The 138746-nt window shown below is 37.5% G+C and overlaps 2 protein-coding genes and 1 long non-coding RNA gene across 4 annotated transcripts; 1 reads left to right on the top strand and 2 right to left on the bottom strand.

The window, feature by feature from the left end:
• Positions 1-55779: 55779 nt before the first annotated feature.
• On the bottom strand, positions 55780-57741 carry LOC134806693 (uncharacterized). The gene is made up of 2 exons (XM_063780019.1): positions 57564-57741; positions 55780-57222 (listed from the first exon to the last, which is right to left on the bottom strand). Exons 1-2 carry the CDS (start codon positions 57739-57741, stop codon positions 56987-56989), a joined length of 414 nt encoding a protein of 137 aa, XP_063636089.1. The 3' UTR covers positions 55780-56986.
• Positions 57742-95482: 37741 nt separating this feature from the next.
• Positions 95483-138192, bottom strand: LOC134806891 (ras-related and estrogen-regulated growth inhibitor-like). 2 transcript variants are annotated; one of them, XM_063780313.1, is made up of 5 exons: positions 137810-138192; positions 136355-136525; positions 115082-115227; positions 102542-102700; positions 95483-95677 (listed from the first exon to the last, which is right to left on the bottom strand). In XM_063780313.1, exons 2-5 carry the CDS (start codon positions 136458-136460, stop codon positions 95510-95512), a joined length of 579 nt encoding a protein of 192 aa, XP_063636383.1. In that variant the 5' UTR covers positions 136461-136525; positions 137810-138192; the 3' UTR covers positions 95483-95509. The 2 variants fall into 2 exon arrangements, with proteins under 2 accessions (XP_063636383.1, XP_063636384.1); XM_063780314.1 differs by having other exon boundaries at positions 115091-115227; positions 137810-138187.
• On the top strand, positions 103799-105894 carry LOC134789407 (uncharacterized). The gene is made up of 3 exons (XR_010144052.1): positions 103799-104337; positions 105188-105404; positions 105780-105894. It is a non-coding gene; the product is annotated as an uncharacterized LOC134789407 (long non-coding RNA).
• Positions 138193-138746: the final 554 nt, after the last annotated feature.

Here is a 138746-nt window from a genome sequence, read left to right as displayed (position 1 = left end):
ATTTTCTTTAGATTATTTCTTACTTCCATAAATAATTATTTTATTACCATAAATATCTGTTCTCAAAATCTAGGTAATAATAAATAAAGACAGAGTCCAAAATTTAGCTGATACTCATTAAAGAATTTGAGGTTACCGCGGTTCACTTCAGAGGGGTCCTAACTACTAGCTAGACGATCACATGGCCATATTTAGGGGTATATCTAAAGGGGGTGTTCATATTACGAGTAGGTAAGTAAGTAAGAAGGGGGGAGGTACAAGCTCACCGGGATTCTTGCTGCTCGGCGGTTTCCCTTTAACACCCCCATTGGGTCGAATCCGACCCTTAATTGTTCTGCAGTTTGACGTTCTGTATCTCATGGTTCATTAAGTCAAGGGGCTCGTGGAGAGCTAAATAGATATTTTCTGTCCCGGAGACCTATTCGATATTTAAAGACCTAACTTAATCTGACATTGATATTATACGAACTTGACACGCCCCTGTACAGTCACCAGCATAAATATATTACTATGGGCAGCCGTGCAAAAATATCTGATCCTCCATTTGGGGCATAAGTATATGACGACACTACCTCGGTAAAAATATGTGATGATTTGTGGCCGGCAAAAACATTGTTACTCTGTATCCGCATAAATATCTGATCGGGTCGCTTAAAAATATTTGATTACTCATAAAAATTAAAATTATGTGATTACTTTCACCTGGCATAAATATCTGATACACTATGAAAGCAATATCTACATCTGATGGCAGATGGACCGCCTATATATCTGACACGTTGGAAAAGCAAAAATATGTTATTGTTGTTATCAACCTGCAAAAATGAACCATACCCGTTTGGTATAGAGCTGTAAATTGTATGAAGTTATTTGACAATTCACGAAAACAGTGCAGACTTGTCATTGCATATGTCTGTCTCACATTTTATTCTATCATCAATTTGACGGAATAAAATGGTTTGTAGCATTGAAATAAAAGCTTTGTTGCATACAAGATTATGATCGTGTCATTCACAGACGCGCAAATTTGTCAAATGTAACCTTTAATGCCGTGACCTCGGAGTAATTAACAATGGAGCCGCCATGTCTAAAATTTTCGGTACAAAATAGTCTGCCGTTTTTTGCGGGGGAGGGGCAAATCAAATGTATAGGTACGTCATGTCAGATAAACGTCAGTCCATACATATGGTTGACATGTGGTTGACCATTGGCCGCCTTTTTTCGACAGAGGGGAACGCCTGTTAATGGCGGCTCCAAGGCCGTGACAATGATCTATATGGTATGTAAGCCAACTTTAAATATTTTCCCTCTACGTTTCGAGCTAGGGAAAATAACCATTTGTTAATCGCTTTATTGCCGCACAACTGCATTCAATAAAACACGGCAGATATTTATCAATTTTATTTTCACTTTCTTACCAATAAATAGTAGATTGTTAACCAAGGGTTGAAAGGCACCCATTTCTGTCGAGGTAGTTTGGCGCTCGAACGCAGTGAGAGCGCCAATAGTCCGAGACGGAAATGGTGCCTTTCACCCGAGTTAAACACTCTACTTTTCATATCGAATGCGAGGAAACCAAACAAGACAAGGCAATTTCGCAAATTCAGTAATTGAAGTACCTAATAGAGCATGATTTTTTTCCTTAGGACTTACTTGCAATCGGAGACTTTACATGTGTGAAGATTAATGACCCCTAGCGAAAATAATTTAGATTGCAATATTTACGAAAACACACATTTTTAACAAACTGCAGTAATTTTAAAATTATTTGTTCATTATAATATGAAAATCAGCGGGATTGCCTCTTACTTTTTAATTTTATACTTTTTCGTTCTAAAAGCCGCAACAGACTACCGGACCGCACCGCGACCTTGGTGCGCCGCACCACGTAATTACATAATAAAAGTATTTTAAATATTAAATCACAATTTAATTAATAATATAATACATTTTTATCGTGTATTTTATTTTATTTTCATGAATATAGTGCTAAATAACTTTAAAAACCAATTTAATATCGTACAAACGTTTAACTGTGGCTGTATAAGATTCTGCCTTTGCTCATTTACGCAAGTGTAAGGTTTAAAAAAATATTATTGGTGTATTCCTTTTGGTTCCCGCCTTATGAAATCGAGTAAATAGAATTCAACGAAATAAATCAAGAATAATTTGTTTTTAACAATTTACTTACATAATTTTTTATAAAAAAAAGGATCAACGTGGGATTAGTAAAATTAATCAATTACCAATTGTTCCAGGCGAGGAAATAAAGACACTATTTTTCCATTTTGTTTCCACCCAGTTGTTCGTGGGACGGGGACGCAGAGGAGTACACCACTTTTCTGCGCTAGAGCATAAACGTATCACTTTCTGCGCACCTTTTAGAACAACAACGACCCACTTTCAGAGCATGAGATATGAAAAAACTTAAAATAAATTGTCTTGAAATTAAACTCCTATCCTCTGCTTTAATAGAATACGTGAAATGAACTCTAATATCTAGTATGCCCACCCTCGGCATTGATAACATCAGTCAGCCTGTCTCGCATGGACATAACCATGTTGTAGCAATGATTCAAGCCCCGCAGAGGGCTCGTGTGGGGTTCGTTCTGGCTTGTGTGGGGTCCCAGTGCTGTGTCATTATGGCCCACAAGTTTTCAATGACATTTAGATCTGGACTTTTAGGTGGGAAGTCTAACAACGCAATTTTCTCTTGTTCGTTAATCCAATGGCGAACAATATGGCTGTTGTGAAAAGAACAGTTGTCCTGGATCACGTATACAGGATTGACGTTTGGATAAGTAATATGCAACGAGGGCAATAGCACATCGTTGAGGATTTCAATATAATCTCGGCTGTTTAATCGACCAGTTACTTGGCACAGTTCTCCCGGCCCTGCAGACGACATCCATCCCCAAACTCCGCATGAAATACGACCCGATCTTCTATTTTCCATTACGTTTAATTCGTCATAACGGGTATTATTCAATCTCCACAATGACACTCGACCATCCATGCTTGACTGAAACACTTTTTCATCTACAAACGCGACGTTTCTAAAATCAAAGTTTAAATATTGATTCGCAAAATCGAGTCGGAGGTCTTCTTTGCAGCACGGGTTTTCGTGCAGGGACTCGATTTCTTAAGCCAGCCGCTTTCAATCTTCGACGAACACTATCGCGGGATATACCATAGTCATTTGCGACTTCGAGCGTTGAAGTTATAGGATTTTCTTGATATAAGCGAACAATATTTTGATCTTGAATGGCTGTTGTTTTACGGGGACGACCTAAACTTTTATGATGGTCGACATTGCCTTCTGATTCCCATCGCGTAATCCATAACTTAACGGTATTTCTCTAAAAACAAACAAATATTAAGAATATATTATTAAGTAATAACACTATTCATAAAGTCGGAATTAAGTAATTAAATATAAAATAACTTACAGAAACTCCTAACACATCCATTATTTCATGAATGGGTTTATTTTCCTCGTGCATGGAAACAATTCTATGTTTCAAATGGTCGTCGACTCGATAAGTCGCCATGATATGTGACGTTCCACGGGAAAAGGTACCTTATGAGGGTTTCTAGTTTCGGAGATATGAAATGTTTTGTAAAGAGGTGAAAAAATGCTCAATTTTTTTTTATTGTGTGATCTGAAACCTTAATGCGTAACATTTGTTTACCTGTTTTTATTTTTGTTATAAGTTAGTTATAAGCCTAGTAATGTCGTCTCAGAGTTTAGTAGAAAAGGTACCTTATGGAAAAAAGATTGAAAATTCCCAAAAAAACTAGTCAATACGGGAAAAGAAGGTTGGTAGAGAACTGTATTAGCATTCTGCAAAACTAATTTGATAATTTCAGTTCTGGTTGGGGCGCCTCGCAAATATTATAACCGTACATAGACCGACATCACAAATCCAAGTAGCCTGCTATTATACCAAAGTTACTCTCGTCAAGTCTTTCTTAACTAGAATAATCTTCATTTGGTTTGGTCGCATGCAATAAATCAGCCATTGGTTTGCTGAAAAATGCCAATACCCGACGCATTACCTTATGGAATATCTGAGGTCATTGAACCTCAATGCCGCTTATCTTCAATAGCAACCGAAATATATTATTGATAAGAAATAGACGATTTATACCATCTTAACCCCAAAATATTATTAGTTTATCCTAACTGTTCCATCATCATCATGCCTCATCATGTAACTTAATCACAAGGTACCTTTTCATTACATACAAATTATTGGTCTTTTTTAAGATTATTATGACGAAGAACTAATTAAATTTGGGGCAGTTTAATGTAAATTAATATTTTCTATTCATAAAAGATAAACTGTAATATGATTGATATTTTGTAGTGATGTATTATTAGATTTATTTCCATAAGGTACCTTTTCGTAAATGTATGGAGCAAATACTGTTATTGTTATGTAAGTTTAAAGTGGCATAAGGGGTTAAATATAGTATTTAGTTGGGGTTTTAGGATTTATTTCATTTGAATGACAGAATTTCTTTCATATGTGCTCAGAAAAATTGATTGTGTGTCACATTAAAAGTAAAAATATTCAATTTTGTGATTTTATATGAAAAAGTCAGAAAATACATTTTCACCTCTAAATCGGTATTGTTTTTTGCTTAAACTGTCTGTCAGTGTCGTTTTCTAATAGATAAAATTTAAATCTTGAGAGCTCATTGCAATCAATCGTGAAAATGAAATAAAACTTTATTTTCAAGAGATTGGTTAGTATACACATAAATCAGTCGATATCAAAAGTTTCTATTTGCATTACAGAACAAGTCGCAATATTTTTTTAATCTCAGATATATAAGGTATTATTATTTGTAGTCAACTATGTAACTTACTTCAGGAACATAGTTTTTTAGGCGGCTAAACTTAAAACTTCTCTATCGTAAAGTTGCTCATTTCACAACATTATTTTCAAAAAATCATATCTCTGTAACTACGCAACCTAGAAGGTTGATCTTTTGTGTTATCGATAGCTTATTTATTGTAGATTACTGGGGTATGCATAACTCCATACCCGCCATAAGGTACCTTTGACCGTGGGACGTCACATATTTATTTCTGTGCCTAACTGTTGTGATTATCCCCAAGGAGTAAATTAATAGGCAACTATCCCTACGAAATAATAATAAAGTCGATTTTATGTAACGTGACATATTCAAGTTGACTTATTTATTATTCTTTTTAATGCCATGTAAGAAGGAGGCTTATTATATACCTACTATACTCTTTGGGTTTATTACACATCTCCTATCAAGTCTTCTGATACATGATTTTTAAATAAGTCACAATTTAACAGTGCAAATAAAAAAATGTGAGACAGACATATGCAATGACATTTTCGTGGATTGTCAAATAACTTCATACAATTTACGGCTCTATACCAAACGGGTATGGTTCATTTTTGCAGGTTGATAACAACAATAACATATTTTTGCTTTTCCAACGTGTCAGATATATAGGCGGTCCATCTGCCATCAGATGTAGATATTGCTTTCATAGTGTATCAGATATTTATGCCAGGTGAGAGTAATCACATAATTTTAATTTTTATGAGTAATCAAATATTTTTAAGCGACCCGATCAGATATTTATGCGGATACAGAGTAACAATGTTTTTGCCGGCCACAAATCATCACATATTTTTACCGAGGTAGTGTCGTCATATACTTATGCCTCAAATGGAGGATCAGATATTTTTGCACGGCTACCCATAGTAATATATTTATGCTGGTGACTGTACCCGAACAAGCGCAGTGAGTTACTTTTATTTAAATACCTACTTATTTAAACAAAAAAATCATTCGTCCATCAGTACCAGCATAGTACCCACTACGTACCTATTCATAAATACAGCAGTTTCGCGAAGCTTAACAGTTATTATGTAAGTCCCGATAATTAGATGGAGTTGATAAGTTTTAATTTTAACTGGAATGGTAAATTAAACCGTAATTAAAACGGTCGTTACTCAGACAACGAAGCAAGCACGTAGGTACCCAATGAATTTAAATGTCATAGCACAATTAATACCTAAGTGTGATAACACCGAGTCTTGTTACATTAATAGAGCAATATTAATAATTTATTCGCCCTCAAGCAGCACTCAAGGAGTTGTAATAGGTTATTAACGCCTAGCATTTACAATGCATTGGCCAGGGACGGAATATCCCGCTAAGCCTGGTCAGTGACTGGCGACTGCGTTCTCGCCAGACGTCGACCTGCCCACTGCGATCACTGACTCCTGTCCCGCTATAAATACCAGATTCTTTGCAATTATCCTCAGGGCTCAATATAGACACTATTTACAAACAAGGTGACAATATTATTGACAGTGCGGATGCTAATGAGGATTGATTACCGTGGAAGTGTGTCGTCCGCGCTCTGCCAGGCTCTTGTAGTGTTGCGTACGAGTATGTATCCAAATGTTGATAAATAATTTATAACAATGTAATGTTAATCACTTACATTATGCCTACAGATAATGTTAGTAGTTAAGTGCAAGGAATATTATGCGTGCGTCTAAGTAAATATTTTTTACTATGAATAAATACCTACAAGGCGTTAAAAACAATTAAAGTTTTTTTCGGGAACGAACTTTTATGTTACAAATTGAAGGTTAATATCTAAATCTAGTAAAGATTAGGCGAGGTCTAAATAGACGAAATTTTCAAAAGGAGGCTAAGGAAGGGTGATCTTCAGGTCCTACAGTCGTGCGGGTTTGCGATTGGTGCAAAGGTTATTGGCCATCCCCATGGAACGTGATGGTAACGCGTGGTAACGCGGCAAGTGTGATGGCTGATGGGTAGGTTAGGTTAGGTTTAGGTTACCTTTGCGCCCTGTGTGAAACTCGCAGGGGTTTGTTTGAATAAACTTACTGTCTTGTTTATATTTATTATAGTACCTAGTTCGAGTCTCCTTTTAGTCAAATTATAATTATGTTATCGAGCTTTGCTAAGATTTGTTTTTATTACAGTCCCTAAGGGGTGAAAATTGGGTTGAAAGTTCTTAACGACTTCTACGCGGACAAAGTCTCCTTCTTCTTCTTAAGACTAAATATTATCTTCTAAGTATAGCCGGGAACATACTTGTATTTAGACCCTTACGACAGTCACGACTACAAATTTGCAAGTTGCGCAAACATTCCAAAAAATTGGAAAAGATACCGTCATTTTCAGAAAAAAAATATAGGAAACAAAGGGAATGGAAATGGGAAATATCGATACCTACTTATACAATATGACAACTCTCGGAATTTTTCCAAGTACTTACTTTCGCAATTTTGGAAAGTTTCCGACTGTAGGTACCTACATCAGTACATGACCTACGACGTGACACAAAATCGGCTGGTATTCGAAATAATCTGTTTACATGCACTCGTTATCTGCTGTCTGTTGCAACAATTAATTGGCAACGATAAGCTTGATGGCTGTCAAGAGCGCTGGCGCCCCCAGACGTGTTAGGGATCGCCTATTGTTACCTATACTTAGGTACATCTTTACTCGAGTTATTTTTGTCTAATAATAAACAATGCTATTATCTTCATGCCCTCTATTTGTAGGACTGCGCGGTGATTTTCTAATCGAGGCTGATTTTTGGGCTAAAACGACTATGTAGTTTATATGTTACATATTTATTGACTTAACTAAGACTGCGACTGAATAGAACCTGACTATATATTAACTACTTGCCAACAGCCTTGGTTAAAGAACGGTAGAACATATTTAGTTTTGCCTAATAATAGTAATTAATAAATAATAGATTCACTGCAATTATCCTCGTGCTTTCTAGACGTTTCGCGTAAGTATAAATTATAAATCTTGATCTCATTGTCAAAATATTGTGTTAATGATTAATTTTAATGTACTTACTAACATCTAGCTGTAATGTATTATGGTACTAACAATATTGTATGGAATTTTTATATTCTGAAATAAAGATTTTTTTTTTTTTATAAATAAATAGTTTTAGTGGTGATTGGCATGTTTGAGACTGTATTTAGATTTAATCTATATGTCGTAGGCCGATCGTAAGATCAGGCAGATCGTAATGTTCCTGTGTAATGTTTTGACGATAGTCACATTAAACCAATACATAGGTAGGATAGGTTCGTTAGGTTGCTTCAGATGCCCGAAGGGCAAACTGCCCAGAAATAGGAGCCCCGCGTAGCGGGGCTCCGTCGACTCAGGGAACGAGTCAAAGATTTTCACGTTTCACGATAGGAAACCACGGAATATCACGATATGCCTGATCTTACGATCGGCCGCCGACATATAGACGCTTCGTGCTCACGCCATACAATTTAAGTATAATAAGTGCTAATTAAACTTTGCGTAATCTTAGTATGTACCTAATAAAATTTAAGCTCAATAACTATTAAGTTTCAAGCGAGTTTAAAACGTACTAATAATTTGTTTTACCACTAACAACCTATTGTTTATTAGGTAACTGATTTATGGAGCGTGCACTCGAATCTTACTTATATTTCTATACTCTCTACACATAAAATGTAATATAATATTTGAGTTTGACTTTAAAATAGCCAAATGCACTGGTAGAGAAAGTGACGACGATTTTGAATTATTTCAAGTACCTAAGGTAAACGTCCCAATGTTCGATATGCTAGTGCGCAATAGTTACCTCACCTCTATCCTCTATTGCTACTGAATCAATTTTAAAGATGAGAATAAGGACAGTGACAAACACTTGCCATATACGAGTGACGGTCGGCAAACTAGAGAATAAGAGCCAACAGAAATCACCAGTTCTAGGATTCTCAAAGAGTCGCAAATATTGTTTTCAGTGGTCTAAGAACTCTTTAGTGCCTTTTTTTGGTATTAGCTCGATGAGCAGCAATCGTACCGCCAAAGAGCGGTTATTCTTGGCAGTGGTCGGCAACCTATAGGTACCAACATTTTTATAGGCAGTGGTTATCCTACCTACCTGAATTATTATAATGATATGGCTATATTCATATTATTATACTTTTTGCGACAAATCATTCCACGTTGGCGTTTAAATTCCTGTATATAAATTAATATGCTTCGCGGTCAGTTGTAACGACCATGAACTACGATCCTAATTGCGGTTTCTGATTGACAGTTTGTGTTATTGTTATTACGGGACCGATTATTTGTTTGGAGAGGTTTGGAGTGTTATTGCTTTGTTTGTAACAATTACACTTTTGATAAATAATTAGAATCTAATTAGATTCACGTACCTAATCTCATAATGATCGTATGACATAACCTCATTAACCTCTACTATCATCCGATGTTAATTTTAGATGCCATTTTGTTGAAATGTTTTATCACCACTTTCGCCTGTGCTTCTGTTTCTCAGTAACCTGGACCAGATGTATCTTAGCCCTCTTTTATTAACTATGTACAGTCTGAAAAAATATTAGCTTTGCACCCCTGCATACAAATGTGTATGTATGTATGTTTGTCTTTTACAAGCTCAATTTATCTAATACTAGATATAAGTAACCATATACCTAAACGTCAAACTTCGTCAACTTGAAACCGGAATGAACTTTCGAAACATCACTTATCAAACTACATATTGCCCTAATTTTGTTGCTCTAATTTAGAGCGACAACAATCTATTTAGAGCTAAAGCAAAATGCACATGATTGATGACTACAATCTGGACCGTGACAAGGCCAGATATCGACAGTGTTTTGTTATTAACATCCAATTAATAACGCTTTATTAGATGCAACTATGATAAAAATAGCTGGGGGTGGCCCTGTGACCCGGCCTGTCTGCTCGGCTACAGAAATTATAACTTATAAGTCAAATAAAATAATTAATCCTCATACTCACCATAGGACAATTTGCAACCACTTTATAGAAAAAAGTAGTAAATATTTCTATTGGTTGCATCTATACCTATATGTACATATAATGAACCCCTTCCCACACAGCGAGTACCAAAATGACATGGACACATTATGAATGGAAACTGCCCATACAACCATTTCCAGTCGCCGTTACGACGCGGTGTTGACACATCTTGTGTCGACACCGTCTGTTTCGGTCACAATTCCAGTCGCAGAGTCGTCGCCGTGTCGACACAGTTACCAGAAATGGGGAAGGGTCGACACATGACACAAAGTGACATAAAGTGTGGTCGCCGTGTGCACACATTGTTTCGGGTTTGCGACTACTTTATGCCAAAATCATTCGTTCATTCGTTCATTTTGTTCCTGTCAAATGGAAACTGTCAGATGGAAAAATACTTAAATAAAAATAAGTGACATTAATACGCCATCTCTAAAACGGATTACAAGACGTAATTATATATTGTTTGCATTTATATTACAATATGACTTAAATTATTATGGGGAATTAAACTGCTCGAGTGATTTGATAAACTAAGTGTAATATAATCAACGCGCCACCACATTGTTTTAGTTTAGCCGGAAATGAAATTGTTTACTTCTCAGTGCCTGTGTTCATAACTATATTATTTGAAGCATTTTTAGTACTTCGATGCGTATACTATACTTAAATAACAGAAATAACGCTTTACATACTACGAAACTTGTTAATTATGATGTATAAATATGGTTTAAGGCTGAGAAATATTGCAGTCACAAAGTAGTTGCAATGTTTCGACTTTGTGTCGACTCTGTGTTGACACATGACACGCGCTGTCAAAAGTAATAACAAAGTTACTGGTATGTTACTGGATTTGCAAAATGGCTCCTTGTGTTGATTTGTTTTCAGATATTCTCAAAGTGTAAAAATGCCGTGGTCAGAGATGGGCATTAATCGATTAACTGTTTATTCGACTAATTTATGGAATAAAAAAAATTAATTCTCAAATTTTAATCGCGATTAGTTTAGTCGACCTAACATAGATTGAAATTGAATTAATCTGAATATTAATCGAATAAATTATCGATTAAATCTCGATTGAAAGTTGACAGGGGGCCATTTTTGTACGTAAAAATAATAGAAATGTCTTGCATGCAGATGGTAGCAAAACACTTTGTCATAAAAGTCGAGATGGGTGTCGATATATAGGTTTTAGGGAGTGCCGATTTCGAAAATAATGACCATTTTGGAATCCGAAATAGCGGCCATGCACTGTGTCATAAAAGTCGTCATGGATGTCGTTTTATAGGTTTTAGGGGGCCCCGATTTAGAAAATGATGACCATTTTGAAATCCAAAATGGCGGCCATGCACTATGTCATAAAAGTCGTCATGAGTGTCGTTTTATAGGTTTTAGGGGGCGCAGATTTCGAAAATGATGACCATTTTGGATTCCAAGATGGCGGCCATGCACTATGTCATAAAAGTCGTCATGTATGTCGTTTTATAGGTTTTAGGGGGCCCCGCTTTCGAAAATGATGACCATTTTGGAATCCAAAATGGCGGCCATGCACTATGTCATAAAAGTCGTCATGGGTGTCGTTTTATAGGTTTTGGGGGGCGCAGATTTCGAAAATGATAACATTTTCAATTTAAAAATGGCGGCAATGCACTATGTCATAAAAGTCGTCATGGATATCGTTTTATAGGTTTTAGGGGGCGCAGATTTCGAAAATGATGACTATTTTGGATTCCAAGATGGCGGCCATGCACTATGTCATAAAAGTCGTCATGGATGTCGTTTTATAGGTTTTAGGGGGCGCAGATTTCGAAAATGATAACATTTTCAATTTCAAAATGGCGGCAATGCACTATGTCATAAAAGTCGTCATGGATATCGTTTTATAGGTTTTAGGGGGCGCAGATTTCGAAAATGATAACTATTTTGGATTCTACTTTTATGACAAAATACGTAGCCGCCATCTTGGATTATAAAATGATCATCGTTTTCGAATTCTGCACTCCCTAAAACCTATAAATCGACATCCGTGACGACGCAAGTTATCTTTATTTTCAGATCTAATAAATTGCTACAGAATACAAAGGACAAAAAAGAAGCGAGGAGGTAATGAAACAAGCAAAAATACAGATGATTCCTCGACGCAATTGGGTGATTCTTAAATTGTGTCCAGATTTTTTTTGTCATAAAAGTTTTAGATTTTTTTTTGTGTTTTGTATCTGTATTTTTTATGTAATTCGACATTAAGAGACCATATACATCTCTTAGTAATTGTAATAAGTTAGATTGAATTGTTAGTTTTATTTTATAAAATTGTTGATGTTATTATTTTTGCTTGTATGTAAATTCAATGATGACGTGTAAAAGTGCCCTTGTGGCTTATTTGCTGAATAAATGTTGATGTTTGATGTTTGATGTTTTATTTTTCACATATTACTCTCACAAGTTCCGTGACATTTCGACCTTGTAATTTTTTAAGTAAATGTTTTTGTTTATCTATGAGGATCTCACTAGAATAGTATAATCAAGGTACCGTAGAGTTTCGTATCTTTGCCTGCGCTACCTATTTTCGCCTAGTTTGACATAAGTTGCCATTAACAAAATGTTTCTAATCTAAGCCTTACATAAAACTGCTAAATACAAAGTATTTTTTACGGGTGTCAACATTCTTCGAACAATCTGCGGCTAACTTCACACAGTTGACCTTTATTGAGGTTTTTTCGTGACACCGACGACACGTTTTTTTGAACCAGTGTTTTAACTTCAGTTTTAAACGGTGATTTGGACCCGGTAATGATAAACTTTTTACATGATTATATCCTATAACTATTTCTTTTTCATATGAAACTATTATTTAATGGCTAGCTTACGTTTAGAAGTCACAATTGGATAAAACATTGGTGAGGGTACTTTGCGTCCATCTTGTTGCCAAATTTCGCCTACCCCTAGGGTTGATAAATTTATTGTACCACATTCATTGGTGGATGACATTACTTGTTTCCAAATTTAAATATTATCTTATGTTTGGTTATTTTAGTTTACGCTATATGCAAATGTTTATTTCTACTCTTACTGATGTTGAGTAGGTACCAAATAGGTATTTTTATGTCTCACTTTGTGTAAATAAGGTTGATTTGCTGTCAATTACGATAATAACAACAATTTTGCAGCAATTATACAATTTTGTTAATAATAATATTTTTTTTTACTTTTAAACCATTACTCCCCTTTATTTGGCATGTTGGTTAATTTTTGACAGCCCTAGCTTCAGTATAGAAAATGTATGAAAACAACTTCAGACTGTTACCAAACTTCGCCTACTACCCCGTTTTTTAAAAATATGCCTAGTCTGGTGTAGTTAAGGTTCATAGTATATTAGCACATTCCAAGGAGATACGACTTAACATGTGTAAGTCACAGAAAAGTAAGTATTAGCGGCAAGGCATGCCATAGGCGAAGATTGGGAAAAATACCCAAACATCGCCTATTGCCTTTGGGGCCATTTATTACCAACTTAACCAATGAAATTCTAAGTTTTAGTGGTGTATACTGATAGTCGGGAGTACTAAAAAACATTTTTTCGTCTAAACGGATTAAAATGCTTTCAAATTTGAGAGATTTTTTGGGTAAAGTGTCAAAATCCAGGTGAAGATACGAAACTCTACGGTATGTTTATATTTGATGAATGAAATAGTAACGCAAAAAAAAAATATATTTGTGTCTTATATTCCTGCCGAAGACTTTTATTTTACCTTTTCCTTCTACACAAGTTTGGCCAAGTAATAAGAATTTAGGGCTCTCAATTTTATTTTGACTTCTACAACAGTAAAGCTACGAGGCCATGTTTGGTATCGTTTTCGTATAAATTCGCAGTACCAAATTTAGTTAAGGTATCACATTGACACCATTCCGAAGTAAAAACATATAAACTTATTAAAATACTTTCTTTTAAACTCCTCTTCACGCTTAAACTGCTGAACAGTTTTAATTTAAATTTGGTACACATATATTTTGAGTCCCGAGACAGGATATAATAAAATATCTCAAAAATCATCCTTTAAAGGTGTGAAATGAGGTGTAGGGGGGAATTCAGAATTGACTTCTTGAAGTTAATACTGTTTAAGTTTAGGTTTGAAGTCATGTTTTTTCATCATTTTTAACTAAATCAAAGATGTAGACCATCCCAAATTTCATATAAATCGGTTCAGCGGTTATTGATTTCCCGTACAAATTTCCACGCCACTTTTCACACCTTCAAAAGATGATTTTGGTTATAAGATCTATCCTATGTCCTGTTCCGGGACGCAAACTATTTCTATACCAAATTTCAACGAAATCGGTTCAGCGGTTAAGCGTCAAGAAGAGTTTCAAAAAAACCGGCCAAGTGCGAGTCGGACTCGCGTATTAAGGGTTCCGTACATTAAGTCCGACTCGCGCTTGACTGCACATTTCTAATAGGTTTTCCTGTCATCTATAGGTAAAGAACTATTTTGTGTATTCAGACGGACATACATACAGACGCACGAGTGATCCTATAAGGGTTCCGTTTTTTCCTTTTGAGGTACGAAACCCTAAAAAGATTTATTTTTATTTTGTGGAATGGTGTCAATGTGATATCTTAAATGGATTCAGCACCCCAGATTTATACGAAAACGATACCAAACACGGCCTAGCACCTTCACTGATATAGATATATCAAGATAAAATTGAGAGCCCTAAATAAACTTTCAAGAGCGGATATCTCAAAAACTATTCAACATATCGAAAAAAATGACTGAATAAACTTGTAACAAATTAAATTAACTTTCATTTTGTATAAGTGGCGAAAAACGGGAAAATGGGACCTTCAAACCCCCTCTCCCCCCCCCCGCTCAAGGGCTACGACCGGGGACTTTTGATATGTTCACCTCCTAACTTGTCAAACCGAGTTACGGAGTCAAAAATTGTGTTCCGAGCATTTCCCTCTACAACTTTTGGAGCATTCGTTGCCTGACCTAAGTAGCTTATTGAATTTCTTTAAAAACTTTTCTGTAAAAGGTTGACGGGTGTTGGGTGTTTATATGGTTTCGGTCGATTATTATCATTTGCATTGCCCATGATGACTTACTAGAATTACGAGCACACGAGACACTAATAGTAGTTTGACAAACCTTGGTTTTCAAAAGGTATTTTATATTGACATTTGCTGTCACAAATTTGCTGTCAGATTTAGTCGCAAACCGCACGCAAAGTGCACACAAATGTGTCGACACCTTGTTACGGAAAAGTGTAGACACGGCGACGACACTTTGTTTCGAAACAATTCTAGACACATTGTGTGGACTCTGTTACGACACATCTGACATTTAGTTACCACTTTGTGATTCTGCGACTGGAATGGTTATATGGGTGGCCATGCGCTTTTACAGCTAGGTGCACATTTCTTAGAAAAATGCAATGATTACTTAGCTCCAAGAGAGTCGTGCTAAGTCGGACATTCACACAACACAATCGTTGAGAATTCCTATAACTGCATACTGCATCAAGCCCCGTCTCCATATCGCGCGACGGCCGCGCGAGCATTATTCGACCGCGGCAAACCTGTATTTTGGCTCGCGAGCCAATTTTGGCACTATCTTGAACTATAGTGCGGCCGCCGCGCGCGGCAGGCGATCCGACGATCGACCACATTATTTCACAAAAATTAATTATTCGGAACGAAGTATTAGCCAAATAAAAAAATGATCATTTGCGATAATCACTACATTTACTGTTCCATAGAAACTGTTTAGTGCCGTATAATTTAATTAAAGTACGACACTTTTCAAGATTTCATTATCCATGTATGCGGCTGAGCGATCCAACTGAAATACAGTGAAACCTGGATAAGTGGTATCTCAAGGGACGAGCAAATTTGTCTCACTTAAAGAGGTATTCCACTTACACAGGGTCTCAGTTAATTTTTGTCTCATTTATAGAGTGTTCCATTAATAGAGATGAGAAAAGAGGTCATTTCAGTGTTTGGGCGGAGGTTACCAAATTCGGAATAGGTTCAATCATGACTTTTCCCGTTTCTTATTTACTCAGATTCTCTAATCGTCCAACTCACATGAGGTCCTATTGGTAATAAGTTTAATGCTAAGTATGTCTAATTCGCTAAAGATTAAATTCTGAGAAAATCAGATTCTAAGTAAGTTCTATTATAACGAAAGCAAATTATAACTGAATCAAATTCAATAATGAACCCTTTTCTTATGAGGTCAGATTCTGCATACATTTAATTCATTGATAGCCTATTTCTAATTTAGATAGATTTTGATTACGTCGGACTCTCGCAAGTGACATTTCTAGTGTAAGTCAATTTCGTGGTACGTCATGCGGATACACAGTCAACCACAATTATTTGTAGCATAAATTTCAACGAGAAATGCAATAACAGTATTAGGTACAGTATGGCGCCAAATTTCATGAACACTTTAGGAATGAATTCCTTCTGTTACTTACTAACCGACTTTAAAAAAAGGAGGAGGTATGAATTCGACCGCATTTTTATTTTTTCTATGTATGTTATTAGTTATTATGAGTCACAAATATTTTTACGTTAGTTTTCCATACGTGCTTAACTTTACACCTAAAACGCTCTCTTTCTAATTATACAAAGAAAACAGCCAGAATTATTCTAGGTAAGTACTTTACGCGAATAAACGTGACAGATGTCATGACATGTCATCGAAAAATACGTGCGTTTCCGACGTGACGTTTCTGTCAACTTGTAAACACAACAAATACACAGATTTCTTGCGATTCTTAGAGCATTTAGTAATTGGAAACACCTTGGCTGTCATTTTCTATACAAAACAGTCTGCCGATTTTTGCGCCGGAGGGGCACGCCAAATGTATGGCTATTTGTACATGATTAGTACGTAACGTACAAATAGCCATGTCAGATAAACGTGAGTCCATAAACAAAATGTCATCTTTTTTTATCGACTAGCTTGAGGATAATACCTATTGATGATTTTGACCAAAAAGTACATGGTTCTATCTGAGAATCAAAATCAATCATCAATTTCGAAAGCGCACCCCGTAAAACTTAAAAAACAATATCCACGACGAATGACGATGATTTTATGACATAGTTTATGGCAAAACAGTCCTCATTTTCGAAATCTGCACTCCCTAAAACCTATAAAACGACATCCATGACGACTATTATGACACAATGCGTAGCCGCCATCTTGAATTCCAAAATGGTCACCATTTTTGAAATCTGCATTCCCTAAAACGATACAATGACATCCATGACGACTTTTATGACAAAATGCGTAACCGCCATCTTGGATTCCAAAATGGTCGCCATTTTTGAAATCTACTCCTAAATCCCATACAATGACATCCGTGACGATCTTACTTTCTAGCAAACTGTACTGGACCTTCACAGAAGCCATCTAATGTAGAAAATAACTAATGAAGACACATACTTATTAAGAATCCCCTCTAATTAGGTTCAGGCATAATAAAGAAACATACTTGGTTAGAATTCGGTTTCTAAAGAAACGTTTATCATTTGAATTTGTCCTTGTTCCAATCTGACCTACTACGAAAAAACTCCCTAATCTACTGAGAATCTGACCACCCCAGAAAAAGACAAAATAAAAATTTGGTGAATATAGAGTGAGACATGTTTAGAAACTGACTCATTCCGAATCCAACCTAATAAAAACATGATCTACCCAGAAGCTGACCAAATAAGAAACGGGAAAAGTCAGGATTGAACCCATTCCGAATTTGGTAACCTCCGCCCAAACCGTGCTAAATAAGGTATTTTGTCAACATTATGTATGAGTTGTAATCATCAACAATAAATAAAGGTAAAATAATCCTTGTCTTTAAATAGTTTTTTAAGTCTGTTCAAATTTTAATTTGAATTAACTTTGAATGATTCTACTTCTACAATGGATGGATTTTGATAAATTAATTTTAAAACGGACTTCATTGCGTCTTAGAACTATAATAAATCAAAATTAATTTTTGGTTTTTCGTTTCGATAGTTTTAACTACTTACTCAAGCTAACTAAATAAAACTTGAAGTCGTTTAGACACAATTAACCGAATGCGGCACGGGCGTAGCCAGGGGGGGGGTTTTGGGGGTTCAAACCCCCCCGAAAAGTTCAGAATATTAACATTCATAGAATTAAAATAAGAACAGGCGTGCGGCATATTTCATTGATTACTAACTATTACCTATAGCATTGAATTGCTTTTCGGGTGGCGACTGCAGCAGCATTATTCTGTTGCAATGTTACTGCTGCAGCACTGTCAATTTTCGTGATAAAATGATGTGTCTGATTTCCATACTAAAAGTAAAAATGTAAAACTGTCTACCAAATTGCGTTTTTTATATCGATAAATTTTCGCGGTAGCTTCGCTCGCGTTTTCAATTACTTTCTAAGATATGACAAAGGTGACATTCGGGTGGCGACTGCAGCAGCATTACTCTGTTGCTACGTTACTGCTGCAGCACTGTCAATTTTCGTGATAAAATATGTGACTGATTTCCATACTAAAAGTAAAAATGTACAGCTGTCTATCAAATTGCGTTTTTTATATCGAAAAATTTTCGCGCTCGCTTCGCTCGCGTTTTCAATTACTTTCTAAGATATGACAAGGGTGACTTTCGGGTGGCGACTGCAGCAGCATTACTCTGTTGCTACGTTACTGCTGCAGCACTGTCAATTTTCGTGATAAAATTATGTGACTGATTTCCATACTAAAAGTAAAAATGTACAACTGTCTATCAAATAGCGTTTTTTATATCGAAAAATTTTCGCGCTCGCTTCGCTCGCGTTTTCAATTACTTTCTAAGATGTGACAAAGGTGACTTTCGGGTGGCGACTGCAGCAGCATTACTCTGTTGCTAGTAGCGAGGTATTGAAAACAGGCGTTGCTACGTTACTGCTGCAGCACTGTTAATTTTCGTGATAAAATGATGTGACTGATTTCCATACTAAAAAGTAAAAATGTACAACTGTCTATCAAATTGCGTTTATATATCGAAAAATTGTCGCGCTCGCTCCGCTCGCGTTTTCAATTACATTCTAAGATATGGCGACTACAGCAGCATTAGGTACTCTGTTGCAAAGTTACTGCTACGGCACTGTCAATTTTCGTGATAAAATGATATGACTGATTTCCATTCTCAGCTGTAATGCGGCAATGAACGTCACTCAATTTACCAAAAAAATTCAATGTAATCTTGATGACCCTAGGGAGAGGGGGCACCATGGTCTAGAAATGCTTAGGGCATCAAAATATCTTAATCCGGCACTGGTCGTTTGCGGAGTCAAACGATTTAGCATTTTATACACATTTCCATGCCTTCCCGAAAAAAATCGAATCATTCGCGAAAGTCTCTCAACGCATTGAGGTTACAAACGGCACGCGCTCTTCCTCAGGAGTCTGAAGAAGACCACGGTGAGTGGCGCTCTAGCCAGGCAGGCCGCTTCGCTTTCGCTCGCGTGCGTATACCTTACTGTATCGTCCGATATACAACTACTCTGTCGTTAAAATCACGTGTAAAATTATAATAAGGGCGAAAAAAACTATTGATTTTGGAGTGTAGTTTTATTTAGTGGTACCTAAAATATTTTATCTGGACTACTGTCCTCTAGCATATCCATCTGTCAACTTTACTTCAAGTTCCGCCTCCAGGGGAGAGGGAGAGAAATTAGCCGCTTACTGACACAGACAGAATTCCACGCGGGCGGAGCCGCGGGCACAGCTAGTCTCTAATATTTTTCTTGTGTAAGGGTTATTTTATGTACTTTTAGTCGTTTTATTTTCTTGATACTAAAACCTGATACTAAAACCCCCCCCGATACTAAAACCTGGCTACGCCCGTGGAATGCGGAATTAGACTAAAGTCCAAGATCATCAATAAAGTCCAAGTTAGAGAGGTCATAGATTGACGTTATCTCAGATACAGAGGTCAATTCCTATAACATTCTAAAAAACCAATGAAGCAAATGTAATATTTCAAATATAGTCTCAGTAAAAGAGATAAAATACACTCTTGGCTCAGTAATAGGGGTAAATTTGACTATAAAATCGAAACAACTAATCTCAGTTATAGAGGTCTGTTTTATCTCACTAACAGAGGTAATTCAGTGTCAAAGTGCCGGGACCGCACCATGAGTCCCAGCTATAGAGGTTTCCCACTTATTCAGGTCCCATTTAACCAAATTTCACTGTATATACACATCCGTCCCAACTGCGCGCGAACATTCCTTTGCTGCGCGTCGAAAAACCGACAATGAATGGTTCATCGCGCGGCGCGTTCGAGTTCGAGCGCGCCAATGATCGAGTTGGCTCAGTTGGCTCGCGAGCCAGCCCGGTGAGCCCGGTATCCATTGCGCGCGGCTGCCGCGCGAGCCAATGTTCGATAGCTTGCCGCGCGATATGGAGACGGGGCTTTACATTGATTATTTTACGATGTCTGGTTAAGTCTGACTATTTATAGCTCACCTTACGGCCGCGTAGTAAACTGTCTCGAGAATGCCGTACCCATCTCGTAACTACAAGAAAACCTCTTACTTTCCCAACATTGTAACATCAAAGCGCCAGAGTCGATACAAAGAACTCATAATCTAGATTGATGGACAACTGCTGAAATAAGTACCTACATTTATAGGCGTTGTTTATTATACTTTATTTCCCTTGTTAAGGGGCTACCCGAGGTTTTCATACATTTTTGACAAGTTTTGAATCGTATCTCCTTTTTTTGCACTACAGATAGAATTATAAGACAAACGGTTATCGGTTTTTCAATCTTTTATCTACGGTTTTGTCTACCTGATTTTGAAAGAAATGAATAAGTATTACCTAAATACTTATTTTTTTATGGAATTTTTTAAACATTTTCTAAAAAACCCTTTTTTTAGTATCTAGTTTGCAGTGAAGGATCTTACATGTACGAAATGTACATTTTTGAGTTCGTCTTTGACGTCTCGAAAAACGTGTCGGGTTTTAATTTTAAACTAATTAGTTAACACAAAAGTTATGGGCGTTATGGCGCGAAAACCAGTTTTTTTAGCCTAAAATTGTTCAACTTTGATGCCAAATATCTCGAAGACATTGAACTTTGAAGTAAATATGGGATATATTTAATTACACAAACGGGTCTACCGCGATATAATTTCATTGTTTTTACCTTTAATTCCGACGTTTCAGCTGAGTTTCACCAGCTGTGGTCACGGAAAGACTGACGTCCCAACAAATGTCAACAGAGATATTAATAAAACACCACTAAACTACCCGAAATTAGTTTATAAAAATGTTTGGGGTAGACAAAGAACTTGCAGCTACCCGTTAAAGTTTAATGTTTATTGTCCACGGCACGACACGCAACACTCACAGTATCCGTACATTGGTCCGAAGATATATCCGCTGGTTTCAACATTTGAATCACTGGTCCCCATAGACGAGGTCCCCTGGTAGACGATAATTTGTACCCGTCCTCTCGGTTGAAATTTTTAGGGTGTTTTTTAATTTCAATCGCCTCTCTCACGATCCGCGGATCAGTGTTGGGCATTCAAGAATAAAATCATTATTTGAATATGAATTCGTAGGAATAAAATCATCTCGATTTTATTCCCGTCAAAAATATTCAAATAATTTTGGTCGGGAATAATTCGTATGAGAAAAAAATGAATGAGAATAACATATTCTTAATCAAATAAATATAATCCTGATTTTTATTCCAAATAATATTTCACGAATAAAAATGTAGTCTGGGTACCGTATGAAATAAATTTTATTTCATTGTAGAAGACAGTAAAAGGACAAATAAATAACTTATGAACTAAATACATCCATGAATAAAACTAAATTAAAACTAACAACCTTAAATATATCTAAAATAAAACAAGGAATATAAAAACTACTGAAAGAGGCCTCCACGCGCTACCCCCGGCGCAAAGGTGCCCATCACACTCGCTGCGTTACCGCGTTGAATTGCGATGGACAGCCTTTGCACCAGGAAAAACCCGGAGCGCGGGTCAAGGCCCCTTTCTTGCAGGCGGCGACCTACTTCCCTAAGGAAGGTTTTTGCCTCAGCGCACCAACAACCGGACGTCTCTACGGCTACTGGGACGAACAGGTAATTGGTGAGTGCTGAGTACTTTTGGTGTTTTTGTAGGGCCGCCACCTCAGCGGCTGCGCCCGCCGTCCGGATGGTGCGACAAAGGTGTGAGGGGGCAAAAGTGCTTACACACGTAGCGTCCCATAGTAAGCACTTGCCTTTTTCCCATGGCACCAGTGTCAGACCGTCAGGCCTTTTACCATCCGACCGGCTGAGGCCTGGCGGTTCTAGCGTGGAGGGGATGTTTGCCGACACGAATGCCCTGCGGATGATGTCGTTCAGGGCATGGTGTCGTGGGAACCTACCAGCGCAGCGGCAACAGCTCAGTGCGTGATGACCATTACTCTCCACCATAGAGCCGCAGATGCACAAATGACGTTGACATACATCGCAGCCCAGACGAAGAGCAACGGCCACCCGCAGTGAGTCGTTGTCGAGCAGGGTGCCAAGATTTGGAGATGGAAGGGCGTGTAACCAAGCACCACTTTCAGGCCTCGAAGCTGCGTTTAGTCTGGCCCTATCTGCACCAACAGCGTTTGTCATCAGGGAATCGAAGATCCGCTTGACGCCCACGACGTCCCAACAACGTTGGAGGAACGGTTTTTCGGGTACAGACGCACCCGAGTTGAGAGCCATCCAGGCCGACTGAGCGTCAGAGGCATAGGGTATGGTAGTCCTGTCTCCATCCAAAGATAAAATTTTAGAGACAAGTTCTACAACCCCTGTCGCCGACGCCAAGAAGGCCGGAAGACTCACGTCACGAGCGCGGCGTAGTCCTAGGCCACTATTCCGAATGGGCAACGATGCCAAATCCCATTGGTCTGTGTTAAGGTAAGGGATACGTTAAGCAGACACTCGGCCGATTCTTTTAGTGTACGGTCGAAGGAGTCGATATGTTCGGGGTATAGCCAGGTTGGTACTGTGCGGAGAAAACATGTTAGTCTGGGAACGGCGAAGCAGGACCGTAACAGAGTAAGGGACACATGAGCTGATAGGTTTTTAAACCTTTCTTTGGCGAAATGAAGGAGTTGTTCTCTTATTTGGAAGGCTTCGGGAACGGCTTCAGGAAAAATGGGGGATCCTAGGAGCTGGAAGTTTTGGGTGGACAGCTCTTTTAGTCCGGGAAGTATGGCACTGAAGGAAGGAAAACTCTCCCGAGAGTCTGCGCTGCAGGGGTAAAACTCACATTTACTCGAGTTTACCTCAAGACCCAGTTCCTTTAGAAGTGGAAGAAGCGTCAGTAGGTCTTCACGTACTTCTTCCGGCTTGCCTTCGAGTATGCCGTCATCTAGGTACCAAACGTTTAGTGGGGATCGAGGTGTTGAGATTGCTTTCTGGATACCTAGGCTGAAGATAAGGGGGCCAAGCGGATCTCCCTGCTGAGCACCCACCTGAGAGATTATGGGCGACTCACTGAAAAAGAGTTTGGAATTAAATGAATACGTTTGGTACAGAAAGGGGTATAGTGCTGGAACTTTCTCTTTAACTTCCAATAACATAGAATCGCGCTCTAATGAGTTAAAGGCGTTTTTAATATCAAGCTTGACGATCACGCATTCTGTATTGCTCGGATTGAGCGTGAAAGTTCTGGTGGCGTGGATGGCTGCCTCGCAACCCAGTTTAGTGGCGAACCCTAGTTGGCGTGGTTGAAGGTAGGAGGCCATTTCATCACGCACAGCACGGCACCCGAGCTTGGCGGTCAAACGGCGAAATACGCTTCCAATAGCGATAGTACCGTATAGGTACTAATTACGTATAGTTTAGGGCTTCCAATACCGGGATCCCGGGATCTCGAAATACCGGGATCCCGTCTGTTTAAACGCATTTTTCAATACCGCTATTTTTAATGCAATACCGGAATCCCGGTATTTTCAAAAACAAGGAAAATGTGCCGATTATAACGTTTAAGATCCATTAAAATGATCAAATTCGGCTGTATCAAGAAGATTACTTGTCCATTTAATTAAAGAAGATCATTTAATTGAAACAAGATCTGTGCATATGCATTAGATAAATATTTGGTGATGAGTTTTGATGTTCAGGATATGATATTAATATAATTAATTCTTAAAATTATATCAAAAAGTAGAAAGAAATTAATTGTAGGATGGCAAACGAATTTTTGGTGGCAAATTTGAATATATATTGGCTGGTTTATAAGGTTGAACTAAAATTGTGACTGGTGAAGTCAACAAGGCGGATAAAATGATTTATTTGTTTATTGAAAACACGTTTACATGGCATTACAGTGTATAAATAGTAAGTCATGAAAGTTAGTTACATTTAGATTACAGTACTTGATACATTTATAAGGTTGACTAAATTATTACAGTTGAACAACGACTATCATCCATCCTCTCACAATACCTCAGACATTCACTGCACACAGCCGTACATGGCCACGCAAACATATCGCAGTCAGTAGCTGATGTCAGGAGCGCATTTAACAGTGTGAGAGCACGAAGAAGTGGCGAGTTCTTACGCGACACAGTGCGAGCCGCCGGCACTGCCAATAAGTCGCGTCGGCGGGGCCTGAGAGCTATCCTGGGAACGTCAGGGACAAACAGTCGTACCAGACGGCAGACCACCTCTGGGCAGTCTGACTCGCCGCGCAGGACTCGCAAAGCCGTAGTCAATAAAGAAAAGTTTCGCCTGACCTCTAACGAGTTATAACCGAGGGTCCCTAACAAGTATTTGGTTGGGTACAGAAACGGGTAATACCCGTACAATTTCTTGTACAAGAATCTTAAAAAAGTTTTTTGAACCTTTTCGAGTAACAAGACATATGTTGACTCGTGTGGGTGCCACACGACCGACGATCCCTCCAACTTACTTCTAACCAAGACGTTATAAACCATGGTCTAATAAAACATGGTCTTCCATTCCCAGAGTGACACGGGCCTACGTCACAATAACATTGCCACTTTATTTCAACATAACATGTTACATGGGTACATTATACCTATGGTTAATAAGTTAAAATATTTCTTTATAATTTTATAATTTTCATTTATATGTATTTTAGCTTAAATTTTACAATAACACGTCATTTTTAATTACTCGTTAGCAATATCTTCCGATTCACGAAAGAAATTTCAGACTTTCGGGTAATTCTGTTTATACTACTGGCAACACAGGATAGCGCTGTGCACATTTGACAATTCGGATCTAAATAACTTCATGCCCTGACCGTCATCCTTGTCGAACGCGTGTTAATTGTTATTTCCTTCTCGCTCAGTGTCATCAGTCGCAGTGTTTTCCAAACTTTTCACGTCGTAAGCTTGGTAATTAATGTGTAACTGTGAATTAGTTTTTTAAACGTTTGTCTTGTATAGATAAATAAAGTTTAATTTAATACATTAGATTTATTTTATTTTACTATGTTTCTACATGAATAACTTAAAATTAATGCCGTTAAAATCATTTTCACCGTTGGTTAAAATTCTCCCACATTTCAAAGTTTGAGAACCTGTAAACAGCATGATGACGTAGGCGCGTGTCAGTTAGGTCATACGCGAATCTCGGAATGGAGTACCAGGCGGAGTATATTATTATACCATGTTATAAACCAGTTTCAGTGCTAATGGCTCTTTAAAGTCGCGCATGATTGCCAACCTGGAGGGTGAAATGATAATTATTGCAGATGTCGATTATTGTTTAATATCCTAAGCTAAGGACATACATATCAGGTGTTACAGTGAGCCTTTTTTTAATAAACCTCAAAATTTTTAAGCGATTTATAGTCAATACCGGGATCCCGGGATCCCGGTATTGATGAAGACAGTTTCGGTATTAATACCGGTATTGAAAGAAGTCCGGTATTTTGAAGCCCTAGTATAGTTAGGTAGATGTAATAGTAGTTAGTCTCTTGTATAATTTATACCTATTTTATGGAATACAATCTTACAAATTGTCTGTCGCATATCGCATAGTTTCAGTAACCGTATCATTTTTAATTTACTAACCAAATCATTAGGTTCAATTTAGCTGGTCTAGGGGCCTAGCCAAGATGCCAATCGGTTGCGCTCCGACAACGAAGCGCTTTCTGTCTCTATCTCTCTTACATATTAGTGCGATAGAGAGACAGAGATAGAGTTTCGTTGTCGTAGCGCAAGCCATTGGCATGTTGGCTACGCACACAAGGTGCCTAGCCAAGATGCCAATTTTTGTTTTTATTTTAATAACCAAATCATTTGGCTCGCATTTTATTTTTTATTTTTATTTATTTATTAACCAAATCATTAGGTAAATTTAGCTGTTCTGGGGGCCTAGCCAACATGCCAATCGCTTGCGCTCCAACAACGAAGTGCTTTCTGTCTCTATTACTCTTACATATTAGTGCGATAGAGAAACAGAGATAGCGTTTCACTGTCGTAGTGCAAACGTTTGGCATGTCGGCTACGCTCCCAAGGTACCTAGCTAAGATGCCAATTTTTGTTTTTATATAAATAACCAAATCATTAGGTAAATTTAGCTGTTCTGGGGGCATAGCCAACATGCCAATCGCTTGCGCTCCAACAACGAAGCGCTTTCTGTCTCTATCACTCTTACATATTAGTGTCATAGAGAGACAGAGATAGCGTTTCGTTGTCGTAGCGCAAACGATTGGCATTTTGGCTAGGCCCCCAGAACAGCTAAATTTACCTAATAATTTGGTTATTAAATTAAAAACAAAAATTGGCATCTTGGCTAGGCACATTGGAAGCGTAGCCAACATGCCAAATGTTTGCGCCACGACAACGAAACGCTATTTCTGTCTCTCTATCGCACTAATATGTAAGAGTGATAGAGACAGAAAGCGCTTCGTTGTCGGAGCGCAAGCGATTGGCATATTGGCTAGGCCTCCAGAACAGCTAAATTGTACCCAAAGACATGGTTATTAAATAAAAAAAAAACTAAAATTGTCATCTTGGCTAGGCACCTTGGGTGTGTAGCCAACATGCCAATCGTTTGCGCTACGACAACGAAACGCTATTTCTGTCTCTCTATCGCACTAATATGTAAGAGTGATAGAGACAGAAAGCGCTTCGTTGTCGGAGAGCAAGCGATTGGCATATTGGCTTGGCCCCCCAGAACAGCTAAATTGTACCCAAAGATTTGGTTATTAAATAAAAAATAAAAATTGTCATCTTGGCTATGCACCTTGGGTGTGTAGCCAACATGCCAATCGTTTGCGCTACGACAACGAAACGCTATCTGTCTCTCTATCGCACTAATATGTAATATTGATAGAGACAGAAAGTGCTTCGTTGTCGGAGCACAAGCGATTGGCATCTTGGCTAGCCCCCCAGAACAGCTAAATTGACCTAATGATTTGGTTATTAAATTAAAAACAAAAATTGACATCTTGGCTAGGCACCTTGGGTGCGTAGCCAACATGCCAATCGTTTGCGCTACGATAACGAAACGCTATCTCTGTCTCTCTATCGCGCTAATATGTAAGAGTGATAGAGACAGAAAGCACTAAAAACAGCTAAATTGTACCTAATGATTTGGTTATTAAATTAAAAACAAAAATTGGCATCTTAGCTAGGCACCCAATCGTTTGCGCTACGAATGCTATGACAACGAAACGCCATCTGTCTCTCTATCGCACTAATAAGAGTGATAGAGAGAGACTATACGCAACTCTACGGAGCGTTAACGTTTGGCATGTTGGCTAAGCACCCTGATCGGATGATAGAACTGGATAGTGTATAGCGGAACTCTTCAATGGGTACTGTATCTAAACTAAAGTAACAAATATCAAATCAATCCGACTTTTAAATAGAAGGGTGAAAATCAACTTACAAAATATAACCGATTGTACTACAAAAATTAACTTAATTCTAAATAACATTTTAATTGAATAAAACCTTATTTAGAATAGTCCCACTTCTAGAATAATTAATTATTCTGTTTTATATTCCGCATTTAAAATAAAAGTCACATGATTTATTCACCTTAATTTTATTCTAAAATAACTAGTGCAAGAATTATTCTAATTCTAATCGATTTGAATAAGAATAAGATTTCCGTTTTTATTCCTATTCTTATTCAAGTTAATTTTTGCCCAACTCTGCCGCGGATAATAGTGTCGCTCGTTGGAGAGGACTTTGGGTTTATGTAGCTCAATCCAGTGATTCGTTCCTGTTGTCAGCAAGTGCTCAGCTATTGCGGATTTGTTTACATGGCGATTTTTAACAGCTGCTATGTGTTCCTTCACCCTCTCTTGAACGCTGCGCTTAGTTTGGCCAATGTACGCACTTCCACAACTGCATTCTATCTTGTAGACACCCGGACTCTGGTACGGAATGACATCCTTTGGGCTGCGTAAAAGACTTGCTACTCTAAATATGGGATACTATATTGATTAAAGCCGTTGCTGTTAATATAATAAGCTACAACAAAACATTAGAAAACTAAGGAATTCAGATCGAAGGTCATTGGCGTGGGGTAGCCCCTTAATATGTAATCTTGTAGATACAGAAAGCAACCTAAAATGTTGTTTAAAATAATAAAACCGCTGTAACACTTTTTTACGGGATTCAACTTCGTACGCGAAGGGCGATTGTGCACTACAATCAATTTTACTGTCCGGAAGTCTGAGTTTTCATGATTGGCTTGTGCACTTGTCTGTCTTTTTACTCGTAGGTGCGGCGCAGTGGCATGACCCCCCCCCCCCCCGGCCAAGTCATGTATAATACTAATTCCAGACGCAGTGCACAAGCATAAACACGTTTTTCATAGCTGTCATAGCGGACCGGAAAAAAACTGTCCGGAATGGGGAAAAGTAAAATGTCGAACGGTAAAATTACGTCTAGTGCACAGTGATGTATTTCTATCTGACGAAACAGAATAATATGACATTAGTATAACCTTAATGTGATATTATGGTCGTTTCGACACCAGCATCGCTCGTGTCGTGGGCAGTGAGCAAATATACTATAACGGGCAATAAAACATTCATCAGTCAGAATGTCAGCGTGGAACCCTGGACTATGAGAATTGTGCGAAGGATTATTGTCATTATATTACAGTGAGGTTTGTACTAGGTATATTCGTAGAGACAAATGGTTTAGCGCTGGTAGCCTAACCGTAAATCGTACTAAAAACCGTAGCGTAGTGAAACCCAATAATTAAAAGAAGCGAATCTTTTAGCTCCATAAGCCCTTGATCGATCCTACTCACGTTAGAACTTAAAAAAATATATTGCCCTCAACAACACGTTTACCTAATTTCATTTAAATTAGAATAAATTTAATAATAATATAATAAAAAAATATAATTCAGACTATATACGTCCCACTGCTGGGCACAGGCCTCCTCTCATGCGCGAGAGGGCTTGGGCTATAGTCCCCACGCTAGCCCAATGCGGATTGGGGACTTCACATACACCTTTGAATTAATAAATAAATTATAATAAAAAATAAATTAATTAATAAATAAATTATATAAATTATATAATAGAATAAATTTACTAAAGTTTTTACCTAACACATTATTCTCTGGTATTAGTTCAGTGAAAAAACCTCGAAATGCCAGGGACGTGCTCCTAGCCAGCCGTGTGTTCTAAGTTGAATGTTAGAACTTATTCGCTCGCTCGTTCCATTGTAGGGCTTCCAATACCGGGATCCCGGGATCCCGAAATACCGGGATCCCGTCTTTTTAAACGTATTATTCGATACCGGTATTTTTAAATAGAATACCGGGATCCCGGTATTTTCAAAAACAAGGAAAATTTGCAGTATAAACCATTTATATCCATTAGAATGGTCATATTCGGCTGTATTAAGAAGCTTACTACATGTCAGACGCATCTAACTTGCATCTAGCCCTTATTTTATTATTAAAATAAGATCGTTGCCTGAACGTCCGATAAATATTTGGTGGTTGGTGGTGGATGTATCCTGACAGTGAGATTAATATAGTTAGTTCTTCAAATTTTATCAATTTTTTTCAAGAAAAGAGCAAGGAACAAGGAGATGTAGTATGGCAAAACTAATTTAGGCGGAAATTAGAAAAAAAGTTGGCTTGTGGATTGTTGGACTAAAAATGTGACTGGTGAAGTCAACAAGTTGATCAAATAGCAACAAAAATATTAAAAGAATGTGCTGAGGAATTAGCTTCTGTCCTTACCCACCTTATTAACTTGTCATTTTTACAGGGTACCTTTCCTGAACGCCTAAAAAACTCCGTAGTAAAACCCCTACATAAGAAGGGAGATAAACAACACCTACCCAATTATCGTCCTATAACTTTGGTGCCCATTCTCTCTAAAGCATTCGAGAAAGCTTTTATGAACAGGGTTTCGCAATTTTTAACTAAGCATAATATTATTGCCAAAGAACAAAATGGTTTTCAAAAGCAAAAGTCAACTGCACACGCTGCCTTCTCTCTTATTCGGGACATTACACAATATATTGATAAAAAGATCACAGTTGTAGCGACGTTTTTCGATATGTGCAAGGCTTTTGACTTTGTGAACCATACAATATTGCTCCGTAAATGTGAATGCTATGGAATAAGAGGCAATGCTCTAAAATGGATCGAGAGTTACCTAAACAATAGAGTACAGTGTGTCGAACTAGATAAAATCAACGAAAATACGAAATTGCAGTTTATCGGTCAACATATAGACAAAATAAAAGTGGAGTCCCACAAGGGAGCGTGCTGGGGCCCCTCTTATTCCTTATCTATATTAACGATCTTCCTAAAGAGATATCTTATCCGATGTCCCTCTTTGCTGACGACATAGCTGTTATCATACCAGACGAAGACAAGACAAACTCATATGAGGATAAAATAAATGACACCATAAAATCTATTGACATGTGGTTAAATAAAAATAATTTAAAAGCCAATGTCTCAAAAACCTGTTACATTCAATTCCATAACTACAAAACACAAAAAGTAGACCTTAAGATATTATGTCAATGTGAAGAAATACAACGAGTAGATGAAACGAAATTTCTAGGAATTACATTAGACCAACACTGTTCTTGGAAAGCGCACATAAAAGTTGTATGTGATAAACTCGGAAAATATGTTTTTGCTCTTAAACAAGTGAGGTTGGTCGCAGGAGAAAAGACAGCACTGCTCGCATATCACGGCTATGTAAACATCAGTCTTAAAATATGGTATTCTTATATGGGGCAATTCAACAGATTTTATTAAAGCTTTTCTTATACAGAAAAAATGTGTAAGAGCAGTATGTGGCTACGGACCCAGGGACTCCTGTAAACCCTTATTCCAAAAACTAGGACTGCTTACACTAACTGGCCTATACATTTTTGAATTAGCATGTTATGTACGGAAAGAGCTCTCATCATATACAACACTAAATCGCAATCAACGACTTAGGCAAAAAGATGAGAGTAAATTGTTAATGCCATCATGCTCAACTGCTTTATTTAAAAATAACTGTTACGGCATGAGCATCACTGTATATAATAAGTTACCAGAAGAATTGCGTAAACTGCAAGACACATTATTTATGACAAAATTAAAGAAATGGCTGATAAATAAATGTTTTTATACAATAAAAGAATTTTTGGACGAATGATGTAAGTAGGTATTATAATTTGATTAATGAATTTGGACATTTAAATATTTATAATGTGTAATTTATGTAAAATGGTGATAAAATGTATATTCAATTTAATTTATAGTTGTAATGGAAAATGGATGTAATGTAAATAATTGATTGTTAATGTACATAATGTAAATAGTTTAATTTTAAGATCAATATTTGCATGCTGCCCTTGGCTAAACATGTGATACTGCCTACTTATACCAATTATGTCAACTTATGTACCATGTTTAAGCAAATAAATCATTATCTTATCTTATCTTATCTAAAATTATTGCCAACCTGGAGTGTGAAATAAAATTAATGCAGATAGCGACATTGATTGTTTATTGTTCTAAAAGCTTTTAGGACATATCTGGTGTTACAGTAACCCTTTTTAATTCTCCTTTTTAATCAAACTATAATTTTTTAAGCGATTCATATTCAATACCGGGATCCCGGGATCCCGGGATCCCGGGATCCCGGTATTGATGAAGACAGTTTCGGTATTAATACCGGTATTGTGAGAAGTCCGGTATTTGGAAGCCCTATTCCATTGTAAGCACAAAGAAGTGACAAAAACCTTAAAAAAACGACCTCAAATTCCAAAAAAATATTATTAGGTAAGTACCTATCCCTTTTATCTGCGCTAGTAACTGATATATTTCAAGCCGGTGACAAGCCATAAGTATTGTATGTTTAAAGTCGGTTTTTCTCCTTTTTGACGTGATAACGTCTTATAAATCGATGAACACCGGTAGCATGCACGAAAAAGTGTCACTTTGTGGACAGATCTCCATGGTAACGTTGTGGACAGATCTCCATGGTAACGTTACGGCCACGTTTTCTTATGACGTTATCACGCAAAATTATCGTCCGTAAGTTTTTGTTATGAGTGAGCAGCATTCTGCAGGACTAGTTCCTCTCTGGCAAAACAATCATGTCACGAGGTTTGATGAAGGAAGAGCACTGTTAGTCTGGTTCTGGTCTGGCAAAGCGTTCGACACCCCCACGATTGGAAGCGATATAAGGTTAATCGGCGCGGGCGCAGGGCTCTTAGAGCGGTATTCAGATTTATAAAAGTAGTTACATAGTACATATTTATTTGATATGATATTACTCTCACTGCCTCTCGATTGCACCAATGCATTGTCACGCGCGATGTAAACGTTAAGGGGCCCACTGAGTAACAGTCCGCCGGACGGTATCGGCCTGTCAGTTAGAACAAAATTTAGACATTCCGAACAACTGACAGGCCGATACCGTCCGGCGGACTGTTAATCAGTGTGCCCCTTTAGACTACATAGAGTGCATCATAGTGTACATCATATCAACATCAAATCAGTATCATATTGTTAAAATCCGAACGCCGCCTAGACACACGTTGCACCGCAATACAACACAATTACATAAGTGGCCGGGATTTCGTTATGCGTATAGCCGTGCACGTGAACAGGGTGCATAGCCAACGTGCCAATCGTTTACGCTGCGTAGCGAACGAAACGCAACTGTCTCTATGGCACTAATAATATGGAAGAGTGATAGAGAAAGATGACTACGTTACGCCACGGAGCGTTAAAACGATAGGTATGTTGGGTAGGCACTCTGGCCCTCTCATTTAAAATTAGTCACAGTGCGTAGTCTAAATGCCATTTGTCCTCCTGAATTAGGAACATCATGAAAAAAATATGATTATTAAATTACTTTTTATATTTGAGTATAACAATTAAAATTTTTACTCATACTTTCAGTGCCTATATGTTTAATAGTGTAGTAAATAAAGGTAGTGGACCCCGCAGTAATTCCTCAGCCAGAAAAAACTTTACAGTATGATAAAGTATCAATAAATAAAAAGTATTGTATAAATTTCCAAAGAATAATAATAATAGAATTAAAGTAAATACCTAAAGTCTTAAATCGTTAATATCTTTTTACGGAAAAATGCTCCGTTCAAACTTTCTTCACCAGACATATTCATGTAACTTATTGCAACAATATATGAAATATCAAAAAAATATCCCAGCAGAAATACCAGTATTAATAAAATAATTTTTTTTGGCGTGTTTTGGACCGGAAAATTGCTCAGTCTAATTTTTTCACTGGAATGCCATTTTATTGCCGTTTTATACCTACAAAATGAAAATCTAAAAATTTTCCACTCTCAGTTTTGAATAGTTCTATAATACATACATTTCGATACGCATTTTTTTGGATTTTTTTACCCACTACGCCAAATTATATTCTAAGATCATATAAGAAGAAAAAAATGACAGAGCAATTTTCCGATGAAAATGAGCGTCAAAAAAAGGAAGTATCATAAAAAATATTCTCATGATTGACAAAACTTTTAGATTTTTTTCTAGTATCACATACTGATACAAATAACTTATTTTGTAAAATAATTTTGGACTGAGGAATTACTCGGTTCAATATATAATCAGATTTGTGTTTTTACCTAACTTAGGAGTATTTTTTTTTTGGATATTTATAATGTTAGTCTCGGCTCATACTATACAATAACAAAGCTAAATTTCATCGACTGAGAAATTAATGCATGGGTCTCCATACAACAACTTGCTTCATTTACTACACTATAAATAGTTTGGCCAAGGAGTTTCAAACAGACAGATAAAATCAATTTAAATTAATAAAATATTTAAATATTTATAAATTTTGTCTTAGGCAATTTAGTCGGCATGATGTCGGGCTGCAATATTGCCTACTGCATTACTGTAGGAAATGTCAAATTTAATATAATTTTCTTGATAAACTTACCAAAAAAGGTAACGTTTCGTGCAGTAATTTAGTCGCCAGCATTACTGCAGCGGTATTGCAGCGCGACGTTATTGCTGAATGCATTGATGTCATGCAAACTAAACTTTTCTGCCCTATTTTTAGGGTTCCGTACCCAAAGGGTAAAAACGGGACCCTAAAGACTCCGTTGTCCGTCCGTCCGTCCGTCTGTCACCAGGCTGTATCTCATGAACCGTGGCAACTAGGCAGTTGAAATTTTCACAGATGATGTATTTCTGTTGCCGCTATAACAACAAATACTAAATAGTACGGAACCCTCGGTGGGCGAGTCCGACTCGCACTTGTCCGGTTTTTTTACATTTCCGACAGCATGTCGTGCTGCAATACTGTAGCAGTAATGCTGGTGCAATATATCTGGATCCGAACAGTACCTTTAAGCTAGGTTCAAGTTAGTAACAGATAAGTCACTCTTAACCTTTGGCAAAGATTAGGTACGAGTACCACCTATTAATAAGATAAAAGCAATATACACTCGGTCACTTTTGACCTGATCAAGTCTGTGATTTTCCATAAAATGTAATATTACTACTTACTGTCACTACTGAACGTTTAATCATCAAGAGCCCATCAAATGACTGAATGAAATTGTTGTAGGTAATTTATCGGAGAACGTTAAAACCCAGTCTTAAAGGTAAATGCACCGAACCACCGAAATCATACTTATAGATAGGTACAATACAATACCTACAAGTAGAGAGAACTCTGACCAGCATCAGTGGGGCGACACTCCTCCTTTCGGGCATTCTGTGCTCCGTTCGGCTCAGCATTGCTCCGAGCAATTATTAGGGTGGACACAACATGACGTCCTTTTGCGTGTACGACCACAGATAAGATAATGACTTGAATTTTGGTAAGGGATAGTGCCTAATGCCTATGCATGATTCGTCCCTGAATCGCGGTTTTGTAGGAAATGTCCTTTCTGTACGGTAGTATAGGTACTATTATTTGTGCCAGCATATAAATCTCTTAGAATTCTGAGCCGATTTTGATTCGAAGTTTTCATACGGGATAGTAAATGGAGGAGGAGGAAGAGAAATAGGAGTAAAAAACAAATTCCATACAAATGTTTAAATCTCTTATAGGTAATAATAAAAAAAATTGAAAATCGGACAAGTGCGAGTCGGACTCGCCCATTCCGTACATTTTTAAGAGTTTTTTTTTTACAAAATTGCTGTCAGATTTTTCCCTGTATTTGTAGGGTAAGACGATATTACTTGCCAAATTTCATAGTTCGAGGTCAACGGGAATTACTTACCCTATAAATATTGATTGCCTTGAGATAGTGTCGAAATAGGTATACGTTTTTTGCGTCATAAACGGCCGTATCTTTTTTTTTTCTTAAATTAGAAGTTTGATTTTTCACAGCTTCAAGAGAATAGACCTGACTCGATAAGCATTCCCGAGATAAAGGGCCTTGACAGACAGACGGACTGACGGACGGACGGACGGATGGACAACAAAGTTATCCTATAAGGGTTCCGTTTTTTCCTTTTGAGGTACGGAACCCTAAAAAACGCACACATCAACTTGAAAACGTGCAATAGATATCCTAAACTGCACACGATGCAAATCTAACACGTCATCGTCCACACAACTGTCAATCTGTAAACCTTATTATAACGGAATAAGTTCTAACTATGGACAGTTAAGAGTGCTGCTGATAGTTAGGGTTGCCAACTTTTTTTTGGGTATTTTTGTATTTTTCAAAATTAGGTAGGTAGGTAGGTACATGTAAAAAAAATAAACTAATATAAAGTATTGTCAGTACAATACTTTATATTAGTTTCTATTTTTCACAGTTGAAAGAGAAGATTTAATAAGTTAAATTATCTCTCAGATGGGTCAAACAGATCACTGTGTTATGTCTTTTCTGTAGACATACACAAGAGTTAAGGGCTATAAAGGTTAATTTTCTTATTTAACCCTTATCCACGTGAAAAGGTCCTCCTTTTATTTAGATAACTATGATGAAATCATTGCTTACATGCCCACAAGCTGTTAACTATTGCCCACAGGAGAGAAAAATGTGCTGTTTGCGGTAACACCCTAGTTTTCTCTCCTGTGGGCAATAGTTAACAGCTTGTGAGCATGTAAGTAATGATTTTATCATAGTTCTTTAAATAAAAGGAGGACCTTTTCACGTGGATAAGGGTTAAATAAGAAAATTAACCTTTATAGCCCTTAACTCTTGTGTATGTCTACAGGAAAGACATAACACAGTGATCTGTTTGACCCAGATCCGTCAGTGTCAGATCAAAAGTGACTTTTTTCAACCAAAAACGTCACTTTTAGCCATGTTTTGCGCCATGCCCATCGTAATTATTATCCCATATAGTAATTTTATGTACGGTGGAACGGGGTGACTTTCAATGGCAGGGGCGACTTTAAAATTCTAGTTTTTAAGCCATAATATATATTTAGGTATGCGAGATTTTTTACAGTAGGTGAATATGAATATATAGTAATCTAACTAGTTACAGGAACATTTTCAGTAAATAATGAATAATGGTAATTCTATGGCCGTTTTAGATCTATCAAAGTAACCCCCAAATTTTCCAAAGTCACCCCGGTCTACGGTACTATAATAATATATTTTCTTAAAAACCTATATTACTATCTATACATAGTCTGTCAAGCCATTTCCGTTAGTAGAAAAAAGCAGCAAATTTAAAAAACGTAAGGGCAAAGTGTTGATCCCCCATAGAAAAAAATAATTTCGCGCCTATTACTACTGACAAAATTGTTTGACAGGCTATATACCTATTTAATAGTACGGTTAGCAACCCTACGTGTTAGAACATTACTGATAATAGGTATTAATTGATCTTTTGACACGTTTATGACCTTTGTTATGTTCTTCATAAGCGTATTTTTTCGACACGTGTATGGCTTAGTTCATGACTAATCGTAATAATGTGACAATAAATGGAGCGCCAACATAAGTACTTTCACGTTCACAAAATCGTTCCGCTGGCTTGGGATTGCAAAAGCACCCATGTACAGCGGGCGCATGATGGGCGGTGTGTTCCACGTGATAGAGCAGCTGTCACTTTTTAGCACCGCTTGATAGAAAGTGACAGGCGCTATCATTATCGTGCTATCATGCGGATAACTGCGACAATCATATCCGTACCGTACAGAGTAGTTAAATAAAATGTTAACTTCCAATTCCAATTGAAAAATGACAAGTTAAACATAGAAAATTTCCTTTAATCAGAGACAAACTTTCACTGTAAAACGAGATTGCAAAGTGTATAATTAAAAAAAATAATAACAATGTTTATAGTTAAAGATAAGTGTTAAAGTTGTAGTAGGTACAGTCAGCATAAATAGTAGCGAAAGAAACAACGCGCCAAAAGTATCTGCCACCCTGAAATACTTTTCCAAATAGAGATAAATCTCTACAGTTCGCTGTCTAAGTACCTACCTATCCGTTACAGTCTAATTGTTCTACATACATATAGGACCATTATATATATATTTTTGTTAAGCTGGTATGGTAGATACTTTTGTCAAGTAGTTTTAATGCTGACTGTACATAATATAATAGTCAATATTTATATATTTTAACGTAAGGGCAACCGATTGATGTCCATGGAATTCGCTCCCTCAACAAGACAGGCCCCGAGGAAGTTTGCTTTCAAGCGGTTGCTAAGGTAAAGGCAGCCAGGAACACAGGGATCTAGTCAAACATAGTCATAATACCAGATCACTAACTGCAGGCAAATATGAAGTACTAGGGTGTATAATTATTACGGCGATAGGACACTTAACAAACGTTTACCCTATTTACTGAATACTTTGCCCGCGGACATAGTCAAAGAGCCCAAAAAAAGTAGATTTAAAAATAGTCTAAAAAGGTATCTCCTGAATACTCTATAGGGGATGTGTTACCCTACAGAGTATTCATGACATACTTACCTAACTATTTTAACTCCCAATGTAAACCTATTATAATATTTAAATTTTATTAAGTATAGTATATTGAGACTCCACAGTCAAACAAAATGTAGTTTTGTGGAGCATTGTCCTTACAAAAAAGTTGTAACTTCTTGTATAATAAATAACTATAATAATAATAAACGTACTGGTGCTCGACGCGGTCCCAGTACATGTCATGTTGAAACTAAAGTCATTGTCAATAGAGGTGACAGCAAGGTGTCATCTATTGGGCATTAGCATGTCGAGCACTAGCATGTTTACCTTACATAAGTATCTGCAGCAACAAGAGTTTGAGAAATCGCTCGTTTTTACCCAAAACGTGCAAGTTGTGGAATGAGCTACCTTCTGAGGTATTTCCCTTGCGCTATGACATGGGGTTCTTCAAGAAGCAGGTATTTAGGGTTCTCAAAGGTTGGCAACGCAAAAGTGGCTCCTCTGATGTTGCTAAGTCATAGATGCTGCTTAAATCATCTGTAAAGATGCACAAGGCCTAATGATGATGATGATGATGTTGAATGTATTTATGTTTGACATCCATCTTGCATACCTATGTAACTAATTATAACAATGACAATGTATGATTAATACAAATAAATGAATATGAAAAAATATGAAATATATTTATTTTTATTTGTGTATTTTTTATGTGTTGTGTATGCACAGAAAACCGCCTAGGGGTTGGTTTGTGTGTGTATGATAGATTGATAGGTACTGGCACGTACTGGTAGATAATTCCATGAGACAATAACCCCATAGTTGCATTTATCCCGGTTAACCTATGTACAAAAAAAAAAGCTCAATAACGGGAGTCGTCGTAATCAAGGGGCTCTAGGCCTTTGCCCAGCAGTGGGACACTATAACAGCCTTTTAAAAAAAACCTTATATGTTACAATATCCAAATTTAATTACCTACCTACACACCTAAAAATAAACAATTAGAAACTTTTAATATAGACAGCGATTTTGTTTTATGCCTTAGTCTGGTACTTACTTGGTTAACTTACTATACTTGGTCAAGCAGATCTTGTCAGTAGAAAAAGGCGGCAAATTTGAAAAATGTAGGCGCGAAGGGATATCGTCTCATAGAAATTTTGAATTTCGCGCCTTTTTCTACTGACAAGATTTGCTTGACAGACTATAATACCTATTTATGAATGTTTTTTTTTACTTTCATCAACTATTATATAATCTGTGCTTTTACTTTGACTGAGGCGGTTGATAGTTATCGTGGTCGTGGTTAACTCTGTACCTACTGAAGGCTTGTATTGGCTGCATGCGGCTTATTTGTTTGTTTTTTTTTTTTAATTAAGTTTAATTTAGCCTCTAAGCTAAAGAAAACTACTATTTAGAAAACCGAGATGCCAGTGCTTTACCAACTGCCCGAGTTAAGCGTACCTATAGTTGTCGTGGAATGTTTAGTTATAGCTGGTCAAGCAGATCTTGTCAGTAGAAAAAGGCGGCAAATTTGAAAAATGTAGGCGCGAATGGATATCGTCTCATAGAAAATTTGAATTTCGCGCCTTTTTCTACTGACAAGATTGTTTGACAGGCTATATACCTATTTAATAGTACGGTTAGCAACCCTACGTGTTAGAACATTACTGATAATAGGTATTAATTGATCTTTTGACACGTTTATGACCTTTGTTATGTTCTTCATAAGCGTATTTTTTCGACACGTGTATGGCTTAGTTCATGACTAATCGTAATAATGTGACAATAAATGGAGCGCCAACATAAGTACTTTCACGTTCACAAAATCGTTCCGCTGGCTTGGGATTGCAAAAGCACCCATGTACAGCGGGCGCATGATGGGCGGTGTGTTCCACGTGATAGAGCAGCTGTCACTTTTTAGCACCGCTTGATAGAAAGTGACAGGCGCTATCATTATCGTGCTATCATGCGGATAACTGCGACAATCATATCCGTACCGTACAGAGTAGTTAAATAAAATGTTAACTTCCAATTCCAATTGAAAAATGACAAGTTAAACATAGAAAATTTCCTTTAATCAGAGACAAACTTTCACTGTAAAACGAGATTGCAAAGTGTATAATTAAAAAAAATAATAACAATGTTTATAGTTAAAGATAAGTGTTAAAGTTGTAGTAGGTACAGTCAGCATAAATAGTAGCGAAAGAAACAACGCGCCAAAAGTATCTGCCACCCTGAAATACTTTTCCAAATAGAGATAAATCTCTACAGTTCGCTGTCTAAGTACCTACCTATCCGTTACAGTCTAATTGTTCTACATACATATAGGACCATTATATATATATTTTTGTTAAGCTGGTATGGTAGATACTTTTGTCAAGTAGTTTTAATGCTGACTGTACATAATATAATAGTCAATATTTATATATTTTAACGTAAGGGCAACCGATTGATGTCCATGGAATTCGCTCCCTCAACAAGACAGGCCCCGAGGAAGTTTGCTTTCAAGCGGTTGCTAAGGTAAAGGCAGCCAGGAACACAGGGATCTAGTCAAACATAGTCATAATACCAGATCACTAACTGCAGGCAAATATGAAGTACTAGGGTGTATAATTATTACGGCGATAGGACACTTAACAAACGTTTACCCTATTTACTGAATACTTTGCCCGCGGACATAGTCAAAGAGCCCAAAAAAAGTAGATTTAAAAATAGTCTAAAAAGGTATCTCCTGAATACTCTATAGGGGATGTGTTACCCTACAGAGTATTCATGACATACTTACCTAACTATTTTAACTCCCAATGTAAACCTATTATAATATTTAAATTTTATTAAGTATAGTATATTGAGACTCCACAGTCAAACAAAATGTAGTTTTGTGGAGCATTGTCCTTACAAAAAAGTTGTAACTTCTTGTATAATAAATAACTATAATAATAATAAACGTACTGGTGCTCGACGCGGTCCCAGTACATGTCATGTTGAAACTAAAGTCATTGTCAATAGAGGTGACAGCAAGGTGTCATCTATTGGGCATTAGCATGTCGAGCACTAGCATGTTTACCTTACATAAGTATCTGCAGCAACAAGAGTTTGAGAAATCGCTCGTTTTTACCCAAAACGTGCAAGTTGTGGAATGAGCTACCTTCTGAGGTATTTCCCTTGCGCTATGACATGGGGTTCTTCAAGAAGCAGGTATTTAGGGTTCTCAAAGGTTGGCAACGCAAAATTGGCTCCTCTGATGTTGCTAAGTCATAGATGCTGCTTAAATCATCTGTAAAGATGCACAAGGCCTAATGATGATGATGATGATGTTGAATGTATTTATGTTTGACATCCATCTTGCATACCTATGTAACTAATTATAACAATGACAATGTATGATTAATACAAATAAATGAATATGAAAAAATATGAAATATATTTATTTTTATTTGTGTATTTTTTATGTGTTGTGTATGCACAGAAAACCGCCTAGGGGTTGGTTTGTGTGTGTATGATAGATTGATAGGTACTGGCACGTACTGGTAGATAATTCCATGAGACAATAACCCCATAGTTGCATTTATCCCGGTTAACCTATGTACAAAAAAAAAAGCTCAATAACGGGAGTCGTCGTAATCAAGGGGCTCTAGGCCTTTGCCCAGCAGTGGGACACTATAACAGCCTTTTAAAAAAAACCTTATATGTTACAATATCCAAATTTAATTACCTACCTACACACCTAAAAATAAACAATTAGAAACTTTTAATATAGACAGCGATTTTGTTTTATGCCTTAGTCTGGTACTTACTTGGTTAACTTACTATACTTGGTCAAGCAGATCTTGTCAGTAGAAAAAGGCGGCAAATTTGAAAAATGTAGGCGCGAAGGGATATCGTCTCATAGAAATTTTGAATTTCGCGCCTTTTTCTACTGACAAGATTTGCTTGACAGACTATAATACCTATTTATGAATGTTTTTTTTTACTTTCATCAACTATTATATAATCTGTGCTTTTACTTTGACTGAGGCGGTTGATAGTTATCGTGGTCGTGGTTAACTCTGTACCTACTGAAGGCTTGTATTGGCTGCATGCGGCTTATTTGTTTGTTTTTTTTTTTAATTAAGATTAATTTAGCCTCTAAGCTAAAGAAAACTACTATTTAGAAAACCGAGATGCCAGTGCTTTACCAACTGCCCGAGTTAAGCGTACCTATAGTTGTCGTGGAATGTTTAGTTATAGCTGGTCAAGCAGATCTTGTCAGTAGAAAAAGGCGGCAAATTTGAAAAATGTAGGCGCGAATGGATATCGTCTCATAGAAAATTTGAATTTCGCGCCTTTTTCTACTGACAAGATTTGCTTGACCGTCTATATATTAGCTTACTTAGTACACCGCATTGGTTAGCCTAAAGGTCGTTTTTTGGCTGGCAAACTTGGATCTCTGCGGATCCAAGGGTAATCTCTTCCGACAGTTGTTCACATGGCTTACCCCTACATAAGCCTTATAACCGAAGGAAGCTTATGTTACCTACATATATCTCGATAACCATAAGAAGGATTGACCTAGATTTGTTACTCCCAAAACTGTTAGCAGAAAAAAATTATTTAATATAAAGCAGAGATTTTCTCATTGTTAGAGATACCTTTTGCTCGTGATGTGACTTTGTCCTACAATTTTCAAGCTCTGCTTATTAATCCAGTAACTTTGCCGCCTTTTGTAAGGGGGTTCGTTTGCGTCAAACCCGGCAGTCTTGTTTATGATGTTGGCTCAATGAATAATCCAAGTTTGTAGCCTCAAGCGTCGAACGCAACTTTCTCAAAAATCGGGAAAACCGCGAATATTTCGGATTTTAACTACATATTTCGATTCTGGCGATTAGAGTGAGTGCAGTGAGTATGCACTTTCGTCTCATGTAATGCCCCTTAGCACGATTGCTCCTACGGTCAAAGGAAGGGGGGGGGGGGGGGGTTAGCTACCTACTACCCTACTAAATGAATTCAGTAGGTACCTACACAAAATATCGAAAAATTTGGCTCAATAAAACTCGTAACAAAAATCACCTTTCATTTTGTATAAAAAGTGGCCATGTGTCGCTAAGACGCATAGTTTCCGAGATAAAAACCGAAAATGGAAACTTAAGACCCCTTTCCTCTCTCCCCCCCACCCCGGCTCAAGGACTACGGCCGGAGACTTTTGATATGTTCACCTCCTAACTAGTCCACACAAAGTTACGAAGTCAAAAATAGTGTTCCAAGCATTTCCCTCTATAACTTTTTTTTGGGAATTCGTTGCCTGGCCTAACATGCCAAATTCATATTGTCATTCCTAGGTACCTATATATGTCTTTGTCTCTATACATATACATAGTCAGATTGTAACAGATACTTTTGAACGCGAACTGTAGAAATAGGTATATCTATATGTATTTGGGAATCTATTTCAGAGTGGCAGATTCTTTGGTGTTGTTTCGTCCGCATAATACCGCTGACTACACATAATACCTACACCACTTTTTCCGACTTAAATTTTAGAAGTAGGGTCAGTTGTTCTACATTGAAACAATCGGACACAGTGTAAGGGCGATTGTGCACTACAATGAATTTTACTGTCCGGCAGTCTGAGTTTTCATGGTCCGATATGGCATGAAAAAAACTGATGATTGGCTTGTGCACTTATCCGTCTTTTTACTCGCAGGTGCGGCGCAGTGGCATGAAAAAAACGGATGATTGGCTTGTGCACTTGTCCGTCTTTTTACTTGCAGGTGCGGCGCAGTGGGCAGGCGCATGAAACACACACCCCCCCTAGCCCGCCCCCCCGCCCGGCCAAGTCATGAATAATACTCATTCCAGACGCAGTGCACAAGCATAAACACGTTTTTCATAGCTGTCATCTCGGACCGGAAAAAAACGGTCCGGAATGGGGAAAAGTAAAATGTCGGACGGTAAAATTACGTGTAGTGCACAAGCTACTATATACATTTAATGGCGTGCCAAATCGGACCGTAAAAACTCGGACTGCCGGACAGTAAAATTCATTGTAGTGCACAATCGCACTAACTTTGCGATATCTCGGAAACTAGGTGTTACCAGCTAGTGCCGTCTGTCAAGCAAGGGCAGGCTCAGGGACCCCCAGCACCTCACCAATACGCGAGCACGCCTCGGAGAAGGAGCACGTTGCTACGAGCGTTATTGTGAATTTGTGCAGCAAAAGTTATTTTTTTATTTATGTTTCACAATTTTTAACCAAGATATAGAATCGAGTTTGGCGTTATTTAATTTTTTGTTGTGTTCTATGTGTATTAAAGTTTATTTGGAGCTAAATATTTTTAAATTTGGTTCACTCTTTAGTACAGTTTTTTTAAATTGTTTAAAAAAACACCCTCTTGTCTCACAATGAAACATTTGTATGACACAAAACTCATTTTTTTTTTAAAAGGTTCATAATACAAAAACTGTTAAAGATAAGTAGAAACCAAGAATGCCATACGATAGCCAACTAAATTGTTTATCTTCATACGTAATATCACACTCATAACTTTAAAAACACCAGAGATACGAGGAAGGTTTGAACTTTTAGTGTTTCATTGATCAACAAGTTACCCTACTTTAATTATGTTTCACTTAAATGTACCTACATACTAATTACTAATACCTAAACCTATGTCACTCTGTGCGTCAGACAAATTAGGACTATAATAACTAATAAAATACGTATAACTAAACTCATAAAACACTTCTAAAGAACCGTCTTATTTGTCATTGAATAATAGAGGTAAGTATAATAGTATTCAATATTCAACTTTGGTCTTATAATTATAATAGTTAAAATAGGAACTGTATAATGTCTTTTGGTATATCTGCACTTATAAAAGGTAATTTAGTACAAAATCTACTTCTAAATGATATTTTGTGTCAACGAAATACAGCGCTTGAAATAAAGGAAAAACGGTCATGCTGCCTGCGCCGGTGCGCCCTCGTTAGCCCAATCTTCTTATAATTTAAACATTATAATTAGGGCGAGCGAAGCGAGCCCTATCACTAATCGACGAACTATGCATTCTTGTGGTACACTTTACGGAAAAACTACTGCACTGTTAGGTTTGAAATTTAACACAGTAATTTAAATTCATGTCTAGATGTGTTATCAAACATAAAAATATCATTTTATAAACCTAAAATAATAAAATAAAGTAATAACACTTTGTATTACTACTAGCGCCATCTGTTGGCAAAATGATGAATTAACATTCGTGCTAATGTTAATTATTTCTTTCTCTAACAGATGGCGTTAGTAATAAATAAATAAATAAATATTGGACATTCTTATACAAATTGACTACTTAAGAAGGCTTGTGTTGTGGGTATTCAGACAATACGATACCTATGCGGTGTTTTCAAGTTCAATAATGTCGATGGCGCTTACGCCATTAACAACGATGAATACCAAAGTGTGTACAATTTTGGATTCAACCCACCTCGCTTCACTTGGTTTGATTCCCATTTTAGCAATTAAGTTTTTGTGAATACCTACTAGAACAATCAATCTTGCTGTATATTTACTCGTATGTTTTGTGACGCTGACGATGTGATGATCAGTCATGTTGTGTTAGCAAACTTAAATCGGGTATTTTCAGTTCGAGATACAGTTTTGGCGCCATTAATTTATTACGTAAGACGATTTAGGGGTGGAGGGGGGTCGAACATATCTTATTTATTCTTACAAGGGGGTGGGAGGGGGTTTTCATAGTTCTTAAGTAAGATCACAAAGATGCGATTTTTTTTTTTATTTCTATGAAATTATGACGTTTAAAATAATACTTCCACACTCTATGCTATCAAACACGGTGCAGAGTTAGCTTAAACGAGCTCAAGTACCTTAGTACAGGTACAAATAAACATTCATAAAAATATTTTTTTGAAAATAAATTATATTGGTGGCTGGACGGGGTCAGCCTATTCTTATTATTTCTTACATAGGGGAGGGAGGGGGTCAAAAGCTGGCAAAAATTGTCTTACGTAATTAATGAATGGCGCCTTTAGTGTTACTATTGCTTGGAACTGCTAAAATTATAAATAAAGATAAGCATAATTAATACAAACTTCAGTGACTTAGGGCCGATACAGACGGACTACAACCCGACTGCAACTTGTATGGGAACTGCACGCCAATCGAAACGTCGGCGTGCAGTTCAGCAAAATGACCCAGTACCCTGGCAGTACCTAGTGGAACTCAGGTTTGGTGTAACAAAGGCACATTATGGTTTGGTCATCCGACTCATCTTGATGAGCACTTAGGAGAGTAGTACCCAACCTAGAACCTATGCCGAACCCTGGCAGTACCTAGTGGAGCTCGGGTTTGATGCAACATACATAGACACACGCTGTTTTGGATATCCGACTCGTCATGATGATCACTGGGTAGATCAGTACTTTCAGTACCCAAGATAGCTGATGCTGAACCCTGACAGTGCCTAATGGAGCTCGGGTTTTATACAACCTAGGCACACGCTGTTTTGGTCATGCAACTCGTCTTGATGAGAACTTAGGAAAGTAGTACCCAAGATAGAGCTGATGCTGAACCCTGGCTGTACCTAGTGGAACTCGATCAGGTTTGATGCAACATAGACACACGCTATTTTGGACATCCGACTCGTCATGATGAGCACTTAGGAGAACAGTACCCAAGATGGAACTCATGCTGAACCCTGGCAGTACCTAGTGGAACTCAGGTTTGTTGCAACATAGGCACACGCTGTTTTGGCCATCCGACTCGTCTTGATGATCACTTAGGAGATTAGTACCCAAGATAGAGCTGATGCTAAACCCTGGCTGTACCTAGTGGAACTCAGGTTTGGTGCAACATAGGCACACGCTGTTTTGGTCATCTGACACGTCTTAATGAGAACTTGGAAGAGCAGTACCCAAGATAGAGCTGATGCTGGACCCTGGCTGTACCTAGTGGAACTGTGTGTGTTAGTTTATGAAAATGAAAATGAAATGAAAATGAAAAGAATTTATTTGACACAACAATCTTAAGATTAACAGATATTAAATACCTATAAGACATGGTTTTGTAACTTGTTGTCTCAAAGAGGATACCACTCAGCATGTGTCGGAGCGCATAGTGCAACGACGCTGATTTTCAGTGGTTCCTTAAACTTAAAACTTAATCCTTAAATTTAGAAATAAAAATATGAAGAAAAATATAGAACACAATGCGGAGCAAGTAGTCTTAAAATTAATATCCAGCATAAAACACAATTATTCTAAAAACATGTGAACAAGCGATGAATGGAAAGTTTAATTACCTACGCAACATAAACTAACTTTTTTAAATAATAGACACAGGTGACTAGGAGTGGGAATTTTGGTTAGTGAGAAGATGAAGTTTTAATTTGCTTTTAAATGAAAAAAGTGAACCAGCATTTCTTATTGGCGGAGGAATGTTGTTCCAGCATCGCGTGGCAGCATACCGGAAGCTGCCACGAAAGCTAGTCAAACTGTGTCGCGGGCAGATGAGACGGGAGGCTTGTCTTTCGTGCATTCTAGAAAATGTAAGCTTGTCAAAGAGATAAGAGGGTTTTTTGCTGTTTATAATTCCAAACAATAAGGAAGCAAGGTGTAGCGTTCTGCGCAAAGCAAAATCTGCCGTAGGCATTTTGTAGTATCTGTATTTGCATTTTTGTACGCGACAATAGACACCCTCCTATTACTGTGTCAGCATAATTGAGCTTTGACAGGATAAGTGAATCACAAAGCTTAATACGCATATCTATGTTAAGATGATCACGGATCTTATATAAAACTGTAAGGCGATAAAAACAATTTCTGATATTCTCTAGGACGTATTTTTCGAATTGAAGCCTTTCGTCTATTAGTACCCCAAGATTCCGAGCTTCAGATACACGAGTTATGATCTCATTTAAAATATGGACCTGCGGATTTTGAGATATTGTATTCATTATTTGAAGTTTTGTACCGATTACTATGAACTTTGATTTTAGGGGATTTATAACTAAACTATTTTTTTCAGACCAGAGTGCAATCTGACTGAGATCTTGGTTAATTTTTTCGACAGCCGAATGAGTGTCTTCAGGCTTGAAAGAAGTGTACATTTGTAAGTCATCTGCGTATAGGTGATATTTACAATGATTGATTTTGTATGTTAAGTCTGCGCTGTATAGTAGAAATAAAATAGGGCCCAGAATTGATCCCTGGGGAACGCCTCTGGTGACCATAGACTTTTCTGACACCATTGATACGCCCTGTGAGTTGCTTAATTCTACCCTTTGAGTGCGCTCACCAAGATAAGAAGCAAACCAGTTTACCGTTTTAGGGTCAAATCCATAGTATGTTAATTTTGATAGCAATAGAGTAACATTAATAGTATCAAAGGCGCGCGAGAAATCCAGTAAAACAAGAATTGAAGCTTTTCCGCTATCTTGGGCAGTGAGGATATCATCTACAACATCGAGAAGGGCAGTTGTTGTACTGTGTTTTTTTCGAAATCCCGATTGATTGGAGGGGATGATATTTTGTCCTTCAAGATATTCTACTAGTTGCGTACATACTGTTTTCTCTAATATTTTAGACATTTTATGTGCGGAGCAGCGTGATTACCGCCAGTAGGTGTCCAGACGGGATAGTTTTTCGATCAATTGTGTGGAGTGGACGCAAAAATAAATTCAAGAACATTGGCTCGCTGACCCAACATTATGTAGGAAAGCCAGTTGGGTTCCTTACAAAAAATACTGGGCGACCGTGTAGGATGTAATGCACTTATGAAATTGTATATTACGTGTGGATGATATTGGCAATTTGATTTTGTCGTCTGGACACGTTTTTAAAGGACATAGTAAAAGCTGTAACAGACAGGCGTACCGGACAGCAACCGGTTCGGTACGTTAAGGTAGAAAACCTCCGCGAGCCCTTACAAAGCTCAGCTTCTTGCTAGTTTATATAACTACCTATAAACTACCACAACACATATAATAAATAAATATTATAGGACAATTTTACACAGATCGGCCTAGTCCCACAGTAAGCTCAATAAGGCTTGTGTTGTGGGTACTTAGGTACTAGACGACGATATATATAATATAATATGTGGTATTATCTATGAAAAGGGACCTTATTGTCGATGGCGCTTACGACACTAACATCGATGAGCACTAAACGTAGTAGTTTAAAATTGGTGATTCTGGCCCATTTTAGTTATTTTGATTTCCAATTTAGCAATTAAGTTTCTTTGATTACCACCACCATATTTACAGACTTTTACAAGGATTTCATGCATTATTTTCTAGTATATATAACTTCAGTCCTTGAACTACGTTATTGCTTGTCAGAAACACGACGGCTCATTATTTTCTCGATAGAATCTTAAGTTGAAAACATGCCTAACACTGTCTTTATTTCCTTATGTTAGAAGTACTAGGACGAAAATGTATATGAAACTTACTTCAGTCGATAGCTTTTAAGTAAATCTTCATTATTGCTTGTCCTTTTATCGATACGTTAATTTTTTCATTCATCATTTGATGAATTCAACATTTTGCCTACTAAATTACACCCTACGCGGCAATACCTTGCGCCTATTCCTCACGCCAGTACGCCCGTGACCACTGTCAGCGTCGGACCTGTGCTAGTTTAGCGGACGTTTCATAAAATGGGTAATCACAGTATAAATATGCAAATATGTTATACACACAATGTTTTTCAACATACTTACGAAGAAAAGCAAAATAATTCTTAAATACGGTGACATTTCAGACATTCGTCCGTCATATTGTCATTTTATAACAAGTTGGGCAGCAAAGGCACACACCCATCTAACCAATCCGGAATTCAGTCACGATTGATAAATTGTGTAAACATATTTTAAAAGGCTATAAAATTAATCAAATTGAATAATTTAGACTGGTCACATTTTTGTAAAAATCGATTTCTACTGGCAAAACATATTACTTTTTGGCAACCGGGTTTTTTAACCTAATTAGACCCCGCTGAATCCGAATTTGCCGGTTGCTTGATCGAATTCTTGACTGGAAGTGAGATATGTGATATTAAAGGTCCCTTTTTTTAGTTTTTCGTAAATAACTCGTAAACGGTGGCCAATATAAAAAAAATTAACTAATAATCTATACAAAATTTTCAATAAAAAAGATTCAGTACATTTTTAGCAGGGATCAATATTTAAAAAGATAATAAAGAGGGAAAGTTAATTATAATAAATTCTAAGGTTCCTTGTTTTTATTTTTTCGTCACGCCATCTAGCCGAGGATAGGCTAAAGGTGTGTGCGGCATCTATTCGAGAATGACTTTTACTTGAATTCCGAGGCACGTTTTTTCCTTAGACTTTATTCGTCTTATACGAAGTTACATATGTCTTTGATTCGGAGGTAGATATCTAGATATACCTGCATTCAAATTGATTTCCCTTCATACTTTACCAAAACAAAATGGAATTCCAGGCTTAGGACTGCCAAACTTCGATAATTATTTAAGAAATATGAATTAAAAGTAGAATAAAATATACGTCTATTATATACGTAAACTAAATGCGAAGTTTGGTGTATTTAGAAATCAACTTGATTTATATAATACATTATTTACAATATTTACATGTTTCTTTTTCTACAATTTACATTATATGTACACTATATACCTACACAAATCGAATATCTACACTCAGTCTCAATCACAATTAAATTACGGGATAAACAAGTAATAACTCGTACTTCGTTTACCGCGAACCGCGAAAGTCAACCAAACATTTCACAACAATAATAAAGAACGGTTTTGTTTTCGTCAAATTCAAAATCTCAAATAAATTACTCGATTTAGCCACGTCCTTCTCGTACTATAAGAAAACATTTTAAGCTCTACGTGGACGCATTAGAGTTTTAAATCTATTGCAGATGCAGCAAATCTTATTCGTAAGAATATTAGTGAAATTTGCGACAACTTAAACGCACCGCGGCGATCGGCCGAGCGGACCGATCCGAATTATTCCGAAGATAGCCGAAAGCATCGCAGAGCGAGAGCGAGCGAGCACTGAGTGCGAGTGCGAGCGAGATAACAAAGCAATGAAGGCATGGCGAACAAACATGACACTATCACAAGTGGCATTACACATTACGCGCTCTGTGAGTAGACTTGAACTGACTATTCATATCGGCGCGTCAATCTGTGTGGAATTGAATCAATTTCGCGCGCTTCGGCCGGGCCGGTCGTTGGCGCTCGCGCGGCTCGCGTGATGCGTGATGTTTGAAGTACTGGTTGATTTCGCGAAGTGATACGTGATGCCATAGTACGCGTTCGAGAGATATCTCATTTGTGATATTACGAGCATTACTTACACATGTCTAATGCCAAGTCCTTCCCATTCCAGGAGCTTGAAGGCGTCTTCCATTACGGCAGTAAACAGTTTCGGAGAGATAACGTCTCCCTGCCTTACGCCTCTTTGCAATGGAATTGCCCTCGTGCTCTGCTCCTGTACTCGGACCGACATGGTGGCGTTATTATACAAACACTTCAACACTTCGATGTACCGATAGTCAATATGGCATCGCTGAAGAGACTCAAGCACCGCCCATATTTCCACCGAATCGGAGGCTTTCTCATAGTCCACAAACGCTAAGCATAATGGCAAGTTATACTCTTAGGTCTTCTGTATAACTTGCCGCAGCGTATGGATGTGGTCTATGGTACTATAGCCTTTTCGGAAACCGGCTTGTTCGGGAGGCTGGAAGTCATCAAGTCTGTGTTCGAGACGGTTCGTGATGACCCTTGAAAACAGCTTATAGACATGGCTCAGAAGCATGATGGGTCTGTAGTTCTTCAATAGGTTGTTATCACCTTTTTTGAAGAACAGCACCACCTCGCCTCTATTCCATGTTTCAGGCGTTATGCCCTCGGACAAGGCGGAATTAAAGAGCTTCTGGAGGACTTTAAGTACCGGTGTTCCACCCGCTCTCAGAAGCTCTGAAGTGATTTCGTCTTTGCCCGGCGCCTTGTTGTTCTTAAGCTGCTTCAGGGCCATCCTAATCTCGTACAGACTGATGTCCGGGATATCTTCGGTATAATGTCGGGACAGCTTGGCTCTTGGATCTCCTACCAAGCTGTCAACGGGCTTTGCGATCGAAGTGTATAACTGTCCATAGAACCTCTCGATCTCACCTAAAACCTCCGCTTTGCTCGACGCTATGCTGCCATCTTCCCGTTTCAGCTTTGTCAGCTGGCTTTGCCCAATAGACCCTTGCTTTGCTTGCGTTGCTTTGTCCTTTGCGAACACTTTGGAGCCTTGGTTTCGCTCAATAGTCTCTTTAATACGGTTAGTATTAAAGAGACGCAGATCATGTCGCAAGGACTTAGATATACGTCTATTGAGCTGCCTATATGACTCCGCGTCATCGGGAGACTGCAACTGTAGCGAGCGTCGTTCAGCCATGAGGTTTAAGGTTTGCTCGGTCAATTTCTGAGGTCTATCTTTACGGCGGGGTCTAAAAAACTTAGACCCTACTGTGTGGATAGTTTCCACTAGCCCGTCGTTGATTTCGTCCACTGAAGCCAAGTTCTCTAGGCAAGCAAAGCGGTTAGAGAGCTCGAGTTGAAAGCTTTCGGGGTTTTGAACATGGGCTCGAGTAGGTCGGAGTCGGAGCGTAGACTTCATCAGGCTGGACCTTTCAAGTTTAATATTGATATTCAGTGTGCCTCTTACGATTCGGTGATCACTACCGGTCTTTACCCTGTTGATCACACATAAATAATAAACATAAAATTTCCTACAAGAAACATGTAGAACACTTTTCGCTAGGATCAATATTTAAAAAGACAAAGCAGCCGGTAAGTTAATTACAATCAATTTTAAAGTCCCTTTTTAGTTTTTTGTAAATAACTCGTAAACGGTGTCCCATAGCAAAATAGGTTTTATGAATAAATAATCTACATAAAATTTCCTACAAAAAACATCTGAACACTTTTCTCTAGGATCAATATTTAAAACGATATTAAAGGAAGAAAGTTCATTACAATCAATTCACATGTCACTTTTTTTAGTTTTTAGGGTCCCGTACCTCAAAAGGAAAAAACGGAACCCTTATAGGATCACTCGTGCGACTGTCTGTCTGTCTGTCCGTCTGTCACAGCCCATTTTCTTCAAAAGTACTGGACCAATTAAGTTGAAATTTGGTACACACATGTAAATTCGTGACCCAAAGACGGACATCTTACGTAAACAAATGAATTTTAAACATGGAGGCCACTTTTTAGCCAAGGGGGGTTAGTTAACATTAAGAACCTATTTTGCTATGGGCCACCGTTTACGAGTCATTTACGAAAAACTTAAAATAGGGACCTGGAAATTGATTATAATTAACTTACCCCCTTTAATACCTCATTAAATATTGATCGTAGTGAAAAAGTGTACAAAACCTTTTTTGTGGACAATTTTATGTTCAATATTTATGTATAATATTTTTTGCAACTGCCCCCGTTGCAACCGTTTACGAGTTATTTACGAAAAAAAAGCGACCTGTGAACTGATTGTGATTAACTTTCTTCCTTTAATATCGTTTTAAATATTGATCCTAGAGAAAAGTGTTCAGATGTTTTTTGCAGAAAATTTTATGGAGATTATTTATTCATAAAAACCTATTGTGCTATGGGACACCGTTTACGAGTTATTTACAAAAAACTAAAAAGGGACTTTAAAATTGATTATAATTGACTTACCGGATGCTTTGTCTTTTTAAATATTGATCCTAGCGAAAAGTGTTCTACATATTTCTTGTAGGAAATTTTATGTTTATTATTTGTGTAAAATTTGTTTTTGCTATGAGTCATACTTTTCAAATTATTAACGAAAAAATAAAAACAAGGAACCTTAGAATTTATTATAATTAACTTTCCCTCTTTATTATCTTTTTAAATATTGATCCCTGCTAAAAATGTACTAAATCTTTTTTTATTGAAAATGTTGTGTCGATTATTAACGTTTAACAATTTTTTTTATATTGGCCACCGTTTACGAGTTATTTACGAAAAACTAAAAAAAGAGACCTTCAAAAAGTGATTATAATTAACTTTCCCGCCTTAATATCTCTTTGAATATTGATCCTAGCGAAAAATTGTACGGAATCTTTCTTGTAGGCAATTTTATGCAGATTACTTATGTTTAAGAAAATTTTTGCTATGCGCCACCGTTTAAGAGTTATTTACGAAAAACTAAAAAAAAGGGACCTTTAATATCAACTATCTCACTTCCAGTCAAGAATTCGATCAATCAACCGGCAATTTCGGATTCAGCGGGGTCTAATTAGGTTAAAAAACCCGGTTGCCAAAAAATAATATGTTTTGCCAGTCGAAATCGATTTTTACAAAAACATGATCAGTCAAGTATACACTCATATTGTATACATATAATTAATAATTATTTAGGTACACTCACCGACCTCACCGTCTTACCTACCATTTTTAGGGTTCCCTACCCAAAGGGTAAAACGGAACCCTATTAGTAAGACTCCGCTGTCCGTCCGTTCGTCCGTCCGTCTGTCAGCAGGCTGTATCTCACGAACCGTGATAGTTAGTTAGATAGACAGTTGAAATTTTCACAGATGATGTATTTCTGTTGCCGCTATAACAACAAATACTAAAAAGTTCGGAACCCTCGGTGGGCTCAGTGGGCGAGTCCGACTCGCGCTTGTCCGGTTTTTAATTTCATTAAGTACTCATCAACATTCGAATTTACTAATAAATCTTTTTCAATATTAATTGCCGAACTAAAAATCCCGGAACTGACGATTCAGAATACCGATGTCGTCAGAATAAGGACGTAGACGTGCTGCGCGGGAATGGTGCGGTGCGCCGCGCGGGGCGCCCGCCTGCCCATTCTACCACTCGTCTGCTTCACCCCCTTGAAAACGTAAAACTCGAGTATAAGAGCGCCTTAAATATTCTATATACTTTTTCGCTAGGATCAATCTTCTTCTCCTTCAACCTAGCGTTTTAGCTAAGCGTCCGGTCTTCAGCATCCTCTGGTGTGAGTAGATTTTAAGTAGATTACTTATGTATCAGAACATTTTTTGGTACAGGCCACCGTTTACGAGTTATTTACAAAAAATATTAACAATTGATCATATTTAACTTTTTACCTTAAATATTTTTTTAAATACTGATCCTAGCGAAAAAGTGTATAGCATATTTAATGTAGACAATTTTACGCAGATTACTTATGTATCAGAACATTTTTGCTACAGGTCACCGTTTACGAGTTATTTATAAAAAACTACAAAGGGACCTTTAAACCCGATGACTGATAAGTTCATCAGCGTCACATAACATAAATTGACCTCCGCATTGGATAGACAGCAACATTGAATGTTCCAGTAATCAAAGAAACTTAATTGCTAAATTGGAAATCAAAATAACTAAAATGGGCCAGAATCCCCAATTTTAAACTACTACGTTTTGTGCTCATCGATGTTAGTGTCGTAAGCGCCATCGACAATAAGGTCCCTTTTCATAGATAATACCACATATACACTTATGTACATAGAAAACATCCAAAACTCAGGAACCAATATTTGTGAAGAACACACAAATAAATGCCCTTACCAGGATTCGAACCCGGGAGTCCCGGGACCTCCTGCTTCGCAGGCTGGGTAGGCTAGGAGGCCGTTAAAAATATACATACGAGTACCTACAACATATTACACAATCCTTTGGTATGTTAATCGGTTTTTTGCCAAATTATACTTAGGTAGAAATGCGATGGTAATGTGATGTAGGTACCAATACCAATTCATTGTTTGGAGGTATCGAGGGATTTTACTAAAAGTAAAGTAAGTAGGTACTATTATACTATATGTACCTAGGATGGGCGAAATTACATGGACATGACAAACTCCTATGTAAGGCGAAATTCCTATATTCGGACGAATACCGAATATTTGGCTAAGTGGCAAAATATACCGAATACCGAATAGTTGCCGAATATTCGTGGCACGCGGATATTTTTGGTCCGATAACCATTCAGTGACAAAAAATAATAAATATAATTCAGCTGTTTAGCCTGTTCATGGACACAGACGCCATATTTACATTATAATTGTTTGTATGAAATTCCTTTTACAGCTCTCTCGAGTTGCTCCGCCTGAACCGTGATACTTCGAAGCCTGTTAATAACGCACGTATAGTAACGAAATTTCATTGCATGTTTGAGAAATAATAATTTACTATACAATAAGCCAAGTAAGACGTAATGAAAATTTGCCAAATGTTAGTTGGCAAAATAAATCACCTGCGAAAAATTTTTTGGCAAGTGAAATTCGGACAGTAAAACTTTCGGCGAAAAGGCAGAACACCATGGCAATCGGCATCAGCGTTGAGCTTGCACGCTCGGAGCGTAGGTTCCGTAGCGGATTACCTATACAATTTGTGATTTTATAATCGTAATTTACAAGACATAATGTACAGGATGTACCCACTATCCCAACACGACTCTTTAAGTAATTGTAATACGTTAGTTTGAATTGGTAGTTACAGTTAGTTGTATTATATAAAATTGTTGATGTATTGTTATTATTTTTGCATGTATGTAAATTCAATGTTGACGTGTAAAAGTGCCCTTGTGGCCTATTTGTTGAATAAATGTTGAAGTTTGAACTTGTAACTTCTTGTTATTAATAAAATATTAGTATTTGTATTTGTTAGGTAGTCACTATCAGAGTACCTACGTCTGTCAGAGCTGTGTACTACAAACTTCAATAAGTACTAGAATTGTTTCCCTTCATAGCGACGCTCATGCGCCTGACCGGCGGCGGGTTCCCGACGAGGGGCGGGTGGCGGAGGCGCGCGGGGCGGGGCGGCAGGCGCGAGTCCGTGCTGGCGCGCGCGCGGAACTCCTCCGTGCACTCGGACTGGCCGGAGGACGAGGTGGAGTCGCTGCGGCTGAAGCCGGGCTCCTCGGCCTCGGGCTCCACTTCGGCCCAGCGATGGCCTGGAATGTCATATAACTAATTTAAAATATAACCCCGTGAAATTGTTGTTTAGAGGCCGTACGGCGTTTACGAGACTGTGAAGCTGTACGTTAGGCTACCTTCGGCTATTTTTATTGGTGTTAGTTACATATATACTCGTATGTTAGGTACTTAAATCTAGGTTATAAATAATATAAAATAAGAAATATTAAAAACCGGATCTAAGGAATATTGTGACAAAGACAAATCATACATTGTTTATATGTAAACCAGGTTTCTCTCGTTTTTAGTGTTCCATAACAAACTTGGTTCACGAAAAGGCCAGTTCACGGTCATCATTGTATTTAAAACGTGTACTTACAGATCGCGCCGGGCTCGGGTGTGGTGTCGGAGGCAGCGCGCGGCAGCGGGCGCTCCAGCGCGGACGGGTGCACGCCGGCCTCCGCCGAGGCGCCTCGCACGCGGCTCCACTTGTTGCTCACGCGCCAGAATCGGCGCGCGTCGTTAAATACGGCCCACACCTGGACAATGACTTTCATTCCTTACCTATGCTACGAATGCTACGCCGTAGCTCGTAGCATCGTTTCATGAAGATATTAAAAAAAAAATCGTGTCAGACCGATTTTGATCCGATTTTGAATATGTGATTCAACAATTTGTGCTCACGCTGATTGCTTGAAGTGCAAATGGAAACGGTTTACAAAAATAATTGTTAGCGTCTTGATCAGATCTAGGTCCAACAAAAAAAAATATAGGCAGACCGAGCTAAGTCTGCATAGTATTTGCAAAAATAAAGTGTGGTAATGTCATCATGTCAAATTTTTAGAAAAAAATAAGACTTTTAAAATGGCTCTCCCTCACTTCGTTCTATCGGGTTCTATTTATCTATTCAATTCGGTCCAAAGTCAATTTAGACGAACTCTAGTGCAATGAACTTAGAATGTCTTAACCTATACGATTTTAACTTGGCGTCGAAAGATTCTCATTTTGCAGCAATTATTTTGAACATTGGTTCAATTGACCCCGGTTTAACCTAGGTACATGTATTGTGGGTACCTAATGATTCTCCGATAAACTTTTAGCAGATCATCGATTCGCCGACAACGATTCGCCGAACATCGTTTCGCAGAGTCATTTATTTGTCAATGTAACTTCTGGTCAACTAACGTTACGTAGACTCTTGGTTCACATACCGTTCAGTTTGCTTCTGTGTAAATTCGCAGAACTATTATTGGACGATTTCCATTTGGCAGAGTAATCGTTTCGTTTAAGCTATGTTTAGTCGAATAACGTTTCACATTTTACATATAAGTCGTTATTTTCGAAACAAAATAATTAAATAAAATATTATCATTTTTTAAGTAAATGCGTTAAGTATATGTATATAAAGTTACGAAGAAGTTAGCGAATATGTAGTGTCAAACTCGTGGTAAGGCTACAGTTGTACTTCATGAAATTGGTGGATTTCAGAAGGAAATGCTTGAGTTACTTTAGAAAATACCGAAATCACAATAATGCCTTTAAAAATTTAGGGGTTCCGTCAATTCCTCATGGAAAATTTTCAAACAAAAAAAGAATAACTCAAATCGGACCATGGGTGCTGGAGTAATCGCTAAACATACTACTTTAAAAAAATCATCATCATTATCATCAACAATCATCATCATCAGGTGCACTTCATCAATAATTGAAATCTCAGCTTATTTTATATTTTTTTTTTAGCATTAGAGAGAAGGTAAGCGACGTTGACATGTCTTTTAATTGAAAAACGCTTTTTAAAAATCAGTAACTAAGTATTACTTATGAAAGCAGAAGAATATAAATGATCGTATTAGATTCGTGAATGTTACATATTTGCCATGACTTATTTTTAAAAAGAGTTTTTCAATTAAAAGACACGTCAAGATTGTTTACCTTTTTTCTAATGCTAAAAAAACGAACATTCAATATTAATGCCAAATGAACATTCGACCTATTGTGTTTCGACCAATGGTTTCTCGGGCAATTATGACAGTTACTAAATGATTATTCTACGAATAGTAAATATGCGTATCAATGTTCTGCTTATTGACTACTCTCGCAAACGACTATTATGCGTAACGAGATTCGGCGAATCGTTACTCTGCCAAACAACCCGTCTGCGAATCGTTGTCGGCGAAACAAAAATCGGCGTATTTTTTTTCGGAATATCAATAGGCCACCATGTATTGTATGTATACTTACCTACTTTATAATCAATCATACCTACTTGGCATGCGTACCCCACTTCAACAAGTGTTAATGTTATGTAACTAAATTTAGTGACATGAGACATCCCCTTCATATACATATGAGTATATGTTATCAATGGGGTCTCTATTGTTTACCATAAAGTTTTAAGTCATGATATATTGTTTCTCCACATTTTCGTTAGCCATAATTTGGTTTTTCTCAGAAACTCGTAACTTTTCAGGATTGCCATAAAACAAACCTAACCTAACCAATCTATAGGATAACCTTACGAAGATCCTGAAAAGTTAACGGTTTCAGAATTATGACTAATGATAATCTGACAATCATTAGATTTTCAATAATTATGTCAAACAAAGGGATCCGGTTATCAATGAATGATATCATCCCCTCTAGGACGCCTCTAACATCACCACGCAAGTCGACTCGCGGCTAACCAGCCCACCCACATCTTTCTAGTTATTACTTTACGAAAGAGATGGATGTCACGTCGTGAGTCCTGATGCTTAAATCGCAATTTGCCAAACATAATATATCATGCCCTTTTATGGTTAGAGTATGCCAAATAGTTATACACGGTGTAACATGAGGAAACCGAATAATTTTAACAGCGTATTCCTGATCATATTTAGAGACAAAAATGTCCTATAAACTTTTTTGAAATTCGCCTAGTTTCAGAGATAATATTAAGAGCGCTCTTACAAGAAAAGTCGAAATAATGCAAAATTGATGATACTAGTCGACGAAATTCAGGACTTTGCGCTCATTATTAGAAACAATGAGTACTTGTTCCAGTAAAAGCGTCTTCTTATCTTTATAAATATCGTTGTAAATATTAGAAAAAGGACTTATTAAATTAGTAATGATTTTTTTTCTAATGGTCGTTTCCGAAAAACCCCGTGAAGCACTGAATGGCGAGCTCTTATTTGGAAATGTTGAGAATTTTACTCTGCTAAACCTGGCTATTTTGTATTACTAATACCCTGTACTTTAGGCATATCAAACTATATTTTTCCTACATACCTTTGAGAAAGAGAAAATCAAAGTAAAACGAACTCGATTTTCTCTCCGAAACAAGTGTCAATTCCTACGAAAATCTACTTAATATCGAAGTCATTTTCATACTCAAGCAATCTGCAACGTTTGCTTATACTGTTGGTATACATTAGTGTTTATGAAATTCTACTATAATTTTTTGGCAATTTTTTGAAAACTACTCTATATTACCGATGACGCGCGCTGCGCCAGCTCAGTGCCGCGGCAGAGCTTGTAGAGGCAGGACGTGGGTCGGTCGGCTCCGCACATTTTCAACGGCGACGACGAGGTTTTTTATCATTGTGTGCGGCGGGCGCCGTGTAAAACGCTATACTGTGTGCGTGTAAACCGCAACGAGAGACTTTGATCCTAGCACTGTTTTTATAGTATTATAATTTATAATTGTACAGTTTAATAAACTACCGGACAGGATTAAAAATATTTGAAACGACCTGACATTCTATATGTATTTATTTGACTCGAGATAGTACTCAGGGTCTGATGATGGAGCCGGAAGGTGGTCACCGGTACCAATCAACCATGCAACTAAACCACTTCGTGTTTAGGCTCGTTTTATTCATCTCAACAAGATCTTTGACACAAGATAGTACTCAGGGTCTGATGATGGAGCCGGAAGGTGGTCACCGGTACCAATCAACCATGCAACTAAACCACTTCGTGTTTGGGCTCGTTTGATTCGGCTCAACAAGATCTTTGACTTAAGATAGTACTCAGGGTCTGATGATGGAGCCGGAAGGTGGTCACCAGTACCAATCAACAATGCAACTAAACCACTTCGTGTTTAGGCTCGTTTTATTCGTCTCAACAAGATCTTTGACTTAAGATAGTACTCAGGGTCTGATGATGGAGCCGGAAGGTGGTCACCGGTACCAATCAACCATGCAACTAAACCACTTCGTGTTTGGGCTCGTTTGATTCGTCTCAACAAGATCTTTGGCACAAGATAATACTCAGGGTCTGATGATGGAGCCGGAAGGTGGTCACCGGTACCAATCAACCATGCAACTAAACCACTTCGTGTTTAGGCTCGTTTGATTCGTCTCAACAAGATCTTTGACACAAGATAGTACTCAGGGTCTGATGATGGAGCCGGCAGGTGGTCACCGGTACCAATCAACCATGCCACTAAACCACTTCGTGTTTAGGCTCGTTTTATTCGTTTCTATAAGATCTTTGACACAAGATAGTACTCAGGGTCTGATGTTGGAGCCGGAAGGTGGTCACCGGTACCAATCAACCATGCAACTAAACCACTTCGTGTTTAGGCTCGTTTGATTTGTCGCAACAAGATCTTTGACACAAGGTAGTACTGAGGGTCTGATGATGGATCCGGAAGGTGGTGACCGGTACCAATCAACCATGCAACTAAACCACTTCGTGTTTGGCTTCGTTCGATTCGTCGCAACAAGATCTTTGACACAAGTTAGTACTCAGGGTCTGATGATGGAGCTGGACTGTGGCCACGGGTACCAGTCTACCATGTAACTGAACCACTTCGTGTTTGGGCTCGTTTGATTCGTCACAATAAGATGTTTGACACAAGATACTACTCAGGGTCTGATGATGGAGCTGATGATGATAGACAGGTACCCGTCGCCACCTTCGCGCTCCATCATCAGACCCTGAGTACTACCTTGTGTCAAAGATCTTGTTGAGATGAATAAAACGTGCCTAAACACGAAGTGGTTTAGTTACATGGTTGATTGGTACCGGTGACCACCTTCCGGCTCCAACATCAGACCCTGAGTACTATCTTGTGTCAAAGATCTTGTTGAAACGAATAAAACGAGCCTAAACACGAAGTGGTTTAGTTGCATGGTTGATTGTTACCGGTGACCACCTTCCAGCTCCATCATCAGACTCTGAGTATCACCTAGTGTCAAAGATCTTGTTGAGACGAATCAAACGATCCTAAACACGATGTGGTTTAGTTGCATGGTTGATTGGTAATGGTACCTTCCAGCTCCATCATCAGACCCTGAGTACTGTCTTGTGTCAAAGATCTTGTTGAGACGAATCAAACGAGCCCAAACACGAAGTTGTTTAGTTACATGATAGACTGGTACCCGTGGCCACCTTCCAGCTCCATCATCAGACCCTGTGTATCTTCAGTGTCAAAGATCTTGTTGAGACGAATCAAACGAGCCTAATCATGTTACTACATGGTTGATTGGTATCCGTGACCACCTTAATCATCATCAGATCCTCAGTACCAGTTCGTTTTTAAACCCTCGTTGATACAAACTTTACAACCTATAGGGACCAAATGCAATGACGAAACATGTAAATAAGCGAGTAGGTACCTATAATTTCTTTCGAGTAATATACCTTCATAAGTACGAGTATGGGGCTATTCATAAATTACGTCGTTTCAAATGGGAGGAGTGGGGGGGGGGGGGGGTCTGGACATCGGATGATGGTAACATGACGTAGGAGGAAACAGATTCATCCGAAGCTTGATTTTTGGATGATTTGAGGGGTGGGGGGAAGGGGGGTCAAAAATCGTCAAAAATAGATGACGTAATTTATGAACAGCCCCTATGTACATTTGCACTGCATTTAGTATTTTCGTACTTACCAAATAACAGTTTTAGAACTTTAAAAGTTAAGTACAGTTAGTGTTGTTATGGTTGATTTCAATATGCTTCGCAAAGGATCAAGAATGTTTAATCCATCATTGTAGTGCGAGTGTGGTAGAAGGGATCGCCATACTGAGCTCGCACGGCCTGCCGCAGCGCGTAAAATACCTAAACTCGCTCAACGCCGAAATGTAATAGCGCTCTTAATTAAAAAAAAAACAAGTTTTTATTGTTATAAACTGTAAAAGGCCTTTTTGATGGTGATGTTGCTGCTATGGGACGTAGTCTAAATATCCTTATTGATAGATGTCAAAAAGTGACAAGTAACACTTTGGAAAAAGTAGGTTTTACGAAAAAAAAATGTTAAAATCAATTTTAAGTGACAAGTTTACCAATAACATTTATTTTTATGTCCAAATACATTCAAAAATTTAAAAAAACAACACATAAAAAAAATTTTTTTTTGGCGAAATTGACCTAAACTCATATTACATTTTTTCCTTCTTTTGACCTCAGAAATGCGTGGTTAAAATTATTCGGTTTCCTCATGTTACACCGTGTATACACAAACGTTAGTTACGTTAAGTAAATGAGTAACGTTTACCTACTATGGGGCTGTCCATAAATTCATATATTCAAAACCATCCGATGTCCAGACCCCCCCCCCCCCCCTAATTTGAAATGACGTAATTTATGAATAGCCCCTATGGCACTAAACCCGAAATTGCGCCCATGGACATAAGCCACTTTTTTTTTCGCGTTTGTAAAAGTTACTCAGGATGGCATATACTCGTTTGCCAAAGAGTGGTATAAAAGAGTGGTGGTACTGGTACGTGCCTAAAAGTACATAAGTACCCTACATTCAAAGAAAGTTAATCTCCGCTGTGGAAATTGCCTTTTCAGTGACAAAGGGTCGCAGTTTTTCACTTTGATCCAACGAAATTAGAAACAGCCCGTTTGTTATTTGAGGCAATTCTATATCTTCTGCTGAGTTGGGGGCGTTTTGTTTCTATTGTCCCTGGTACAGTAGGTAATATTTGTATACTTATCTATTTAAATTAAATAGAGATGCACTTAGGATTGTGATATATGTCGTCTATTACCTAATCTTCATGTGTTCCTCTCCTATCTAACATTGCTTCTAGTTATAAATTCGTAATGAAGCTTTAAAATGTTTTTATTTTTCATCTCACCGTGTGCGGTTTCAGAGGAATTCCTTTGCACAAACGCTACGGCCAGCTGTAGAATTCCCTATAAAGGTTTTCTTAAGGTGCAGTGGGTTCAGAAAACGAAGTTTTTAAAAAGCCGTAGCTCTTTTTTGGATCACAATACGGCTGCCATACATTCAATTAACAATCTTGAGGGCTTTTTCTAGTGACTTCCGCGATTCGAATCCTAAGTTTTTGACTTTTGCTCGATAGAAAACGATCACGAACATAGGTCTAAAACGGACTTTAAACATTCGTAACAATTTGTGCACAAAAGATAAAAATATGAAAACTGCTTCTAATAACGCGCAATTTTATGCTTGAGCGAATTCCGCGATTACTTTTTTTTTTAATTTAACATTAAATAAATAAGTTCAAAAACATGATATCAGCGGTCCCGTGCACGCAACTTCTTTGATCAGATGCCCGCTGGGCTTGAACGAAGGCGGTCCTATCGCGGGGCGCACTAAACTGACAGTTGGGTTTTGCAATTATTTTGACATTAAATCATATACGTATACGAAAAAGTATACCAGTAGACAAATTGTATTTAAAAAAATAGGGTAAATTAATTATCATCACATAGAGCTCGGGTCTCATCTTAAATTTGATTTGTTGTTGTTTACGGGGGATAATTATTGAAAAACGCAGTAAACTATCTCAAAACAATACGGTTCTAAAATCATTTAAGTAATTTGCTCCTTCAAACCCCGCTTAAAATGAAAAAAGTTTGAAGACTCATACTTACTGATTGGAGTTAATTTTCATTATGCTGGTATTACCTAATATTGCGTAATTTTAAAAAGGTACCCATGTGACTTCTGTACGTCAACGTCAATGAACTGATTGTGATGACAATTTTGTGATCTTGTATTTATGTTAGAGAACTTTTGATCTTCAAATATTACCTATTAATACGGAACGATATGTAAATATTTCGTGTACTACTTGAAAATCTTGAAGCGGTACACCTATCTTGTTGCTGTGAGGTCCGCCCAGATATATAATGCGGTGACGTGCTGTTCTGCAAACCATCATGAAATCAAGAATAAATAAACGACTATGGTCTAGCCTCAGTCCTAGTGAGTTTTTGCGGCTCGTGAGGCCGGGATATACTTGCCTACGAGGCTTACAGGCCAATACCGTTGCGGACTGGTTTACTGTGATTGTCTATGTATCGATTGTTATCCAAATTTACTATAAAATAAAACAAAGTTTCTAGTTCAATTATATTCTGTGCATATTTAATTTTATTTTTTATACCTCGTCGATGACAAACAAGCATACGGCCCGTCTGATGGTAAGCAGTCTCCGTAGCCTATGGACGCCTGCAACTCCAGAGGTGTTAGGTACATGCGCGTTGCCGTGCCTAACCCTCCGCACCCTCGTTGATAACTGGCAACCATACTCACCGGCAGGAACAATACTATGAGTAGGATCTAGTGTTATTTGGCTGCAGATTTCTGTAAGGTTGAGCTCTGCTCTAGATCTGGAATGACATCCGCTGTGCTGTGTCCTACCACACAAAGCGAGATGTAATTCACAGTGCCCATACCTCTCTTTTGGACGTAGTTCAAGGACCAGAGGAATGTCCATATATCTTAAGTATTTCCGTACTAAATAACTACACAGATTCAGATTCTGAACATATAACCGTAAGTTTACCAAAAATTTGGCGTAGCTGTACAGTCAGATGCAGAGAAAAACAATCCGCCAAAATTAAATTTCCACCCTGCCAGGACTTTATTTATTGATAAAGATAACGATATGTTTGCAAAAATGTAGTGATGAACATAGGTGGACAGTAATTTTGGATGCGTAGGGGAGAGCGGGGAGAAACGCAACACTTTGTACTTTGAACTTAGTTTCTGGCTAACCGTTATTATTTTGATGAAATTAATGTAGTCATATATAACTTCATTGCATGTTCTGTACATTAACATCTTGATTAACCTTATAATTGTGTATTTTGTATGTAAGTACCAGAGTGACTAAAAAATCGTCTTTTGTTACTCATGACCCGTTGGCGTGCAGAAAGTAACACGTGTGGGTCAAAAGTAACAAGACACAGTGGGCTGTAATTAATATAATATGATAGGTATATCAAATCAAAAAAGTACTAATTAAATATGTAAATTATTATTGATCACACACTTTAATATTTGCATTTTAACTACATAAACATTAGCATTTTAAGAAAACAAATCAATATTAAGTCCTCGTTAGAAATTGTTTATATTTCAAGTGATGAGGTCAATTATTCTGTTATAAACATGTTTTCTACTCAGATAATTCAGGGTCAGAGTTTTTTCACTCACAAATATGGCATACATCGTTTAAATCAGGTTTCGCGCGGGCCACCGTCGGCGCCGGGGGGGGGGGGGGGGGGGGAGGGTGTATCTGGTTGCTGCTGAACTGATACTGATAGGGCTGAACACCTGGAGCCTGCCTCCCGCGGGCCGGATTGGACCGCTGTCGGCGGGCCGGATTGGAACGCTTCGCGGGCCGGGTTTGGCCCGCGGGCCGGGGTTTGGCGAGCCCTGGTTTAAATCATCATTGACGCATTAAGCATGTGACACCATATTAGATTCAATAGGTACCTATATATTGTATGGGATGTAAATGTTACTTTTGTACCTATACGGCTTTGTTACTTTTGTACCCGACCGCATTTTTCTGAAAATATGAAAGATATCTTTGAAACGGAACGTGGTCGAGAAAATAAATTGCAATCAATCTAATCAATATCCTTTCGGGTGGCAGGGCCTCCGGTTGAAGGGTAGGAGAAATGGCGCGGCCATTTTTTTAAATATGCCCCTGCGTGGCAGAGGGCGGGAGCCGGACACTTCCCTAATTGGCGGCGAACCGGGAGACGGTTCCGTCATAACAAGCCCGTGAGTGGCAGAGACCGTCTCCCGGCCTCTGTGCGACATCGTATTTCGCGCCTAAAATAAAACCGTTAAAACTATGCCTTGCTTGTTCACTCTTGCAAGATGCATTCGTCAATAAACAAGGATGGTATTCCTTAACGGTCGAATTCCCGCGTAAAATAAAGTTTGTTAGAACTGTGTGAATCATATTAAATGTATTGTTTTGTCATAAAAACTGCTTTTTCTACAGTCAATTGTTTTATTTCCTAATTATACGTATTTTTATACATGAAAGTAGAAAAAAATTGGTAATAATATGAGATTTGATCAAGTCCAGCATAATTCACATAAAATAGAATGTAATTCATTGGTATACAATCAAATAAACCACTTTATGCTGAATTCAATAATACATAGTTAATATATATCCTTCATACATATTTTTTGAGAAACGGTCATATTTCTAACACGCGCCAAATTCGCGATGACCATCCTGGAGGCCCCGCCACTTGACGTATATTTTTCCAAAATGGCCGCGCCACTCAACCTCAACCCACCGTTAAATCTGAGGCGCCGCCATTCAACGGCTTGTTATGTCTGTCCGTCTGCCGGCTCCCCGCCACTTACCGTAGAGACCGGGAGCCGGACAATGCCACTCTAGGGGATATGCAAATATTCAGAAACTGTATGTATTTTAATACAACGTAAACATCAAATAACTAAAAGTCGAAAAACGTACTATTGATTCGAAAAATCACGTTGGGTCCTCTCACACAACCTAATAGCACGTGGCGCCCGTTTCGACTGAATGCAAGTGAAGGGGGCGCCACTGTCTATCACCTAATAGCAGCGGAGTGGTGTTTTGACTATTAGATACACCTACAGAGCAATAGTTACTTTCCTTTCCACCCGCCGTTACGTTTGTCCCCGCTCTCCCCTACATTTCACTTGAAAAAGCATGCAAAATTTTCTTATTAGCTAGGTACTACAATTAAATATATACAGATTGAAGCTAAGCTAAGGTAAGTAAGTTATACAATAATAACATCATCGGAATACACATATGATTTCAATGAAATTGTCATTGAATTGATTTTGCGCCTTATCGAAAGCCCTATTGAATAGAGTAGTACCTAAATAACGTTTTTCATTTGACGACTTCTGTATTTATTCGGTTTATTTAGTACGCGTATCTAATGAATTCGATTTTAGTTAATTTACATTTAAATACGTCACATGTGACATGAACAGACAAGGAGAGTAAGATAAAATATATTGTTTCTCTTCCTTCTTTCAATGGAACTTTTTTAGAGTTTCTCTTCCTCAAAGGAGGCTAGTGGTTAACACGAAACTCAAAATACTCTCATTTGCATCTTAAAAAAAACAGGATGGGTCACTGACCTGTCCCAGTAAAGTGAGGTAGTGTGCGTCAAGTGTGCTTGTGTGTGAAATGGGGTAATTTGACAGAATCTGAAAATTTTCCTCGGGCATACCTCGCCTAAGGTATTACAGGAGTTGCAAGCGTCCATAGCCCATGGTAACCGCTTATTATGTGGATCGTATGCTTGTTTACTAACGACGTGGTAAAAATAATTGCTATGAACGTATGAAGATTTCAAAATAAAGTATGTAAATACAAGTAAAAGTATATTTATATTGTAATAGTTGGGGAGCAGTCGATGCTAAATGTGTGGTTACTCGAGCGTCGTACAGACCTATTTGAATTCAAATATTAGATGATAAGAAGAAAAAAAGTAATATAAAGTTTTTTTCATCACACTTGCTCGAAAAAGATCTTATTTCATGCAGGTGTACTGAAAGACAAAGGCCTATATTGTTCCCGCGGGAGTTATAGATTCTGAAAAAACTCACGAGTGAGTTATGGCGTTTTTTTTAATTATGTCACTAATTTATACGAAAAAAGTAGTTTTAAATGAGTTTTACATTGAAAATACTGACGTTTATAAATTATTTATAATGTGTATGTTTAAAAATATTTAATTTGATTAATTTAATAGCCGTTTAAATTATTTTTTACACAATTTTCGATTATGGCTGAATCCGGGTGGGTCTGTGCCTTCGAATCCTAACCTGCCAAAACAAGACAATATGGCGGACGAATGTTTGAAATGTCACCGTATTTAAGAATTATTTCGCTTAAAATTTAGTTTTTTCTTCGCAAGTGTGATGAAAAACATTGTGTGTAACTCCGGGGGTAAGCATTTGTAAACTCGAATCTCGCTTACCCCCCACGTTGCACAATAATACTATTTTCCAGCGAGGCGGAAAGCGTCTACATTTTTTTTTTCGGGAGGTGGTAAAAATCGATAGCCTCGTAAGTCCCCGCGTACTTGTACAAGTACAAATTAAATTCGAGTTATGAACTCATATAGAAATAAAAGTTCCAAATTCAAAAGAGTAAAAATTTGGTCGTTTTTGTCCACGTTAAGGCACTTGTCTCACCGCCGACGATGAGCGATAAGCGAGTAGAACGATAAACTAGAAACGAGTGGGCGAGCGGCGAGAAGCGAGTGTTAGTTCCAATAGTTTTGTCGCTCGGCTATAGGCGAGTGTTCGAGTGCGACGGGATATTACTCGCGTCACTCGCTCGGGCGGTGCAGCGTAGCTGAACACGCAGACTGATTGGTCTCGCAGCTTGAGTTCTAACTACGAAGCGAGCATCGCCGAGCGAGTACCGCTGAGCTAGTTTTATCTTATCGCGGCGACAAACTAGTAGAGCGAGTGTTCTCGCCGGCAGTGTGAACAGCCAGCGATGAACTATTAATATATGTGTCTCTTTTACTAACACAGGATCCTAATCTTTTGTTCGTTTCTTGGGCGAGAAAATCGCCGATAGTTAATCGTTTACTCGCTCTTGGTGGGACAAGTGCCTAATGCTATATTTTTTCTATAACTTAATATAACACTTATTTGTAGGCATTTTATTAATCTGACGAACATAAGTTTGACGCCTAATTTTTACATTGTAACCGTCAGATTAAGGAAATGCGTGCAAATAATTATCAGATTTAGTAATAGCATAATTATAGCGTTAATTTGGACTAATATGACCAAATCCACAATCTGCTTAACAATTTGTTGAACCCCCCACCAACCAAGGGCTCAACATAGATGGCAAAAAGGGGTAAAGGTAGACTACACGGGGTAGCAATATATCACTCATATCTTAATCTGACGCGCTCGAGTAAAGACAAAAATCCCCTCTTGGGCTCTCCTACTATGCTCCCCAAGTTTTTCCGTTTGATTTTGTGAGCGAGCAGTTACTTGCACCATTCCACTAAGCCGGGGTTAACCCCGGGTTGGTGGGATGGTGCAAGTGGCGCTTAACGTGGTTAATAGACTGTCCAAGAACAATTACCGTTCCACTAACCCGGGGTTAACCCTGGGTTGGTGGGATGGTGCAAGTGGCGCTTAAGGTGGTTAGACTGTCCAAGAACAATTACCGTAAATTTATATACTTTGTCAAAGGACCCAAGTTTTCAAATCAAAAATAAAAAAAATCAAATTATTTTTTTATTGTTAAACAGTACAATTTTTACATAAAAGAAATGTCTGGCGGAACCCAAACTAGGCTGAGCCTGTATCATGGGGCCCTGGAGTGCAAAGTAAGTTTGACAATAAGATTACTATTAACAAAGCATTAACTATACAATTTATAAAGTATAGTAATAGGTTAAAAAACAAACCCGCATGCAACTTGTATGAGCGTGTGCATGTGTGTGTGTGTGTGTGTGTGTGTGTGTGTGTGTGTGTGTGTGTGTGTGTGTGTGTGTGTGTGTGTGTGTGTGTGTGTGTGTGTGTGTGTGTGTGTGTGTGTGTGTGTGTGTGTGTGTGTGTGTGTGTGTGTGTGTGTGTGTGTGTGTGTGTGTGTGTGTGTGTGTGTGGGTTAACCCCGGGTTGGTGGGGTTAACCCCGGGTTGGTGGGATGGTGCAAGTGGCGCTTAAGGTGGTTAGACTGTCCAAGAACAATTACTTACCGTAAATATAGTTTGTCAAAGGACTGTCACATTTCAATCATTGACAGAGAGAATCATACTATCTTTGTCTTACACTAGTACTAGCACTCAAAAGAAAAGGATGAGTATAGTTTTCCTGGTTCTTACTGACTGACAAATTGGTTTGATCAACTATATGTCCAGCTTTTTCTTCGAGGGCAAATAAATCAATTAAGAGTCGCCTCTAGAATCTCGCGAACTAAACTGACATGAGTTTGACAAATAAAATGATACCAGGAATAGCAAAGAAAAAATAGTTACGAGTATAATATGTCGATAAAATATTATCGATAAGTAAGATATTGCACTTACTACCCATGTGATACTGATAATTGTTTAGGGGCCACAAACAATTTCGATTTATATGAATGTCACGAGAAAAGAGATTTATTCGATTGTAAGATTGTGACGTTACCGATCAAATCAGGAGGTGCGGATGCGAAATTGACAAATTTCGATGTTAGTATTGCAATATGGTTTAATGTGCAGGTTAAGGTTAGTATGCAGGTTTGGGGGCAATAAATCTAAAATTGGTGATTTAATTTTGTACATGTGGCCGGTAGATGAGATTGATCCATAATCGAACGAGCGAGCGAAGCGAACGAAGTTCTTCGAACGAGCGAGCGAAGCGAACGAAGTTCTTACATTCGACTTGGGACACGGCGGCTGGCTAGGGGCACGTCCCGGCATTTCGATGTTTTTAAGCTGAACTATCAGAGGATAGTTTGATACTCAAGAACTTAAGTAAATTTGTCCTAATTTAAATTAAATTGGGTAAACGTGTAGTTGATGGCATTTTATTTTAGTCATTAAATTATGAGCAGGCTCGATCAAGGGGTGATTGAGCTAGAAGAGCTTAGAAGGCTAAAAAGCTATTTGTGAGGGGTCTTGCTATTTTGGTCATCTTTTTGGAAGAAAGTATGGTCGAGTTTGGTATCAAATGAAAGTGCTCGGCTTGCACTTTTATAATATCGTTTTCAAATTTACCATTTTGAAATAATTAGCAAGATAAAAATAAACATAATATAGGTATTTGACATTTGATAGGAAATATCTCGGCTTACCACAGATACAGTATCAGTTAAGGGCTCCACAGACCTTGTATATATCCACGCGATTTTTGATCCATTGCCGCCTATAGTGGGACATAAAATAGTAGAAATTAAATAAAATGGAACTCTAAAATTTCCATACTATAGTCGGTCAAACAAGTTTTTCAGTAGAAAAAGGCGCGATATCTGGGGGTACGGCAGTGCCCCCGCCAAGTCGATTCAAATTTTCTATGAGAAGATAACCCTTCGCGCCTACATTTTTGAGCCGCTTTTTTCTACTGACGGAAATGGCTTGACAGACTATAAATTGTTGCCATGTGTAAGCATTTTACGTCAAAAATGTGACAGCTACTTAGAAAGTGGCGCCCTCATTTATTAACCGACTTTGAAATCTCAAAAGGAGGAGATTCGATTGTGATTTTTAGGGTTCCGTACCCAAAGGGTAAAAACAGGACCCTATTACTAAGACTCCGCTGTCCGTCCGTCCGTTTGTCCGTCCGTCCATCCGTCCGTCCGTCCGTCCGTCCGTCTGTCACCAGGCTGTATCTCATGAACCGTGATAGCTAGGCAGTTGAAATTTTCACAGATGATGTTTTTATGTTGCCGCTATAACAACAAATACTAAAAAGTACGGAACCCTCGGTGGGCGAGTCCGACTCGCACTTGTCCGTTTTTTTTTATTTGTTACTCGGTCTCCGTTTTACTGGACCGATTTTGAAAATTCTTTTTTTGATTGTATGTATAGGTATGCATACAGATTAGTCCCGTTTTTGTCAAAACCCAGTTCTGATCATGGGATCCATGAGGAATCGAGGGAACTCCTCAAATCTTAAAGGCACGCGTATAGATATTTGTGTATTTTCATCAGAAAATCAAGAATTTACAATAAAAACTGTCGCATTTGATGAAGTGGAACTGCTGATGATGATCAGAACAGAACTCTTCAATGACTACATGTTTGGCGATTTCGAATTTCGATTTTGACGGAGCTGGCCGTGGCCCTTGAGCCAGACCTGACCCGGATCCGGGCTCTTATCTGGACCTGAACCCGGACCTGGACCCGGACTTGGACCTGGACTTGGACCTGGACCAAGACCTAGACCTGGACCTGGTCCTGGACCCGGAACTGGACCCGGACCCGGACTCGGATCCGGACTCGAACCTTGACCCGGAAAACCATTTTATTATTGAAAATTATTTTCTACTATGTTATGTCGAACTATACGAGTAAGTAGGTGCAACAAAGTCGATCGCTCTATATAATTTTTGGCAAACCGCGAGTTCTCAGTTCGGGGCGAACTACTAGTTATTTAAATTCTGACCGAATTGTCAACTTGAATGTCCAGTTTAGGGACTGGACTTTACAGTCAAAGTAATAGGGATCACCGAGACGATTTAATTTTTGCGTCCACACCACACAAGTCACAATGTATTTATCTTATCACATTATTGAGAAATTAATCACATTGTACGAAATATTTCCCCGTCTGGGCTGGCTTTATTTGTATTTTGAGCCAATATCGCTGTTTCTATGTTATTAGTGTTATCACCTAACTTTTTAGTCTAGCTGTAGGTTTTCCTAACAAATATAACAAAATAAAATATTTATTTAATTACAATATGTTTATCCAATATCCTTGTCTCTATTACCTACTATAAAAATGCATAATTTTCGAAATAAAAAGTAATATTTGTAAAATTATTTAACAAAATTACTTAAAGATAAATTTTAACTGACCGCGCAACAGTAGCGCCCCTAGCGGTGAATTTTCGCGATATTCTCTAATTCTAACTTTTTTTTAAATATCGATATTAAAAGCACTGGCCAAACTGTGGTATCATTTGTGCGCATTGACCTGTCAATTTAGTTCGCGAGTTTCTGGAGGCAACTGATGGAAAATTCTTACACACATATCCTAACCCATAGTAAGCTCAACAAGGCCATGCCTTCTTGGCGACCTATAGTGGGCTCGGGGAACCTTGAGTCCTATGACAGTTCATTATAGTGACGGGTCGTGTCGATATATCGTAACTTTTTTTTATAGGCATGACTTGCATTCAGCCACATCGGTAAACATGTTTTTAAAAATATAATCTGCATTTCGAATGCTTGTCATGCAGCGAAATGCTATACATGGAAGTATTCTGTCCGCTCAATTATGACCCAACGCAAACTACCCCGCGATAGGCGGTACTTACAAACTGCTCGATTGGCAATCTCAGTACCACCGAGATGACAGTCAGTGACAAATGGCTAAATTGATTTATAAAAACAACGTTTTTTTTTGTAATTAAAAATATATTCATATGTCGTGAAGTGGTGCAGAAGTTATTTTAGTTCATAGGGGCTGTCCATAAATTACGTCATCGTTTTTTGACGATTTATGACCCCCCCCCCCCTAAAATCATCCAAAAATCATGCTTCTAATGACCCCGTTTCCTCCTACGTCATGCTACCATCATCCGATGTCCAGATCCCCCCCCCCTAATTTGAAATGACGTAATTTATGAATAGCCCCATACCAAGGACAGTGGAATCACTTTTCACTTGTAGTAAACAGATAACTTCAGTAGAATTTGGAAAAAAACATGACGATTTGTTTTCAATACTACCGTGCTAAGCTAAAACGTAACAACTGCATACGACTTTCATAACAACATACGACTTTTTAAATTGCGAGGATAATAGGGATGATGTTATGCTAAATGAAGTAGACTATTTTATTAACTTGTGTTTGGTTTAGGTATTTTCTATATAATTATAAATGTAGTAATAAATTCCTTCTTACAGATTTGTATTTTCCTTTTTTATTTCATGAGATGGAGCTATAAAAAAACTACCTAGTTATTTCAAATTAATAATCAAATTTGGTATTGTCATTTTACATTACTTTCCATTCAGATTCCCACAAGATGCTATTCGCAGAGAACTGTGGAAAAAAGCTGTCCAATTAGAGAGACATGAAATTGAGTGGATGCCTGGCAAGATATCTAGAATATGTTCTATTCATGAGATATAACCCGTGAGATAATCATACCCGGTCTCCTATATGTAGATACATTTTTCCTATCATCCTTTCACTGAAATAATTTAACAAATACACACATTATCTGAAAATGTTGATCATTTGAATCCACCCTCTACTGTCACATATATGTAGGTTCTCTCTTAAGCCATTTCCGTCAGTAGAAAAGAGCGGCAAACATATTAACTCACATTATAGACGGGTCTAACGCGAATTATATTCAATTACCTTGATTTACCGACGTAAATCAGTTTCATTTCGTATAATGTGAGTTAATATGTGTTCAAAACGCGAAAGTTTAAAATATTATAAGAGCGGCAAATTTAGAAAATGTAAGCGCGCGAACGGCTGTGGTCCTATACAAAATTTTAATTTTGCACCTTTTTCTACTGACAAACTTGCTTGACCGGCTATATACATATAAAATATTCTGAACTGAAAGTGGGGATTTATTGTGACTCCGCCTGTTCAAATATTTTTGACCCGATTCGTGTACCCATGTAAATTTTGCAGACTGTATAGCCAGTCCGATTTCTAAGATCAAGTTCGCCATACATTTACTATGGCGTACTTGATCTTAGAAATACGGACAGACTATACCTGAACGTGACTTCGCACTGCCATGCAGATTGATAATAAAATATACAAAATACTTATTATAGCGGAATACATTTATACAACAATGATATATTTACTTATGTTGAGTTAGTCTGTCATGTCATAACAACATTTTAACTAGTTATCTTTTAATCTGCATTAAATTATTATACGTGAATTATTTGACTGGTTCTTCACTGTATGGCATAAACCTATCCCTGTCCAAGTCATATTCTAATCAAATATGAACCGCGAACTCTCAGCGGCCAGTACGTACAGCAAGAAGGTTATTAGCGGATTAATGTCGCTGATTGGTAGTTATTGACATTATATGCATTTCATCTACACTTAGCTATGTACCATTAGTGTAATAAAGATGACTCTTATTTTGTTTACGAGCTTTGATTACAGGCTCTGTAAACGCGTCGTCTTATTTGAATGTAGGCGTAATTGTGTATGTGTGCTAATTTGGCCCGAGAATTTGAACGGTATATAATGTTCCTAAAGGCGGTATCCATGGTTATATATGATCGTAGTTGTCATGTTGTTGTTTTTGTAATGATTTAAGTTTTTGGCATAAATTAAGTAAAAAAACGAAAGTTTTCGAAAAATAAAAATGCAAACATTTCATTTTCTTATCATAATTTATTACCCGTTAAACGCGCGTTCGTTGCTACGTCAGTTCATTTATATATTTTATTATGAAATAGAATATCCTCATTTATTGTGCCTGGAATTGGTAATAACACATTTATTACGTTAAATAATATAATTTTAAGCTTATTTCAATACAGTTGTGCGGTAGAAAGAAGAGAAATCTAATCTTCAAGGATGGGTATTCCACAGCCGTCTTCAGATCCAAATCTTTCTATCCTTCTTCTCGTTCCTCTAATTCTTAGAGAGACAGCTCTGATGATTGATATTTGTATTTTGACTTTGATCCAGTTGATTATTTGTGAGTATGGTTTGGACCATTTTTCATGGAGCTTAAGGGATGTTATTTTTATTAAGGATTCATATTCCGTTCCGACAGCGCATCACAGGAGCCCACAAGAGGAGTGAATGAGGCTCTGAGATCTTCTGCAGCCAGGTCGTATTTGCGAAGTTTTTCGCGAGCGTGTATTTGGGCAATCGTGGGCCATGTGAGTAGACCATACGAGGCGGCGTCGGCATTTACAATGCGAACGTCAAAGAACGCCTTCCTCGCTGGCTCCCATACACTTTCTAGTAGTAAGTCGCTTATTAGCCCTGGTTGATCTAAGGTTGCGGCTCGCATTATTGGCTCAGTAGTAGCCGAACCCCATGCTGGTTCAGCCCAACTTTTGATATCGTCTCTGTGTTGGTCGTGGCTGGCCTCTTTTTATGAGCCCTCCCTTCTTGCAATTAAGTGCATGGTTTAGGTTGAAGTTATTTTCGCCACAGCCAATGTGACGTTTAGCGTCGCAGTTAGGGTTGGAAAGAGGTAGGAAGGAAATGAAAGTTGGAAAGAGGTAAGAAGGAAATTAAAGTTTGGTTTAGAAAAGTTAGTTAATATTATGTATTTAAAATTACAATAAGTTTGAGATTTAATTAATTACAAGACAGTAACGAGTAGAATCAATAACTTAATTAAGAATTCGAAAGTAAGGCCAAAGGGTTTAGAATTTTTAAAACACGGATGTTGTTTTTACTTTAGAATTTTGAAAGTGACGTTTAGCGTCGCATGCAGAGTTAGAAAGAGATAGGAAAGGAATGAAAGTAGAGTGCCAGAAAAGTGCCTCCTATTAAGGACTTGTTTCATTATTTCATTCTTGTCGGCTCAGTTATAAGGACTCACGGCCCTAGCTAACTTATTGTAATTTTTTAATACCTAATATTAATTAACTTTTCTAAATTAAACTTTCATTTCCTTCCTACCTCTTTCCAACCCTAACTGCGACGCTAAACGTCACATTGTGCCTGGAATACTTATTTATTAATTATGCAAAAAAAATGTAGTTACTTTATAAATCTCCTTATAGCTCCTCTAACTATCTATCTATTTGTAAAAGACATCACTTTGTACCACTTCAAAAACGGCGGGAAATAGCTGACATAAGTTATTTACTTAGTATCACTACTGGTTTGGTGGATAGTCCTGAACTACTTTCCAATCTCTCTTTTAATACTCCCACTCGTTGTAAAAGGTATTATCCTCCTATTTCCATTAAATTTTCATCGTCCAAATACAGACAGAATAGTTTCTTGTCGCGTGCGAGTAGAGCTTTAAACAACCTGGCAAACCAATTAGATATAGATATATTTAATTGTAAGATACCTTTGGTTAAACATTATTTGACGCTAAAATGTTTTGATTGAGCATGTGTAATCAATCTTTGTTTGCTACTTTTCTATTGTATTTCTGATTGTAGGTGTTTTATAATATTGTCATTTTTGGATTGTACTTAATATGTAGGTACTGTAAAAAACTTTATGTTGTGTGTTGCTGTGTCCGAGCGTTGACACTTTTCATTTAAGTAAACTTAAATGTAATAATCTGTAGCTACATGTGTGATCCTGTAATTGGCTTTTCATCTCTTATTAATTTGGCATACTCTGTATAGATAGCTGTTGGATCTCCATAACATAAATAAATAAATAAATAAATAAATAAATATATAATTTTAGCTTTGAAAATCGATGTGAATTAAATTTTTAGTTATAGTAACACTATCTGACCTGTCACTAGGTACGCCGCGATCGCTAATTCGCTACGTCAGTACGAGTGCTAACGCCTTGTATGCGCCACGTGTTTTTATGTCATCAGAGTCCTTTGTTTGTTACTACTGTTGTTTTCTGTTTTTGATCCGCACTAGTCGATATCTTCCAAACGAAGTACGTTTTGCAGGACGTAAACGTAAAGTCTGATTGAGATAATTTCTTATAAATGTTAATAATTATTATAGCGATAGCGGTACAGCCTGAAATTCGGGAATCAGGTGCAATGCAGGTGCCCTTACCGGGGCTTGTATATATGTGCATATGGGCATTTATTTGTGTGATGATGATGATGAACACACAAATAAATGCCCTTACCAGGATTCGAACCTGGGACCTCCTGCTTCATAGGCAGGGTCACTATCGACTAGGCTAGGAGGCCGTTTCATCGCTAGATTGATAGATCACAATTTGTAATAATAAAAAAATTAAAAAAATACTAAAACTAAATATTTTCGAAATTAATTTCTTGGGGTTAGATATTGGGTATTACTTGAGGTATATTTTACAAAAAATAATTCAATGTTTTCGTGTCTGGAGGAGCCCAAACTTGGTATGTATTGAAAATTATTTTAATTTTAATTGAATGCAAGTGACGGAAATATAATAATGTGATATATTTTTAGAACCGGCTCAAAATGCCCTTTCATTTAATTCTACACACGATAGATTTCTGAACATTTTTTTTTTATTTTCCATACAAAAAAAAGATGACGTCATAACTCCTTTCCTTTTGTTTTTTTTTTTGGTGCTACGGGTCAAATTGATTCAAATGGCCTAAAGATGAATCGTGCCGATTTTCATACCTTTAACACCATTTGCAGCTGATTTTGGTCAACCGCTAGTACTATTATAATTCCAACGGAATATTATTGTAATGGCATATATCTACCTAAAATTAATAAATGTCATTTTTAGACACCGCCAATTCGATTTTAATGTAACGGTGACGCCACTACAAGGTTGTGTCGTGGAAATAACTGTCAGTGTCATAGGACTCAAGGTTCCCCGAGCCCACATTAAGTATGTACCTCTATTACGAGCAAAATTGGACTGTATAATTGGCCTGATGACAAATTTTGAAATCCCTTTTATTATTGTGGGTACACTTGTACTGGTTCCGAAAAACACAATGTTTCAGCTATACTCGTAAGATTTAACATAAATAATTGCAGTTTTTTATAGGTAGTTTAAACCTCGCGCGAAAACGCCTCGCAAGCCATTTGTGACATCATTAATTAGTTGGTGGAAGGGTGATAGACATTGTTTAGGTACATACTTACAGTTACGAATTTTCCCTTGAATCCGAATGATATTGTAAATTCAGCACCATATATTATGATTAGGGATGATAAATACATTTTTCATTTTTTCTGGTTACGACAGCCAACATGGCAATGATAGTTCCATTCAGCCAAATAATGAAAAAAGTTTTTTGGTAAATATCATATTATTTAGCGTTTTATTTATTTAATAACAAATAAATATTTACTTTACATCGTGTAATAATATTTTCTGGACGTAATAAATGTTTAGTGGCGAAATAACATTTTTTTTGACCCTCCAAACTCTTTGGTGAGGATGTATGGATTACGGTCAATGAGGTTGTCTATGCTGTTCTAAGAAATACGTCATGGATTGATGACGTCACTCCTTAGGTCGCTTCTGATTGGCGTTTCAGTCAAAATGGCTGATTGGAGAATTTTGCACTTTTATTTTATTGAATATATTAATAATCCTACTGTTTATACTGAGATTGGGCCATTTTATAGAACCATATTAACATTATATGTTTCTTCGAAACTATTATTTCCATGATTCTTTGTTACTGTCATCAGGCCAATATTAGCAATCAGGGAATACTAAACCTACATTGTTTAAAATTTGATTTGATATATTTTAGTTGAGTTTATTTTTATGTTATTTGACTGATTTATATTACCTATATTGGGTCAAGCAGATCCTGTCAGTAGAAAAAACGGCAAATTTGAAAAATGTAGGCGCGAAAGGATATCGTCCCATAGCAAATTTGAATTTCGCGCCTTTTTCTACTGACAAGATTTGCTTGACCATCTATACTTATGCTGTACGAATGAATTAAAATACGAAGCGTTTACACTGTTTGTTAGGTAAATATTTTTACAAATAATTACTTATAGTAATTTATAACACCTATCTAAATCTAAACAATCTTATAGCCTATTTCCTTCGAATGGATGCGCAGTAAAATAAATGTTTAGTTTTAATTTTTAATGCTAGTGGCGCAGGAATTTCATTACCGTCTGCTGTAGACATCTTTTAATTGTTGATTCCAATGATTCCGTGAACAATGTGGCTGTATTCCTTATGCATTTTATGTAGTTGTAGTATAGGCAAACCCTTAAATTGTTAACGTCCACTATACTGGTACATCCCAAGAACAATAGGAATAATATGTTATTTTTAAGTGTGAACAATAATATCTTTATCAAAGTCCTCCAGAACGCAGAACTTGCAAGAAAGCATCCGACAGACAGACATTTTTCCTATATATCAATATTTTTTTATATGACAGTATTATGCAGCGTTATAACATGTAATAAGTTACTACTTAACTATTTCTTACATGGCAGTATGATTTACAAAAAAATCGTTGTATTTATGAGTAAAACACACTTAAAAAGTGGAATGTCCAGTATTTTGCCCGTTGTCGATTACACGGCACTAACTGCTAAGTCCAATATGTTGGACGTTGCCAAGTATGCAAAGAGAAAATTTATTAATTTTTTTGGGTGTTTTTGTGGTAAATACATTAAACAGAAGGATGTTAAGTATTTCAAAATGTTTAAATAAAGTCATTACTTCCGTATTACAACTTAATGAACCAAATTTTACGATTTTTTTTCCTGTTCGTTCATCGAGAGAAAGACCCGATTTCAATTGATAATTTTTAATGAAAATTTTGATAAAAAAAATGTATTATTATAATAACGATTGCTCAGATGTTATTGCATCCTACCATACCCCGCTAAGTTGGATATAATATTAAATAATGACATCAATGACAGTTAAAAATTTACCACCTACCTACGAGCAATGAAGTTATTGTAGAAACAACAAAAATAATAGGTTTTACTTAAATTCATTGCATAAGACTGACATTATCAGTAGGTAAGTGTATTTCTAATAAAAATTCAATTATTCTATACTTATTTATTAAAAAAAACATGAATTTGACTAATAAAACCTTATGCACATAAAGTTCTTACTGTATACTCGGCAACGTCTAAAATACTGGACGTTTTTTCCTTACGCGGCTAGGTATTTCATTAATTTACGCTGAACCTGGCAACGTCCAACATATTTGACATATGTTTTTTTCGAAACTATTATAAATACCTAGATTTTTTTCATGATTTTTCTACAATAAACGATCACATACACTGAGAGAAAAAACTAACAAAAACACACTTAGAATTACAAAAATAAAACTTAATCCGGGGACAAGGAGAGTCAACTAATAGGAACAAATTGACTTTTGCAATTTCCATTTAGTAGGAAATACAACTTCTATATTTGTAATTTGAAGTATGCTAGAGTAATTTCAGAAATTTGGTTTTGTTATTCCGAGAGGTGCTTTAGCAATATCGGAGGTGATGACGTCATGGGTGAAAACTAACCGTTTTGTAATTCTAAGCGTGCTTTAGCAATATCGGAGACGATGACGTCATAGGTTTTACTAAACTGTACTGCGATTCCAAGCTAGCTGTTGTTATTCTAGAGATAATGACGTCACAGGCAAAAACTAAACTGTTTGCAATTCCTCCGCCACTAGCAAACGGGCGCCGCGAGAGCATGTCGCGCGCGTGGTAGCTACCCGTCTCTATTTCTGTCTGTATGAATAAAAAAGCATTTGGTAGTATATCTCTGTACTAAAGAGGCACTATAAAAGCCTGTCGAGATATTCTACCCATTCCTTTCTTATTCATACAGTCAGAAAGAGACTAGTAGTTATTACGCGCGCAACATGCTCTCGCGGCGCACCTGTGCTAGGGAGGTTGGAATTGCAAACAGTTTAGATTTACCTTTGATGTCATTATCACTAGAATAACAACAGCTAGCTCGAAGTTGCAGAACAATATATTCCTGTAGACCCCAACTACACAGTAGGTCGCGGGTTAATATGTCCATGGCCCACAATATATCCTAAATTTATTATTTAACTTAAGTATGTTTTAAACAAAGAAGACACGAGACACGCCCGCCCGACATCCGACACAATACTAACTCTAACCAAATGAACGTAGCAAGTAGCGGTGTTGGTATTACAAAACTCGTTTAGTGATTGGTACAACAATGAACATAAACACAACAAGTCTATCTACTAAATACCAGTAAACTTTGTAATGTCGCTATAGTAACAACTGAATTGTTATTTTAAATGGGGTAATATATGTTATTCCCGCGAACTCGTTTTTTAGATATTACAAAACTATGTAAGTGAGACATTTACTAAAATCATAACTTGAAATCACAGATGCTTTTTTCCAAAAATCACAAACTTTACTAGTAAAAATCGGAGAATTTTAGTAGTAATAAAAATGGATTGTAACAAATACTGAACTTTGTTTAATGCTCCATTTACTAAAGTCTGTTTGCTGAAATTAGATTTAGTATTACTGAGCTGTTTGTAGAAATAAATAAATTTTACAGAAATAGTGAAACTTCCATGATTACTACTAAAACTTCTTTTTTTTCCCCCAGTACAGAACTGTTTATTAATTCCTGGTGGTGATTTTTCTCTCAGTGTAATAACACAAAAAAAGCGATCAACACTTGTCAATTTAAGGGTTAAATATATAAATATTATAAATATGCACAGACTACACAGACACCGCATTATGAAGCGTTTATAAAGAGCACGAGATCACCACACATAAATATGTACAATTTTACTTGTAAAATGCTTCGAATCCAGCAGCACAATAGAGTTGTATTCTATGCTATTTTATTCTATAATAGCCCAAGAACAGCCCTAAAGCTTAATAATTATAAATATTTTTAAAATACTCAAGTAGTGGTCCTAATTGTGGGCTCAACTGAAATATTAAGCGGTCGCTATGCTATATACGGGATATGTGTGGTGACCTCGATTGACTTATGATGAGCTCCGTCTAGTAGTTTGAGGTGGTCTATGTAAATTATAGAGGCTGTATATATGCAAACGACACTGGCTTGACACATTCACTTTGAATATAGAAGCTCTAGTTTGAAGTATGTTTAAAATCAAACTTGAGAATAGGCCTGATGACAAATTTTGAAAACCCTTTTAATATCGTCGGTACACTTGTATTAGTTACGAAAAACACTATATTTTAGTTATACTCATAAGATTTAACATAGATAATTGCATTTTATTATAGCTAGTTTAAACTTCGCGCGAAAACGCCTCGCATGCCATTTGTGACGTCATCATTTAGTTGGTGGTAGGGTGGTAGATATTGTTTACATACTTACAGTTACGAATTTCCCTTGAATCCGAATGATATTGTTAATTCAGCACCATATATTACGATTAGGGATGATAAATACATTACAAAAATTTATCACAATAACTCATTTTACACAAAAACTCTCACACGGTTGCAGTTTAAGATGAATTATTTAGATACATGTAAATTTTGAGTGAAAATCACCGAACGCCGGTTTTACTTTTTAATTTTTCATTTTTTCTAGTTATGACAGCCAACATGGCAATGATAGTTCCATTGAGCCAAATAATTAAAAAAGTTTGTTGTTGAAATATCGTATTATTTAGCATTTTATTTAAATAATAACAAATAGATATCTACTTTATATCGTGTAATAATATTTTTTGGACGTAATAAATGTTTAGTGGCGAAATAACATTTTTTTTGCACCTTTCGAACTCTTTGGTGCCCACGTATAGATTTCGGTCAATGAGGTTGTCTATGTTGCTCTAAGAAATATGTTATGGATTGATGACGTCACTGTTTAGAACGTTTCTGATTGGCGTTTCAGTAAAAATGGCCGATTGGAGAATTTTGCACTTTTATTTTATTGAATATATTAATAATCCTTCAGTTTATACTGAGATTGGGCCATTTTTTAGAATCATATTAACATAAGTACATATGTGGTATTATCTATGAAAAGGGACCTTATTGTCGATGGCGCTTACGACACTAACATCGATGAGCACTAAACGTAGTAGTTTAAAATTGGTGATTCTGGCCCATTTTAGTTATTTTGATTTCCAATTTAGCAATTAAGTTTCTTTGATTACCACCACCATATTTACAGACTTTTACAAGGATTTCATGCATTATTTTCTAGTATATATAACTTCAGTCCTTGAACTACGTTATTGCTTGTCAGAAACACGACGGCTCATTATTTTCTCGATAGAATCTTAAGTTGAAAACATGCCTAACACTGTCTTTATTTCCTTATGTTAGAAGTACTAGGACGAAAATGTATATGAAACTTACTTCAGTCGATAGCTTTTAAGTAAATCTTCATTATTGCTTGTCCTTTTATCGATACGTTAATTTTTTCATTCATCATTTGATGAATTCAACATTTTGCCTACTAAATTACACCCTACGCGGCAATACCTTGCGCCTATTCCTCACGCCAGTACGCCCGTGACCACTGTCAGCGTCGGACCTGTGCTAGTTTAGCGGACGTTTCATAAAATGGGTAATCACAGTATAAATATGCAAATATGTTATACACACAATGTTTTTCAACATACTTACGAAGAAAAGCAAAATAATTCTTAAATACGGTGACATTTCAGACATTCGTCCGTCATATTGTCATTTTATAACAAGTTGGGCAGCAAAGGCACACACCCATCTAACCAATCCGGAATTCAGTCACGATTGATAAATTGTGTAAACATATTTTAAAAGGCTATAAAATTAATCAAATTGAATAATTTAGACTGGTCACATTTTTGTAAAAATCGATTTCTACTGGCAAAACATATTACTTTTTGGCAACCGGGTTTTTTAACCTAATTAGACCCCGCTGAATCCGAATTTGCCGGTTGCTTGATCGAATTCTTGACTGGAAGTGAGATATGTGATATTAAAGGTCCCTTTTTTTAGTTTTTCGTAAATAACTCGTAAACGGTGGCCAATATAAAAAAAATTAACTAATAATCTATACAAAATTTTCAATAAAAAAGATTCAGTACATTTTTAGCAGGGATCAATATTTAAAAAGATAATAAAGAGGGAAAGTTAATTATAATAAATTCTAAGGTTCCTTGTTTTTATTTTTTCGTCACGCCATCTAGCCGAGGATAGGCTAAAGGTGTGTGCGGCATCTATTCGAGAATGACTTTTACTTGAATTCCGAGGCACGTTTTTTCCTTAGACTTTATTCGTCTTATACGAAGTTACATATGTCTTTGATTCGGAGGTAGATATCTAGATATACCTGCATTCAAATTGATTTCCCTTCATACTTTACCAAAACAAAATGGAATTCCAGGCTTAGGACTGCCAAACTTCGATAATTATTTAAGAAATATGAATTAAAAGTAGAATAAAATATACGTCTATTATATACGTAAACTAAATGCGAAGTTTGGTGTATTTAGAAATCAACTTGATTTATATAATACATTATTTACAATATTTACATGTTTCTTTTTCTACAATTTACATTATATGTACACTATATACCTACACAAATCGAATATCTACACTCAGTCTCAATCACAATTAAATTACGGGATAAACAAGTAATAACTCGTACTTCGTTTACCGCGAACCGCGAAAGTCAACCAAACATTTCACAACAATAATAAAGAACGGTTTTGTTTTCGTCAAATTCAAAATCTCAAATAAATTACTCGATTTAGCCACGTCCTTCTCGTACTATAAGAAAACATTTTAAGCTCTACGTGGACGCATTAGAGTTTTAAATCTATTGCAGATGCAGCAAATCTTATTCGTAAGAATATTAGTGAAATTTGCGACAACTTAAACGCACCGCGGCGATCGGCCGAGCGGACCGATCCGAATTATTCCGAAGATAGCCGAAAGCATCGCAGAGCGAGAGCGAGCGAGCACTGAGTGCGAGTGCGAGCGAGATAACAAAGCAATGAAGGCATGGCGAACAAACATGACACTATCACAAGTGGCATTACACATTACGCGCTCTGTGAGTAGACTTGAACTGACTATTCATATCGGCGCGTCAATCTGTGTGGAATTGAATCAATTTCGCGCGCTTCGGCCGGGCCGGTCGTTGGCGCTCGCGCGGCTCGCGTGATGCGTGATGTTTGAAGTACTGGTTGATTTCGCGAAGTGATACGTGATGCCATAGTACGCGTTCGAGAGATATCTCATTTGTGATATTACGAGCATTACTTACACATGTCTAATGCCAAGTCCTTCCCATTCCAGGAGCTTGAAGGCGTCTTCCATTACGGCAGTAAACAGTTTCGGAGAGATAACGTCTCCCTGCCTTACGCCTCTTTGCAATGGAATTGCCCTCGTGCTCTGCTCCTGTACTCGGACCGACATGGTGGCGTTATTATACAAACACTTCAACACTTCGATGTACCGATAGTCAATATGGCATCGCTGAAGAGACTCAAGCACCGCCCATATTTCCACCGAATCGGAGGCTTTCTCATAGTCCACAAACGCTAAGCATAATGGCAAGTTATACTCTTAGGTCTTCTGTATAACTTGCCGCAGCGTATGGATGTGGTCTATGGTACTATAGCCTTTTCGGAAACCGGCTTGTTCGGGAGGCTGGAAGTCATCAAGTCTGTGTTCGAGACGGTTCGTGATGACCCTTGAAAACAGCTTATAGACATGGCTCAGAAGCATGATGGGTCTGTAGTTCTTCAATAGGTTGTTATCACCTTTTTTGAAGAACAGCACCACCTCGCCTCTATTCCATGTTTCAGGCGTTATGCCCTCGGACAAGGCGGAATTAAAGAGCTTCTGGAGGACTTTAAGTACCGGTGTTCCACCCGCTCTCAGAAGCTCTGAAGTGATTTCGTCTTTGCCCGGCGCCTTGTTGTTCTTAAGCTGCTTCAGGGCCATCCTAATCTCGTACAGACTGATGTCCGGGATATCTTCGGTATAATGTCGGGACAGCTTGGCTCTTGGATCTCCTACCAAGCTGTCAACGGGCTTTGCGATCGAAGTGTATAACTGTCCATAGAACCTCTCGATCTCACCTAAAACCTCCGCTTTGCTCGACGCTATGCTGCCATCTTCCCGTTTCAGCTTTGTCAGCTGGCTTTGCCCAATAGACCCTTGCTTTGCTTGCGTTGCTTTGTCCTTTGCGAACACTTTGGAGCCTTGGTTTCGCTCAATAGTCTCTTTAATACGGTTAGTATTAAAGAGACGCAGATCATGTCGCAAGGACTTAGATATACGTCTATTGAGCTGCCTATATGACTCCGCGTCATCGGGAGACTGCAACTGTAGCGAGCGTCGTTCAGCCATGAGGTTTAAGGTTTGCTCGGTCAATTTCTGAGGTCTATCTTTACGGCGGGGTCTAAAAAACTTAGACCCTACTGTGTGGATAGTTTCCACTAGCCCGTCGTTGATTTCGTCCACTGAAGCCAAGTTCTCTAGGCAAGCAAAGCGGTTAGAGAGCTCGAGTTGAAAGCTTTCGGGGTTTTGAACATGGGCTCGAGTAGGTCGGAGTCGGAGCGTAGACTTCATCAGGCTGGACCTTTCAAGTTTAATATTGATATTCAGTGTGCCTCTTACGATTCGGTGATCACTACCGGTCTTTACCCTGTTGATCACACATAAATAATAAACATAAAATTTCCTACAAGAAACATGTAGAACACTTTTCGCTAGGATCAATATTTAAAAAGACAAAGCAGCCGGTAAGTTAATTACAATCAATTTTAAAGTCCCTTTTTAGTTTTTTGTAAATAACTCGTAAACGGTGTCCCATAGCAAAATAGGTTTTATGAATAAATAATCTACATAAAATTTCCTACAAAAAACATCTGAACACTTTTCTCTAGGATCAATATTTAAAACGATATTAAAGGAAGAAAGTTCATTACAATCAATTCACATGTCACTTTTTTTAGTTTTTAGGGTCCCGTACCTCAAAAGGAAAAAACGGAACCCTTATAGGATCACTCGTGCGACTGTCTGTCTGTCTGTCCGTCTGTCACAGCCCATTTTCTTCAAAAGTACTGGACCAATTAAGTTGAAATTTGGTACACACATGTAAATTCGTGACCCAAAGACGGACATCTTACGTAAACAAATGAATTTTAAACATGGAGGCCACTTTTTAGCCAAGGGGGGTTAGTTAACATTAAGAACCTATTTTGCTATGGGCCACCGTTTACGAGTCATTTACGAAAAACTTAAAATAGGGACCTGGAAATTGATTATAATTAACTTACCCCCTTTAATACCTCATTAAATATTGATCGTAGTGAAAAAGTGTACAAAACCTTTTTTGTGGACAATTTTATGTTCAATATTTATGTATAATATTTTTTGCAACTGCCCCCGTTGCAACCGTTTACGAGTTATTTACGAAAAAAAAGCGACCTGTGAACTGATTGTGATTAACTTTCTTCCTTTAATATCGTTTTAAATATTGATCCTAGAGAAAAGTGTTCAGATGTTTTTTGCAGAAAATTTTATGGAGATTATTTATTCATAAAAACCTATTGTGCTATGGGACACCGTTTACGAGTTATTTACAAAAAACTAAAAAGGGACTTTAAAATTGATTATAATTGACTTACCGGATGCTTTGTCTTTTTAAATATTGATCCTAGCGAAAAGTGTTCTACATATTTCTTGTAGGAAATTTTATGTTTATTATTTGTGTAAAATTTGTTTTTGCTATGAGTCATACTTTTCAAATTATTAACGAAAAAATAAAAACAAGGAACCTTAGAATTTATTATAATTAACTTTCCCTCTTTATTATCTTTTTAAATATTGATCCCTGCTAAAAATGTACTAAATCTTTTTTTATTGAAAATGTTGTGTCGATTATTAACGTTTAACAATTTTTTTTATATTGGCCACCGTTTACGAGTTATTTACGAAAAACTAAAAAAAGAGACCTTCAAAAAGTGATTATAATTAACTTTCCCGCCTTAATATCTCTTTGAATATTGATCCTAGCGAAAAATTGTACGGAATCTTTCTTGTAGGCAATTTTATGCAGATTACTTATGTTTAAGAAAATTTTTGCTATGCGCCACCGTTTAAGAGTTATTTACGAAAAACTAAAAAAAAGGGACCTTTAATATCAACTATCTCACTTCCAGTCAAGAATTCGATCAATCAACCGGCAATTTCGGATTCAGCGGGGTCTAATTAGGTTAAAAAACCCGGTTGCCAAAAAATAATATGTTTTGCCAGTCGAAATCGATTTTTACAAAAACATGATCAGTCAAGTATACACTCATATTGTATACATATAATTAATAATTATTTAGGTACACTCACCGACCTCACCGTCTTACCTACCATTTTTAGGGTTCCCTACCCAAAGGGTAAAACGGAACCCTATTAGTAAGACTCCGCTGTCCGTCCGTTCGTCCGTCCGTCTGTCAGCAGGCTGTATCTCACGAACCGTGATAGTTAGTTAGATAGACAGTTGAAATTTTCACAGATGATGTATTTCTGTTGCCGCTATAACAACAAATACTAAAAAGTTCGGAACCCTCGGTGGGCTCAGTGGGCGAGTCCGACTCGCGCTTGTCCGGTTTTTAATTTCATTAAGTACTCATCAACATTCGAATTTACTAATAAATCTTTTTCAATATTAATTGCCGAACTAAAAATCCCGGAACTGACGATTCAGAATACCGATGTCGTCAGAATAAGGACGTAGACGTGCTGCGCGGGAATGGTGCGGTGCGCCGCGCGGGGCGCCCGCCTGCCCATTCTACCACTCGTCTGCTTCACCCCCTTGAAAACGTAAAACTCGAGTATAAGAGCGCCTTAAATATTCTATATACTTTTTCGCTAGGATCAATCTTCTTCTCCTTCAACCTAGCGTTTTAGCTAAGCGTCCGGTCTTCAGCATCCTCTGGTGTGAGTAGATTTTAAGTAGATTACTTATGTATCAGAACATTTTTTGGTACAGGCCACCGTTTACGAGTTATTTACAAAAAATATTAACAATTGATCATATTTAACTTTTTACCTTAAATATTTTTTTAAATACTGATCCTAGCGAAAAAGTGTATAGCATATTTAATGTAGACAATTTTACGCAGATTACTTATGTATCAGAACATTTTTGCTACAGGTCACCGTTTACGAGTTATTTATAAAAAACTACAAAGGGACCTTTAAACCCGATGACTGATAAGTTCATCAGCGTCACATAACATAAATTGACCTCCGCATTGGATAGACAGCAACATTGAATGTTCCAGTAATCAAAGAAACTTAATTGCTAAATTGGAAATCAAAATAACTAAAATGGGCCAGAATCCCCAATTTTAAACTACTACGTTTTGTGCTCATCGATGTTAGTGTCGTAAGCGCCATCGACAATAAGGTCCCTTTTCATAGATAATACCACATATATGTTTCGTTGAAACCATTATTTCCATGATTCTTTGTTACTTGCAACAGGCCTATTGTCAATCACTCTACTTCCACCAGCCGTCAAAACAAGACGTGTATCCAATGTTGTATTTTAAATAATAAATATGTGTTAACAAAATAAAAGTGCCTTCCAGTATTTATCATAAACCTCCAAAGACCTCTTGTAACGATTTACAATATCCATAGAAAATTTGGACATAAATGAATGATTCACCGAAATCAAGTTTCACTGCTGATTTTTTCACCAAATAAATAAACATCTGGACTGAACATCCAATTATATAGAATTTCACATTTATAACATTAGTAGAAATATTTACGGTGTGTAGGTGTTGTCTGAAATCATAACGTACTTATAAGAAAAACAACATTAGAGGTCAGAGTAGGAACCACGGGTAAGTATATATGTTTTTTTTTTTCGAGAATTAAGCATAATATTTAGTCATGCGTGATGTGGTAGGTGTAGTGTACATTTGCCAAATAACAGCTTTTTAACATGTTTTAACATAAGTCATTCAAGTTCACAACATAAGATAGACGGACAAAGCAAACCTATAAGAGTTCATATTTCATTACGAAATCCTGAAAATGTGAAATCGGAGTTCCACAAGTAGTAATACGAGTATGCAAATGAACAAATAATGGGCAGGTGACGGGTTGTCAATGTTGTCATTACGCCACCCTTTAGTCAATGGCCGCCGTCTCACAGTTGACGTGACTGTAATTACTTAGATCTTAAACTAATAACGCATAGACGGATAGTCTCCATACGGCTAACCTGCCAAAAGTGAAGCCGAAACACGATCGATGTGTGCGTGGAACGCTCGTGTTTTACGCTCAGCAAACACACACATATATACAAAATATGTTGCCAGTATTCATTTACTTCTCTCAAAGTAGGGGAATTTTAACAACATCACACTTGGTTATTAATAATTTGGAAGTGTATAGATTCGATTTTGTAGCAAAAGCTTTTTGTTTATTTTGGGATTTGTTGCATTTCTGTACTTTGTGAAATAAGGATTAAATAAATAGCTGATAAGTTTTTACTATTTTTATTTATTTAACAAATGTGCATAAAATAATAAGAATAAATTTAAATAGGACAGAGCATATTCGACTGTGTTTAGTCCGTTTCCAATGTTTCCATATTGCGTCATTCCGATTTAGTCTATTTTTTTCCTTCTATCTCGCAGACAGAAGTAGATCAGTCAGAAAACTGAAACGAACATGACACAAAATAAAAATAAGAAAAAAGTAAATACTTACCTAAATAATTAACTTTCTATAATTATACAATGAAATTTAATGGAGCGTATTTATTTTAGAATGTAGACGTCATGTCCCATTTGGAGGAAAAAATATTCACTACACTGGCAACATTTAGAAGAAATGGCGGCTGACGAAAATTTGGATTTTTGTATTTACGATTATGTAAAAATATCACATTAAACTCGATACTTACGCGTGAAATGTAATATCAAGCGGTTTGTTTTTATTATATGATGTGTTGTGACACCCATTCACTGTACAAACAACCATCTTTCCTGTAGTTTTTGATTTTTAAACGGGAGGTGTACACAGACCGATTTGACTTTGAGTACTGCGAGGGCCGTTCGAATACGATGATGCGAGTGTGACGTGACGTCGCACTTGTAATGGCTTCACTTGGGGTGTACGAACTAGGAATCTATGCCTTATAAATCTATGACTTAGATAATCTAATTATTTTCTTAACTACGCAGCCTTGCACTAAGTATATACCCAAAACTAATTGCGAATAGAATTCTATTAAAATAATTTAGAAAATCAATCTAAGTGATGACAAAACATAAATACATACCAAGTTAAATTAAGACTGAATACCGTCGTTGAGAATGCCAAATTCGTTAAATGCTCGAATTTTGATTGGCAAATAGTTACCTGAAACAAAATACAAAACAAATGAGATAGCACTGTCGCATGTTACATATTACTGAATATTTAATAAGAAAACTATTGTAATAAATGATTGAAATAAATAAAAATAATGTGGATTATTTGTGTAATAAATGTGTTAGTGTTAGTACCTACCTATACTGGGTCAAGCAGATCTTGTCAGTAGAAAAAGGCGGAAAATTTGAAAAATGTAGGCGCGTAAGGATATCATCCCATAGAAAATTTGAATTTCGCGCCTTTTTCCACTGACAAGATTTGCTTGACCATCTATATCTATGTTAGCGGTTTAGGTATAAATGGTTTGAAATTGTTATTTTAATTGCAGACCCACAAGTAAAAAAATTAAGATTTCTAGAACCGTTTATAATGGTGACTTTAAACCAATCTTTGCAATTAATTTCTATCGCGCCGATTCGTTCAAATCATGTATCGAGTACGGCCGAGACTGTGGTGTTTGAAATAACTATAATGAATATGAATAGTCATGTTTTTTTTGGTTAACTAAAACAAATAGTTTTTCTTAAAAATGCTTAAGTAGGTAACATCAATTTCAAGGACATTGGGTGTTGACAGTCCCTTAAAATCGCGCACATGGCGATTTGGCATTCGCAACAACGGCGTCGTTATCCTAACCTTAATCTGTCATCCTCTGTAACGTAAAACTTGCGGCTGTTCGTAAACATTAAACATGTCAGACATGTATCATATGTACCTATTGTAATCAACACAAGGCCATATTACTAAATAAAAGTAGTCATAGGTAGGTATTTTACATTTATCTACTTTCACACATTCGTTGTCCCGGCATTTTGCTACGGCTCGTGTATGGGCCCGCTTGGCAACTAATCCCGAGAATTATCGTAGGCACTAGTTTTTATGGCTCCTCTACACGAATGGCCAACGCCGGCCAATCCAAGGGACGCAGCTATGCGGTAGACTGAGATAGCAATATCACTTGCTCCCTCTAATGCATAAATGCGTCCCTTGGATTGGCCGGCGTTGGCCATTCGTGTAGAGGAGTCATTACGAAAACGACTGCCATCTGACCTTCCAACCCAGAGGGTAAACTAGGCCTTATTGGGATTAGTCCGGTTTCCTCACGATGTTTTCCTTCACCGAAAAGCGACTGGTAAATATCAAATGATGTTTCGTACATAAGTTCCTAAAAACTCATTGGTACGAGCCGGGGTTTGAACCCGGGACCTCCGGATTGAACTGAACGCTATTAATAGGTTGGGAGGAAAATGTAATACTCCCTTATTGTTTATTAAGTAACGCCTAAACATGAACTGCTTTAGCTCATAAAGTAGGCACGGGTGCTTATGTGAGTTACGAGTACAAACATCAAACATACCTGTACGACTTGGTAGGCACGATACGTTCCTAACACGTAGGTTTAATATCACATGCTCCCCGAGCGATTTACGGGATTTACGTTTCCTTAAGTATTACCTAATACCACTATTATGATGACGTACGACATCGCGAAATGTTTTAATTACTTATATATAAATAAATTTAGTACGGAACCTTATATTTGAGTATGTATCTGTTAAGGTGGATTATACCACTCAAGATTTCTAGTAAATATACCTAAGTAAAGGTATGCATGCGGTGGGTACACATGATATTTTTGTGACCCATGAGGTCTTTGTGACCAAACGTGTAGTTCTTTTTTAAAAATATGACCTTTTTGCACCACGTGTTAGCAAATAAATTACTGATTATGAGTACCTACCGATTACTGATCTATGAAAACTGATTATGAAACAGTCGACTTTTAGTCGCCCAGTCAAGTAGACAAAATGTTGAATATCTGAAAGCACAAAAAGCCGATCTTTTTGCGGTAATCCCTTTCCAATGGGGTAGCATACGGTCGCCGGACTGGACACATTGCTACGCAGACACCGCATTAAGGATGATCTGGATGACTCACGCGCGTTAGACCGGGCCGTGCTCCGAGACGTCCGACACGTCATTTTCTATGACGGTTGACGGCTGATCAGTGATTACGTGGTGCTTTCCATAGAAAACGTAGCGCCTGAAGTTCCGGCCCGGCCCCGGCCCGGCCTAGCGTGAGTCATCCTTTATAAATCGTTTACTTGACAAGGTACACGAGGAACATGCTTCATACTTTAGGAGGAGGAAGGAACATAGTTCCAGTTTAACTTGTAAAATGCTACGATTTGAGCAGCTTAACTAAGTTGTATTCTACATCATTTTATACTATAACAACTCAGTACCTACACCCCTAAAGCATAATTGTGGGCGCAACTGAAATGAGCGGTTTCGCTCCTACTTATACTAAATTTGTAGTTTTTGTACGGGTGCGCTTATGCGTGGTGGTGGTGGGCGACCTCGATTGTGTTATGTGCTCCGTCTAGTAGTTGAGGTGGTCTTTGCTACTCTACGCAACACTCGCCTGGTCGATGCTCTCGCGGACGGAGATCTCGTGGAAGCACACGCAGCCAATCTCCTTGCAGCGGCGCTGGCCCTCCTCGGTGGACACCATGCGGTCGCCGATCTGGTCCACCTTGTTGCCAACCAGCACCACTGGCGTCTCCAGTACGCTACCCTGCAACGATACGTTTTATTACATGTGTGCTTACTGACCCAGCGAGCGCAAAGCCTGTTTGTTTCAGCTTTGGCAACACTGGTTTCGTATGTCCGGATTGTCCGGCGGTTCTCCCTTATATAGGAACAGTTCACATTTCTCAGTGTTGGGCATTCAAGAATAAAATCATTATTTGAATAAGAATTCGTAGGAATAAAATCATCTCGATTTTATTCCCGTCAAAAATATTCAAATAATTTTGGTCGGGAATAATTCGTACGAGAAAAAATTGAATGAGAATAACTTATTCTTAACCAAATAAATATAATCATGATTTTTAATCGAAATAATATTCCACGAATAAAAATGTAGTCCGGGTACCGTATAGGTACTAATTACGTATAGTTAGGTAGATGTAATAGTAGTTAGCCTCTTGTCTAATTTATACCTATTTTATGGAATAAAATCTTACAAATTGACTGTCGCATAACGCATAGTTTCAGTAACCGTATTATTTTTAATTTACTAACCAAATCATTAGGTTCAATTTAGCTGGTCTAGGGGCCTAGCCAAGATGCCAATCGTTTGCGCTCCGACAACGAAGCGCTTTGTCTCTATCACTCTTACATATTAGTGCGATAGAGAGACGGAGGTAGCGTTCCGTTGACGTAGCGCAAACTATTGGCATATTGGCTACGCTCCCAATGTGCCTAGCCAAGATGCCAATTTTTGTTTTTTTTAATAACCGAATCATTAGGTAAATTTAGCTGTTCTAGGGGCCTAGCCAACATGCCAATCGCTTGCGCTCCAACAACGAAGCGCTTTCTGTCTCTATCACTCTTACATATTAGTGCGATAGAGAGACAAAGATAGCGTTTCGTTGTCGTAGCGCAAACGTTTGGCGTGTTGGCTACGCTCCCAATGTGCCTAGCCAAGATGCCAATTTTTGTTTTTATTTTTATAACCAAATCATTAGGTAAATTAAGCTGTTCTGGGGGCCTAGCCAACATGCCAATCGCTTGGGCTCCAACAACGAAGCGCTTTCTTTCTCTATCACTCTTACATATTAGTGCGATAGAGAGACAACGATAGGTTTCGTTGTCGTAGCGCGAACGTTTGGCATGTTGGCTACGCTCCCAATGTGCCTTGCCAAGATGTCAATTTTTGTTTTTATTTTAATAACCGAATCATTAGGTAAATTTAGTTGTTCTGGAGGCCTAGCCAATATGCCAATCGCTTGCGCTCCAACAACGAAGCGCTTTCTGTCTCTATCACTCTTACATATTAGTGCGATAGAGAGACAGAGAGAACGCTTCGTTGTCGGAGCGCAAACGATTGGCATAATGGCTAGGCCCCCAGAACAGCTAAATTGTACCCAAAGATTTGGTTATTAAATTAAAAACAAAAATTGTCATCTTGGCTAGGCACATTGGGAGCGTAATAGCCAACATGACAAACGTTTGCGCTACGAGAACGAAACGCTATCTTTGTCTCTCTATCGCACTAATATGTAAGAGTGATAGAGACAGAAAGTGCTTCGTTGTTGAAGCGCAAGTGATAGGCATATTGGCTAGGCCCCCTGAACAGCTAAGTTGTACCCAAAGATTTGGTTATCAAATTAAAAACAAAAATTGACATCTTGGCTAGGCACCTTGGGTGCGTAGCCAAAATGCCAATCGTTTGCGCTACGAGAACGAAACGGTATCTCTGTCTCTCTATCGCACTAATATGTAAGAGTGATAGAGACAGAAAGTGCTGCGTTGTCGGAGCACAAGCGATTGGCATCTTGGCTATGCCCCCAGAACAGCTAATTAATCAATGATTTGGTTATTCAATTAAAAACAAAAATTGTCATCTAGGCTAGGCACCTTGGGTGCGTAGCCAATATGCCAATCGTTTGCGCTACGACAACGAAACGCTATCTCTGTCTCTCTATCGCACTAATATGTAAGAGTGATAGAGACAGAAAGCGCTAAAAACAGCTAAATTGTCCTAATGATTTGGTTATTAAATTAAAAACAAAAATTGGCATCTTGGCTAGGCACATTGGGAGCGTAGCCAACATGCCAAACGTTCGCGCTACGGCAACGAAACGTTATCTTTGTCTCTCTATCGCACTAATATGTAAGAGTGATAGAGAAAGAAAGCGCTAAAAACAGCTAAATTGTTCTAATGATTTGGTTATTAAATTAAAAAACAAAAATTGGCATCTTGGCTAGGCACATTGGGAGCGTAGCCAACATGCCAAACGTTCGCGCTACGACAACGAAACGCTATCTTTGTCTCTCTATCGCACTAATATGTAAGTGTAATAGAGAAAGAAAGCGCTTCGTTGTTGGAGCCCAAGCGATCGCCATGTTGGCTAGGCCCCCAGAACAGCTTAATTTACCTAATGATTTGGTTATTTAAATAAAAATTGGCATCTTGGCTAGGCACATTGGGAGCGTAGCCAACACGCCAAACTTTGGGCTGTCACAACGAAACGCTATCTTTGTCTCTCTATCGCACTAATATGTAAGAGTGATAGAGACAGAAAGCGCTTCGTTGTTGGAGCGCAAGCGATTGGCATGTTGGCTAGGCCCCTAGAACAGCTAAATTTACCTAATGATTCGGTTATTAAAATAAAAACAAAAATTGGCATCTTGGCTAGGCACATTGGGAGCGTAGCCAACATGCCAAACGTTTGCGCTACGACAACGAAACGCTATCTGTCTCTCTATTGCACTAATATGTAAGAGTGATATGGTTTAAGACATTTATTCTCATAAGAATATACATTATTCACTTAAAATGAGAATATAAATTTAACTTAATGCTATAAATAACTTGGTGTAGGTATTATTATGTTTTTGCATCTCAAGGAAGGATAGAGAGAGACTATGCGCAACTCTACGGAGGGTCAACGTTTGGCATGTAGGCTAAGCACCCTGATCGGATGATAGAACTAGATAGTGTATACCGGAACTCTTCAATGTGTACTATACCTAAACTATAGTAACAAATATCAAATCAATCCGACTTTTAAATAGAAGGGTGAAAATCAACTTACAAAATATAACCGATTGTACTACAAAATTAACTTAATTCTAAATAACATTTTAATTGAATAAAACCTTAGTTAGAATAGGCCCACTTCTAGAATAATTATTCTGTTTTTTATTCCGCATTTAAAATAAGAGTCACATGATTTATTCACCTTAATTTTATTCTAAAATAACTAGTGCAAGAATAATTCTAATTCAAATCGATTTGAATAAGAATAAAATTTCTGTTTTTATTCTTATTCTTATTCAAGTTAATTTTTGCCCAACTCTGAAGAAATGTCATTTCTCAATCGATTCTCGTGAAATTTTGTAAGCAAGTTATGAAAGTTTTTGTCGAAACAGTTTTTTTAATTCTCGAAATGGCGAAGCCATGTGGGTTTGCGGGTCATATAGCTCATAAAATATAATGTGTGCTTATAATTATTTTTATACGAAGTATGGATATCGACTGCCGTAGGCTCAAAGGGCGCAAGGGACAATATGGCGAAAATGAGTTATGAATGCAGTTAAATATACTGAGTATTTTTTTCTCTATCGAATGGTATATTTAACGGTTCGCTGACTTGAAAAAATGTCCGTTAAGCCCTATGAAAAATCAATACTTGAACACAATTTTCCAACATATTTTGCCGTATTTGCCAATTCAAAAAAATGTTGTGAGACATTTTGGCGTAACTCCGAACTTTGTGTACGATACGCCCTTTTGCATCGGAAATTTGATTAAATCTGTGCAAATTTTTTGTCCGTTACGCCTATTTGCAGTAGATTTTTGAGTGCCTAATGTACGTTACGCCCACAACTAGTGGATATTTATACGTGTGTTAGACAATTCAATGTAAGAGATACGCCAACATACTATGTACAATTTCGAGTTTATAATTGTTGCTTTTTTGTGTTTAAGTGGGATGACCTAGTACTTTCCTTGTCAATTTTTAGGGTCCGTACCTCAAAAGGAAAAAACGGAACCCTTATAGGATCACTGATGCGTCTGTCTGTCTGTCTGTCCGTCTGTCACAGCCGATTTTCTCCGGAACTACTCGACCAATTAAGTTGAAATTTGGTACACATATGTAAGTTTGTGATCCAAATCCGGACATGTAACGTAAACAAATGAATTTTAAACAAGGGGGGCCACTTTTGTGGGAAAATGAGAAAATTAAAAAATAAAGTTTTTCAAACTATATCATGTTACATATCAAATGAAAGAGCTTATTGTAAGGATCTCAAATATTTTTTTTTATAATTTTCGAATAAACAGTTTAGAAGTAATTCAAAAATTAGGCAAAAAATGACCATTCCCCCCTTTATCTCCGAAACTACTGGGTCTAAAATTTTGAAAAAAATACATAAAAAAATAAGTCTATATCTATAGATGACAGGAAAACCTATTAGAAATGTACAGTCAAGCGTGAGTCGGACTGAATTACTTAGTTTTTGTTCCGACCCCTACGGATTTTTAAAGAGATTTCACTCACGTTTCACATAAAAAAATACATTATAAAAATTGTGTAATGTACGGAACCCTTGGAACGCGAGTCCGACTCGCACTTGGCCGGTTTTTATTAAGTAGGTACTCGCATTACCTGTTCATGTGCTCATTAATGCTTTATTTATGGGGTTACTAAAAATTTACAATTTAAACGAACTAGTGAGTAGGTACTTTCATCAGTTTTATGAAAATAATAAAATATGACTATATTCAAATTATAATTATTGCGATTAGTTAAGGTTACACTGGTAATTTTTAGTACTGTATGTGACTGTGCTATTTGGGCCGTAATATGAATACTTTTTTGTTTAAAAGGGCCAACGGGAGTGGTCATTTCTCCATACAAACGTACTCCTCGTTTTCCTCCGTGGTTTTTGAAGCTAGAGTAATGATTTTTTCAACACAGATTAATATTGTCAATATCTGTGTCGGACCGGTTTGCTTTTTTTATATTTTTGTTTTTTAAGGCGCTAGAGCCCTTCAAAAATGGCCAAAATGGCCTAATTGACTATGCCGCAATGAGAGGCGTGGCATTCAAAACTGATATCAATTAGCCAAAAAAGCAAAACGGTCCGACACAGATAATTTCATAATCATTTAGATTTCCAAATTTGGTTACGATTGGTTAAGTTTTGGAGGAGGAAACAGAGGAGTACGAAACCTCGACTTTTGAGATTTTAACGCAAAATTTTTCGCCTTGTCCTTATCGCACTACTTTCCGTTAGCGAGACGGGTATATTTACCTAAAATATTTAAAACTCAGCTCCTGTTTCGTCTTAAAGGATTAACCTTATGAAAGTTATTGTCTATAACGTTTGGATTTAAATCCATAAAAGTACGTAGGCCTGGCCATATGCCTTTTTTGCTTCCTACTCTGATGTTATGTCATAAATAATCGCATATTCATTAAGTTTTACTGAACAGACATACGAAGTGTCAAAACTACTATTGTACCTAATAGTATTATAGTATGCAAAAGTAAAATTATTCGACGATCGTATTACTTAGAAGTGTGTTCCTTAAATTCAAGTTGCCAATATTGCAACGAAATTGTTGAATTTACGCCAAATGGTACTAAAACAGTTTAATTTTTTTTGTACATTACGCCCTTTTTTAAATAAGATAAACCGTAAAAAAGAGGCGTAAGGGACGCCCTTCTTAAAACAGTCGTGTTTTTGGCTTAACGGACATGCTATTTTCGTAAACAAGCATTGTATTATAAGTTCAAGCAATTAGTTTAAAAGAGCTCATAAAGTTAAGAATTAAGCCACATACAGGCATCAGTTTATTCAAACAAACAAAAAAGTTATGTTTATTTTTCTCAAAACGAAACTGTTTTTTGGCTCTCCGAGCCTACGGTAGTCGATATGGTGGCCATACTCTGCCTAGTGAATTTATAGAATCTATACTTAACAAGTTTTACTATGGGAGTTATGGGACCAATGCCGACATCACGATAAGAATATTTACCCTGGATAAAAGAAAACAATTTACTTCACTATTCATCAGGCATCTTTTTGTTACGTAGGTAATTGGATGTATTTGTGTTGTGTACCAAATTGCCTACAGATACAAATACCATTATAAAGAAACGACAATTCAGGGAATATGATGTTCCACGTGTTTATTCGTGAAATTTTACTTTTGTCCTCGAAGCAAGTTATATAATGTCAAGGAAAGAAGGAAAAGGAAATCAAAGCTAAGAAGGTGGAAGTCGCACTTTCGCGATAAGACCGCCCGTTGTCTGCCTCTATCTAATCAATTGTTTTTGTTTAAGCTGTATCTTTTACTGAGGTGTGCCAATAAAGAGTATTCTATCTATCTAAAATTGCTGGACGGCCCGGTGCGCGAGACAGATCAATTACAAGACAGCTAATATTAGGTACTTAATCACAATCACAGACCAATATATTGAAATAGATTACTAGATAAAGCAGCAGGCCCCCTTAATCTATGACAATGACAAACATGCGTGAATTTACTATTATAGTTTGAGAGATAGAGTCAGACAGACCACGCTAAGTTTTCATGCCAAGAGCCATACTCGTACGAACTTACGAAGAACATATTAGCCAATTAGCCACCGCTATCCATTCGAAGTTGCGCTATTTGCAAGTAAAACTATTTCTCGCTGTATATTTGTGTAATAGATATATTACAATTTCTAGCAATGAAAACTAATACCTATATATACCTCTGTCTGTATAATCTGTATATATCTATACCCGCAATAGATATATGTTATTTTAATGTGTATACCAAGTATCATGTTATTTCGGCGTGCTATTTTGAAATGAGTGCGTAAGTTCGATTGTAAAACGGCGGCTATGCTCTTAGGACTCTTAAATGAACCTTGATAGATGAAGCTATCCTGCGCCGCCTTTTGTTATAGTTGATTAGGAACTTGAGACGATGGCACTCGTCGAAGGAGCACTTGTCCGTCACGGAGTACATGAGGATGAACGCCTCCGCCCACCTGATGTTGCTCTCCATATTTGTGTACTCGCTCTCCTGGACAAATAAACTATAATTAGTTACCTATTCAATACACTCAAAGAAAGTTTAATTAAGACTAACTAACAAATCAAATGAAACAACGTATAGTAGGTATGTAATTCTTCGATCTCTCAAATACTTGGTACAGTTTATATTTCTTTAAAAATTGTGACGTTGCTATTAAGGGGTTTGAACATGTCTAAAAGCTCACTACGAAAAGCCTCGGCTCCTTCAAAACTGTTTTCAAAACGTTAACACAAATAAAATTAAAAACATAAGGGAATGTAAACATTTGGTGTAAAAATTTGGAAAATTTTGGTCTATCGCGAATTTATTTTATTTACCTTTATTTACTGAAATTTTACTGTAGGAAAGCTTTAAGCGGTATCTAGACGGGATGATCAAATCGACCGATTTGATCAGAAATGAAATTGGCGTCAATCTCCAATTTAATCACCAATTTTAGATTTATGGTGATATTAGAGGCCTCTAAATTGAAAAAAATGCCCCAGAACGAAAATACTGGCGTCACAAATTGGTATGCTTGCGTCCGCACACCATTTTATCGGTAATATCGGTCACTATCGGCGGTTGAATTCGGCGAGCCAAATTGGCACGGCCTGATTTGATCGGACAATTTAATCAGATTGGCAAAAAATTGTCCCCGTCTGAATACGCCTTTAGGATCAAACAAGTTAGTAAGGTGGTGGTACTGGTGCTCGACGCGGTCCCAGTACATGTCATCTTGAAACTTAAGTCCACCAGCACCTTTCTCTTAATCTTTATTACCTAAACTTTGCCTTTCTAAACAGTAGTTCGTCTTCAGACGCACTATCACCTGCTATTGTCTGAATCTTTCACTATCACACTTGCGCAGACGCACTATCACCTGCTATTGTCTGAATCTTTCACTATCACACTTGCGCAGACGCACTATCACCTGCTATTGTCTGAATCTTTCACTAAGTATCACACTTGCGCAGACGCACTATCACACTTGTCTGAATCTTCTATCAGTAACGTGTACAGTCAACAGCAGCGGGCTTAGCAAGGTTGTACGACAAGGTAGTTATCACGCAATAGGTGTGGATAAAACGGCCGTTATCGTCGGTTTTATCATCCATACTATGGTTGCAGACGATATATGGAGTTATCCACATTTGACAGCGGTAGATGATAGAAGACAATTTGCATAACATGGTCGTTGGATAAGATGTGGATAATTTGACAGATTGTCCCATTTTGACAGTTCAACTTAGTTAATTTTAACTACGTGCTTCTTAGATGACGATAAGCCTTGTCGTGAAAGCAAAAGTAGTGAATAATCATATTTTAAGGTATAAATTACAGGTAAATATCAGTTTTTCTATGATTATATTGAGAGTTATTAGTTACAATGTTCCGCTGTATATAATATTGTCAATATTTTCTTCGCAGGGAAGTCAAATTTTATTATTCCTACTCGCGGCTGCTGTTGAAGAAAAATATCGTAAACAGCTTTAAGAAACACTTGCAGCCCATTTGATATGACGGACGAAGAGTTTCGGCATATTTACAGAGTGCGTAAGGAGTGTGCAGTGCATTTACTTATGTGCCGAATTTAACGCCGAGCTTCAAAACGGTGATGGGTTACCTACCAAAACATCTCAAAGGTAAAGCTATAAAATTGCAGTGTTTCTTATAAAGTTAATATGTATTCTATGCATAGACCCTATTATATTTGAAATCATTGATTCTATGTAAAACAGACGTCTTAATGACAATGCTACTAAACTCTTCAATACTAGGTACCGGCCTCATTATTATATGTAAAAGTTAGTATGTTAAGATATCTGTTGTACAATCTCTTACTTATGCTACTAACCTACTAACAGAGGTTACTTAAGCTACTATTTACTTCAACATTCATATCCTAACCTCCAGGGGGAAAATCTACTTGACAAAATTAGATTTACAGTACCGGTCAATAACATATCACCTTTGTGTGTTTTTGTATGAACTTGTAGTAGGTTAGTTTGTAGATTTCATATTTTACTAGTCATTTTATATAAATATGCATGTTTTTCCAGAGATGAGACCTAGCTAGATTGATTTTTCGCCCCCGAAAACCCCCATATAGCAAATTTCATCGAAATCGTTGGAGCCGTTTCCGATATCCCCGAAATATATATACATATAAATAAATAAATATACAAGAATTGCTCGTTTAAAGGTATAAGATATTATGAATACTGAAATACTGTGAACTACAATAAGAGACTCAGCATACTAGTTACTAAAAAAGCTCTTTAAAAATAATGAAGTTGACCATACATTAAAACAAAAAACCTCTATGAAAAAATCATTACATAGACCAATTTTTCTCATCGCTGGACAAGGAATACTACTAAACTACCTAAAGCTGTGGAAGTCACTCACAAATATAAAAAAAAGTTATACCGTAAAAGCATGGAGGTGATATATTATTGGCCGGTACTGTAATTAGGTACTTATTTGTTTTAGGTTCTAACAGTATACACCACACCAGCAGCACACCTACACCAGCAGCAGCAGCAGCAGCTGCTGGTGTGTAACAGTTACACCTGCTAGCTGATGGCAATTAACTACCAACGTGGGACTAGTCAAGATCATGGCTTGTCCATTGGAGCACTACTGACTGGATTGGCCACACTACTGTAAGCCTGAACCTCGAGCAGTTTGTAGATGCTGTAAACAGAAGGTAAGTTCTTTTGAGCACTGAATTAAGTATTAGACATAAAAAACTGTGACTTTCCACAAGGACTGTCTTAGTAACTTTTCCTTTTTTGAATAAGTATGAGTGCGGCTGTATTATGCATTGAGATATGTACCTACCCATTGTTTGATAGTTATGTATGATAAGTAGTTATCTCTGGGATATATAATCTGGGAATGCAATACTTATTAGGTTTAACTAAGGCACCTAGTTCTAATGTGCTGCCTTGTTTAATGGATATTATTCCTGGCGATTGTTTAGTATATATCTTGAGTGCACTAGACTGCACTCATGTGAAAATACTTACTCCATCGCTGCCACATGAACCTACTTTTACTTATTTCCTTCTTTTTCTTCCAGAAAACTTCTCGTGGATCAAGGGAAAAATTAGAGAAGACGCTCCTAAAAAACTTCCTAAGCATGCAAGCATGCACAAAACCGGCTCTTAATAAGCTTAATAAATACATATTTCGCCTATTACTATGTTTTACTATCACACAAATACCTACCTAATTTACCTATATTTCTATACAAGTAGAGACTAGTAAACATTCAAGACGGATAATCTTCACACAGAACACCATTCCCGGGCATGCTTCAATGTAGGTGTCACTTATTCTTATTTTTCATTTTAGCCTTATGCGTACAAAATTTGTGATATTATAGCTTCTAAATGTAAAATCCGACTCATATGCAGTATAGTACAATGAAAGCATAGGTAATAAAAACATTTTAGGCACGTTCTTACTTAAGAGGAAAGGGAGATGGCCGCTTCCGCTTCTCCATACAAACGTAGTCCTCATTTTCCTCTCTGGATATTGACATTATGGAAAATATTTTTACATAATTTAATGTATATTAACCATATAGCTATGCCCCTACGTTCGAATTTTTGATTATTGTAAAAATTAGGAGCGGAAGACAGATTACATATAAATTTTTAAATGATTCTAACTCTTATAATAATTAAAAATTAAAAAAAAAGAACAAACGTAGGGGCATGGCTGTAGTTGATGTTGATATGATATACAACAAATTGTATCAAAATATTTAATGTTATTATCCAGAGAGAAAAATGTGGACTACGTTTGTATGAAAAGACGCGTCTTAACGACGCGTCTAGTGAGTCTGGCGGTGAGGTCAAATAAGAATATTCCTAAATGATCTATTATGCTAATAAGTCTACTTTAGTGACTATAACTGCGGTCAGACTCAATACGCCAATAACTAATGTTGAATATTAAAAACTATGTTAAATTCCATTTAGGTAGAATGGTAGATACAAGAATGACAATTCTCGTCACTTGTGGTGTTGTCAAGTCTTTTTTGTTTACTAAACTCTATAGATAAGTTAACAATTTCGGCTCTGTGCTAGAGAGAATATTATAAATGGGTAAATAAAACAACTATTGCCAAAAAATTAAACAAAGTTTATTTACACATTAAATGTAGGTGTACAAACAAATCATTGGCTGCCGTACCCGGTGTGAAAGTGCCCATCATGCCAGCAGCTTTATCGCTGGATTACTATGAAGTATGAACAGCTTTTGTACCAGGAACGTCATATGGCGCCCGGGGCAGGCACCAAATTTGCGCCTCCCCCCCCCCCCCTCTCCGAAACGAAATGGGACCAACCCCTAAGTCGCGAAAAAAAATTTGGCTGTTTCATACATTTTGGCTGGTCCAATTTCTATGGGAGGGTAAACTATTTTTTTCGCGATTTCGAGGTTGGTCCCGTAGCAAAAGTTACTCAGTATAATCCCAAAACCTCCCTGGCAACGGGAATGTAGTTATTTTTTAGCCATCCTGTATAGTGTATAGGAAGCCTCAGTAGTCCACATATCGATGAATGTCGTCGATAGACAACATGTCACAGATATGCAGCAGCAGCTATTGAAGCAGGTTCCGTCAACTACGGCTCATATGCGCCTGCCGGACAAAGGGCTAGCGATCCACTTGCATAATAGGTAGTCTATTGGACAGTCCATAAGATGGTAACTTCGACAGGAGACCCCTAACGTAAGACGCGCTAACACTGGACACAACTCTGAAGCACTTGGCCCGCTCGCCTTATAAAACGAAAGCATAGCAACTCCCGCCGAATATCCCTCTGCTTGATAGAAGTTTCTGGCATAGAGTATTCACACTACGGGATGGTGGGCGGTAGGGCGCTACCGTCGTCTTTCAAGGTCGAGTTCGATGCAAAAAGAGTTCCTAAAAGATCGTCTTTCTCTTTTGCGCTGTGGGCCAGATTACCATCCGCATTTCACACTTCACAGTGGTGGTAAATACGACTGACAAAAGTTTCCCTGCTGCCTCAGTTTCGCCACTGAGCGGGGGCCCTTACCATTCTGTCTGATTCGACGGCCTAACTTACGTTGTAAAACGCTTAATGATAATACTAATGAACTGAAAAGGTTGTTTGTTGTTTTATTTGTGGATAGGTATGACACATATATATATTTTTGGAATGGTCTTCTCACTAGCTTTTATTTGATATCCATAATATTGTAGTATTGCTATTTCATAACTGCTCATCTATAAGTTTCGTTTCCAATATAAATAGAATGCTTAACGGCGCAGAAAAGATCAACATTCCTCTCAGACCTCCAACAAAAAGGGGCCAAACTGAAAACCAGCGCTGGACGCCAGTCTAGCACATGCTGAGCTTGGTACCCACGGCCAACATGTCTTGCTAAGTGTAATTACCTATGTATAGAGTAGACAATAAGTTAGTACTTAACCTAGAATAACTTAGTACATACTTATCATAGAATTTATATGTAGGTATATGGTTTGTATTCCTAATATTTTTTCTACCATCAACTTATCATGTTTTGGCAATGGAGCATTCCATGCAATTGTCTACCGTTTGTCCCGTAGAAATGCAGATTTTCTGGAGATTTGCAGGTATAAGAGTTTCCTTTTCTATGACAAATGGTCAAACATGCACGGAAAATTAATCGCTTGCTTTAAATGGCGAAAAAAAAAGTCGCAACACAGGAAATAAAATGCGTTTGTACGGGACAGCTCGTGGAATGCTCCAATAAAGTGATTTCATTTCATATCATAAACTGATGAGGGCATTCAGAGTGTAGCCTTGAGGTTGCCAAGCCAAGCAACCAAGTCAGGTGTCACGGTCTTCAGGTCCTCAACAGGCCCAGGAGTGGAGGAGGAGTGGAGTAGGCAGCGTTGGAAGATATGCTAAGTGGTCTGCATTCTGCATTCGCAAAGTGGGAAAGCCGTCTACCTCCATTTGTGTGGCTGAATTGCAGCGGCCATGTCCGGTTCTCAGGCGGCACCAGATTTTCCGAGGAAGGTCAAACCCTTTTGGTTTTTTAGTTGGGTCAGATATACAGCAACTCCGAGCTGCCGAAGCTGACCATTCCGCTATCCACCTATCCGAAATATTAAAGCTGCTCAGGCTCCCAGCTGTAGCACAGGGTCGGCGGGCAGTCGGGCGGCAGAATTCCTCGTGGACAGGCATTGTGGGGTTATTCGTGATATTCTCAGCCTCCCTCTTCAACGCCTTGAGTCGTCGGATGTGAGGAGGGGCAATGTGACTCAATGCCGGCAGCCAGTGGCGGTTGTAGATCGGATAGTGCCTGAGATGCATCGCATGGTCTCGTTGAGCTTAACGTCCAATCTATGGGTATGTGCACTTTCAAGCCTCCAATATGTTATGACTGAAACAGAAACAAATTATATTAGATGAGGTCAGGCGCAGGCTAGTACTTACAGCGGTTCATTGGCAAATTATGTGAAATTAATGTCACTTTTAGAAAGCTCTCGTTTTTAAGCCAGGGGGATTTTTTTGTTACAGTTGTCCAAATTATCGATTGAAAATAAATTGAATTTTGTTCTAGTAATTATTTATCCGTTATTAAAGTTGTATTATGTATCAAGTGTAGTTCTGTACCACTTGCGTCATAAAAACAAACCAACCAACACCTTATTTATCAAAATGTATCTCAGATATTCTATGCTAGGGTAATATACGACACAAACATACCCACACACATACATAGGCTGCAAAAATCATTCCCATAGTCAGGTATAGGTACAATAGACCACTTTACCAAACACAAAAAAAATATTCCAGCTGCCAGCAGTAAAGAAACCAGCTTCTACTCCCAAGCCCTAACAATATAAATAAGTTTTTGGCAAAAATATAATTTTTGGTACAAGCTTTTATCGCTGACTGTACTTTTCTTTCAACAGGCAACTAATACTCCATGAGTCCATTCTAACAACACCAAGCACAATTAGTTTGCGTTGTTTTATCACAGTGTTCCCATGGCCACCTCATGTCTCCATCATCAGATCAGCTCCATGTCATCATAATATTGCAATTGTCATCCGATTTACATATTGTTATGTATGCAAAATTTCAGCTCAATCGGAAATCGGGAAGTGGGTCAAACTTAGCTGTCAAATGTATATGGCCAGCTTTAGTGCTAACATAACTGTTCCTAGTATTCCTATATTACCTACATGTTATAAGTAAGAATATTGTACGAGTAGGTATTATATTTTTTATAATCTTAGTAGAATAGGTACTAATACAATTTATTTGTATTGAATAAGGCCGGCGCCCCACTGCTGCGCACGCTACATCCACGGCCCACGTTTTAATACAAACCGTGGGCAAGCCCACGAAATTTTGTATAGGAACGTGGGTCGTGTACATAGCGTGGGCAGCAGTGGGGCGCCGGCCTAACTCTTGCAGGGAATTTGTAAGTTACTTGTGGGTATGGCTACTTTATTTATTTAATTTATAAACTTTATTGCACAAAAATATAGAATTACGTAAAAATGGCGAACTTAATGCCAAAAGGCATTATCTATCACCTACTAGTCAACCATAGAAACAAATATGTGACGTTCCACGGCAAAAGGTACCTTATGGCGGCTGGCGCTTACGTCGCATAGCGCCGCAATAATATTGGAGCGGCGTTAATAGTTAATAGCGTAAGCGCCAACCGCCATAAGGTACCTTTACCCGTGGGACGTCACATATAAACACTAAAGGTTGGTGCAAAAACCAATCAAAAAGCAAATGCAGTAGGTATATCTTAGATATACATACTAACATAAACATACATATATGTTATAAAAATAAATGTACTAATATGTATATGGGATGATAGACACTAGACGAGACATTTAGCAGATAACTACCGAGCATGACTACTCAAAAAACAAATTTTCTTGGGGCTTGTCTTACAGGTAGAGGGAGTGCATTCCATAGATAGGTTGCCTGAACGGCAAAACAATCATACATAAAACGGTTATGAAGAGGAAGGACTTAAAGTTTAAGTGAGCGGGACATCCGGAACGGGCATAAAAACTAAATACTTATTAATAATATTTTATCTTTATGTCTTAGATTTATGGCATAAAGTGTGTCTTTTTCTTTTTCAATAAACTTTTATTCTTGCTACAAAACCAGCTTCTAGAATATACAAACAGAGTAAAAAAATATATAAGTTTTTAAAGTGAGGTCTACGGGTTTCAAAGATTTTAATATTTGTTAGAACCCTTAAGTATGCACTTTTTATGCAGTGTGAATAAATGTACTTATGCATAGGTACTGTTGTAGTGTAACTTTTACACATCCTTGTTGCCAAATCAACTTCCTGCAATTATAGTAGTGATAGAACAGGTTTTTAACAAACTTTTGTCACTTAGTAGAACATAATAGATAGAATGAGAAGAAATAGATATTAAGTGTCAATAATATTAAAAGGCACCAGAAACTTTTCATGATTTTAGTTTAAGAAAGGTGTACTTACATCTTCAATCCTTTCTTCTAGATCTTAGAACTTGTGTGCACTGTGCAGCATTGCATTTTGTATCTCTGGGTTCCGAGAGGCTCATGAATCTCCCTGTAGGTGTAGGCGAACAGGGGATGCTGAGTTATATATTTGGCTAGCATTTTCTTGTGCGCCGAAGCATCGACTGAAATTAAACATATTCATGACAAAACCAGTTAATGATCAAACGAACTATAACTTTTTCTATAAATAAATTAGAGAAACTTACATTTTGGGTGGCATTTCCTTTAGTTTACACAGCAAATCAGTATTTTTCTTCGACTTGGTTTGTATTTTCACTAAATTCACTGAATCATGCGCGTACGCGATGCTTGTCAATGTCAAGTGAATTGTCAGTTGAGAAAACACGATTATCCGTGCATGTTATAATGTAAGTCAATTTGTATAAAGCTGTCACTCATTTAAACATTTTTCAATTTGGAAGTGTAGTAATAAAACTAACTATTCGTTTTCAAACATCTTCCGACACACGTCCGACATTTTAATAAAGCCAGGCATTAAATGGATTTTTCATAAACTCTAGGCATAGACAATCGTGGTCACTTACGAATGATAGTGGATAACTTTATACGATATCGACGTGGTATTCTTATCGTAACCCGTAACCATGTTCAGCAAAACGATAAAAATACGACTATCGTTAAAAGACGACAGTAGATTCCACGCGCAATATGATATAACCTTGCTAAGCCCGCTGAAGTAGCTAAGCGGGCGAGGTGTTCAAAATTACTTTGACACGCTCTCATTCTCCACGTTCACGGCGGCGTCGGGTCGAATATATCCGATGCAGATCTTTCCTCCGGTGCGGGGATGAAATTGCTGTTCCGAACGCTGGTACGGGACAGATATCTTTGGATTTTGTATGAGTAGAAGTGAGACAGTTTGTGGTTTGTCAATGTTTTATTGAATATAGACATTTTACACAAAAAACAGCACATCGGTTACTTTCGACCCGTTACCGACCAGGACGAAAGTATTTTCATCTAGTACGGCTATGGGGTCCGAAAGATCCGATGCCCGGTGACCCGATAGCCGTACTAGATGGTAGATCAGTTGAGCTAGTGCAGTCCAAGTGTGTAGGTGGTTGTGACGTCAAAGTGCAAATTAACATAAATTATCGATTATGAAGAGGTCAAGAAAAATGTTGTTTATGTGTGAAAAAAGTGAGAATGAACATGAAACTGTAAAAAAGAAAAGAGAGGATGGATCAGCTAGAAAGATCATACTTGGTATGCGAAATATTACACCAAATAATATTTACACCAATGTATGTACAAGGAATGTATGTACCATAAGTACAAAGTCTCAAATATGAGTTCCATAAGTGTAATTATCGTATTAAAATGATTGTGTTTCGATATCGATATTTTAAATTTCTACCCCCAACACTAAAAAGTTATCGACACTGGCAACAACAGTACGGATAGCGGGCCGATATGATCCGACAGATTGTTCCTTTATTTGCAACCAAACCATAAATAGAATTAACCTGCGACTACAAGGTAACCTACTGTGGCTACTTAAAAATATATTAGTATATAAATATTCGCATGAAACATCATAATTACATAGATAATGACAATTAAGCAAATGCATACACTACAGATCTTTTCGACCCGCTAACGCTCCAGAATAAAGTTATGCATCAGATGATCTGATGAATTATTCAGATCTAAAAGACCCCATGTCGTAGCCAGGGAAAGTCACTAAAATTGTTTGCCGTCGTGATCGTGTTTTAAAAATAAAGTCGTGTCAAGATAATTTTCAACACCTCGCTCGCTTAGCAACTTCTGCTGCTGAAGTGCTGACTGTATAAACTTGACACCATTAAAATTTACAGGATCAATGATGTAGATTCATTCAAGAGCTTTTAAACCGAAAGTATATTTTCGTACTACATATTTTAAAGGGATTCCGACATCGATTTTCGACACGATCGGACCAAAAATAAATATCATAAACAATAAGAAATTACATTTCACTTACCTACACGAGAAATATATGTATAACTTAATTATTATTTTTCATATCTCATGCTCTGAAAGTGGGTCGTTGTTGTTCTAAAAGGTGCGCAGAAAGTGATACGTTTATGCTCTAGCGCAGAAAAGTGGTGTACTCCTCTGCGTCCCCGTCCCATGAACAAGTGGGTGGAAATAAAATGGAAAAATAGGGTCTTTATTTCCTCGCCTGCAACAATTGGTAATTGATTAATTTTACTAATCCCACGTTGATCCTCTTTTTGTAAAAAATTATATAAGTAAATTGTTAAAAACAAATTATTCTTGATTTCTTTCGTTGAATTCTATTTACTCGATTTCATAAGGCGGGAACCAAAAGGAATACACCAAAAAATTTTTTTAAACCTTACACTTGCGTAAATGAGCAAAGGCAGAATCTTATACAGCCACAGTTAAACGTTTGTACGATATTAAATTGGTTTTTAAAGTTATTTCGCACAATATTCATGAAAATAAAATAAAATACAAGATAAAAAATTCTTATATTATTAATTAAATTATTATTTAATATTTAAAATACTTTTATTATGTTATTACGTGGTGCGGCGCACTAAGGTCGCGGTGCGGTCCGGTAGTCTGTTGCGGCTTTTAGAACGAAAAAGTATAAAATTAAAAAGTAAGAGGCAATCCCGCTGATTTTCATACTATAATGAACAAATCATTTTAAAATTACTGCAGTTTGTTAAAAAATGTGTGTTTTCGTAAATATTGCAATCTAAATGATTTTCGCTAGGGGTTATTAATCTTCACACTTGTAAAGTCTCCGATTGCAAGTAAGTCCTAAGGAAAAAAATCATGGCCGTAGGTCTATTGGGTACTTCAATTACTGATTTTGCGAAATTGCCTTGTCTTGTTTGGTTTCCTCGCATTCGATATGAAAAGTAGAGTGTTTAACTCGGGTGAAAGGCACCATTTCCGCCTCGGACTATTGGCGCTCTCACTGCGTTCGAGCGCCAAAATACCTCGACAGAAATGGGTGCCTTTCAACCCTTGGTTAACAATCTACTATAAATTTATAAACCGTGAGCTCGGACATGGGTACATACCAGTTTGGGTAGCATTAATACTAATTAGCATGCAGCAGGCACATCACTTATTAACATAATATAACTATAAAATCACTTATTAACACTACTTACATAATTATAGTTTACAATATCTACTAAATACGTTTAACGTTAGGTACGATTACGTTTTAATTACTGTTACATTTTTTACATAACGGTAACACGCTTAAAGAATTCGTCACATTATTCATCTACCTTACAACTTAAAGATGAGCATGTACAAAGTATTGCGTAGAAGTATGCTTACAGTGCGTACATCGAATCACAATTGTGTCGCTTAACTTCAAACTCGGGTAAATCCATTTGACCCTCTCAGCGAATATCTACCCTATTACCTTTTGTCAATACCAAAATCGCATAATCTGACAGATGGATTTACCCGAGTTTGAAGTTAAGCGACTCAATTATAGGTTGTGTTATTGCTGTAAGTACATATGAAAACAAGGTGGCTAAAATATCGCCAAAACAAAGGTAAGTTAAAATGGTAATAACAAATCAATATATTTTAAGCATAATGAGAAGAAAAATAAAAAGAATAGCTATAATATAAAGTTATTGTACTATAAAATGTTTTAAACATTATGTCTGACTCCTTGTAATTGTTACCTATTTTTTTTTTATACCACAGCAGCAGCCAGCAGACTGTTAATAAGACTTAAAAGACTGAAACCATTTCATCATTATTTGAGCACCGGTGTGGCCGGTATGTGTGGCCGTAATTTTATTAGAGGACAACATACATAACTCACATGAGGATTCCCCGCAGAGTCCAATATTTCAAAATATACCATCTCGTTGTCAATTACAGATTGAAAGGCATAAATCTTCTCCAAATTGGGATCATATTCCCCGATGAATCGCCGGGTGATGAATCGCACCACTAAAGCTGTAAGAAAACAAAATTTGCCGTTAGAAAAGCCTTCAACATAGCAACGTGTGAGTCCCGGACGAGTAATTTTTAGAATTCCGTAGCATAGAGGTGAATATTATACATATAATAATTATGTATTATGCAACTAGGTACTGCGACAAGTTTCAATGATTAAAATAGCCAAAATCAAAATCAAAGAAAAGTACCTACAATTGTCGAGAAGGTAGATTAACTAATATAATCTAAAAGTATATTGAAATGTCTGGAAAGTTAAGAAAAGTTTTTACAGTACACATTTATATCGCCCCATTTACCGCCATAGTGCGGTAAGGGGTCGTCCAGAAATCATGGGATCATATTTGGCCTATTTTTGACCCCCCTCTCCCCTTTTAACGCAATTCCCCCTGCCACAAGATCACGTGATAATTATGATGTTTTTTATTGGGTAAATACGCATATAAAATAGAGCTGATTATTTGATCTAATTAAATTTTTGAGCAATATTGTTGTTTTAATCTTTCCCGCTTTGAAAAAAAAAATTACACGTGATATCATCTCTGACCCCCTCTCCCCCATCGTGCTCGTTCGTGATATTTTTCTTACCCCCACCCCCTCTCTAAACGATCACATGATTTCTGGACGACCCCTAACTAGTACTATACGGACGTATGTCTAAAATTTAAAGGGCCATTTGTACTGTATAACGTTGTACAATACACGTGCGAAAAGGCAATTCGCAACACGTGTTGATTTAAAACGCTCCCTTCGGTCGTGGGTTTACTAATATGTGGCCGAAAATTGTTTGGCAAATTATCACTTCTCAAACAATTTTTCCCATAGTATCATTTGGCAAAACTATCAGATGGCAAACCAATGTTTCGCATATATAACATGTCGCAAATGATTATTTACAATATTATTGTATGGCAAAATATTTAGTTGGTCATGTTTCAAAATGCCTTTTATTGTTATGTCAAATGTATTGATAGGCATAAATTATTTTTCGCCTAATATTGTGAATAACCTACCTATCTCTGGGAGCAGTTTCGTTTTTAGGGTCATAAAAAAAATAACCGTAACCTACCTATCTCTGGGAGCAGTTTCGTTTTACGGGTCATAAAAAAATAACCCTAACCTACCTATCTCTGGGAGCAGTTTCGTTTTACGGGTCATAAAAAAAATAATCCTAACCTACCTATCTCTGGGAGCAGTTTCGTTTTTAGGGTCATAAAACAAATAACCCTAACCTACCTATCTCTGGCAGCAGTTTCGTTTTACGGGTCATAAATAAATAACCCTAACCTACCTATCTCTGGAAGCAGTTTCGTTTAACGGGTCATAAAAAAAATGCTAAATAGAATTGTGATCAAATAAAAAATATGCGAAGTTTCAATTTGGGCAAACGTTATTTAACAATAAATAGTTAGGTATAATAAAACATTTGCTTAGTGACTATTTTTCTAAATAAATCGTGGTAAAATGAACATCTGCTAAATAAAATTGTGATCAAATAAAAATTATGCTAAATAATAATATGCTAAGCATTGGTTTGCCAACTAAAAGTACTGCAATAAGTTGGTTGGGAAGTGAAATTAGGCGAAAAATATTTCGGCGAGATGGCCGTACACCCGGCGGGCCGTTGTCTCTACTCTACCTCTACCTACCTACCCGTCATAATGATGCGTGCGATGTTAAGCCCCTGCTACACGGCAGCCGACAAGCCCCCAAACCGCGTGGCCTTGGTCTGTCCCGGACCGTGTAGACAGTTGTTAAGCCCCTGCTACACGGCAGCCGACAAGCCTACTAACCGTCTGACCTTGGTCTGTCCTTGGTGTGTGGGTCCGTCTGAGTTGTCTGGCTAGACGGTGGCAAACCACAGTGTGTTCAGAACTCGCGGACGGACAACACGTATTGCAAGCGGACAAAATGGCCCCTAACCTTTCAGAAAGTTGGCGTGGCATTAGTACCTACTCAGTGGCGTATGGCCCTAAGGGCGGCGTATGCCACCCCTGGCGGATTGCATATTGTTTTTCTTCCTTCACTTCTGGGGCGGCAAAACTTATTGGCCGGGGCGCCAAATTTCATAACCTACCTACTCATACTAGTGCAATGACAAAAAAATAAGTTTTTGGCAAAAAAATAATTTTTGGTACAAGCTTTTATCGCTGACTGTACTTTTCTTTCCATAGGCAACTAATACTCGTCGAGACAATTCTAAAAACCCCAAACACAATTAGGTCGCGTTGTTCTATCACAGGGTTCCTATGGCCACCTCCTGTCTCCATCATCAGATCAGCTCTATGGTACCATAATAATACATTGTCACCCGACTTATATATGTATGCAAATTTTCAGCTCCATCGGAAACTAGAAAGTGGGTCTAATTTAACTTGCAAGATTTGACCCGTACAAACATATTTATATACTTACGATTAGGTATATTGCAAGTTAATAAAAAGTTTGTTAAAAAAAGAAAAGGGTATATGAATGAAACACTGGCTCAAAAAACGGCATTTGTTGAGTCATTTCAACTTAATGAATTCGCTGGACTACGCTACGGGGACATACATAACTTCCTGAGAATGAAGAGGAAAGTATTTGATAAATTATTAGAAATGCTACTGAGTACCCATGGCATGGCTATTAACCACACGAGCGCACATAGCAGTTTCTTTTTTAGGGTCATAAAAAAATAACCATAACCTACCTATCTCTGGAAGCAGTTTCGTTTAACGGGTCATAAAAAAAATGAAATGAAAAATGAAAAATGCTAAAAAAAATGCTTGGAGGAAGCGGCGCGTCCTCCAAGCGAAATGGCCTAGTGCGGTCGGCGTCGGGCGGCTACACGGTTCCGGACCGACCGCTCAGACCGCGGTCGCTGGCGCGCGCTCGCATGCCAAGGGCGTCCGGAGGTCAAACGAAATTTTGTTGGTAACAACTGTCTACACGGTCCGGGACAGACCAAGGCCACGCGGTTTGGGGGCTTGTCGGCTGCCGTGTAGCAGGGGCTTTAGGATGGTACGGAGCACTTTTCACCGGAGTCAACTTTATTTATTGTTGAAAAGAAAGCGTTAACGCAAAGGCTGCCTTCATGCCATAGAGCACTCTCTAGCAGGCAAATAATGTACCTATGTCTTAATAAGACTTAGGTATAGCGGCCACTATCCTCGGGCCATCCGACATCCTGATAAAATAAAATAAAAAAAACGTAACGTACAATATGTGAAAAGGCTCTTAAGATATGATTGAAGATGACTTACAAAGTCGTTGACTATAATAATTATATAAGTTGATGCCATTCGATCGTAGGCTTCGAGCAACACGGAAGGGAGGCGGCATTCGCACTATTTCCCCTCTGCCGAGGTACAAGATTAGCGCGTCAATCTAATCTAGCGCGGGTCATAAAACTAGTTGCACTTGGATTTTTCACTAGACCGAGTCCAGACGCGCGCGTGAACACTGCTGCACAAAAATGCCTGTTTGCTCGGTTTTTTGTTATAAAAAGAGGTCGGGGACATCAAATTTACAAAAAGAAAGTGTTACATTTCACATGTAATATTTTTTTTTTTTACATATCATACGTTTAATTACATTCAAACACAATTATTATATTTTAGTCTCATGTAATTGTTGGATTTATCGATTTTGCTCGCTCAGTACAAATTGCGGATCGGTCGAGCGACAAATCCGACTTCTCATCTCTCAGAATACAATAACATACTTCAACGAAAATGTGTTAGTGTGCGTGTTGTGACACTTGTCACTCGTCCGTACACAAAAAGAGATCGAGGTTTGCAAGATTTGTCTTTGACGTGTGTCATTTTCTATGTATTTGTGTCGTCATTACAGATTGGATTTTGTATGTAAGTGTGTGAGAAGTGCGACTGTGTGCACCTTTCCCCCCGCGAAAAATGGCAGAAAGATTTGTACGGTGAGATATCGCTTGGGCCCCTCCCTTCCGATGTGTCGGAAGCCGGTGTTGCTCGAAGATCGTAGGTATCTAATTTCTGAAACCTAACCAACCGATATAAATACGCCGGTAACCATTACGAAATCCGGTCGCCTTCACCTTCAAGCTATAAATATCTCAATATTACATTACCTTTATTTTATTATTATATGAACGCAGAAACTATGCTTTAATTTTCATGGCTTGTACTACTTATACACCAAAGAAAGAGAGATAAAAAGGTACGGGCTGTAAAATTGCAGCTGATTGTAGGTACCTACCTGATTTTGATTGCCAGCCGGCACATGTGCGCGACAGATTCTAGAGGTACCTACATACGGGTTAATTAATACAGGGTAGGTTGGTTGTGCTTATTTTCTTAACACGTTCAATGTCAGGAGCGCGCGTAGCGGGCGCTACGCGACTTTGCTCAAATGCCGGACAGCATGCTAGGCGGGCTCTCACTATAGGTACATAAATATAGATTATTTCATCTATGCGCGCCTAACGGGCGCATCGAACAGTCAGCGTCAATAGTCTATTCGAGATCCTGAAAACGGTGAAAAATAGAGATACTACTCCTAAAAATACGTGTGATACCTCATTAGATTCGTCATGATACCTAGAAAAATGTATTCGAAGCGCGTATTAGCACACAGAAAATATCAGAAGTTATAAACAAAAAAATGGGGTAAAAGTAGATATTTTTTATTTCCCCAAAATTCAAAAATTCATTTCCCCAATAGTATTAATAGTTCATTTCAAAAAGTATTAATATTTAAGAAACCAAAATTAATATTATAAAAGAGGAGGATATTTCCAATAAAACATTCCATACTTGCAGAACTGTATCTCCAATATCTCCATTATTTATACTTTTTATTCAACGCTGAACACAACCCTCCGCGCCTCATTTTAGGGCTTCGCGCGTGGCGTGAAAAAGCGATTACGTAACATTAAATATAATTTTAAAGGTATTAAATATTCATTGAAATTTTTTAAAAAACTATAGTGTATTTAAAACATGTCAACAAATGTACTACTTGTAGAAATTTATCTTAAAGTTATTTTTTCAACAAGTTAGGCAATTGTTAATTAACAAAATTTTCTCAAACTTCCTTCTTTATTAAAAACGAAAAAAAAATTATAAACAACTATTGTAAAATTTTGTCACTTTTTGAGCCCTTCTCGTATACATGCTTAATAAGATCACGATATAAAAGTTCTGAAAAAAATAATAGTTTGGTTATAATATTGTTTTATATTTTTCAATTTTACCTTGATTTTTCGTTTTCTATGTTATTCTAAAACTTATTTTATTAAAACTTTTATAATGTGATCTTATTAAGCATGTATATAAAAAGGGCTCTAAAGAGCGACATAATTTTACGATAGTTATTTATACATTTTTTTTCGTTTTCAATAAAGAAGGACGTTCGAGAAAATTTTGTTAATTAATAATTGCCTAACTTGTTGAAAAAATAACTTTAAGATATATTTCTTACATTTGTTGACATGCTTTAAATACACCATATATTTTTTAAATTTATCAATGAATATTTAATACCTTTATAATTATATTTAATGTTAGGTAATCGCTTTTTCACGCAACGCGCGTTTTCCGAAAATGAGGCGCGGAGGGCTGTGTTCAGCGTTGAATATAAAATATAAATAATGGAGATACAGTTCTGCAAGTATAGAATGTTTTATTGGAAATATCCTCCTCTTTTATAATATTAATTTTGGTTTCTTAAGTATTAATACTTTTTGAGATATTGGGGAAATAAAAAATAACTACTTTTCCCCCCCCTTTTTTTTGTTTGATATTTTTTGTGTGCTAATACACGCTTCGAATACATTTTTCTAGGCACCATGACGAATCTAATGAGGTATCACACGTATTTTTAGGAGTAGTATCTCTATTTTTCACCGCTTTCAGGATCTCGAACAGACTACAACAGTAGCGGATGAAACAACGCACCAAAAGTCAGTCAAAAGTATCAGCCATCCTGCAGGCGTATTATGGATGGCTTTATAACCACGGTTATGCCACACCGCCATGGCTTTGGCCACGTGATAGAATAACTAACACTTTTTAACACCGCGGGATAGAAAGTCACGAACACCATTCCATCACGCTGTCACCCCATATAACCATTCCAGTCGCAGAATCACAAAGTGGTAACTAAATGTCAGATGTGTCGTAACAGAGTCCACACAATGTGTCTAGAATTGTTTCGAAACAAAGTGTCGTCGCCGTGTCTACACTTTTCCGTAACAAGGTGTCGACACATTTGTGTGCACTTTGCGTGCGGTTTGCGACTAAATCTGACAGCAAATTTGTGACAGCAAATGTCAATATAAAATACCTCTTGAAAACCAAGGTTTGTCAAACTACTATTAGTGTCTCGTGTGCTCGTAATTCTAGTAAGTCATCATGGGCAATGCAAATGATAATAATCGTCCGAAACCATATAAACACCCAACAACCGTCAACCTTTTACAGAAAAGTTTTTAAAGAAATGCAATAAGCTACTTAGGTCAGGCAACGAATGCTCCAAAAGTTGTAGAGGGAAATGCTCGGAACACAATTTTTATTTTTGACTCCGTAACTCGGTTTGACAAGTTAGGAGGTGAACATATCAAAAGTCCCCGGCCGTAGCCCTTGAGCGGGGGGGAGAGAGGGGGCTTTGAAGGTCCCATTTTCCGGTTTTTCGATTATATCTCGGAAACTACCCAAGTAGCATTGCAAGCTGTATATAAGCTGTATTAAAGTTTATTTGTATACTATAAGCTGTTCAGTTAGGCTGTACAAAGGCTGTATAAGCGCTTATACAGCCCTTATAAGTAAAAAAAGGGCCCAAATTATACAGCCTTTGGCGTTATTAGAGCTGTAGAGTAGCTGTATAAGCAATACATAAGCTGCATAATAGCTGCATTACAGCTATATTTCGGTGTAACAGGAAACCTTAACACTACAGATAATCTCTTATAAGTACGATATAAGAATATAAGTTTTAAATTAGTTATAAGAAAGAATTACAAGAGAATAATAATCATTTAAGAAACTAAAATGTCTTAATCTTGTTCATTCGTAATATAGTAATGGCGACAATAAAGTGTTATAGTGGATGGTAAAAGTAAAAGTAAATATTATACAGGCCTTGAATGGAATTTTACATTATTGGTAAGTGCGGATTATTATTTATTGTGAACCTGTGTATCTTTTCTGGCAAAATATTTACGCGCCTGCAAAATAACAAAGAGAAACCATAAGGAAAATATCAAAAATCGGTAAAGTTACTGTTTGATTTTAAGGTTAGAGTATCAAAAATATTTATAAATATTAATTCTAAGGCTAAACAATTTATTTTAGCTGGTAATCATAACACGGCGTTAGTCTGCTAAATATTTGCAAGTATTTCTTTAATTATATTTACAAATACGGTTTTTAATTTCTTGTAAAATGGCGACAATTTTTAAACAGCCTACAGGATAGTTGGAGAGCATTATAATCTTAGTAGCTGTGCTGTGTAATAATTAGAGTGTCTTTTACAGCTTTTGTAATTAAAACAGCTTTATAATAGAATATTTGTATTCGTTTGGCTGTATTTCGGTTCTCCGTACATAAGTTATAATTATCTTTAGAGATCCGTATAACAAATAAAAAACCTGTACTGTAACTGTCATTCATTAAAAACATTCGTAAAAACTAAAAAAACTAAAACTAGTGCCTACGTCAAATCATGGGATTAGTTGTCAAGCGGACCCCAGGCTCTCATGAGCCGTGGCGAAATGCCGGGATAACGCGAGGAAGAAGAAGACTGTAACTGTCATATATTCCTTTAGTTTTATAATACACTTATTTTCAGAAATCATTACACTACTATACTTATACGAGTGTAAAATTACGCCAAAAGATTGTTATAAGCGACTCTATCAGTAATACAGAAAAAAGCTGTACTATAGCTGCCATTTATTCATTTGGTTTTATAATACCCTTACAGACAGAAGTTATACAACTACTATTCTTATAGGAGAGTAAGATTACGCCATAAGAAATAGCTTTAAAACGGGGTTGACAGATACATTTGTACAGCTACAAGTGCCAAGTGATACTACATTACAGCCTGTATACAGCTTTTACGATAAAATTAGCTTGTAGTGTTTCATAACACTTAATGTTTTAAAACGGAGTTGACAGATACTTTTGTACAGCTAAAAGTGCCAAGTGTTACTACAATACAGCCTGTATACAGCTTTTACGATAGAATTAGCTTGTAGTCTCTCACAACACTTTTAGTTTTATAGTAGATTTTTTATATTCTGATAAAGCACCCCATGCTTCCGCAGAATCCTTTATAATGATTTTATACAGCTTGAGCTGTATAATGTCTATAAAGTACCTTTTATACAGCTTAAATCTTTTCTGATACTCTTATACGTCCCTTAAATCACTCTAAGTTCTTAATTGGCTGCTATATTGATGTTGCCGACACTTCCATGCTACTTGGGTATGCATCTCAGCGACATGGCCACTTATACAAAATGAAAGTTAATTTAATTTGTTACAAGTTTATTCCGTCAATTTTTTCGATATGTTGAATAGTTTTTGAGATATCCGCTCTTGAAAGTTTATTTAGGGCTCTCAATTTTATCTTGATATATCTTTATCAGTGAAGGTGCTAGGCCGTGTTTGGTATCGTTTTCGTATAAATCTGGGGTGCTGAATCCATTTAAGGTATCACATTGACACCATTCCACAAAAAGAAAAAAAATATTTTTAGGGTTCCGTACCTCAAAAGGAAAAAACGGAACCCTTATAGGATCACTCGTGCGTCTGTATGTATGTCCGTCTGAATACACAAAATAGTTCTTTACCTATAGATGACAGGAAAACCTATTAGAAATGTGCAGTCAAGCGCGAGTCGGACTTAATGTACGGAACCCTTAATACGCGAGTCCGACTCGCACTTGGCCGGTTTTTTTGAAACTCCTCTTGACGCTTAACCGCTGAACCGATTTCGTTGAAATTTGGTATAGAGATAGTTTGCGTCCCGGAACAGGACACAGGATAGATCTTATAACCAAAATCATCTTTTGAAGGTGTGAAAAATGGCGTGGAAATTTGTACGGGAAATCAATAACCGCTGAACCGATTTATATGAAATTTGGGATGGTCTACATCTTTGATTTAGTTAAAAATGATAAAAAAACATGACTTCAAACCTAAACTTAAACAGTATTAACTTCAAGAAGTCAATTCTGAATTCCCCCCTACACCTCATTTCACACCTTTAAAGGATGATTTTTGAGATAACTTATTATGTCCTGTCTCGGGAATCAAAATATATGTGTACCAAATTTAAATTAAAACTGTTCAGCAGTTTAAGCGTGAAGAGGAGTTTAAAAGAAAGTATTTTAATAAGTTTATATGTTTTTACTTCGGAATGGTGTCAATGTGATACCTTAACTAAATTTGGTACTGCGAATTTATACGAAAACGATACCAAACATGGCCTCGTAGCTTTACTGTTGTAGAAGTCAAAATAAAATTGAGAGCCCTAAATTCTTATTACTTGGCCAAACTTGTGTAGAAGGAAAAGGTAAAATAAAAGTCTTCGGCAGGAATATAAGACACAAATATATATATTTTTTGCGTTACTATTTCAATCATCAAATATAAACATACCTTGATTATATTATTCTAGTGAGATCCTCATAGATAAACAAAAACATTTACTTAAAAAATTACAAGGTCGAAATGTCACGGAACTTGTGAGAGTAATATGTATGTGAAAAATAAAAACTTTTATGACAAAAAAATCTGGACACAATTTAAGAATCACCCAATTGCGTCGAGGAATCATCTGTATTTTTGCTTGTTTCATTACCTCCTCGCTTCTTTTTTGTCCTTTGTATTCTGTAGCAATTTGTTAGATCTGAAAATAAAGATAACTTGCGTCGTCACGGATGTCGATTTATAGGTTTTAGGAAGTGCCGATTTCGAAAATGATGACCAGTTTGGAATCCAAGATAACTGCCGTGCACTTTGTCATAAAAGTCGTCATGGATATCGTTTTATAGGTTTAAGGGAGTGCAGAATTCGAAAATGATGACCATTTTGGATTCCAAGATGTCTGCCGTGCACTTTGTCATATGACCCGTCATGGATGTTGATTTATAGGTGTTAGGAAGAGTAGAATTCGAAAATGATGACCATGACCAACGTGCACGGCAGACATCTTAGATTCTAAAACGATCATAATTTTCGAATTCTCCACTCCCTAATACCTATAAATCGAGATCCATGACGACTTTTATGACAAAGTGTACGGTAGACATCTTGGTTTCCAAAATGGTAATCATTTTCGAATTCTGCACACCCTAAAACCTATACATATAGTAGTTCGCCCCGAACTGTGAACTCGCGGTTCGCCAAACAGATCAATTGAATGCAGTGCTACTTAGTCTGAGATGGGCATTTCGTAATTGATTCCTGATTCCACGATTACTTGAAATTACTTTGTAATCTGATTACCGATTCCTAGATTACTTTGTAATCTAACAATACCGAATTACTAAGTACAATTCCATTTGAGGAATCAGGAATCAATTTTTCGAATACTACAATTACTAGTAATAGAAATCAATGTCGATTCTTCATTAGGTACAGGAATATATATTACTTGATTCCTTTCAGATTACATTTCGTACTACTACATAAGTACTATCAAAAGTACATTTCGATAGTAGATATAGATGTTGTTGACTTACTAGAATGCATCTACCGATACCTTATTTGAAACAGGTGTGCAGATTTCGAAATTGATGACCATGACCAATAAAACGACATCCATGACAACTTTTAACATAGTGCATGGCGGCCATCTTGGATTCCAAAATAGTTATTATTTTCGAAATCTGCGCTCCCTAAAACCTATAAAACGACATCCATGACGACTTTTATGACATACTGCATGGCCGCCATCTGGGAATCCAAAATGGTCATCATTTTCTAAATCTGCGCCCCCCAAAACCTATAAAACGACACCCATGAAGACTTTTATGACATAGTGCATGGCCGCCATTTTGGATTTCAAAATGGTCATCATTTTCTAAATCGGGGCCCCCTAAAACCTATAAAACGACATCCGTGACGACTTTTATGACATAGTGCATGGCCGCCATCTTGGAATCCAAAATGGTCATCATTTTCGAAATCTGCGCCCCCTAAAACCTATAAAACGACACCCATGACGACTTTTATGACATAGTGCATGGCCGCCATTTTGGAATCCAAAATGGTTATCATTTTCTAAATCTGCGCCCCCAACACCTATAAAACGACACCCATGACGACTTTTATGACATAGTGCATGGCCGCCATTTTGGATTTCAAAATGGTCATCATTTTCTAAATCGGGGCCCCCTAAAACCTATAAAACGACATCCATGACGACTTTTATGACATAGTGCATGGCCGCCATCTTGGAATCCAAAATGGTCATCATTTTCGAAATCTGCGCCCCCTAAAACCTATAAAACGACACCCATGACGACTTTTATGGCATAGTGCATGGCCGCCATTTTGGATTCCAAAATGGTCATCATTTTCAAAATTGGGGCCCCCTAAAACGTATAAAACGACATCCATGACGACTTTTATGACACAGTGCATGGCCGCCATTTCGGATTCCAAAATGGTCATTATTTTCGAAATCGGCACTCCCTAAAACCTATATATCGACACCCATCTCGACTTTTATGACAAAGTGTTTTGCTACCATCTGCATGCAAGACATTTCTATTATTTTTACGTACAAAAATGGACCCCTGTCAACTTTCATCGAGATTTAATCGATAATTTATTCGATTAATATTCAGATTAATTCAATTTTAATCTACTAAACTAATCGCGATTAAAATTTGAGAATTAACTTTTTTTATTCCATTAATTAGTCGAATAAACAGTTAATCGATTAATGCCCATCTCTGACCACGGCATTTTTACACTTTGAGAATATCTGAAAACAAATCAAAACAAGGAGCCATTTTGCAAATCCAGTAACATACCAGTAACTTTGTTATTACTTTTGACAGCGCGTGTCATGTGTCAACACAGAGTCGACACAAAGTCGAAACATTGCAACTACTTTGTGACTGCAATATTTCTCAGCCTTAAACCATATTTATACATCATAATTAACAAGTTTCGTAGTATGTAAAGCGTTATTTCTGTTATTTAAGTATAGTATACGCATCGAAGTACTAAAAATGCTTCAAATAATATAGTTATGAACACAGGCACTGAGAAGTAAACAATTTCATTTCCGGCTAAACTAAAACAATGTGGTGGCGCGTTGATTATATTACACTTAGTTTATCAAATCACTCGAGCAGTTTAATTCCCCATAATAATTTAAGTCCTATTGTAATATAAATGCAAACAATATATCATTACGTCTTGTAATCCGTTTTAGAGATGGCGTATTAATGTCACTTATTTTTATTTAAGTATTTTTCCATCTGACAGTTTCCATTTGACAGGAACAAAATGAACGAATGAAGGAATGATTTTGGCATAAAGTAGTCGCAAACTCGAAACAATGTGTGCACACGGCGACCACACTTTATGTCACTTTGTGTCATGTGTCGACCCTTCCCCATTTCTGGTAACTGTGTCGACACGGCGACGACTCTGCGACTGGAATTGTGACCGAAACAGACGGTGTCGACACAAGATGTGTCAACACCGCGTCGTAACGGCGACTGGAAATGGTTGTATGGGACGTAGATAAGAACGACCATTACATCGGTATTGGATATTTTTGCCAAATACGCATACATCTCTACAGTTCGCGCGAACGGCAAAAGTATATTTTACATTCTAATTGTTCTATATATCTCTTTTTGATAAGCTATTTGAGGATGTTAGATACTTTTGACGTACGTATAGTCTGATCCGCTACTTTTGATGCTGGCTTAATACATCAACACAACCCGCGGGGTTGACGCCAACATAAACGTTTTTAATTAATGTTGACACTTTTATTTCTAGCAACCATATGAAATACTTATCAGTCTCAATTAAAATTATTGTCAAGTGGATCTCTCTCGGAAATCTCTATCGAGGAATGTCATGAATCCCGAAAACCGATTGGTATTGACCAATATTTTACTGCCTTTCGATAACTCAAATGGCAAATATATCAGGCGGCTTAGCACGGTCGCGTTTTTATCCCTTGTCACCATGCCTGTCACGTTCTAACAAGTATGTAAGTGCGAAAGGGACGCGCATAGTGATAGTCGATAAAAATGGAACCGTGCTGAGCCCGCAGGACACATTCTTATTACATACGTACTTATTTCCTACAAAATAATATTCAACAAAAAATACACTGGGTTCCTGTTTCATGGCATAGGTATTAGTTTATTATCACACTACACACGAGAACTGAATACAAAACAAAGACTACAAAGAGCTTCGTCCTAATGATATGCTACACAAACGTACCAAGTGCTTAAAAAAAGTTATCTGTAGTAATTAGTACGTTCGTGCTCAAATAATAGAGTCGTAATTTCTTTGACTAAAATAATACCATTATTATTACACAAGAGAAACGGCAGCTTCTAGAGCCTATGCCAAAGTCAGTTAGAGGTGGAGAATTGTCAACAAAATTAATTACACATTATTAGCAAGAAAAAGGGATGTACTCACTGTACCTCCCCCCTAACTTACTTAACTACCTAACCTACCTTAATATAACATTCCCTTTCGATTTACCCTTAAAATATGGCCATGTGATCGTCTAGCTAGTGGTTAGGACCCCTTGAAGTGAACCGCGGTAACCTCAAATTCTTTAATGAGTATCAGCTAAATTTTGGACTCTGACTTTATTTATTATTACCTAGATTTTGAGAACAGATATTTATGGTAATAAATATAATTATTTATGGAAGTAAGAAATAACCTAAAGAAAATTATTCAGAGAAATAGAAAATTATTCAGAATTTATTAGTGCAACGTAAATGATGGTGTAAATTTACTATGATGTATTTAAGTATTACAGCATATATGATGATATAAATATATAAAAATGTTGTTGGTAAAATCCTGCCACACCTATTAAGCTTCCGGGATAACATAGAAGCAGCACTCCTGAGATAAGCTCTTTTACACCCTAGCATATCAAGGTTAATTATAATTAACTATCATCTTCTAAACGATGTGTGATTTAATCACACGTGCTGCTCCGTACGCCCGATGCAGGTCTGGAAGCTCTTAGTCCGATTTGCAAGTATTAATCGGAACACCTACCCTACCAGTTTAGCCAGAAGGACTATGACCAACACTTCGTAACCTAAACGCACCTAGATGATGATGAAAAGAAGTGTCAAAGTATCCATCAATCATCATAATTACTTATCTTTTTTATATTCAAAAGCTAGGGATGCTAATCCCATAGTCCCATTCCCCAAAGCTGATAATCTAGACAGAATTCCTAGTTCTCTAGATGTATAAACGAAGCACCGAGTTTATTTGTTAACTATTATGTTTAGTAGAGGTCGAAATTGAGTATTCACTCAATAAATCCTTTGTACTGCTCTTGCCTGACAAAGTTTCCCTAAAGCAAACCGTTCTTCAATCCCAGAATAGTCTGCGTTCCTAAATCCAGATTGATAATTAAGAGATTATGTTGTAAATACCTGATTTTATTACTCAGTACCTCGTTCCTACACCAGACAACCAGAAATGAAAAGTAGAAATAAAATTTTATAGAAGCATTAATTCTTTCCCCATATAAATTAGAAATTAGGAAGATTTAGGCAGTTGAACCTTTACCTTTTAAACACGCATATTTTAGGATAAAGAAACCATATTTTTAAACCCTTAAAGAGAAATATATATCAACCATATCAATTTTATAGACCCTAACTAAAAAGAACATTAATAGACAACAAAAGAGTGTGTGATTCTACCCTAATCCTACCCTTTGTCCCTAATCTAGTACATTCAAAGCATAGTTCGTTCTTACCATCGACCTAATGCTTTGTAATATACGCAAGTGTGGTCCCTACCAGAAGCTGTAAAGTTCGGCAGGCGAAACCGAGAAGGCAACCTACAGGCCAGTGTATTTGACTCCCTCCTTATCGCCCGCGGGCATGGTGGATAAGAATAAGTCGCCCTATTCCGTGTATATAAGTGGACCAGTACCCTAGCACATACACGCACTAATTACGAGGGAAACTCTGCCGCAACAAAGACTAAGTGTAATATCAGTCACGACAGAAGTCTGTCCCCACAACCAGCACTAGCATGAACCGGAGCACCGAAATATATAAATAAATTTAATAGGAGACCTAGTCTCAATTACTGTCGACTTCAGTGGGCAGGATTTACACCCAATGTCGCGCACGTGACGTCCCCACATCCGTCTAAACAGCTGGGCCTTGAGACTAGTGAGATAATTCGTCTCTTATGTTGATATAAAAGAGACGCCAAGTCCTCTCAAACTTGGAGCAATAGACTCCTAACCATCCAATCCTTTGGCACCGTTAGGCGGAGTGAATGGTTAGCTGGACAAACTGTCAGTCCAAACAATGATCTGGCTTTTAAAATAGCAAAAATACCCCATAGAAAAACACTAAAATAACTAAGTTATCACTAAATTAAACTAACTCAACAGAAAAGTGAAATTCCCTTAAACACTGTCATCTATATTTAACGTTACGAGAATTTCTTCCCGCAAAACCAAACACAGACACTATTCCTAGCCCCGGCTATGCATTGACATTGTCCCTGCATAACATGACGGCACTTAGAACACACAGCGTAGAGAAAACTTCACAATAACTAAAAACCCACACATGGCAGTAAAGAATCTCCACAACAGTCTAAACTTAGCGTTACGACGATTAAAATCCCCGCAAAACCAAGCACAGACACAAATTCTAAGTTTAAATTCACTAGGATAATTCCAAGTAAAAACAAACAGAAAATGTCGCGGAGAAACTTCACTTCCCCGCACTACGTTACACCCGAAAACCAGAGTCACTGCTAGCCCGGTCGAAGAATGAATGAATCCCCACCGCTCCGCACCGGCCTTTTATACCTTTTTACTATGGCGACATAACGGCGACATAACGGCGACATATTGGCGACATAACGGCGACTTAATGGCGACATAACGGCGACATAATAGCGACATAACGGCGACATAATAGCGACATAACGGCGACATATTAGCGACATAACGGCGACATATTGGCGACATAATAGCGACATAACGGCGACATATTGGCGACATATTGGCGACATAATAGCGACATAACGGCGACATAATAGCGACATAACGGCGACATAATAGCGACATAACGGCGACATATTGGCGACATAATAGCGACATAACGGCGACATAACAGCGACATATTGGCGACATAACGGCGACATATTGGCGACATAATAGCGACATAACGGCGACATATTGGCGACATAATAGCGACATTACCTAGAAAGCTTTATGGCGACATAACGGCGACATAACAGCGACATATTGGCGACATAACGGCGACATATTGGCGACATAACGGAGACATAATAGCGACATAACGGCGACATAATAGCGACATAACGGCGACATATTGGCGACATAACGGCGACATATTGGCGACATAATAGCGACATTACCTAGAAAGACTTAATGGCGACATAACGGCGACATAACAGCGACATATTGGCGACATGAATCAAAACAAAGACAACTGGCGACATAACAGCGACATAATAGCGACATATTGGCGACATATTGGCGACATAATAGCGACACAATGGCGACATAACGGCGACATAACGGCGACCTAACGGCGACATAACGGCGACATATTGGCGACATAATAGCGACATTACCTAGAAAGACTTAATGGCGACATAACGGCGACATAACAGCGACATATTGGCGACATGAATCAAAACAAAGACAACTGGCGACATAACAGCGACATAATAGCGACATATTGGCGACATATTGGCGACATAATAGCGACATAATGGCGACATAACGGCGACCTAACGGCGACATAATAGCGACATAACGGCGACATTACGGCGACATATTGGCGACATAATGGCGACATAACGGCGACATACTGGCGACATATTGGCGACATAATGGCGACATAACGGCGACATAATAACGACAACGGGGACGTAACGGCGACACAACGGCGACATATTAGCGACATAATAGCGACATAACGGCGACATAATAGCGACATAACGGCGACGTAACGGCGACACAACGGCGACATATTAGCGACATAATAGCGACATAACGGCGACATAATAGCGACATAACGGCGACGTAACGGCGACACAACGGCGACATATTAGCGACATAATAGCGACATAACGGCGACATATCGGCGACATATTGGCGACATAATAGTGACATAACAGCGACATAATAGCGACATAACGGCGACATAATAGCATAAACATTATTCCAAAAGTACCAGGATGGCAGAATTGCAGAAGAGGTCGTTTGCCTCGGGCGGGTAACCGACAACAGGTGTCTTATTGAGACAAACGTTTACCAAAAGTACCAGGATACCAGAACTGAGGAAGATGTCATTAACCTCGTGGCGTGTAACAAGGTTTGATTCAAGAAGAAAGATCATAAGTTCCAGGTTGTTTACTAAACCATATGTCCTAAATATTAAGGTTCACTATTGCTTACTTCAGAATATAAATCATGTCCTTTTTACTCACGCAGTTTAGAGAAAGACGGAGCTATTTTTAATGACATCTACGCACACATTCATAGGCAATAGTCGAGTAGTCAGTTGGAGTAGACTAAATTATGATAAAAGGGAACGTTCGAAAACTCATCACGTACGAATTTGTAAGCATTATTTTTCTTTGAGATATTTTTTAGTTTACTTCTGAAAAACGTTCCTGTATTTAAGTTTTTTTATGTTTATTAGTATCTAATATATTATTTAAGACATCCGGAATATAGAGAATTAATTATTTTAATATTTTTATTTATCTTATGAATTTTTAGATTTTATGTTTCGAAATTGTACTAGAGCATCAGCGTAACGGAACGTCGAGCTGTCTTCATCAGTTTTATTGTCAACGTCAATACCAATTTGTTGTTGATTATTTCCTGAGGGTTTATTTTGTTTATTTCTAAGTTAAAATAGAGAATAAAAAAAAAGAAAGACACGTGATAAGTATTATGGATTACCATGGAATTGCTTCAAGTTTCAATTGTTAGAATATTCGATGGAATCATGAATGAAATATGCGACTGAAGAGGTCTTTAGTATTACAAGGTATTCCTTTCTATTTTCTGTGTTTCAATGAAAAATGTGGTTAATACTAGGCAATAGGCATACGACTAGTCACATCACCAAGATGGTGGCAGGAGTCCAATAATACCATTAATGCGACACGTTAAAGGCTGCTATGTTCTTCACAAACCTCTATATATTTGACATTGGCAACTAGGGCTGGTTTTCTCCGAAACATCCCCGGAGATAGGTCTAAAATTACAATTATAGTAGAGGAACCCGTAATAAAAATCACAAAACAGGTAAAAAAAAAGCAAGAATTTGAGTAAAACGCTTTGAAGATTCTTAATTTGTCGTAACTAGCTAGACCGCTAGGCGAGACCAGGTGAAGACAAGAACGCAGTATTTTTTACAAATACGTTCTATTTAAAAGCCAAAGTTTTAAAATAGATATTCTGTCACTATGTAGTACACATTAGGCTACTCGTATTGGCAATCGTTGCAAAACATCAAGAGTGTATCCAATAAGATCACCTAGCCCGTATGATCGTATAGAGTGATTTTGAGTAGGATAACCCAGAAAGTAATATTACCTACTCTGCAAGTGATTCGAAACGACGAACTTATCACGAACGATAAGTAGAGATGCCCCGAATAGTGAATTTGGCCGAATACCGAATACCGAATATTCGGCCCGTCTCTCGGCCGAATAACGAATATTCGGTGACCGAATATTCGGCATGACATGCGAACATTTTGAGTCACAATTATTATGAGAACTGTTTGCCAACAAAGCACAACGTTTGCTAAGATATATTTTTATGTTGTACAGAATTAATGAATGTAGTTAGAGTCAATCAAATCAGACCCATGATAAAAATAAAATATTTTGTAATCAACAAATGCTCAAAAACGTGCCTGCGTATTTAACTATTTTCCAAGAATACATTTTAAATATTAAATATGCCTAGTTTTTGATTATTTTTTTGTTTTTGTGTATTTTTTCTTTTTAGGTAGGTGCAATAGATATTCGGTATTCGGCCGAATAGTAGGCAACATTCGGCCGAATACCGAATATTCGGCAAAGTGGCCGAATAGGCCGAATACCGAATAGTTGCCGAATATTCGTGGCATCTCTAACGATAAGCACGAACACCGGTGATTCTATTAGACTTATATCAAAAGTCATTTAGCCGTCCCAACTTTAGCTAGGGATGTACGTACAGATATGTCCGCCAGATCCGTCATTGTGACTAGCCCCCAGACTGGTAGACTTGTCTGGAGACAAACAAATCCGTTAATGTATTGGTGGGATTAGGCATAGATGTGTCTGACGGAGATCGGATTGCCTCTAGGTCGTAAGAACTATTATATAATCTGTGCTGTAGGTATTTTACCACACAAAAATAATCCATATTTAAGGATAATAAAATATCGGTCACATCACAGCGCTGCTCAAACACGTTGACTCTTGCGGGTGACATAATAGGCTAGGTAAATTTTTACCAACTTACAATGTCGACTACATTTTTGTTAAGTTTAAGCTGGTTTAAGTTTTTGAAACGTTTTGCTCGTATTGCACCTATTGGCAGTGCGAGAATCATTAGTATCAACACCATTGTACGATATGTAGGAACTTGATCTCAAAGTTATCGTGGGCTATCGCGCGTGTAGTGACGTAACGCGCGTGTTTGATTGCCTCTTTTTAAATCCTATTGCCAGGACCTAAGGTAGGTATACAAGTGGCCAATTAATCATCAGAGTATGTATATGTGCAGACAACGAGGCGAGGAAATCTTATTGTGTCATTCGATACAGCCTGTTAGTGACTTACGAACAGGGCCGTCTTAAACTATGCTGGGGCCCCTGGGCACATAAGAATTTGGGGCCCTTTTGGAAAGTAAAGAAAGTTAATTAAACTATCATTTTTCTACTATGATCTTCTATTTATTATGGGTAATCAAATATACTGTCAGTCGTTCAGGGCCCCCTGAGGATGGGGTGCCCTGGGCACGGGCCCCGTGTGCCCTTATGGGAAAGACGGTACTGCTTACGAAATAGTCACACGAGCAGAGTCAGTCAGTAGCTCGTTGTTTACGTTCTGACCATGCGTATTGTACTTTGCCCGCTACTGCTCCAAAGTTATACTGTGTGCTGGTGTCGTGTACAAACTGTAGGTACTTACAATATAGTGAAGTTAAAGGGAAATTAATTTGCTTTTGCCTTATAAATAGGTTGTTTGTGCCACTTATTCCACCACAGTCAAAATTGAACATCATGATTGGACCAAAAATTAAGAAATTTTGATGGCTACCTTTTAACTAATTAATAGTTTTAATTTTGATTACGGATTCATATACTTATTTAGAGAGGCCTTTGGGATTCTCATATAGGTTTCAATTTTCAACATAATCATTCCTAAAATGAAGAAGTTGAAGAAGCTCAAATGGCGGCCTTGTTCCTATTTTGGCTACGGATTTATTAAGCGACCTTTTAGACGCTCAGTTATCATATTTTATCCTGGTCAGACCAATTCTAAAAAAAATTAAGATGGCGAACTCTGTCCATTGTTGCCCCTCGTTTTGTATTAAGTCTTTCCGCAGAGCCTTAGATTAGTGATACCTACTGTTTAATATGACCACCTATAACGCCCAGTTTCCCGAGTGTAGGTACTCGGTATTAACCAGACAACAGTCAACCTACCCCGACGACCTATATACCTACCTAACGCTATAGCCGCGCATACTTTCTTGCAAACGAGTTGACCAGTATAGCAAGATCCCTCATATAGCTTTTGGGCGTTCTAGCTCCATAACCCCTTGATCGACCCTGCTCATTGACGCTTACCAACGCCGACAGTCAACACACCAACTAAGGAAGTCTGTCGATTCTTACCAGATTTCCCGACGCCCGATTGTCCCAGGACCATAATCTTGAAAGGCTTGGGCTTGGGGTACAGCCCAAGCTTAGCCAGCGAAGACTTGGGCGAGGTCGTGCTCATGATTCCGCTTTCTCTCCTCTAATGTGCATTTGCCAAACCCACATCATTTTTCGCTCAGAACATATCTGAAAGCAAGCGGTGATTCATCCAAGTGTTTCTATTTATGTTAGGCGGCCTCATATCGATATCTGCTAATTAAACATTTTCATGATTGCAGATCAATATGGTTAAGTACTCTCGAGAGGATCATGTTTCGGTACGATCTCAAATATTAATAAATCCTCTTACCGCTTTGAAGTACCTAAATTAATGTTTTTGTAATTAAAATCCCTCTCTCATAAGGAAATTGACTGAAGTAGTCGTATCCGACATGCGATATCGGATCGGATAATGTGACAAGTAGTGGGTGGGTCGATATAATTATTAGTAACGTGGTGGTGGTGCCATAACATAAGTCCTACCTACCTATCAACTTTTCTATACAGCTAAAGTAAGGCGACCTAAATACCTACTTGGGGCACATATTGTACCTACGAATTTTTTTTAAACCGACTTCAAGATTTCAAAAGGAGGAGGTTCTCAATTCGGTTGTATTTTTTATGTCAGAACTCCGTCATATCTCTAACGATTTCCAAAATTTATTTTTTGATTGAAACTATATATACTATACCTACTGATTGGCCCCTTTTTTATCAAAATCTAGTCCTGATGATGAGATCCATGAGGAATCGAGGGAACTCCTCAAATGTTATAGGCATAGGTACGTATAGTGATTTTTGTATTTTAATTAACAAGTACCTAACATTTGATGAAATAGAACTGCTGATGATGACCAGCCGGCCTAGCCAAGGTTACAATCGCTATCGCTTCGACAACGAAAAGCATTATGTCTCTCTATCACTCTTCCATATTAACGTGACAGTGACAGTTGCGTTTCGATCGCTACGAAGCGTAAGCGATTGGCATCTTGGCTACGCGGCCTGAACAGAATTCTTCAACGATTTTCACGTTTGTTCTCTTCGTTACGTATTTTGTTAAACAAGCTTAGTTAGCCGAGTCCTGATGATGGATTTGAAGACACTCCTAAAATCTCATAGCGTTTTTTTTATTTTCCTTACAAATCAAGTATTTGTATTTAAATAGTGCGATTAGCCGTGAAATGGAGGAAATCGAACTGCCCATGAAGACCAGAATCTGAAACTCTACAACACAAGTTTTTTTTAAGTTTTGAGGCTGATTGTAATTATTGTTTTGATATGCACAATGGTTGAAAACAATTCAAACAGTTTTGTGAAGTCGGTTTTTTTTCTATTAAAGATTATTAAAACAAAATATGAATAGGCATAACGTATTTCTCAATGTCGTAGCAAAATAACTTACTTTTTTAATAGCAAAATTATTATACATACGTGCTTATCTGCGTTATTTCCTTCAGAGTTTTTTAAGGCGCACAGAAACTCAATTTCAGACTATTTTGATATTTTTTTAGCAATTAACTTTATGCAAATTTATGTAAAAAGTAACTGGAGTATTCCACGAGCTGCGTCGAACAAACAGCTGTTGTCTATTAGGGTTTTTTTTTCATTACAAGTCAGTCAATGTTTATTTAAAAAAAATGGACCTCGCTGTCGGTCTTTAGAGAATTCGCGTTTGCACTAGACAACTTCGTAGAGTATGTAGGTACCTGCGTACTGATTTGTTCTCACTGTGCTAATTGTATAATGCAAAGCGCGTGTTCGCGGGCGTGCGGAGCGGAGCGCCAACGCGGAGTGACTGTATCAACTGATAGCGCCGTAAATCTGCGGTTGTTTACTGCACGTATCCTATACGGGGTGAGTTTGTTTTTGTTAGACGTGGAAACTGTAATTAGTTACGTTCTCCCAACACTTCTTTTTGAAGCAAGATTCTGATTTAATAAATCTGTTATTGGTCTCATATTTATACGAAGCGGTGGTGGCAGAGTGGATATGACGTCCGACTTTCAATCCGGAGGTCGCGGGTTCAAGTCCTGGCTCGTCCCAATGAGTTTTTCGGAACTTATGTACGAAATATCATTTGATAATTACCACTAGCTTTTCGGTGAAGGAAAACATCGTGACGAAACCTGCATACATCTCATACATCTGCGAAGAATTTCAAAGGTGTATGTGAATTGTGAAGTCCCCAATCCGCATTGGGCTATAGTCCCCACGCTAGCCCAGCTAATATAAATATTAGGGGACATCTTCCACAGATCAGCCTAGCCCCAAACAAAGCAAAACTTTTACTATGGGTGCTACTGCTAGGCGACGATAATGTATATCGTCGCCTAGCAGTACTTATATAGATAAATACATACATAAATAG

This window comes from Cydia splendana, chromosome 3 (genome assembly GCF_910591565.1).
Source record: "Cydia splendana chromosome 3, ilCydSple1.2, whole genome shotgun sequence".
Taxonomy (NCBI): Eukaryota; Metazoa; Arthropoda; class Insecta; order Lepidoptera; family Tortricidae; genus Cydia; species Cydia splendana.
This window is presented reverse-complemented; position numbering and strand designations above follow the sequence as displayed.

Excerpts from the sequence above, each read along its gene's own strand:
- LOC134806693 (XM_063780019.1), bottom strand. The coding sequence starts at position 57,741 with ATGAAAGTCATTGTCCAGGTGTGGGCCGTATTTAACGACGCGCGCCGA. Across the intron at positions 57,223-57,563 it reads ACCCGAGCCCGGCGCGATCT|GCCATCGCTGGGCCGAAGTG; the intron begins GTAAGTACACGT and ends ATGACATTCCAG.
- LOC134806891 (XM_063780313.1), bottom strand. The coding sequence starts at position 136,460 with ATGAGCACGACCTCGCCCAAGTCTTCGCTGGCTAAGCTTGGGCTGTAC. Across the intron at positions 115,228-136,354 it reads ATCGGGCGTCGGGAAATCTG|CTTTAGTGGTGCGATTCATC; the intron begins GTAAGAATCGAC and ends GTTTTCTTACAG. Across the intron at positions 95,678-102,541 it reads GGATAGCTTCATCTATCAAG|GGTAGCGTACTGGAGACGCC; the intron begins GTTCATTTAAGA and ends GTATCGTTGCAG.